At 35.2% G+C, this 144,179-nt stretch overlaps 3 protein-coding genes, 3 non-coding genes and 2 pseudogenes across 15 annotated transcripts; 3 read left to right on the top strand and 5 right to left on the bottom strand.

Annotated features, from left to right (window-relative positions):
- Positions 1–8,427: 8,427 nt before the first annotated feature.
- LOC148572099 (uncharacterized) lies at positions 8,428–10,332 on the top strand (annotated as a pseudogene).
- Positions 10,333–32,061: 21,729 nt separating this feature from the next.
- On the bottom strand, positions 32,062–32,169 carry LOC148572098 (small nucleolar RNA R71). The gene has a single exon (XR_015908876.1). It is a non-coding gene; the product is annotated as a small nucleolar RNA R71 (small nucleolar RNA).
- A 6,885-nt stretch (positions 32,170–39,054) lies between these two features.
- LOC107633460 (general transcription and DNA repair factor IIH subunit TFB2-like) lies at positions 39,055–80,624 on the top strand (annotated as a pseudogene).
- On the bottom strand, positions 52,191–52,298 carry LOC148572097 (small nucleolar RNA R71). The gene has a single exon (XR_015880482.1). It is a non-coding gene; the product is annotated as a small nucleolar RNA R71 (small nucleolar RNA).
- A 20,848-nt stretch (positions 80,625–101,472) lies between the features above and the next one.
- Positions 101,473–106,195, top strand: LOC107630776 (uncharacterized). Its single transcript, XM_016334003.3, has 3 exons — positions 101,473–102,043; positions 102,360–102,428; positions 103,006–106,195. Exon 3 carries the CDS (start codon positions 103,096–103,098, stop codon positions 106,039–106,041), a length of 2,946 nt encoding a protein of 981 aa, XP_016189489.1. The 5' UTR covers positions 101,473–102,043; positions 102,360–102,428; positions 103,006–103,095; the 3' UTR covers positions 106,042–106,195.
- Positions 106,196–119,135: 12,940 nt separating this feature from the next.
- LOC107630774 (uncharacterized) lies at positions 119,136–129,602 on the bottom strand. Of its 8 annotated transcripts, none has more exons than XR_015907398.1 (8): positions 129,295–129,602; positions 129,111–129,215; positions 121,213–121,272; positions 120,814–120,906; positions 120,146–120,479; positions 119,849–120,036; positions 119,674–119,745; positions 119,136–119,469 (listed from the first exon to the last, which is right to left on the bottom strand). It is a non-coding gene; the product is annotated as an uncharacterized LOC107630774 (transcript). The 8 variants fall into 8 exon arrangements; XR_015907400.1 differs by having other exon boundaries at positions 119,890–120,036; XR_015907402.1 differs by having other exon boundaries at positions 119,674–120,036; positions 121,213–121,307.
- A 704-nt stretch (positions 129,603–130,306) lies between these two features.
- Positions 130,307–133,041, bottom strand: LOC107630773 (ubiquitin-conjugating enzyme E2 5). Of its 3 annotated transcripts, none has more exons than XM_021119151.2 (6): positions 132,677–133,041; positions 132,498–132,577; positions 132,071–132,185; positions 131,877–131,929; positions 131,615–131,743; positions 130,307–130,693 (listed from the first exon to the last, which is right to left on the bottom strand). In XM_021119151.2, the coding sequence occupies exons 1-6, from the start codon at positions 133,024–133,026 to the stop codon at positions 130,560–130,562; spliced, it is 861 nt and encodes a 286-aa protein (XP_020974810.2). In that variant the 5' UTR covers positions 133,027–133,041; the 3' UTR covers positions 130,307–130,559. The 3 variants fall into 3 exon arrangements, with proteins under 3 accessions (XP_020974810.2, XP_016189487.1, XP_088365076.1); XM_016334001.3 differs by having other exon boundaries at positions 132,921–133,035; XM_088508950.1 differs by having other exon boundaries at positions 132,868–132,996.
- A 351-nt stretch (positions 133,042–133,392) lies between these two features.
- Positions 133,393–137,594, bottom strand: LOC107630772 (ARID/BRIGHT DNA-binding, ELM2 domain and myb-like DNA-binding domain-containing protein). Its single transcript, XM_021119150.2, has 3 exons — positions 137,161–137,594; positions 135,937–137,047; positions 133,393–134,693 (listed from the first exon to the last, which is right to left on the bottom strand). The coding sequence occupies exons 2-3, from the start codon at positions 136,897–136,899 to the stop codon at positions 133,806–133,808; spliced, it is 1,851 nt and encodes a 616-aa protein (XP_020974809.1). The 5' UTR covers positions 136,900–137,047; positions 137,161–137,594; the 3' UTR covers positions 133,393–133,805.
- Between the last annotated feature and the right edge of the window lie 6,585 nt (positions 137,595–144,179).

Here is a 144,179-nt window from a genome sequence, read left to right as displayed (position 1 = left end):
CTATTTGCTCCATGCCGGTCTTGCTGGTCTAACCTCTGAAGGATCTGAAGGAACATTTGAGTGGTGGATGGTGCAAGAGGTGTGGATGATGGTGGAGTGGAAGAAGAAGGAGTGTCTAAGGATGGGCCTACATACCGGCTCGCAGAAGGTACTGGGGATCTGATATACTTCCATTCGGGACATACTGATCATCCCTAGAGATCATGGCCTTCTTATCCCTAGCTCGATAGGAGACTCCCGCTACAGATACCAAATCTGTAACCAATGCGGGGAAAGGCAGGTTGCCCGCTATCTGCACGTGTCCCATGGCCTGCCGGATGAGTCGGGGTACATTGAGAGGTTGCTCTGTAAGAATGCACCAGATGAGAACAGCCATGTCAGCAGTGAAGGTGGACTCATGGGTGCTCGGAAAGATGTAGTGGGACATAATCTGTGCCCACACGCGAGCCTCCAAGGTAAGTGATTGTGCCGAGATGCTCTTGGGTTTTGCCTAGTGTTGTCCATAGATCCATTTGATGCCAGGTTGGGCTATAACTCCAAGGATGCTGTTCCAGTCAAACTGACATGGGGAGCTCATATGCTGACATGGCGCTCATACGTTGAGTTTGAGAATTTATTTGCTTAGGTGTCAGCACTAGAATTTTTTAGAATTATATGTATAAGTTATAAATTATTATTTGCTTAGATTGTTACTTTTTAATTTTAAATTATTTGCTTAGGTTGTTTTACTTAAGTTGTTATTTTTTAATATTTAGGTTGTTTTACTTGGAAAAAGATCCTCTAAAGTGACAATGCTAGTAAAGTAATAAAGTGATGCTTTAATCACCTTTAAATTTGCAACATTTATTATTTGTGAGCCCCACTATCTTAATCCAGGGGTGATTAATGGTGTACTTTTTCTCTGAAGTGACAATATAACTTTAGAGGAGTCGAATCCGTTTTACTTAGGTAGTTATTTTTCAAATTTTAAGTTATTTGTTTAGATTGTTATTTTTAAATTTTAATTTATTTCCAGATTACTCTTTTAAATCATAAATTATTATTTACTTAAGTTGTTACTTTTTAATTTTAAGTTATTTGCTCATAAATTAAAATTTTTGAAAAAATTAATTTACGTATACGAGTGATAAGGTTATGAACACTACAAAGCTACGGAAATTCTCTATTACCATACTCAATTAAGATGGTTTGGCTCGATGAAGACGTGAATTTCTTACCAATTTCTTAAATAATATTAAATTTGTTTGTTTATTCCCATTTAATTTTCTTTTGTTTATCAATTCTATGGAGAAAAAATACGCGCCTCAGTTAAAAAAAGCTCTTGTGTCTCAATCCGTGAATTTGCTAAGAGATTGAATATCTTATCAAATGAGATATTTCGGTTTTAGATTCAATTTGGGTAACTTTAAGACCACATATTATGAGTATGTGATTAATTTAAACCAACGTACCGATATGCATATAGTTCTAGAATCGTCAAGGGGAGATGAATGTGGTGGTATGGTGGTGGTGACGATGACGATAATGAAAAAAAAAAGATGAAAAAAAAGAGAAGAGAAGAAGAAAAAGACAGGACAACGAGAAAGAAGAAGATAAAGTCCCGCAGCGTAAACTAAATGACTTGAATAAACTTGAATTTAAAGTTGCTTAAATGTGTGGCGGGACTCTAAAATATTTGCCTTTTTTTTTTTTTTTTTTTTGTCTTACACATTCACTCACTCACACACACTAAATATTTGCTATTCAATATAGTTATTTTTCTTTTGAACATAAACGGATTTTGTTGGGTAGCAAAGTTTTCTTTTTTTTGTCTGTTATAACCTGGGATGAGCCCAATATTACAGATCCTATATTCAGAATTCTCGGGATAATGCAGAAAAGGTATAGGCTACTGGCCCATGAGACAATCTCTTTACAGAACATTACTCATATCATTTTGAGCTCTGGCCCAAACCTCTTGGGCTCTGTCAGTGAGCTTTCTCTATGCACCAAAAAAATAAAAAGACAAAAATACAGTCACACTGAAGTTGCCGTGTGAACGTTAAAATAGTTCTAACCATGGTTCTGGAAATTGGATTAGACCGGCCGATCGAACCGGTTTAATCGGAAATCGTGTCATTATTGGTCCGGTTCGATGGAGAAAACCGCCACTAGAAAATGGTTTGAAAACCACTGAATTTGGCCGGTCGAACCGAACCAAACCAGTCAGTTTCGGAAAAATCCCAAAACGACGCCTTTTCAACTAACCATAGGAAAGGCGAAAAATGGTGAAAGCCAGAAGCGAGGTGTAGATCCAGACAGGGGCCTATGGAGAAAGCGAGGCCAGAAAAAACAGATCAAGAATCAAAAGGAAGGATGACAAGCACAAAGGTGGATAGCAGCGCGAGTTGAGGGATAGGCGGAGTTGTGAGGACGATGGTGATGACGAACGTCAGTAGAACAAAAGGTGAGCCAACTAGCCAAGGAAAGAGAAGGAGTTGAATGTTTTGCCCACTACAAAGTTGAAGACTTGAAGATGCTAGTGAATGGAGGATGAAGCATTAGGTTTTTTTTTTTTTTTCTTTTCTTCCGAGAGAATGACAGTGATTTGGGAAGTAAGGAATTAACGTGGAGTATCAAGTATGTGGTTGGAATTCAAAAGTGTTCTAGAAGGTGAGAGGCAACCAAAGATAGACTGGTTGAGTTGGTGCTCTTTTGTTTTTCCGTTATAAGGAGTTAGTAGCTTTTTTTTTTTTTTTTTGGAAGGGTAGAGAGTTGGTTCTTTTTTATTTTTTGGTGAGGGAGAATTAGTATGTTAGTTTGTTCTATTGTGTATTTGGGCCAAGCTTTTAGGCCAACAACCAACTGTTTCCGTTTTTTTATTGAAAAAAGTTTCTTGTCATTTTTATTATAAATTATATCTATTTCTAAAATAACCAATTTGTTCACCAAAAAAAAAAAACCAATTTAGATTCGTTCGTTTAAACAAGCATCAAGGGTTCAAATTTTACTTTGTGTTTTAATGTGTTTATTTTAAGGTTTATATAAGCAACTGTCGGAGTGAGCATTGATTTGATTGGTCACTTAAATTTGGATGACATTTTAACATTTATATTAGACTATAATTATATTTTAAAGTATTTATTTATAATAAATTTATTATCTAGTTGACCCACAATTAAATCGATTGGATCAATGAACCAATAAATTAATGACTAGATCGATTCAATTGGTCCGATTTTCAGAATATTGGTTCCTACAAATTGTATATATAAAATAAATATCTAATCCGTCCCTATCAATATTACTATTTTTTTCTTCCATCTTTTGTGTAATACTATTTTTTTTCTGAAAAATTTTTGTATTATAATTATTTTTTCCTTATAATATTACTTTTAAGTTTTAACAATGATCCTTCTCTATTTAACCATCATTGGTGAATAAATTTTTTTAAAATAAATTTATTAATAATTTGTGGGAATTAATTTTCGTAAATTACAAATAAAATATACACAAAATTAATTTATATTATTATTTAATATAATTTTTCATAAAAAATTGTATTGTTCCAAAATAATTTTGTTAGAGACCAAAATATATATATATATATATATATATATATATATATTTTACAAAAATTATCTTATTTTTCAAAAAAATAAATAAGAATTGGGTGTTCATTCGTATATATACGAATATATGTATATACAAAAATAAAATCTCTGGGAAGATTTAACAAAAATCGAGGCATATTTCAATAGCGGATATTTGTTTACTATACTTACCAAAACTTGTGTGATTAAGAACCGGCAAAGAAGGCAATTAGGCATTCTGTGTCCAAAAACTATAAATACTTTTAAGAGTCTCAATACATATTCTCCCCGGATAGGGTGCAGCATATTCTATTCAATGGTATACTTTAGTAGTAGTGGCATGGCCCTATGGTTTTTGTCTTTTCCAATTACTATGACTATAGTATCTTGACAAGGAAAAAATAAATACCACTAATAACAGGATGGGACAAAGGTTTAAATATAGGAAACTGTTTACTATTATAGACAACACAATTACTGCCCTCACTTTGCTTTTGCTGTAAAAATTACTTTAACCTTTGACATAAATACACTTTTAATGCATTAGTTTAGCAGCAGATTACGCCTAGATTAGTGAATTACATAAATCCGGACTTGCTCTTTACCACTTAGCAGAAAACAGAGCATGAACCTTGACGGACCCAGAGTAACCCAATTTAGTCGACATGAGTCTCTCTCTGGGAACTGGCTTTGGCTTCTGGCACTAGAATAGTCAACTCCTTTCATAATTTTAAAATAATAAAAATGGGACCAAAATGAACATGGGATTGGAATAACTGCTTTTATTAATTATTTAATCAACAGTATCAATATTTTCAGGAAAAAATAAAAAGATATTGGCCGATATAAAATTTTGGCGGCCATGACCACTGGAAACATCATGATCGACTTTGAGCCCAAAAAATTGAAGGCGTTGCTTTTCAAGAGGTAATAATGAAATGCATTGACAAAATAAACACGTCTGCGTGCAACATTGTATGTAGTAGGATGGATAGGCCTAAGGCCTTCTAGTATTTTGATTTGATTTGATTTGATTTCCTTATCATTATTCAAACGAAACCCTAACACAGTAACACATCTACATAAGTTGCAGCAGAGTCTATTCTAGTATTTCTATAGCAATGATATCTAGGTGAGTGGTGATTAAGATATTAGTAGCTTTAGCCCATAAAATACACAAAAGGGCAATGCATGTCATAAGATAAAAGTATGGGAAAATTTTCAGATATACCAGGAATATTGGTGTTCTAATTATTTTAACCATTGATTTGAATTATAAAAAATATATATAATATATATTAATTAAAATCAACGGTTAAAACAATTAGAACACCAGTATTTTCAGTATACATGATAACTTTCCAAAAGTATGACATTATTCAACATTTTTGACAGCGCAGTTAATTTTTTCTACATTGTAGTATTGCACTAGTAAGGTGGAAGGAATAAGTGTGTGTTTGGATTACAGTTTGCAAACGGGAGTTTGCATAAAATTGATTTTGTAAATTTGATTTTGGTCAAAAGTAGGTTTGTATTAAAGTGATTTATGTTTGGTAATTTTTGTATCAAAATGGATTATAGTAAAATAAATGTTGTTTAGCTTATACCATTTAAAATCACTTTTAGATAAAAAATTACTAAAATGGACATCAACTTAGATTTTTTTTATATTATCCTATTGTTTTAATTTAGATATTTAAATAGATTTTATTAGTTAATTTTATAATAAAATTAATATTTACTTACTAAAATAAAAATAACATATAAAAATAGATAAAATATTTTTTTAAATAAAAATAAAAATTATATATATATATATATATATATAAAAGAATATTTAATCAAATATGTTACATTTTTTAAGTATTAAATATTACTTTAGTATTTTTTTACATCGTACTCTTATTCTTAATATTAATTTGAAATCCAACGTTTATGATTTTATTATTATATATGATTAATTTTTTATTTAATTTATCGTTTTTAATGGAATCATAATCTATATTATAAAAAATTACACTAAAATATAGTATAGGAGAATTACAATTATAAAAGATAGTACTGAAAATAATAAAAAAAATTAAATATTTACTTTATAGTGATTGAAACAAATCTAAAAGTTCTTAATGATCTTTTTATATAATATATTTTTAGTATTTTTAGTACTCTTTTTTTAGTATGTTATAATTTTTTACTATTATTATTATTTACAGTTAATTTTTTTATTTAATTTACTTTACTTAATAGAATTAATAAATCATATTATAAAAAGATAATAACAAACATAATACACAAAAATCACGATTATAAAAGTGTATAATGTCAAACAAATAGTTAAAAAAAATAAAAAAAATAAATAATAGAAAATTAGAGCTCATATAAATAGAAATAACAAGAATTTTATAAATAATACAATAACATATACAAAGGATAAAGTTGGTAAAAAGTAAATAAAAGGTTAGTATCTATGGCTAAAAGCCCGTTAAGAAAACGCAGAAGCTAAAAATAGTTGCTTCTTGTAAACGCTGGTTTTGGCAGCAGAATCACTTCTGCGTTCATGAGAAAAAAATTTGTCAAACCAAAAGTTGAAACTTTCAAGAAATTTAAACGTACTTCTTCCCTTCCAACAGGTTTCAAACACACCCTAATAAGTGAATGTAACTTACTCAAGTACATGTGCAACTTACTCAAGTACATGTGCATGTGTGGCTGAGGTAGCCGCCCAAGTTATTTATTTAACAACTATTCTCTATGTCTAATTGTCTATCGTCTCAAGATATAGTCCTATGTAGGAAACTTAGCCCTGTATTGTTTGATTGTTTAAATTTAAAGTACCTTAATTTAACAACGAGTAATAACATTTGATGGATCAAATATTTAAAAAATATTTTTTTATTAGATTATTATTGATGCATTCTCTAAAAATAACTTAAATTATGTGTTATACGTCATTGTAAGTTTTGTAATTTGGTAGTAACGATTTATATAAAATATCAGTGACGTTTTATTTTTACATTATTAAAAAAATAAAAATATTATTTATATACTAAAATTAATCGATAAAATTAATTACTATGTATTTGTATACATATATATTGATTAACTTATTTTTAATATATATTTTATATCAATATATCTTTTATATTAATAATTAATTTTAATAATTGATTTTAGTGTATACATAATATGGCCGTCAAAAAAATATTCACAATATGTCATTGATATTTTGCTTTTCAAAAAATTAAAATAAATTATAATACAATATGTTATTATCAGAATGTGTATAACATCGTAGCAATATAAACATTAAAATAGTCAAATATTCTCATCAATATATAAAAAAATTAATAAAAAAAGTGAGAATCTAACAATTTTTGAATTAAGAAAGTGAGATTCACATATAATAAAAATTATAAACTTAATAATAATTAATTTTTTATTTTATTATTTTACAATTGTTCTGAGGGTTACTTGAAACGTTGATTCGAGCCTGAACGTGAAGTTTGGATCCCTTTAATATGGCAGTGTCCAACCTCTTTGGTCCCGAGGTGCCGCCTGTCCGAGTTTCTTGTGAGGAAGTGGGGGTAGTACCTGCAAGAGACTCTGATACTTAAGTTAGCAAGGATTTTAGGCAGGTTTTTAGTAGATTAGAACGTGTGTTATACCTGAAGGGTGCCAGTATATTTATAGTAGAGTAGATAACCACCTTTGTTGGAGTAGTTTCATCTTTTCTGATGGATAAGTGTTTCCTTTATCTTAGGAGTTTGTTGGAATCTACCTTCTAGATGAGGTAGAGATAGTAGGAGAGATTTAAAGAGGCAGTTACTTGTTAAGTCAAGCATGGTTGGACCTCTATGTTGGTGCCCGACCTCCTTAAAGAGGTTGGGTTTACAGTGAAGTCCACCTTTACTGGTGGGTCTTTTTGTGTTATTGGGTCCGACCTTTATCCATTGGGCCAGGATATGAACAGTGTATCTGCTTGAGTCTGTTTCTTTTATAGGTCGGGCTCAAGCATTCCGTGGCTTCTGCTGTGGACGTCAGGCTTCAACCTCGTCGGTACTACCCGACGTATTTTGAATTTTGAACGTTGGTGGAGTTTTAATGACTGTCGAATAACGTGCGATAGTTGTTCCTGGGAATTTGTGCATGCTTAAAGAGGAGTAAAGAAGCCGTTTGGCTTTATTGTTTGTTATAAAAGGGGCTTTTCGGCCTCTTCTTCTTCTTTTTTCACTATTTTTTTTGAAGAATCCCTTTAGTTTTTGCTCACAAAAGCTTTCTTGTGTTCTTTCGGTTCCCTTGTTTTCTCCAAAATTTATTTTCTTAGTTCTTGAAGAATTTTGCTGCTTTCGGCGTGAGGATCATTCGCGTTAGTGCTGTTGTAGGCGTGTTCTTCTTTTTTCGCAGTCTTCATTGAGGTTGGTTTCATTTTTCCCTTTTTCTGAATTCTCACTTCTTGCTTGCTTGAGATTGCTTACTGTTTGTATTGAGTTTTTATCCCCGCTTTGTTTGTTGTCTCTCCTTTCTTTGAATAAGCTTTTGACTTTCCGGGTTTGATGCTTTTTGAGAATGTTGTACGGAAAAGATTCTGCGTTTTGCACGACTGTGATCATTTTTTTTGTTGACTGTTGGTTGTGTGTCTGTATTGCCCCTAATGGTGTCGCTTTTAACATAATGTTGAATTGGAAGTGGCACCATTAGATTTCTATGTAGAAAGAGAATTTGAATAGAGTAGCTTTCTTCTGTTTTCTGTTGATTTGCCAACCTCTTTGAGGAGGTATCCGACTTCTTTAGTAACGGGCTTTTTGATTTTGTATTTGTAGGTGTAACCTGTATTTCTCGTCATGTTATTACGAATATGTCGACCAAGGTTCCTCCTAGTCTTCTGGTTTGGGTAGATAGTGTAGTTCTTTGTTGTGTCCCCATGACTGATAGGGAGTACTATGATGAATTTCATAGGCACCATAATATCTATGAGAATAGGAAAGACGAGAGAATGTAAGTATTAGAGCCACCTGACTCAAAGGAGAGAGTGTGTTTCCCCCCTTTAGTGGATTCAGAGCTGCCTTTTCTTTTATGCCTATGATTGCTTCTTTACTAGGTTAGGCGTCTAACTTCCTTTTACTCTCTTTGAAATGGAAGTTATTAGATCGTGTAACCATGCCCCTACCTAACTTCATCCGAATTTCTGGGCCTTCATGAAGATGTACGAGCTTCTATGTAGGGATTTAAATGTCGAACCATCTCTAAACGTTTTCTTTTATCTTTTTGTTGCAACAAAACCTTACAGTTCCTCAAAGAAGTCGGGATGGATATCCTTTCGAGTTGTACAAGGTCGGAAGGTTTTTTCTATCTTTGACGATTCGTTTCATGATTTTAAAAATCATTTCTTTAAGGTCCGAGCTACTGATGATTCCCGACCTTTCTTTCTTCCCGATAATCAAGAGCCCCCTTTTCATTTATACTAGCAAGACAGTCTTACAATTCGTAAAGTCGACTTATCTGAGTTAGATGACCTAGAGAGGGGTGTGATAGATTTTTTGTTGAATACTTGGGGTCAGCCTCCCCATTTGGATACGAAAAGATTTTTGGGAGATCCCAACCTTCTAAAGTCTGAGCTTGATAGCTCCTTTTTTCCTTTTCTTGCTGAATTTTATTCATTTGCAGCCTTGTTATTTCTAAATATATTCTGTTTTTTCTTGCAAAAAGTATGGCTCCCAAATTTGCTATGAGGTTTCTTCAGAATACAAAAAAGATAATGGTGGCAAAGAACCTTCAATAGTAGAAAGAGCTTGGTGAAGGGTCTTCACAGAAAGAGGTCGGGATCTCGGTCCGATCTTCTCCTAGAAAGAAGTCGGGGTTGGGTACTTCTGACCCGAAGGTAATCATCCCGACTCTCCACTCTCGGCTTATTTCGTCTGAGTCCACTCCTCTGTCTCCTTCTTTCACTGAACCTCTCTCTAAGAAGCAAAAAATTGACGAGGAGGAGAGCATCTACACTAAGAACTTCGATGCCTTGGCTTGGGGGGAAGAGAACCTTCTCCCTTACCACCGTGTGAGCATGGATGATGTGGCAATTCAAAACCACCTCCAGACTCTAGCTTGGGAGGGGGGGACTTCGCATTGTGAGAGTTTACTCTCAACTATCTAAGGAGCTGAAGAGCTCTCCCATCTAAGCTACAACTGGGGCCTTGGTGGCTGCTCGAGCTGATGTGGAGAGGTTAAGTGAGATTAAGGTGGAGTTGGAGCAGGAGAGGAATACCTTAAAGGACAACTTGGAAAGAGCTTGGGAGAGGGCGAGCAAGGCTGAGGCTGGTACTGTCTTGGCCGAAGAGAAGGCCAAAAAATTTCAAGAAAGTTATACCCGGGTCTTCGGGGAGAGGTTGGCTCGAGAGGAGGAGTTAGAGAAATTGAAGAAAGAATTGGTTGGTTCCAGGAGTCAGCTGCTTTGGGCATGGATGAAATGTTCGAGAATCTAGAAGCCCAAATTAAGGTCTTAGCTCCCGACCTTGACCTTTTCCTCTTCAACACGGATAACATAGTGGTGGAAAAGAATATAATCCTTGCACCTGAGTCAGATGATGAAGAGGAGCCCCGCCAGAATCTGAAGACTTCGGAACCTCAGGTCGGTCCGATCTCCACCTCGAGATCCCAAGCCAAAGTTGCTGTTGTGGAGACTTCTTCTTCTGCCCCTGAGATTATCTCGGCCGTGCCAGTCTCCATGCATCCTCTAACTCCTTTGGCCGGGGAAAAGACGGTGTGACTAGAGAGGCTCTCAATCTTCTAATGGGCGAGAAATCTTGAGCTTTTTTAGATTTCTTTTGTTATTTTTCGTAATAGCCTGACTTGTGGGCTTTATGATAATCTGACTTTTGTAATAGTTTGTAGTTTTGAACACTTTTACCTATTCGGTCATTGTTTTGCAACTTTCATTAAGCAATGTTCAAAACTTTATTACATTTGTAAAGTATCCTTTTATTGAATACTTGTAGTAAGGTATACTTTATTTTAACTCTTAGGTCCTTATTAATTTCCTTATGTAGGTCCGACTTCGAATAATCAGTCTTTGATAAGTTATTTTTACAACTCTGTTTTTGTTCCGATGTGTTTTGATATTACTTTGTACGAGTTGTTTGTATAACTCCTTGCATTAACTTGTACCTCGTCGCTTTATCTTGCCAACAACTTTAGGTCAGGTAATAATTTTTGCAGTTTGTCGAGGTTAAGCTAATGCGTTTGAAATAGGAAACTTAAAAAAGAAATAGACCAGGAATTTTTTATTAATATTTAAGAAATTCCTTTACAGAGCTATTTACTAAAGGCTTGGGTGCCCCTAGCCCTTGCACTGGTGCCTCATTAAAAAAAAAATTCTTTTTATTGGGAAAAAGAATGCACCTAGGTACAAGGCTTTTAGCTATAGTATCTTTTTAGGTTACAAGCGTGCCATGACCTCGGGAGCTCCCGCTTTTGGAGGTCGGACACCTTATAGGAATACTTGCCTAGGACCTCTACTATCTTGTAAGGTCCTTTCCAATTTGCAGCTAGCTTTCCTTCACTTGACTTCTTTATTCCAATGTCGTTTCGAATCAAGACGAGGTCATTGGTGATGAAGTTTCTCTTAATCACCTTTCTATTGTATCTTGGAGCCATCCTTTGCTTCAGAGCTTCTTCCTTAATCTGAGCTCTTTCTCGGGCTTCATAGAGGAGGTCGAGCTCTTCTTTTTTAGCCTGGGCATTAGCTCTTTTGTTGTAAAATAAAACTCTAGGTGATTCTTCAGCTACTTCTATGGGGATCACTACTTCCATTCAGTATGCAAGTCGGAAAGGTGATTCTCCCATTATGGAGTGGGGAGTGGTCTGATATTCCCACAAAACTTGAGGAATCTCGTCTGCCTAAGCTCCTTTTGCATCTTGCAATCGGCATTTTAGCCCGGCCAATATGACTTTGTTGGTAGCTTCCGCTTGTCCATTGGCCTAGGGGTGCTCTACAGATGTGAACTGGTATTTTATTTTTAGGTCAGACACCAAGTTTCTGAAAGTCGAGTAGGTAAATTAAGTTCCATTGTCCGTGGTGATGGAGTGGGGGACCCCAAACCTTATGACAATATTTTTGTACAAAAATTTTCGACTTCTTTGGATAGTGATGGTTGCTAAAGGCTTTTCCTCAATCTATTTAGTAAAGTAATCAATCCCCACTATGAGGTATTTGACTTGGCCTGGCATTTGAGTGATCCAAATAGATCAAGACCCCATTTCGCGAATGGCCGTGGTGAGGTAACAATGATGAGCTCTTTAAGGGGCGCCACATGGAAATTAGCATGTTTTTGGCAAGGCAGGCATGTTTTGACGAACTCAGTCGCCTCTTTCTGTAAGGTTGGCCAAAAAAAGCCAGTTCCGATTACTTCTTTGGCTAGCAACTGAGCTCCTAGATGGTTTCCACATACGCTATGTACGTCCTCCAAAACTTCCTTTGTGTTGGAGGTTGGGACGCATTTTAAGAGGGGTGTTGAGATCCCTCTTTTGTATAGGATATTGTAGACTAGTTTATAGTTTTTTTCCTCTTGTATGAGCATTTTGGCCTTCTTTTCATCCTTGGGGAGCATGTCAAATTTGAGGTAGTTGACTACGGAGGTCATCCACCCCAAATGTTGATTGTGTATAATCAGTACTTCCTCTTTCTTTGATATGGATGGCGTTTGCAGAGTCTTTTGAATGAGACTTCTATTGTTGTCTCCTGACTTGGTACTGGCTAATTTTTATAGAGCATTAGCTCAGGCATTGGACTCCCAAGTTATATGTCAGACCTCACTTTCTGAAAAGTGTGTTAGTAATTCTTGTGTCTCATCCAAGTACTTCTTTATAGTGGGGTCTTTAGCTTGGTAGGTTCCATTAATTTGTGAAGTTATTACTTGCGAATCACTGAACACCACCACCTTTTCTGCCTCCACTTCTTTAGCCAGCTTCAAGCCAGCAAGTAAAGCTTCATATTCTGCTCGGTTATTGGAAGCAGGGAACTCGAACCTTAAGGATAGTTCTATTTGATTTCCTTGATCCCTTTTTAGAATAACATCAGCTCCACTTCCAGATTTATTTGATAACCCCATCTACGTACAGACTCCATGTAGTAGGGTTTCCAGAACTTTCAATGTATTCAACGATGAAGTTGGCGAGGTATTGTGATTTGATAGCTGTCCAAGTTTCATATCTTAAATCCAACTTGGATAGTTCTACTGCTCATTGTAGAATCCTCTCAGCCAGGTCCATTTTTTGTAGGATATTTTTCATTGGTTAATTAGTACGAACTTTAATGGTATGGGCTTGGAAGTAAGGTCGGAGCCTTCGGATGTAAGAACTAGGGCATAAGCAAACTTCTTAATCTTTTGATAATTTAGCTCTGCACCTTGTAAGGCTTTGCTGATGAAGTAGATAGGTTGCTGTCCCTTTTCATCTTCTCGGACCAGGGCCGAGGCTATAGCCCGACTTCCAAGTGATAGGTATAGCACGAGTTCTTCCCCCTTTTCAGGTCGGGTAAGTCTGGGTGGTTTCCCTAAGAATGTCTTGAAGTCTTGGAAGGCCTGTTCGCATGATGGGGTCCATTCAAATTGCTTCCCTTTCCTTAGGATTGAGTAGAGGGGAAGTGATTTCAGAGTTAACCCCGCTAAAAATCTGGATAGAGCGGCCAACCTTCCATTTAGTTGTTGAACCTCTTTAACACATGTCGGGCTCTTCATATTGAGTATAGCCTGGCATTTGTCGGGGTTTACTTCTATTCTTCTTTGAGTCAACATAATCCCTAAGAATTTCCCAACTTCTACTACAAAGGTGCATTTTAAGGGGTTTAGCCTCATTTTATGCTTTCTTATGGTGGAGAATACTTCCGAGAGGTCGGACAATAGTGTTCCATCCTCTTTGGTCTTAACAAGCATGTCATCCACATATACTTCCATGAGTTTTATTATGTGAGAAGAAAACACTTTATTCATTAATCGTTGGTAGGTAGCTTCTACATTCTTCAATCCAAAAGACATTACTATGTAGTAATAGTTTGCCTTTGGAGTTATGAATGAGGTCTTTTCTTGATCCGGTTTGTACATCAGAATTTGATTGTATCCCGAGTAGGCATCCATAAAGGATAGGTATCTGTAGTTTGATGCTGAGTCGACCAGAGTATCTATGCTGGGGAGTGGATAAGGGTCCTTATGGCAGGCTTTATTGAGGTCGGTATAATCAACACACATTCTCCACTTTCCGTTTTGCTTTTTCACCAATACCACATTAGCTAACCATAGTGGATATTTTACCTCCCTTATGAACCCTGCCTCTAGTAGGGCTCGTACTTGTTTTTCTACGGCCTGTGTTTGCTCTGGTCCGAGCTTTCTGTGCTTCTACTGAATAGGTTTGGAAAATGGGTACACAGCAATCTTATGGGATATTAGGTTAGGATCGATGCCAGGCATGTCGGAAGCTTTCCAAGCGAAGAGGTCGGATTTGTCCCTTAACAGTTGTACGAGTTGTTGCTTAAGGCTCCCTTCTAGGCTTGCCCCTATGCTCGTTGTCTTGTCCGGGTGGTCTCCAATTTGTATATCTTCCGTTGTCTTCAGGTTGAGGTCGTAGTTCTTTTCGAATTCGGACTCCACCTAACTTGATTGTATTGACTTCTTTGCCGTCCGAGCTGCCTTTCAAACTATGGTTCTCGTTATAGCATTTTCTTGGTAACTTTTGATCTCCTTTGATGGTGGCAATCCCTTCAGCTGTGGGAAATTTCATGCAGAGATGTGGGGGTAGAGACGGCAGTTGCAAGTCGATTCAAAGTCGTTCAACCTATTAAGACATTGTAGGTTGAACTTACATTGACTACAATGTAGTTAACACTTAGTGTCCTTGACCTGACACCTTTTCCAAAGGTGGTGTACAATGAGATGTAACCCAGAGGTCAGATTGGGTGTCTCCCAATCCAAAAAGGCAATATGGGTATGCCCTTAAATCCTTTTCCTCTAACCCAAGCTTGTCAAAGGCGGGTTTGAATAGAATATCCATTGAGCTGCCTTGATTTACCAAGGTTTAGTGGAGGTTAGAGTTTGCTAGGATCATAGTTATTACCAATGGTTCGTCGTGCCCTAGTACTATTCCTTGAGCATCCTCTTTAGTGAAGGAGATAATGGGTAAGTCGGACGATTGACTGTCCTCTCCAACTTGATATACCTTCTTGATGTGCCTTTTTCATGAGGATTTTGACATTTCTCCTCCTGAAAATCCACCATTAATCATGTGTATATGTCGCTCGGGGGTATGAGGAGGGCGTTCTGGTCGTCTTCTTTCTTCATCCCTTCTTCTCTTCCTTGGGTCGTCCGACCTGTCTGCCAGATTTTATCAAGTTGGCCTTCTCTGGCCAACTTTTCAATGACATTCTTTAGGTTGTAGCATTCATTAGTGGAATGCTCGTACAACTTGTGGTACTCACAATATTCTGTCCGACTTCCAGCTTTCTTATGCTCAATCAGACGATGAGGCGGGAGTTTCTCTGTGTGGCATATTTCGTGATAAACATCGACCAGGGAAACCCTTAGAGGGGGTGTAGTTGTGATATTTTTGAGAATTTTCTACATTTTTCTCCTCTTTCTTCTTGGGTTCGCTTTCTTTTTCCCGAGTTTCATAGTAGGGTAAGTTAAATCACGAAAAGGTTCCCTAAGTCGGGAGTTTTCCTCCATGTTGATGTATTTTTCTACCCTTTGCTGAATTTCATTCAGATAAGTCAGATATCTCTTGGATATTGACTGAGAAAATGGCCATTCTCTAAGGCCATTGACCAGATACATAGTTATAGCTTTGGTTGGTAGATTCTGAATTTCCAAACAAGCTTTGTTGAACCTTTCCATATAATCACGAAGGGTTTTCCCGACCTCTTGCTTTACTCCCAGCAGGCTCGGGGCGTGCTTCGTTTTGTCTTTCTGGATAGAAAATCTGGTAAAAAATTTTCTTGCCAGGTCGTCAAAGCTAGTGACAGACTTGGGGGTCAGGCTATCAAACCATTTTATTACAGCCTTGGTTAAAGTAGTCGAGAAGGCTTTGCAACGAGTGGCGTCAGAGGCGTCGGCCAAGTACATTTTGCTTCTGAATTTACTGAGATGGTGGCTCGGGTCGGACATTCCGTCATAGAGATCCATGTCAGGTGATTTAAATTTCTTAGGAACTTTAGCCTTCATGACCTCTTCTGTGAATGGATCTTGCCCTCCCAAGGGACTTTCATCACCCTCCGCCCGATTACTCCTCCTTTGAAAATCAGCTTCTAGTTTTCGTAGCTTGTCTTCTAACTTCTTCCGTTGCCTTAATTCTTTTCGCAACTCTCGTTCTGCCTCCCATTGTTGTTCAGCTCGTGTTTGAGCTGTTGTAGTCAATCCACTTGGCCATGAACAAGATCTAGGATCTCGGTCCCATGAGGTTGGTCCTCAGCTTCAGAATGGTGGACTTCGGACTGGATCCTCTTTATTTGAGAATTTTCTGAGGTCCCTTCCCCGTGGGGGCCATGGTGTGGCGGTGGAGGCGGAAGTAAGAGGGCTTGGTCTTCTGGTTGATCTTCTAGCTCAAACTCAGATGCTGTGTAGCCATCTCTACGCTCGTGGTCTGCCATTTGTCAGAGGATTGATCCCAGGTCCCCAGCAATGGCGCCAATATTCCGAGGGTTACTTGAAACGTTGATTCGAGCCTGAACGTGAGGTTTAGATCCCTTTAATATGGCAGCGTCCGACCTCTTTGGTTCCGAGGTACCACCTGTCCAAGTTTCTCGTGAGGAGGTACAGGGTGGTACCTGCAAGAAACTCCGATGCTTAAGTTAGCAAGAATTTTAGGCAGGTTTTTAGTAGATTAGAACGTGTGTTATACTTGGGGGTGTCAGTGTATTTATAGTAGAGTAGATAACCACCTTTGTTGGAGTAGTTCCATATTTTCTGATAGATAAACGTTTCCTTTGTCTTAGAAGTTTGTTGGGATCTACCTTCTAGATGAGGTAGAGATAGTAGGAGAGATTTATGGAGACAGTTACTTATTAAGTCAAGTATGGCTAGACCTCTATGTTGGTGTCCGACCTCCTTAAAGAGGTCGGGTTTACAGTGAAGTTCACCTTTACTGGTGGGCCTTTTGTGTAATTGGGTCTGGCCTTTATCTATTGGGTCAGAGTATGAACAACAATGATCTTCACTTTAAAAAATTATTTTCTTCAAATAACTCAAATAATTGAGGTATAATATCTATTATTAAGTTCTATTAAATATGAAAAACACATAATAATGTTGTTACATGTTATCTCTCCTCCTTAACTGAGTCTGAAATATCACTTGACACAATAACACATTTTGTAAGAACACGTCGACCTATACAAAGTATATATTGATCTATATTTGCATCAAATCAACTTTAAATTAAAAAAAAATTATTTAATTTTTTCTAAAATCTTTTATATAAAGACTATAAATAAATGACTTAATAGATGTCTAAAACATATTATACAACTTTAATTCTTATACTTCTTAAGTATTTGAGCGTCAGAATGTTATGCAATTTCACATTAATTTATTCGATCAAATTAAAAATTCGTCATTCTTCCTCGATAAAGTAAAACAACTTAAGATCATGCTAACTTTTTTTAGATTAGTCATAAAAGTCTCAACCCAAAAGAAAAAATTACAAAAGAGTTCTTGTGAATCTAATATTCTGTTCTTTTTTTTCCGATCTTTAATTTGAGGTACTCGACCACAAAAGGAAAGCAAAGTTCAAGCGCTCAACAAAAATAGATACGATGAGCCAACAAAGAACAACATCCAAACAAAACAAAACACAAACTAAAACACCCAAACATGTAAATATAACAACACCTCTCCTAACCAACAACACAAAAACAAAGGAAAAAACCCCACCCAAAAATACAAAACAAAGCACCATATCAAAAATAACTATAAAGTATGTTATTGAGTTTTTCTAATGTTGAACATCATGTGTTCCACCATATGAAAAGGTTTAAGATTCTAATTTTACGCCACTCTCCGCCTTCTTCTCGACCTTCATTACTACATTGTAAACCAAGTTGAGACTAAAGTTTTCAAGTTCTTCTTACTTCCTCCTTTGATTCCTCCATATCACTTTCATCGTATGTCCCTAAGTCATTCTTTTCCTCCTTTTTCTGGTTCTTGCACGCTTCTCTTATAATAATTCCATTCAGCAATGCCATAAAAAAATTTAGCTTACACGGACAATGAATCCAAATTCAAAACATTTAAAATATCTTTTATTCTATCAGTAACACCTTATCACCTAATATTACAAAGGATCATAATTTCATGAACCACCAACCACATCCATGTAAGCATATATTATATGAAGACATCTTATATTACTAAGTACCTTTACCTTTCACTGAAAATGCATATATCATTTGATTCATGAACTCCACAATTAGATCTAGGACTGTTAAAATGAGCTAAATCTATTGGATCAGCCCATTTACTCGTTTAAATGGGCATGTTTTTCTTTTAAAATCAAGCCTGTTTAAAATTTGGGTTAAACGAGATGAGCTCGATTAATTCGAGAAAAATGACGAGTTAAACAAACTAGCTCGCAGACTAAATAGGCATCCGTTTACCTTTTTACATTTTTTTAAAAAGTAGATTTTTTGCCATCATTTCTTTCGATCTGACCCATTAAAAAATGCTATTTGTTTAAGATTTTTGACCTAAAAGTAATTTTTTGTCAAAATATTTTTAAAAAAGTAAAATAAAAGGATAAATGAACCAGTCTGTTTAACCCATCAGGCTAGCTATAAACGGTTCGACTAAAAAATTATAGCTCGTGAATAAAGCGAGCTTAAACAGGCCAACCTATTTAACCCACGAACTTAAACGGATCGGGTCTAAACGGGCGGGGCTGGTCCATTTGATAGCCCTAGTTAGATCTACAATGTCCACCTACCATCTTTGTTCAAAGTAATTTTCTCCCATTAATCTTTGGCTTGGAACTATTTATCCTTCTTATTTATCACCTATATATGTTGAAAAAGGTGAATTTTACTTTTTGTTTTGTTTCTTAAGAACTGTAATTAACTATCTGTTCCGAGGGTTACCTGAAACTGGGAGGTCGATCTCGGATGAGATCTTCTGGCTTGACTCCTTGTTCGAGCTGTTTGAGGCGATATTGTTGTTCACGAATGGCATCTAGAATTTATAAGTTCTGAGTCTGTTTGTCTCCTTTGGATTGGTGTGTATCCTTTGGGGAGTTCGGTGTGGCGTTCGTGTTCTTAAGTGGCATTCCTTCTTCTAATCCCGAGTTGAGGTCATTGACAGGGTTGCTTGCCATGGTGATGAGATGACTTTTAGGTTCTCTGGCAACGGCGCCAATGTTCTGAGGGTTACCTGAAATTGGGAGGTCGATCTCGGACGAGATCTTCTGGCTTGACTATAACTACCGTGTCCGACTTGTTGGGATGGGAGGCACTGCTGGTCCTCGTCACCGGAGGGGGGTGGTACCTGCAAGAGACTCCGATGCTTAAGTCAGTACAGGCTTTAGGCAAGTTTTTTGTAGAATTAGAGTATGAGTTATACTTGGGTGCTCCAGTGTATTAAAAGTAATGATTGATGATCTTCCTTTGAGATAAGCTAGTAATCTTATCTTATCATTTAGGGAGGATATCTTTATCTTTTGGTCAACCGCCTTCTGGTGGGCGGTGTCCTTTTGTTCTTGAGCCTTCTTAGACCTCTATTGCGGTCTTCTGAACTCTTTGTAAAGAGGTCGGTATATTTACCTTTGGGCCAACTCGGACCTTGTAGCTCAGACCGGTATATGAATACTATCATAATAACTTCTTCAATTATAGCACCAACTTCTTCTAACAAAAATTGAGTAGCATCTTCCAATCCATCGAGTATAATCTCTTCAGTCATATTTGTCCTTGTAACATCACCCCTAAAACACCTTATCTCTCCATAATTACTAGTCAAGTATCCTTTAACTACAAAACAATTTAATTCTGGACTATAACAATTATATTGCCATCAATTTCATTTTTTTCTCATCCACCATTATCCTACCTGATGTTGGATTTAAATTTATTTCTCTTTTATTTTTTTTCTCTCTTATTACTTTATTTTGATATAAGAAATCTAACTTGCTCTACATCCACATTTTATGTTGTCTCCTTATTTTCAAACGCTTTTAAATTTATAGCCTTCCACACTACCTATATGTGACGTAAAATTTGGCAAAACCACAACTCAATAAGTGCACCGAATCATATCAAGTAATATCACGGTGAGTGAGTTATTATTTTCATAAAAATTAATGGACTAAGCAATAATGATTAATTGATTAATGGATGCACCTTGATTTTGGAAGTTGGCTTTTATCTTATCTATGAATATTTGAGTTTGTTGCATGAATGTGGAGGTGGTTTGGGCTATTGTGGTAGTGTGTTGAGTGAGTTTTTCCAAGACATTTTCAAGAGAAGAGAATTTGGTTTAAAGAGAAGAGATTTTTTGATGGATTTCTAATTGCATTAAGGGAGCTTGTTGTTGATGTAGTGCATTGAAGCTTCTTTGTTCTTGGTTCTCCCACCCAAAGTTTGGGTAATTTCTCCATTCCGGATTGTGTGGGTCATTCACTGACCTTAAGAAATGTCCCATGTAGTTTACTTGCTCTAGGGGTGGTCGAACTCCATCATTCCCTTATACAAGAACACCAAACAGAATTAAATGCACCTTGTGGAATGAAGAAAAAGAAATAGAGTGAAATAACACGGAATAATAAATAGAAAATAAAGGAGAGACAAAGCAAAATAAGATAAAATAAAGATCTACTTTAGTAATTCGTAAAGCAAAAGAAAAAGTCTAATTTAGAGAACCAATTAATGGGGTAGTTGTTAACCTCAATTAATCCTCGACAACGGCGCCAAAAACTTCATATGGAATTTTGCAAAACCACAACTCGGCAAGTGCACCGAATCGTATCAAATAATATCACGGTGAGAGAGTTATCGTTCCCATGAGAATTAATAGACTAAGAAACAATGATTAATTAATTATTCTAATTAGACAAATCAAATAAACAAAGGAGTGAGGGATTCAAAACGTGTAACAGAGAGTAATAAAATAGCAAATAGTGAGTGTGAAGACAATATTGGTGAGAATGTTAAGGTTTCAGAGATATTCACTCTTTAGAAAAATAATCCTTGTGTTCATTTATTTGAGACTTGCAAAGATCAATTACGACAAATCATAAATAATCAAATCCCAATTCCTTGGTAATTCAATTTCTCTTTAACCTAATTAATCACTAATTCCTTAGTCAATTACTTAAGAAAAGAGGTGAAGTACAATTCTGATTTAATTTCAAATAAGATTCAAGAATAGCCCTTAGGTTGAATTTTGTCACTTATCCAAGCTAGTCCTAAACAATTGAAACTTACAAGAAAGAATAATTTCCAAAAAAATTTTAATCCGAATTTTATGTCACTTATTCAAACTAGAGCAATTGAAAATCAATACGTGTCGCACACTCTTTGAAATACTATTCCTAGTCAAATAAAAAAGTAGTGAGAAAGAGTTTTCAAGCTAATTCAAATATTAATTTTTCCAAAATAATATTTAGAATTCAAAACGGAGTTATAATATTTTTTAACAATTCTAAATCTTTAAGGATGAAGAACCAAAACTCAATCATGAAATAGATCAAAGTATAAACCTCAATTCAAATAAAAAAATGAATAGAGCTCCTAACCTTAACAAAGGAGATTAGTTGCTCATGGTTGAATGAAAACAAAATTATAAAGTATGGTGTATGATGATATTCCGGAGTGTGATCCCCGGAGTGTTATCTCACTGGATAATGTTGTAATTTTCTGTGAAAATTGTGTAAAAATGCGTACTGATAAATTAGTCGGCAGTATCAGCTTAAATCTGTCCTTTACTACAAGAGAGAAATTAAAACTGTAGAGAAACTTAGAAAATTATTTATAATAAAAAATCGGGCACTAATTCTAAAGGTTTTGGCCCAAAATTGGGCAAAACAAACAAAAAATGCTACGCGGTTAGACGGGTCCAAGTTGGGCCCAGACCCAACATATAAATACCCTAAAATGAAGCCAATTCAGTTCATAACACCCTCAAACACAAACACATGCAGATGAGAATTGAGAGAGAGGAAGGAGAAGAAACACTATTCACATTCTCCTTCTTTGGCTCATAACTTGAGCTACGGTGCTCCGATTTGCGTATCATTTGTAGCCACACAAAGCTCTTATTGAGCTCGTCATTTCTAACTAGGCATTGCTGGTAAGAATTCAAAATTCACACTCCTTTCTTAGCCCTAATAGATTTCAAAAATTTAAGTTTAGATTTTGTGATTTTGGTTGTTTATGGGTGTTTTAGCATTGGAGTATTGTTGGGTTTTGCCCCCAACACCATTAAGTAAGGTAAGAATACCCTAAACCCTTATGGATTTGTGATTTTAGTGAACCTTATGTATTAATTATGGTGATTTGGTATGTATAGCTTGAATTTGGTAATTTTTGGAATTTGTTGTGGCAATTGGATTGGCTTTGGTGGTGGAACTCTTTTGTGCTTGCTTGGAAGTGAGTGTTTGGGTGATTTTAGGTTGTACTAAAATTGGCGAATGTATGGTTTCGGTTTTCTTTATTTAATATGTAATGTTTCGTGAAATTTAGGCTAGTGGACCATAGGATAGGATTGAATTGAATATATAGTTGTTTAAATTGTGTTTGTGGTGTATGCATGTTGATGAAGATTGAATAATTTTAGGTGTTGAGATATGATTGTAGTGGATTCTAATATGATGATGATTGATGATTAATGATGGTTGTAAGTATGGTATTTAGAGAGGGAGGATGTTGTTGAATTTGGATTGTTGGTTTGGTGAATTGAGTAATATTTGAGTGTGAAAATGATTGAGGAAGTGATGGATTATATATATATGAGAGACAATATTAAATAGCAGGTTTTGGTATGGATTAGAATGTGTTTTGGATTTGGTTTGATTTGATGTTTTAGAAAACTAGAGAACCTTGTAAGTTTTTATAAAACCTTATTTTTTATGAACTTTGATGAGGCATAACTTGGTCTCCGGACTTTCATTTTGGATGAAACTTAATTTAAATGAAAGTTTGGTGTAAGAACTTTAAGAATTCAGGAACGGATGAAAAATGTTTTGAAACAAAAAAGTTATGTGCATTTGAAGTTCGGTATAAAAATCTGAATTCTGCAGCTTTTCAAAAATTTTCTAAGTTTTTAATGCTATGCGTACGCGGAAAGGTTTATTTTTTAGGCATGTGTACGCGGCATGTTGCACGTGACGCGAGCCTCCTTTGCTGTTTTGAGGTCTTGCGTACGCGAGTGTAGCATGCGTACGCGAAATGGGCATTTTGACACCCATGCGTATGTGGATAGGGGCATGCGTATTCATGACTCCTGTTTTGTTGAAAACTTATTCTTCTTCATTTTTAAAGGTTCTCAGAGCTTTCTAAACTTCCTTAACTACTATTTCAAATTTATAACTAGTGATTAGGCTTTGAGATTATTGAGGATGAGTTAGATGAATTAAAATTAGATAATTTATGTTTGATTTAGAAGATGGAGACTTAGGCTTGGGAAGTTCTTTGGATGAAATGATTTGAGTGGTTTGGTGGAGTGTTGAGAGGACAAAATATTGAGAACTGATGATGAGTTTGAGACTTGAAAATGATTGATTATGATAAGATGAGTAATAATGAACTTGTGCTTTGAGCAGTGATCACTGAGATACACTATATACTATTTATATACTGATATTGATAAGTTGCTATGCACCTAGCAAGGACGATGGTAAATCCCGCTTGTCGAAGTTGCGGCGTCGGTGTAAGAACGGTGGTTAATCCCGCTTACGTTGAGATGTGAGGTCTGAGGATTCGTATCCCGCTCACATTCTTTCGAATCACAAGAGTGTGTTGGGAATTATATCCATGGATAGTGAGACAGACACTATATCCCTGGGGTACCAATTTTTATTCGTGATCGAAAGGCGACATCCCATGGGATGTGTCGAGTTGACAGTTGAACCGACAAGTAATATCAAGGCTAATAGGATAGACATTCATCATGTGCATTTTTTATGTGTTTGTTTACTTTTTCTAATTACATCTTTTGCCTAAGTGTATAACATGTTTACTTGCTTCCTGAATTACTTGCTATATATGCAAATTACATGTGTTTTACTTATTTGAAATTACTTGTGCTTTCTATTGAGATTGACGAGGCTCGGTAGGCGGTGGTGATGGGATTGCATGGAGGATAGGCTGGTGAAGGCTGTGGGATAGCTGTGAACTGTTAGTTAGAAATTCCTTAGGAGTAGACAACCCTTTAAAGATTTTATTAAAGTTGTTGCTAAGTTTTAAATCTCTATATCGATGTGAAATTCTAGGATTGCCTCTGGCATCCCAGAACCTTATATCTTATATATTAGGTACTGTCACCATACTGATAACCTCCGATTCTCATATCATATGTTGTTATTATTTTTTAGATATAGGACAAAACCTACCTCGGTGAGTTGTAGGATGGTGACAGAGCGGAGGATCTCTCTTATGTTTTGGCCTTTTGGTTATTTTGATGTAGTTACGTGCTCTCTTTTGTATATTGTATCTTGATGCCTTAAAGGCTTACTTTGAGAGTTAGGATGTTGTTGCTTTATTTCAAAAACTATGTTATGTCTGTATCAACTAGTCGGCCTAAACTCTGTGGGTTGTGGCTAGTATTCTTTTGGCTATTATACACACACACACACACACACACACACACACACACACACACACATACACACACACACATACCTTGTGATCTTGCATCTTTATCTTGTATTTATGTTCATGTCTTGTGCCTTTACACGTTTGGTTATCGTGTGAACGCTTCGCGCTTTGTATCTTTGTTTTGAGCTTTATTTCTTCTTCAAGCTGCTAGTATTAATATTTCCTTCTCTCTCTCTCTCTATATATATATATATATATATATATATATATTATGATATACCTTTAAAAATGTCGTAGTGCTTTGTTATCCTTTGCTTTACGGCATGAGGTAAGGCTTAGGGTAATAGGGTGTTACACTTAGTGGTATCAGAGTGGTTCGTCCTCGTGAGCCTGAAGGATGAATCGATTGTGATTCATTGCATACTCTGGGTCATTTTTCTTTCGTGTTATTTAGGTTATCTACTTGATATGTATAGCATGCTTGTTTGTGAGTGCCTTTTTGGGATAATTAAAGCACTAGGCTTGAGATATTGAGACTGATCACCTTGATATCGATTGTTTGGTGTAGATAGGACCCTGAATGGCAACTCGTAGACGAGGTCGACTGCATGTATGGAGAGATAATGATACCAAGTTCATGGCAGCGATGACCAATTTAACCAATTCTATGAAAGCGAGCGCGGCTGCGATAACGCAAGCTATCGAGAGGTTGGGTTAACTAGCCGAAAATGGTAATGGTAATGGTAATGGAAACGGGGAAGGGGCCGGAAACAACTCAGGAGGTGCTCTGATGATAGTTGTTACTTTTCTCAAAGTTAACCCACCGACTTTCAGAGGAACAACAAATTCTACTGAAGCAGACAACTGGTTCCAAGTCATGGAGCACGCATTGCAGACTCAGCATGTCTCGGATAACCAATTTATGGAGTTTGCGGCCTATCAACTAATGGGGGAAGCACAATACTGGTGGCAGGGAGAGTGCCGACTAATGCAATTGCAGAATGCAGATATTCTTTGGGATGTATTTCAGACGGCTTTTTATAAGAAGTATTTTTCCAGAGTCCATGAGGGAAGCTAGAGAGTTAGAGCTTATGCAGCTAAAGCAAGACTCATTGTTTGTAGCCGAGTATACTAGTAGATTTGAAGAACTCTGTAGGTTCTCAAGGGTATGTCAAAGAGCCCCTGAGTCCTATGAGGGTTGGAAATGCATAAAGTGCCAGGAGGTCTTCAAGAGAATATTATGACTGTTGTGGCTCCGTTGAAGATTTGGGTATTTTCCGAGTTAATGAATAATGCTAGAGTGGTCGAGGATTGTGCTAAGAAGGTGTTGTTGGCAAGAGACACTAGAGGAGGAAACAACAACAGAGGTCGTGGAAAGTACTTTTAACCTAAGGGTCAGAACTTCAAGAGGGGTGGACACACACCTCAACACCCTCAAGGTAAAGGAAACTTTAGAAGGCCCACTTATGATCAGTACGACTAGGCAAAAGGAAGAGGTAAACTAAGTAAGACTTCTCCCGATTTAATTTGTGAGCGTTGCGGACATTTTCATCCTTATGATTCGTACAAGCTGGGTATAGGTGGTTACTTTATTTGCGGATTGCTGGGTTACCTGGCAAGGAATTGCACTCGTGTGAGGAATTCGAATGCTGGTCATAACCAACAACAAGTTCAAGTGTTTGCTATGAATGACAATGATGCTGCTAAGTCAGATCCTTTGATGAGAGGTAAATGTTTAATTGGTGACAAAGAGTTGATTGCATTGTATGACACTAGAGCTTCACATTCATTCATTACTTTTGATAAGGCTGTTGAACTCAGGATAAAGATCTTAAACTTAGCTTTTGATTTGCACGTGCATACCTCATCTCAAATTGTTGTGACTAGATTAGGTTGTAGACAAATACTTTTCAAGATAGAAGATAGATCTTTTGTCCATGACTTGATTTGTTTGTCGATGGTTGGGTTGGAAATAATTTTGGGATTTGATTGGTGATCAAAGAACTGAGTACTGTTGGATTGCTTTGAGTGATCGATTCGATTTTTGTCAGAAGAAGAAAAAGGAGCAGTTATGGCTGAAGGTTATTACCTGAACTCTGTAATGGTGAACTGTAGTGGGGGAAAATGTCAGGGTTATATACTCTTGGCTGCGAATGCATCGGGTGATGAGCAGAGGTTGGATCAAATTTCTGTAGTTAGAGAATTTCCCAAAGTATTTGCTGAAGATATTCTCGAATTTCCACCTCAAAGGAAAACTGAATTTGCGATAGACTTGGTGTCGGGAGCCGGGCCAGTGTCAATTGTGCCATACAGAATGGCTCCGATAAAGCTGGATGAACTTAAGACTTAGTTGGAAGAGCTTCTGAACAAGAGGTTCATTCGACCGAGTATATCTCTGTGGGGGCGCCAGTTTTATTGGTGAAAAAGAAAGTTGGAGGAATGTGACTTTGTGTGAATTACCGACAGTTGAACAAGGTGACGGTAAAGAACAAGTACCCATTGCTGAGAATCAATGACTTAATGGATCAATTGCAAGGAGCTAAAGTATTTTCAAAGATTGATTTGAGATCCGGTTACCATCAGATTAGGGTGAAGGAGGATGATATTTCAAAAACTTCATTTAGAACACGTTATGGTCACTATGAATACGCGATGATGTCCTTTGGGTTGACGAATACGCCTGCTATGTTCACGGATTACATGACCAGAGTATTTCATCACTTTTTGGATAATTTTGTGGTGGTGTTCATAGATGACATCTTAGTTTATTCAAAGATGGCAAAAGAGTATGAGGAGCATTTGAGGATAGTGTTGCAAATTTTGAAGGAGCGAAAGTTGTATGCGAAGTTGTCGAAGTGCGAATTCTGGAAGGAGGAAGTAAAGTTCTTAGGTCACGTGGTGAGTAAAGGAAGAATAGTCATGGATCCTACAAAAGTTGAAGTAGTGATGGAATCGAGAAGATCGACGTTAGTGATTGAGATTAAGAGCTTCTTGGGATTAGCCGAGTATTACAGAAGGTTCATTCATGGATTCTCACAAATCGTATTGCCGATAACTAAGTTAACTCGAAAAGAGACACCATTTGTGTGGACGTTTGAATGTGAGGAAATTTTTCAAACTTTGAAAGAGAAGTTGACTTTAGCGCCAATTTTAATTCTACTTGAACTACATGAATTGTTTGAAGTTTACTGCGATGCCTCGTTGAAAAGCTTGGGTTGTGTGTGAATGCAATACTGGAATGTGGTAGCTTATGCTTCGCGTCAGCTTAGATCCAATGAGGTGAATTACCCCACTCATGACTTAGAATTGGCGGCGGTTGTGTTTGCGTTGAAAATTTGGAGGCACTATTTGTACGGAGTGAAGTTTTGAGTCTTTTTTTATCACAAAAGTCTCAAGTACATCTTTGATCAGAAAGAGCTCAACATGCACCAAAGAAGATTGATGGAGCTACTGAAAGATTATGATTTTGAGCTAAGTTATCACCCTGGGAAGGCTAATGTTGTAGCGGATGCCTTGAGTAGGAAATGTTTGACTGTCAGTTGGATGAGAATTAAGGAAAAGGAGTTGGTGAGTAGGTTTACTGATGAGCGGATAATTTATACGCTTTTTGGCATTTTTTTACATAGTTTTTAGTATGATTTAGTTAGTTTTTAGTATAATTTTATTAGTTTTTAAATAAAAATCATATTTCTGGACTTTACTATGAGTTTGTGTGTTTTTCTGTAATTTCAGGTATTTTCTGGCAAAAATTGAGGGACTTGAGCAAATATCAAATTCAGAGGTTGAAGAAGGACTGCAGATGCTGTTGGATTCTGACCTCCCTGCACTCAAAGTGGATTTTCTGGAGCTACAGAACTCCAAATGGTGCACTCTCAATTGCGTTAGAAAGTAAACATCCAGGGCTTTCCATAAATATATAATAATCTATACTTTGCTCGAGTGTAGATGACGCAAACTGGCATTCAACGCCAGCTTCCTGCCCTATTCTGGAGTTAAACGCCATAAACAGGTTGCAAAGTGGAGTTAAACGTCAGAAACAGGTTACAAACTGGCGTTCAACTCCAAGAGAAGTCTCTACACGTGTAAAGCTCAATGCTCAGCCCAAGCACACACCAAGTGGGCCCCGGAAGTGAATTTCTGCATTATTTACTCATTCTTGTAAACTCTAGTAACTAGTCTGATATAAATAGGACTCTTTACTGTTGTATTAGACATCTTTGATCAGTTTTATGCTATCTTAGACCTTTATGGAGGCTGGCCATTCGGCCATGCCTGGACCTTGTTCTTATGTATTTTCAACGGTAGAGTTTCTACACACTATAGATTAAGGTGTGGAGCTCTGTTGTTTCTCATGAATTAATGCAAAGTACTATTGTTTTTCTATTCAATTCAAGCCTATTTCTTATCTAAGATATACACTTGTTCTTCAACCTGAGGAAGGTGATGATCCGTGACACTCATCATCATTCTCACCTATGAACGCGTGCCTGACAACCACTTCCGTTCTACTTGCAATAGCTTAAGTGCATATCTCTTAGCCTCCTGGTTCATGACGCATGGTTGCCTCGCCTGACAACCGAGCCTTCCATTCCATGAGATCAGGGTCTTCGTGGTATAGGCTAGAATTATTGGTGGCCATTCTTGAGATCCGGAAAGTCTAAACCTTGTCTGTGGTATTCCGAGTAGGATCTGGGAAGGGATGGCTGTGACGAGCTTCAAACTCGTGAGTGCTGGGTGTAGTGACAGATGCAAAAGGATTACTGAATCCTATTCCAATATGATCGAGAACCGACAGATGAATAGCCGTGGGGAGACAGCGCATTTTGGACCATTTTTACTGTGAGGATGGGATGTAGCCATTGACGACGGTGATGCCCTACATAACACTTGCCATGGAAAGGAGTAGGAATGATTGGATGAAGACACCAGGAAAGTAGAGGTTCAGGAGGAACAAAAGCATCTCCATACGCTTATCTAAAATTCTCACCAATGAATTACATAAGTATTTCTATCCTATTTTACGTTTTATTTATCTTTTAATTATTAAAACTCTATAACCATATGAATCCGCCTGACTGAGATTTACAAGGTGACCATAGCTTGCTTCAAGCCGACAATCTCCATGGGATCGACCCTTACTCACGTAAAGTTTATTACTTGGACGACCCAGTGCACTTGCTGGTTAGTTGTGCGAAGTTGTGACAAAGTGTGATTCACGTTTGAGAGCACCAAGTCTTTGGCGCCATTGTTGATGATCACAATTTCGTGCACCAAGTTTTTGGCGCCGTTGCCGGTGATTGTTCGAGTTTGGACAATTGACAGTTCATCTGGTTGCTCAGATTAGGTAATTTTATTTTAATTTTAAGATTTTTATTATTCTTATTTTCGAAAAAAATAAAAATAAATATTTTCAAAAATATATTTTTCTTCAGAATTTTTAAGAATGAATTCTAGTGCTTCATGATGATTTGTTGAATCCTGGCTGGCTGTAAGCCATGTCTAATCATTTGGACCGGGGTTTCAACTTATCATCACAAGAGCTTGTTGATCTTCACCCATTTGGCAGTTACACACATAGTTGTTGTATACATGGGAGGTAGGCAATGTCTTCTAAAGCTTGGCTGGCCATTGGCCATGTCTAGTGTCTTGGACCGGAGCTTTCACTGAAAGCTTGGCTGCTAGTAAGCCATGTCTAATTCCTGGACCGGAGCTTTAGACTAACATTGCATGATTCCTGGAATTCTCATTAAAAATTTTGAAATCCTTATTTTTCTTTTCTAATTAATTTTTGAAAAACCCAAAAAAATTAATAAAATCATAAAAATAAAAAAATTGATGTTTCTTGTTTGATTCTAGTGTCAATTTATAAGTTTGGTGTCAATTGCATGTTTATCTCTTTCTTGCATTTTTTGAAAATTCATGCATTGCATTCTTCATGATCTTCAAGTTGTTCTTGATGAATCCTCTTGTTTGATCTTCATATTTTCTTGTTGTGTGTTGCATCTTGTTTTTCATATGCATTCTTGCATTCATAGTGTCTAAAAATTAAAAATTTCTAAGTTTGGTGTCTTGCATGTTTTTCTTTTCTTAAAAATTTTCAGAAATAAGTCTTGATGTTCATCTTGATCTTCAAAGTATCTTGGTGTTCATCTTGACATTCATAGTGTTCCTGCATGCATCATTTGTTTTGATCCAAAATTTTCATGCATTGAGTCTTTTTGATGTTTTTCTCTTTCTTCATTAAAAATTCAAAAATAAAAAAATATCTTTCCCTTATTTCACTCATAAATTTCGAAAATTTGAGTTGACTTTTTCAAAACTTTTTAAAATTTAGTTGTTTCTTATGAGTCAAGTCAAATTTTCAATTTAAAAATTCTATCTTTTTCAAATCTTTTTCAAAAATCAAATCTTTTTCAATTTTCTTTCATAATTTTCGAAAATTTCAAATTGATTTTCACAAATCTTTTTCTTATTTTGTTTCATAATTTCAAAATATTTACTAACAATTAATGTGATTGATTCAAAAATTTTAAGTTTGTTACTTGTCTAGTAAGAAAGGTTCAATCTTTAAATTTTAAAATCCTATCTTTTTGTTTCTTGTTAGTCAAGTAATCAACTTTAATTTTCAAAATTAAATCTTTTTAAATTTCTTTTTCAAAATAAATTTCAATCACATCTTTTTCAAAATTAATTTCAAAATCTTTTCTAACTTCTTATCTTTTCAAAATTTGATTTTCAAATCTTTTTCAATTAACCACTTAACTTTTTGTTTGATTCTTATCTTTTTCAAAACTACCTAACTAACTCTCTCTTTCTAATTTTTGAAAATTCCTTTCCTCTTTTTCAAAATTATTTTTTAATTAACTAATTGTTTTAAATTTTAATTTAATTTAATTTTAAAATTTTTGAATTTTAACTTTAATTTTTAAAAATTAAAAATAAATTATTTTTATTTTTATTTTTATTTTGTTTAATTTTCGAATTATTCTCTCTTCTATCATCTCCTTCTATTTATTTATTCATCTACTAACACTTCTTGACCACCCAAAATTCAAACACCATCTTCCACTCTGTGTTCGAGTTTTTCTCTTCCCCTTCTTTTATTCTTCTCTTCTACTCACATAAAGGAACCTCTCTACTGTGGCAAAGAGGATCCCTATTATTTTCTGTTCTCTTCTTTTTCATATGAGCAGGAACAAGGATAAGAACATTCTTGTTGAAGCTGATCCTGAACCTGAAAGGACTCTGAAGAGGAAGCTAAGGGAAGCTAAAGCACAACTCTCTGGAGAAAATCTGACAGAAATTTTCGAAAAAGAAGGAGACATAGCCAAAAATAATAACAATGCAAGAAAGATGCTTGGTGACTTTACTGCACCAAATTCCAATTTACATGGAAGAAGCATCTCAATCCCTGCCATTGGAGCAAATAATTTTGAGCTAAAGCCTCAATTAGTTTCTCTGATGCAACAAAACTGTAAGTTTCATGGACTTCCATTAGAAGATCCTTTTCAATTCTTAACTGAATTCTTGCAGATATGTGATACTGTTAAGACCAATGGGGTTGACTCCGAGGTCTACAGGCTTATGCTTTTCCCGTTTGTTGTAAGAGACAGAGCTAGAATATGGTTGGACTCTCAACCTAAAGATAGCCTGAACTCTTGGGATAAGCTGGTCATGGCTTTCTTAGCCAAGTTCTTTCCTCCTCAAAAGCTTAGTAAGCTTAGAGTGGATGTTCAAACCTTCAGACAGAAAGAAGGTAAATCCCTCTATGAAGCTTGGGAGAGATACAAGCAACTGACCAAAAAGTGTCCTTCTGACATGCTTTCAGAATGGATCATCCTGGATATATTCTATGATTGTCTGTCTGAATTATCTAAGATGTCATTGGACCATTCTGCAGGTGGATCCATTCACCTAAAGAAAATGCCTGCAGAAGCTCAGGAACTCATTGACATGGTTGCAAATAACTAGTTCATGTACACTTCTGAAAGGAATCCTGTGAGTAATGGGACACCTCAGAGGAATGGAGTTCTTGAAATTGATACTCTGAATGCCATATTGACTCAGAACAAAATATTGACTCAGCAAGTCAATATGATCTCTCAGAGTCTGAATGGATTGAAGGAATCATCCAACAGTACTATAGAGGCATCTTCTGAAGAAGAAGCTTATGATCCTGAGAACCCTGCAATAGCAGAGGTGAATTACATGGGTGAACCCTATGGAAACACCTATAATCCCTCATGGAGAAATCATCCAAATTTCTTATGGAAGGATCAACAAAAGCCTCAACAAGGCTTTAATAATGGTGGAAGAAACAGGTTTAGCAATAGCAAGCCTTTTCCATCATCCACTCAGCAACAGACAGAGAATTCTGAGCAGAATCCATCTAGCTTAGCAAATATAGTCTCTGATCTATCTAAGGCCACTCTAAGTTTCATGAATGAAACAAGGTCCTCCATTAGAAATTTGGAGGCACAAGTGGGCCAGCTGAGTAAAAGGGTCACTGAAACTCCTCCTAGTACTCTCCCAAGCAATACAGAAGAAAATCCAAAGAGAGAGTGCAAGGCCGTTGATTTGACCATCATGGCCGAACCTACAAGGGAGGAGGAGGACGTGAATCCTAGTGAGGAAGAGCTCCTGGGACGCTCAGTGACCAATAAGGAGTTTCCCTATGAGGAACCAAAGGAATCTGAGACTCATCTAGAGACCATAGAGATTCCATTGAACCTCCTTCTGCCCTTCATAAGCTCTGATGAGTATTCTTCTTCTGAAGAGAATGAAGACGTCACTGAAGAGCAAGTTGCTAAGTACCTTGGTGCAATCATGAAGTTGAATGCCAAATTATTTGGTAATGAGACTTGGGAAGATGAACCTCCCTTGCTCACCAATGAACTGAATGCATTGGATAGGCAGAAATTACCTCAAAAGAAACAGGATCCTGGTAAATTCTTAATACCCTGTAACATAGGCACCATGACCTTTGAGAAGGCTCTGTGTGACCTGGGGTCAGGAATAAACTTAATGCCACTCTCTGTAATGGAGAAACTTGGGATCCTTGAGGTGCAAGCTGCCAAAATCTCATTAGAAATGGCAGACAACTCAAGAAAACAGGCTTATGGACTGGTAGAGGACGTGTTAGTAAAGGTTGAAGGCCTTTACATCCCTGCTGATTTTATAATCCTAGATACTGGGAAGGATGAGGATGAATCCATCATCCTTGGAAGACCCTTCCTAGCCACAGCAAGAGCTGTGATTGATGTGGACAGAGGAGAGTTGGTCCTTCAACTGAATAAGGACAACCTTGTGTTTAAACTCAAGGATCTCCTTCTGTAACCGTGGAGAGGAAGCATGAAAAGCTTCTCTCACTGCAGAGTTAACCAAAGCTCCCACAGTCAAACTCTAAGTTTGGTGTTGGAAGGCCACAGCCAAACTCCAAGTTTGGTGTTGAACCCCCACATTCAAACTCTAAGTTTGGTGTTGGGAGGTCCCAACAATGCTCTGAACATCTGTGAGGCTCCATGAGAGCTCACTGTCAAGCTACTGACATTAAAGAAGTGCTTGTTGGGAGGCAACCCAATGTTATTTAATTATATCTATTTTATTTTTTTATTTCATGTTTTATTAGGATGATGATCATGTGGAGTCACAAAAACTACAAAAAAATTCAAAAATAAAATGAAAAATAGCATTAAAAATAGCACACCCTGGAGGAGGAGCATTCTGGCATTTAAACACCAGAAACAAGCATCTGTCTGGCATTTAACGCCAGAAAGAAGCATCTACCTGGCGTTAAACGCCAGAAACAGGCTACATTTGGGCGTTTAACGCCAAAAACAGGCAGCAATCTGGCGTTAAATGCCAGGATTGCACAGCAAGGGCGTTTTACACGCCTAATTGGAGCAGGGATGTTAAGTCCTTGACCCACTGGATCTGTGGACCCCACAGGATCCCCACCTTTTTCATATCTCTCTTCCCAAAATACCCTTCACCAATCACCTCCATTACTCCTCCAAAACCATCATACAGCCCACCTACACCCACCCACTCAAATTCAAACCCTCACTCCTTCCTTTTCACACATCATAACCACCTAAAACCCCCCTGGTCGAATACACATTCTCCCTCCATCTTTTCCATTTTCTTCTTCTTCTACTCCCTCTTCTCTTCTTTTGCTCGAGGACGAGCAACCCTTCTAAGTTTGGTGTGGTAAAAGCATAGCTTTTTGTTTTTCCATAACCATTTATGACACCTAAGGCCAGAGAAACATCTAGAAAGAGGAATGGGAAGGCAAAAGCTTCTACCTCCGAGTCATGAGAGATGGAGAGATTCATCTCAAGGGTCCATAGCTCAGTATTAGAGCATTTGACTGCACATCAAGAGAGCCCACTCATGGACCTCAACAAGAGCATGAGAAATTCCCTCACCAAGAAATCCCTGAGATACCTCAAGGGATACATTTTTCTCCCTATAACTATTGGAGAAACTAAGGATAGGAGCACCAAAAGCACTAGGGAGGAGCAACAAAGACAAGAAAGAGACATAGAGGAGCTCAAGAGCACCATTGGTTCTTCAAGAGGAGGAAGACGTCACCCTCACTAAGGTGGACCCGTTCCTTAATCTCCTTGTTCTTATTTTCCTGTTTTTCGTTTACTATGCTTTATGCTTATGTTTGTGTCTTATTACATGATCATTAGTATTTAAGTGTCTATGCCTTAAAGTAATGAATGTCCTATGAATCCATCACCTCTCTTAAATAAAAACTGTTCTAAAAACAAAAAAACAAGAAGTACAGGGTTTTGAATTCATCCTTGAAACTAGTTTAATTATTTTGATGTGGTGACAATACTTTTTATTTTCTGAATGAATACTTGAACATTGCATATGTCTTTTGATATTGTGGTTTATGAATGTTAAATATGTTGGCTCTTGAAAGAATGATGAAAAAGGAGAAATGTTATTTGATGATCTGAAAAATCATAAAAATGATTCTTGAAGCAAGAAAAAGCAGTGAATAGAGAAGAGCTTGCGAAAAAAAAAAGAAAAAAAAAAGAGAAAAGAAAAATGGCAAAAAAAAAAGAGGCGAAGAAAAAGAAAAAGCAAGCAGAAAAAACCAAAAGCTCTTTAAACCAAAAGGCAAGAGCAAAAAGCCAATAGCCCTTAAAACCAAAAGGCAAGGGTAATAAAAAGGATCCAAGGCTTTGAGCATTAATGGATAGGAGGGCCTAAAGGAATAAAATCATGGCCTAAGCGGCTAAATCAAGTTGTCCCTAACCATGTGCTTGTGGTGTGAAGGTGTCAAGTGAAAGCTTGAGACTGAGCGGTTAAAGTCAAGGTCCAAAGCTAAAAAAGAGTGTGCTTAAGAACCCTGGACACCTCTAATTGGGGACTTTAGCAAAGCTGAGTCACAATCTGAAAAGGTTCACCCAGTTATGTGTCTGTGGCATTTATGTATCCAGTGGTAATACTGGAAAACAAAGTGCTTAGGGCCACGGCCAAGACTCATAAAGTAGCTGTGTTCAAGAATCAACATACTGAACTAGGAGAATTAATAACACTATCTAAATTCTAAGTTCCTATAGATGCCAATCATTCTGAACTTCAATGGATAAATTGAGATGCTAAAATTATTCAAGAGGAAAAAAGCTACTAGTCCCGCTCATCTGATTGGAGCTAAGTTTCATTGATATTTTAGAATTTATAGTATATTCTCTTCTTTTTATCCTATTTGATTTTCAATTGCTTGGGGACAAGCAACAATTTAAGTTTGGTGTTGTGATGAGCGGATAATTTATACGCTTTTTGGCATTGTTTTTACATAGTTTTTAGTATGATTTAGTTAGTTTTTAGTATAATTTTATTAGTTTTTAAATAAAAATCACATTTCTGGAATTTACTATGAGTTTATGTGTTTTTTTGTGATTTCAGGTATTTTCTGGCTGAAATTGAGAGACTTGAGCAAAAATCAGATTCAGAGGTTGAAGAAGGACTGCAGATGTTGTTGGATTCTGACCTCCCTGCACTCAAAGTGGATTTTTTGGAGCTACAGAACTCCAAATGGCGCGCTCTCAATTGCTTTGGAAAGTAGACATCCAGGGCTTTCTAGAAATATATAATAGTTCATATTTTGCCCGAGTTTAGATGATGCAAACTGGCGTTCAACGCCAGCTTTCTGCCATATTCTGGAGTTAAACGCCAGAAACAGGTTGTAAAGTGGAGTTAAACGCCAGAAACAGTTTACAAACTGGCGTTCAACTCCAAGAGAAGTCTCTACATATGTAAAGCTCAATGCTCAGCCCAAGCACACACCAAGTGGGCCCTAGAAGTGGATTTCTGCATCATTTACTCATTTCTGTAAACCCTAGTAACTAGTCTGTTATAAATAGGACCCTTTACTATTGTATTAGACATCTTTGATCAGTTTTATGCTATCTTAGAACTTTATGGAGGCTGGCCATTTGTCCATGCTTGGACCTTGTTCTTATGTATTTTCAACGGTAGAGTTTCTACACACCATAGATTAAGGTGTGGAGCTTTGCTGTTCCTCATGAATTAATGCAAAGTACTATTATTTTTCTATTCAATTCAAGCCTATTTCTTATCTAAGATATACACTTGTTCTTCAACCTGAGGAAGGTGATGATCCGTGACACTCATCATCATTCTCACCTATGAACGCATGCCTGACAACCACTTCCGTTCTACTTGCAATAGCTTAAGTGCATATCTCTTAGCCTCCTGGTTCATGACGCATGGTTGCCTCGCCTGACAACCGAGCCTTCCATTCCATGAGATCAGGGTCTTCGTGGTATAGGCTAGAATTATTGGCGGCCATTCTTGAGATCCGAAAAGTCTAAACCTTGTCTGTGGTATTCCGAGTAGGATCCGGAAGGGATAGCTGTGACGAGCTTCAAACCCGTGAGTGCTGGGCGTAGTGACAGACGCAAAAGGATTACTGAATCCTATTCCAGTATGATCGAGAACCGACAGATGAATAGCCGTGCGGTGACAGCGCATTTTGGACCATTTTCACTGTGAGGATGGGATGTAGCCATTGACAACGGTGATGCCCTACATAACGCTTGCCATGGAAAAGAGTAGGAATGATTGGATGAAGACAGCAGGAAAGCAGAGGTTCAGGAGGAACAAAAGCATCTCCATACGCTTATCTGAAATTCTCACCAATGAATTACATAAGTATTTCTATCCTATTTTACGTTTTATTTATCTTTTAATTATTAAAACTCTATAACCATATGAATCCGCCTGACTGAGATTTACAAGGTGACCATAGCTTGCTTCAAGCCGACAATCTCCGTGGGATCGACCCTTACTCACGTAAGGTTTATTACTTGGACGACCCAGTGCACTTGCTGGTTAGTTGTGCGAAGTTGTGACAAAGTGTGATTCACGTTTGAGAGCACCAAGTCTTTGGCACCATTGTTGATGATCACAATTTCGTGCACCATTTACAGACCTTAAGTTTGATCTTGGTAAAGTTGACGAACAAGCCTGTTTGAACCGGTTGCAAACTTCAGGTACTTTCAAGACAGAAATTCAGAGGGCTCAGCAAAACGAGCAAGAACTTCAGAAAATGTTTCAACCGATTGGTAAAGAAAGGCGAGGAGAATTCACTAAGGATGGTGAAGGATTATGGAGGTATAACGGGAGGATCTGTGTGCCAGATGTTGGGAATTTGAGACAAGAATTGTTGTCGAAAGCTCATAACAACGAATTCTCTATTCATCTAGGAAGTACGAAAATGTATCACAATTTGAAGAAGATGTTTTGGTGGCCTGGGATGAAAGGTGATGTAGCTACACTTGTATCCAAGTGTTTGATGTGTCAGTGGGTGAAGATAGAGCACCAGAGACCGTCGGAAATGCTACATCCACTTGAGATTCTTCAGTGGAAGTGGGATGGAATTTCTATGGACTTTGTAACGGGATTTCCGAAGACTAGGTTAGGATTTGATGCGGTTTGGGTGATCGTGGATCGCTTAACCAAGTCCACTCACTTTCTTCCTATCCGAGTAAACTATTCACTGGAAGAATTGGTGAGATTATACATGAAGAAGATTGTAAGGTTTCACGGTGTCCAAAGTCAATAGTTTTGGATCGAGATTCCTGATTCACATCAAGGTTTTGGGAATCTTTTCAAAGAGCTTTTAGTACGAGACTATGCCTTAGCATGGTGTAGCATCCACAAATTTATGGACAGTCGGAAAGGACTATTCAGATATTGGAGGATATGCTAAGGGCGTGTGAGTTGGATCAACCGGAAAGTTGGGACTGTTACTTGCCACTGATGGAGTTTGCGTAAAACAACAGCTTTTATGTGAGCATTTGTGTGGCTCCGTATGAGGCTTTGTATGGACAGAAGTGGCAGTCTCCACTGTGTTGGTATGAAACGGGTGAAACAAGTGTGTTGAGACTGGATTTAGTAGTAGAGACCACTGAGAAGATCAAGCAGATTCGAGCTAGAATCCAAACTGCACAAAGCTGACAGAAGAGTTATGTTGATCAGAGGAGAACACCGTTAGTATTTGAAGTGGGTGAGCACTTATTTTTGAAAGTTACTCCGACAACTGGGATTGGTAGAGCAATTAAGACATAGAAGTTAAACCCGAGTTACGTTGGACCTTTTGAGATTTTCAGACGAGTCAGGCCGGTGGCTTACCAAGTAGTTTTGCCACCGCGTTTGTCTAACATGCATGATGTATTCCATGTGTCACAACTCCGTAAGTACACATCAGATGCGGCTCATGTGTTAGAGCCTGAGTCGGTTGAATTGAAGGAGAACCTGGCATTTCAAGTCACACTAGTGAGAATTGATGATACTAGTGTGAAGAAGTTGCATGGAAAAGAAGTTCTATTAGTAAAGGTAGCTTGGAGAAGAGCTGGAATGGAAGAACACACTTGGGAATTGGAGTCTGAGATACAAAAAGATTATATGGAGTTATTCTCAGGTAATTATTAAATTTTAGGGACAAAATTTCTAATTTGGTGGGGAGAATGTAAGAACCGGAGATTAACAACCGTTTAAAAAAATAAAATAAAATAACAATTTAATTGCCCAAAATAGGATCACAAATTTGGAATGTTAATTTGAATATTTAAAGGTGAGATTTGAATTCAGTGAATTTTTCCGAGTGGGAAAATGTAATTTTCTGTGAAAAATTGCATACCGGTAAATTAGCCGGCAGTACCGGCTTAAGCCTATCCCGTACTGCGAGAGAGAAAATAAAACTGTAGAGAAACTTAGAAAATTATTTAGAATTGAAAATTGGGCACTAATTCTAAAGGTTTCCTTTATGTAATATGTAATATTTTGTGAAACTTAGGCTAGTGGACCACATGATAGGATTGAATTGAATATATGGTTGTTTGAATTGTGTTTGTGGTATATGCATGTTGATGAAGATTGAATAATTATAGGTGTTGAGATATGATTGTAGTGGATTTTAATATGATGATGATTGATGATTAATGATGGTTGTATGTATGGTTTAGAGAGGGAGGATGTTGTTGAATTTGGATTATTGGATTAATGAATTGAGTAATATTTGAGCGTGAAAATGATTGAGGAAGTGATAGATCATATATATATGAGAGACAATATCAAATTGTAGGTTTTGGTATGGATTAGAATGTGTTTTGGATTTGGTTTAATTTGATGCTTTGGAAAACTAGAGAACCTTGTAAGTTTTCATAAAACTTTGTTTTTGATGAACTTTGATGAGACATAACTTGGCTCTGGATCCTCATTTTGGATGAACTTGATTTAAATGAAAGTTGGGTTTGAGAGCTTTAAGACGTTCAAAGAACAGATGAAAAATGTTTTAAAATAAAAAAGTTATGCGAGTTTGAAGTTCGGTATAAAACTCTGAATTCTGCAGCTTTTCAAAATTTTTCTAAGTTTTTAATGCCATGCATACTCGGACTGTTGCACACGATGCGAGGATTGGCTGCTGTCAAGTACCCATGCGTAGGCGGCAAAGGCGTGCATACGTAAAAACATTGATTTTTGAGGCATGCGTACATGGCATGTTGCACGCAACGCGAGCCTCCTTTGCTGTTTTGAGGTCTCGCGACCGCGAGTGTAGCATGCGTACGCGACAGAGGCATTCTGACACTCATGCATACGCAAACAAGGGCATGCATACGCATGACCCCTGTTTTGCTGAAAAACTTGTTTTTCTTCAGTTTTAAAGGTTCTCATAACTTTCTAAACTTCCTTAACTACTATTTGAGACTTATAACTAGTGATTAGGCTTTGAGATTATTGAGGATGAGTTAGATGACTTAAGATTAGATGATTTATGTTTGATTTAGAAGATGGAGACTTAGGCTTGGGAAGTTCTGTGGATGGAATGACTTGAGTGGTTTGGCAGAGTGTTGAGAGGACACAATATTGAGAACTGATTATGAGTTTGAGACTTGGAAATGATGGATTATGATAAGATGAGTAATAATGAACTTATGCTTTGAGCAGTGATCATTGAGATATACTATATACTATTTATATACTGATATTGATGAGTCGCTATGCGCCTGGCAAGGACGGTGGTTAATCCTGCTTACGTTGAGATGTGAGGTCTGAGGATGAGTATCCCACTCGCATCCTTTCGAATCACAAGAGTGTGTCGGGCACTATATTCATGGACAGTGAGCCAGGCACTATATCCCTGGGGTACTAATTTTTATTCATGACCGAAAGATAACATCCCATGGGGATGTGTTGGGTTGGCAGTTGAACCGATAAGTGATATCACGGCCAATAGGACAGACATTCATCATGTGCATCATTTATGTGTTTGTTTGCTTTGCCTAATTGCATCGTTTGCCTAAATGTATAAAATATTTACTTGCTTCCTAAATTACTTGCTATATATGCATATTACATGTGTTTTACTTGTTTGAAATTACTTGTGCTTTCTATTGGGAATGAGGAGGCTCGGTAGGCGGTGGCGATCGGATCTCATGGAGGATAGGTTGGCGAAGGCTGTGAGACAGCAGTAAACTATTAGTTAGAAATTCCTTAGGAGTAGACAACCCTTTGAGGATTTTATTAAAGTTGTTGCTAAGTTTTAAATCTCTATATCGGTGTGAAGTTCTAGGATTGCCTTTGGCATCCCAGAACCTTATATCTTATATATTGGGAACTGTTACTATATTGAGAACCTCTGGTTCTTATACCATATGTTGTTGTTGTTTTTCAGATGCAGAACGCAACCCACCTCAGTGAGTTGCAGGATAGTGACAGGGCGGAGGATCTCTCTTATGTTTTGGCCTTTTGATTATTTTGATGTAGTTACGCTCTCTCTTTTGTATATTGTATATTGTATCTTGATGCCTTAGAGGCTTATTTTGAGAGTTAGGATGTTGCTATTTTATTCCAAAAACTCTGTTATGTCTATATCAATTAGTCGGCTTAAACTCCGCGGGCTGTGGCTAGTATTCTTTTGGCTATTATACATATATAACTATAAACCTTGTGATCTTGTATCTTTATCTTGTATTTATGTTCATCTCTTGTGCCTTTTCACATTTGGTTATCGTGTGAATGCTTCACGCTTTTGTATCTCTGTTTTGAGCTTTATTTCTTCTTCGAGCTTCTACTATTATATATATATATATATATATATATATATATATATATATATATATATATATATATATATATATATATATATATATATATTACAATATGAGCTTTAGAACTATTGTGGCGCTTTGTTATCCTTTGCTTTACGGCATGAGGTAAGACTTAGGATAATAGGGTGTTACAAATGTTCTCCCCTTATTTTTTTAAAAGCTAAACAAACTCTAATAATTTAAATTCAAACTAAATCAAAACAGAATTAAATCTAATTACATCAAATCTTTTCTAATAAATCTAATGTTCTTCCTTGTAATTGAAATTCAAAACTTGATAAGATGCTTTGTTGAAATCATGGAATTGAAACTAAATCTCGGGCCAACAAAATAAACACTTGAAGTTGGAGAGATTAGTGAAGGATTGGAGTATCCCTGGGAGGTTGGCTGGCCCATACGTTGGATGCAAGAGTCCATGTGTTGAATGCAAGGACTTGGAGCAGCCTCTGAGGTGAAACGTGGTGGCACGTTCAACGTGAGGCTCCTTAAGTTGAACGTGAGAGAGAAAGCAAGCCGCTGGAGGTGTCATAATTGGCATGTTGAACATGGCTAAAGAGCAAGTTGTACATGGGGTGCCTTGTGTTGAACGTGGGATGGAATGGAAAGCTACTGGGGGTGCCATAAATGGCACGTTTAACGTGCTGAGGGGCATGTTGAATGTGAGGAGTAGCTGGTCACTAGAGAGGGCTTCAAGAGGCACATGGAACTTGGGTGCAGCCAAGTTGAACGTGAGGTGCTTTTTGGACTTGAGGGCTGGGCTTCACTTTTGAGGCTACTTTCAACGCAAGAAATGACGGTGTTAGACTCAAATCCGCCATAGACATATATTATTGTTAGAAAATTTTGGATGCTAGCTTTCTAACATCTCTAGTATAACTTCATTTGGACTTCTATAACTCAAGTGATACTTGATAGATTGTGGAGAGGTCAGTGCACATTGGACGCAGGATTCCTCACGTTGAACATGAGCTTTTTTCAGACGCTGAAAGGAGAGGGTTGTTCAAGGCCCAAACTGAATGTCCACTATAGACTATTATATATCGTTGGAAATTTCTGGAAGTTAGCTTTCTGATACTGCTGGAACTGTTTCGTTTGGACTTCTATATCTCAAGTTATCCTTGCTGGAGTATGAAGAGATTAGGGTTGAAATTTCTCTTTGAACTTTCCTGGCTTGTTTCCAACTCTTGCTTCCCTGGGAGGTTACTTCCTCTTGCTTGCCACCTTCCTTGCTTCTCCCAAAGGCTTCTTTGATTGTTCATCTCCTCCTTTATTCTTGCCTAAAATCTTTCAACAACTCTCTAAACTAATCAAAGCACAAGGCAACTCCACGAAACATTGATTAAAGTACATAAATCTCAATTAAAATAAAAAAAATCACTAACTTTGTTCAAAGAAAGAAACCCCAAGAAACATTAATTAAAAGCATGAGAATCTTAATAAAAACAAGGAGATCACTAACTTTATTCAAAGAAATAATAACTAAAAATAACTAAAGATGCTCATGCATCAATACGATAGCAAAAAAAATTAAATTAAATTATCCATCTCCTCTTTTTAAATATACTAATCTCTTGATCCATCCAACATTCAAACCATGATCTAACAAACTTCATAAAAAATATGCTTGGATGTTGGCAACCCAAATGTATTTCTCGTTGCCACAGTAATTGATGATTGGTTTGGCAAATGCACTAAATCACTTCAATTAATACCACAGTGAGTGGATACCATTCTCACGAGGATTAAATGAATTAGCAAACAATGTTTAATTGAACTGCTAATTAGATTCACAAAACTTTTGTAAGAGAAAGAATTGAACTTGAAAAATAGTAGTTTGTTATGCAAAGCTTATGAATGATGAGAGAAATAGATAATGAATGGAGATGTTAAGGTTTCAGATATGTTTGATTTTCAGGAAAAAAACGTTCATGTTTATTACCTTGATTCATGCAAAGATATTTTCACGACAAATCGTATGTAATCAAATCCCGATCCATTGGCGATTCAATTTCTCCTTATCCTAGCTAATTGCCAATTTCTTGGTCAATTAGTTGGCAAGAAAAGTTTAAGCGCAATTCTGATTTAATGTCACATAACAATCACAACTATTCCTAGTCAATTGAAAAGTTATGAGAATGAGTTTCTTTTCACCCACAGCTTTGACATTAAAATTCAAGAATTTGACCACCCAGTATGTCTATGCTCTAATTCAACAAGTAGATAGAAAGTTTTGCCATAAACTTGATATGGTGACATGCTAATTGGGGTTTTGAAGGCTATCCTATAAGCCCAGAAAACATCATTGATTTTTCTGGACCAATCTTTCCTTGAGGCATTAACTATTTTTTCCAGAATACTCTTGAGCTATATAATTAAGTGAAAGTTGTTTGGAGTTGGGCCAGAGTGGAGGAGCATACATGGGAGTTTGAGTCCGATATGAGGAAGGATTATCCTTACCTGTTTACAGGTAATTGTCATTAAATTGAGGATGAAATTTCTAATTAGGTGGGTAGGATGTAAAACCCAGTTAAATAATTAATAATTAACTAATATATTAATTATGAGCAAAAAGGATTAAAAATTTAAAATTTCATAGTTAGAAAAAAATAAAAATATTTAGAATGCGAATTAAAACACTAATCTTAAAGATTTTGGCTCAAAATTAGGCTAACGGGCTAAAATAATTAAACCGGATCCATGTTAGGCCTAAGCCCACCCATATAACCCTTCATAACTTAGAAAAATTCAGAATTCACCTTGAGAGAGAGAGAGAGAGCTCTACGGATAGAAGAAGAGAAGGGGAAGAAAGCCCTAACAAAACACTATTCATACACACACTAAAATCCTCATAATTTTCAAACCGTAGCTCCGATCGAAGACCCGTTTGCAGCCACACGTTGCACTCGTCATCTCTTCGATTCTATCTCCCCATTCTTCATTTCTCTTCAATTCCACGTTTTTGATTTGGGTATTGAGAAAATTTTGTTTTTCAATGTTTAGAGGAGGCTCAATCTTGACTTCTAAGGGGATTTTGACCCAAGGCTACGAGAAATAAGGTAAGGGAACTAACCTTTTCCCTTTGTTTTTTCCAAATTTGAGTTATGAACTTAATGTGTATATTGTGAAAATTGAATGTGGTTAGATTGAATAGGATTGGGTTGGCTTGTATTGATGCGGAATGGATTAGTTTGAAGCGAAATTTGGTGCGAAATTAAGTGAAGGATCACATTGGTGAGAAAACTGGCGAAGCTTGGACCGGTGGACGTTGAAATTGGCAGAAAAGAGTTTTTATGAGGTTGAAACCACTGTCAACGAAAGTACAGGTCTTAATTTCGGATAGACATTGTGTAGAAATATGTGAAACCCTATGTTAATTGTCTCTAGGTTAGCATTGAAAAAAAAGATTGATGATGTGCTTGAATGATAATTTAGTATAAATGTTGTGTTGGATGATAGTTAAAGTTGTATGCTTGATTAGTAAATGAGTATTGTGGTTTTGATTGTCTGTTGATGATTATGGAATGGTAAATTGGGACGAAGGCCGTGAATGGAGGCATTATGGTAAGTTTGGGAAAAACTGTTGGGTAAGATTATGGTCGGAGGCCTTAATCGGATAAACTATGAATCGATATGTTGATGTGTGTTAATTGGTTGATTGATGTTGTTAATGAGATGGGTAATCATAGTGAAAAATGTTTGTATAGATTTGTGATGGTTAGAAAGAATTGAGAAATCATGAATAAGTGTTAAGGAATGGTTTGGGGTGATTTTGATAGGGTATGAATAGAAAATTTGAGAAAGTTAACAATCTTGCATAATTTGGTAAAAACAGAATTTTGACCAACTTCAACTTACCATAACTTGGTGCTTGAAGCTTGAATTTGTATAACATTTATCTTATATTGAAGATAGTGAAAAGATCTTTAAAACTATCTAAGAATGGAAGAAAATATAATTTTATAGAAAAAGTTATGAACGATTTAAAATTGGTCTAAAAATCTGAAATGCTGAGATTATGCAAAAAACCAAAATTTTGGTCTGCGTGCACACATTACAGAACGGGTGTCAATACTCATGCGTATGCACGAGTATGTGTGTACACACAACCAGAATTTTTTGCAAGTTATGCGTACGCACGAAACGGAAATGGCTTTTTGACTTGTGCGTATGCACAAGTCCTGTTTTCTTGAAAAAACTCTATGTGACTGTTTGGTCTTTCCGATACGCTTGTAAACCCTCGTAACCCCTAAATAAAGTCCGATAATTCATTTTTATGCCCTGGATAGGATGTGGCTAAGTCTAATGAACTAAATCAAATTATTCCCATATTAAACACTTAGTTAACCGGGAAAAATATTGCGGGGATGGTGGTTTCATCTCACCCACGGTGAGGATGGAGGTTCCATCCCGCTCACATGTTAAAGAAATTGAGAAACCGATACATGATTGGGGGTTTATAAATTAAAATTGATGAAATGGATAACTAATTGGGGTTATGAGTTAAATTACATATGAAATCACTAAAAGACACTGATAATGATTAATTGTGGCCTGAATGGCTGGATTAGCAAGGTCTGGGTGATATCCCACTTGTGAATTGATTCAATATCTGTTTGTGGAAAAGTTTGGGTGTTATTCCACTTGTGTAATGATTTGATATTGCTATGGCTCCTGCGTCAGACAAGGACGAAGGTCTCATCCTGCTTGTTTTGTGGTTACGGTGTGATGTAGGGACAGCGATACGTAACACTCATGTTTTCTCGGATGAAAGGTGAGATGGCACACTTCGTTGATGTGAGATGGCACTCTTCGTTGTTTGACATGTTTATACCTCTAGGAGAAGGTGAGACTGCACTCTCCATTGAGATAATGGTACCATGACTTATAATTTCTCTCGAGGATACGCACCAAGAGATCGATCTGAGGTGTCAACCAGATTTTGTATCGGGTTTGGCAGTATAATCAACACATGAGCTCATGGCCAGTAGGACAGACATGGATCATCTATATCTATGAGACATTGTTTGAGTATGCTCATTGTATTTGTGTTGTCTATGTGATTATTTCCTGCTTAACTGCTATTTGTCCTACTTGTTATAATTGTCTTTGTTTGTGCTTGAAATTATCTACTTGTGCTTGTCACTACTATTAAATAAATTACTGAACACTAAATTACTGAGTTTGAAACATTGTGATATTGAGAGGACTACTGACTTGTATTGATAAGAGTTGAGAACTTATGATCACTACATAGCTGAGACTTAATATAATTTTTTCTGTTTAGTTTAGAAAGGACCATAGGCTTGAACCTTGTGTTGATTGGAGTATCAAATTACTTAGTGGGTTCATATATTTTTACACAGTCTCTATTTAAAATTATTATCCTACTAAAAACCTTCGGGTTCTTACCCTATTGTGGAACTATTTATTTTACAGATACAGGATGTGATGCACTTCGTTGAACGTGTTGGATTTCCCTTGGAAACGAAGATTGTCTTTTGTGTGTATTCGTGTTAGAGGTTGATTTGGTAAAACACTACTAGAAAACTATTTATTACAGACGGATATTTCTGATAGATTTTATTCCATGGAAATATAGACAGATTTTGCGAGGAAATTTCTGTCGGAAACAAAGGAAAATGAATTAACATAAATTACAGATGGAAAAGAGAATCTATCGATAATTCTGTCGGAAAAATTAATTATTTTCGTGGAAAATAGTTAGCGACAGAAAATTCGTCTGTATTTAAATGAACAAAAACACTATGTTTTGTTAAATTATTACAGACGAAAATACTGTCTGTAATTTAAAATATTCCATAAAAAAATTGAATTAAACCTAGCATTGCCCCCACCCTATGGAGCTCTATTCACACCACACAAATCAAACAAGCTTGTTCCTTTTTCCATCAACAAGCAACTTCTCCTCTCTGCCGCTGCCGCTGCTGCCGCCGCTCGCATCGCACGAGCCCCCTCTACCACTCGCATCGGACGAGCCCCCTCCACCGCTGCTATCATCGCATTGCTCCCTTCGTCGCCATCATCGCATAGTCCTCTCCGCCGCTCTCGTCGCGTCTACTCTCTTCATCGCCGTTGTTGTAGAGCTCTCTCTGCCGCTGCTTGATAAGCGGATAATTTATACGATTTTTGGCATTGTTTTTACATAGTTTTCAGTATAATTTAATTAGTTTTTAGTATATTTTTATTAGTTTTTAATTAAAATTCACATTTCTGGACTTTACTATGAGTTTGTGTGTTTTCTGTGATTTCAGGTATTTTCTGGCTGAAATTGAGGGACTTGAGCAAAAATCAGATTCAGAGGTTGAAGAAGCACTGCAGATGCTGTTGGATTCTGACCTCCCTGCACTCAAAGTGAATTTTCTAGATCTACAAAACTCCAAATGGCGCGCTCTCAATTGAGTTGGAAAGTAGACATCCAGGGCTTTCCAGAAATATATAATAGTCCATACTTTTCCCGAGTTTAGATGACGTAAACTGGCATTGAACGGCAGTTCCATGCTGCATTCTGGAGTCAAACGCCAGAAACAGGTTGCAAAGTGGAGTTAAACGCCAGAAACAGGTTACAAACTGGCGTTCAACTCCAAGAAAGACCTCTACACGTGTAAAGCTCAATGCTCAGCCCAAGCACACACCAAGTGGGCCCCGGAAGTAGATTTCTGCATCATTTACTTATCTCTGTAAACCCTAGTAACTAGTTTAGCATAAATAGGACTTTTTACTATTGTATTTACATCTTCGGATCACTTTTAGTCTTGGTTCTCCTGGTTCCCTCTCTGGGGCCGAGACCAATGAACTCCATTATCACTTATGTATTTTCAACGGTAGAGTTTCTACACACCATAGATTAAGGTGTGGAGCTCTGCTGTTCCTCATAAATTAATACAAAGTACTACTGTTTTTCTATTCAATTCAAGCTTATTCCTATTCTAAGATGTTCATTCGCACCCAAGAACATGATGAATGTGATGATTATGTGACGCTCATCATCATTCTCACTTATGAACGCGTGCTTGACAAACACTTCCGTTCTACATGCAAACAAGCTAGAATGAATATCTCTTAGATATCTAATACAGGGGACCGAGTCTGAGATATTAGAATCTTTGTGGTGTAAGTTAGAACCCATGGATGGCCATTTTTGAGATCCAGAAAGTCTAAACCTTGTCTGTGGTATTCCGAGTAGGATCTGGGAAGGGATGGCTATGACGAGCTTCAAACTCGCGAGTGCTGGGCGTAGTGACAGACGCAAAAGGATAGTAAATCCTATTCCAGTATGATCGAGAACCGACAGATGATTAGCCATGCAGTGACAGCGCATTGGACCATTTTCACAGAGAGGATGGGATGTAGCCATTGACAACGGTGATGCCCTACATAAAGCTTACCATGGAAAGGAGTAGGAATGGTTGGATGAAGACAGCAGGAAAGCAGAGGTTCAGAGGAACGAAAGCATCTCTATACTCTTATCTGAAATTCTCACTAATGAATTACATAAGTATCTCTATCCTATTTTAATTATCTTTTAGTACACTATAATCTCTTAATACATTTGAATCCGCATGACTGAGATTTACAAGGTGACCATAGCTTGCTTCAAGCCGACAATCTCCGTGGGATCGACCCTTACTCACGTAAGGTTTATTACTTGGACGACCCAGTACACTTGCTGGTTAGTTGTGCGAAGTTGTGACAAAGAATTAAGATTATGAACGTGCGTATAAAGTTTTCAGCGCCGTTACCAAGGAATGTAACCGTCACGATTTCTGTGCACCAAGTTTTTGGCGCCGTTGCCGGGGATTGTTCGAGTTTGGACAACTGACGGTTCATCTTGTTGCTCAGATTAGGTAACTTTATTTTAATTTTAACCTTTTTGTTTTTATTATTCTTATTTTCGAAAAATAAAAAAATATTTTTTTATTCAAAAATTTTTAAGAATGAATTCTAGTGTTTTATGGAACACGTTGAAGCCTGGCTGGCTGTAAAGCCATGTCTAATTTATTTGGACCGAGGCTTCTATTTATCAGCATATGAAGTTGGATGAAGTATCAGCTGTTGTATGTCTGATTTGTATCTGCTGAAGCTTGGCTGGCCATTGGCCATGTCTAGTGTTTTGGACCGGAGCTTTCACTGAAAGCTTGGCTGGCTAGTAAGCCATGTCTAATTCCTGGACTGGAGCTTTAGACTAACATTGCAAGATTCCTGGAATTCCTATTAAAAATTTTGAAATCCTTATTTTCTTTTTCAAAATAATTTTCAAAAAATTCAAAAAAAATAATAAAATCATAAAAACCAAAAATTTTATGTTTCTTGTTTGAGTCTAGTGTCAATTTTTAAGTTTGGTGTCAAATTGCATGTTGTTATTTTTCTTGCATTTTCGAAAATTCATGCATTGCATTCTTCATGATCTTCAAGTTGTTCTTGGTAAGTCTTCTTGTTTGATCTTTAAAATTTCCTGTTTTATGTCTTTTCTTGTTTTTCATATGCATTTTTAATTTGTTAGTGTCTAAAAATTAAAAATCTTTAAGTTTGGTGTCTTGCATGTTTTTCTCTTCTTCAAAATTTTCAAAAATAAGTTCTTGGTGTTCATCTTGACATTCAAAGTGTTCTTGGTGTTCATCTTGACATTCATAGTGTTCTTGCATGCATCATGTGTTTTGATCCATAATCTTCATGTTTTGAGTCTTTTTGTTGTTTTTCTCTTTCATCATTAAAAATTCAAAAATAAAAAAAATATCTTTCCCTTTTTCTTCTCATCAAATTCGAAAATTTGAGTTGACTTTTTCAAAAAATTTTAAAATCTTGTTATTTCTTATGAGTCAAATCAAATTTTCTATTTAAAAATTCTATCTTTTTCAAATCTTTTTCAAAAATAAAATCTTTTTCATTTTTCTTTTATGATTTTCGAAAATTTCAAATTGATTTTCAAAAATCTTTTTCCTATTCTTACTTCATATTTTCGAAAATCTTATTAGCATTTAATGTGATTGATTCAAAACTTTTAAGTTTGTTACTTGCCTAGTAAGAAAGGTTCAATCTTTAAACTCTAGAATCATATCTTTTTAGTTTCTTCTTAGTCAAGTAATCAACTTTGATTTCAAAAATCAAATCTTTTTAAATTTCTTTTTCAAATCTTTTTCAAATTAAGTTTCAATCATATCTTTTTCAAAATATTTTCTAACTTCTTATCTTTTCAAAATTTATTTTCAAATCTTTTTTTTTAGTAATCCTATCTTTTTGTTTCAATCATATATTTTTCAAAACTACCTAACTAACTCTCTCTAGTTTTCGAAAATCACCTCCCTCTTTTTCAAAATTTCTTTTTAATTAATTAATTATTTTAAATTTAATTTAATTTCATTTTTCTTTTTAATTTTTGGATTTTAATTTTAATTGTAAATTAAAACAAAAATATTTTTCTTTTCTTTTATTTAATTTTCGAATTCCCTCATCTCTCATCTCCTTCTAGTTATTTTTATTTATTTACTAACACTTCTCTTCATCTCAAAATTCGAACACTCTCTACATCCTTGTGTTCGGATTTTTTTTTCTTCTATTCTTTTCCTCTTCTACTCACATAAAGGAATCTCTATACTGTGACATAGAGGATTTCATATTTTTTTTCTCTTCTTTTTCATATGAGCAAAAACAATGATAAGAACATTCTTTTTGAGGCTGATCCTGAACCTGAAAGGACTCTGAAGAGGAAGCTAAGGGAAGCCAAAGCGCAACTCTCTGGAGAAAATCTGACAGAAATTTTCGAAAAAGAAGATAACATGGCCGAAAATAATAACAATGCAAGGAAGATGCTTGGTGACTTCACTGCACCAAATTCTAATTTACATGGAAGAAGCATCTCAATCCCTGCCATTGGAGCAAACAATTTTGAGCTTAAGCCTCAATTAGTTTCTCTGATGCAACGGGAATTGCAAGTTTTATGGACTTCCATCAGAAGATCATTTTCAGTTCTTAACTGAATTCTTGCAGATCTGTGATACTGTTAAGACCAATGGGGTTGATCCTGAGGTCTACAGGCTTATGCTTTTCCCGTTTGCTGTAAGAGACAGAGCTAGAGTATGGTTGGACTCTCAACCTAAAGATAGCCTGAACTCTTGGGATAAGCTGGTCAAGGCTTTCTTAGCCAAGTTCTTTCCTCCTCAAAAGCTTAGTAAGCTTAGAGTGGATGTCCAAACCTTCAGACAAAAGGAAGGTGAATCCCTCTATGAAGCTTGGGAGAGATATAAGGAACTGACCAAAAAGTGTCCTTCTGACATGCTTTTAGAATGGACCATCCTGGATATATTCTATGATGGTCTGTCTGAGCTATCAAAGATGTCACTGGACCATTTTGCAGGTGGATCTATTCACCTAAAGAAAACGCCTGCAGAAGCTCAAGAACTCATTGACATGGTTGCAAATAACTAGTTCATGTATACTTCTGAAAGGAATCCTGTGAGTAATGGGACGCCTCAGAGGAAGCGAGTTCTTGAAATTGATACTCTGAATGCCATATTGGCTCAGAATAAAATATTGACTCAGCAAGTCAATATGATCTCTCAGAGTCTGAATGGATTGAAGGAATCATCCAACAGTACTATAGAGGCATCTTCTGTAGAAGAAGCTTATGATCCTGAGAACCCTGCAATAGCAGAGGTGAATTACATGGGTGAACCCTATGGAAACACCTATAATCCCTCATGGAGAAATCATCCAAATTTCTCATGGAAGGATCAACAAAAGCCTCAACAAGGCTTTAATAATGGTGGAAGAAACATGTTTAACAATAGTAAACCTTTTCCATCATCCACTCAGCAACAGACAGAGAACTCTGAGCAGAATCCATCTAGCTTGGCAAATATAGTCTCTGATCTATCTAAGGCCACTTTGAGTTTCATGAATGAAACAAGGTCCTCCATTAGAAATTTGGAGGCACAAGTGGGCCAGCTGAGTAAAAGAGTCACTGAAATCCTTCCTAGTACTCTCCCAAGCAATATAGAAGAGAATCCAAAGAGAAAGTGCAAGGCCATAGATTTAACTATCATGGCCGAACCTACAAGGGAGGGAGAGGACGTGAATCCCAGTGAGGAAGACCTCCTGGGACGTCCAGTGATCAATAAGAAGTTTCCTTCTGAGGAACCAAAGGAATCTGAGGCTCAACTAAAGACCATAGAGATTCTATTGAACCTCCTTATGCCATTCATGAGCTCTGATGAGTATTCTTTTTCTGAAGAGAATGAAGATGTTACTGAAGAGCAAGTTGCCAAGTACCTTGGTGAAATCATGAAGTTGAATGCCAAATTATTTGGTAATGAGACTTGGGAAGATGAACCTCCCTTGCTCATCAATGAACTGAGTGATCTGGATCAACTGACATTGCCTCAGAAAAAACAGGATCCTGAAAAGTTCTTAATACCTTGTACCATAGGCACCATGACCTTTGAGAAGGCTCTATGTGACCTTGGGTCAGGGATAAACTTCATGCCACTCTCTATGATGGAGAAACTAGGAAACCTTGAGGTACAGGCTGCCAATTTCTCATTAGAGATGGCAGATAAATCCATGAAAATGGCTTATGGACAAGTAGAGGACGTGCTAGTAAAGGTTGAAGGCCTTTACATCCCTGCTGATTTCATAATCCTAGACACTGGGAAGGATGAGGATGAATCCATCATCCTTGGAAGACCCTTCCTAGCTACAGCAAGAGCTGTGATTGATGTGGACAGAGGAGAATTAGTCCTTCAACTGAATGAGGACAATCTTGTGTTTAAGACTCAAGGATCTCCTTCTGTAACCATGGAGAGGAAGCATGAAAAGCTTCTCTCACTGCAGAGTCAACCAAAGCCCCCACAGTCAAACTCTAAGTTTGGTGTTGGAAGGTCACAACCAAACTCTAAGTTTGGTGTTGAACCCCCACATTCAAACTCTAAGTTTGGTGTTGGGAGGTTCCAGCTTTGCTCTGATTATCTGTGAGGCTCCATGAGAGCTCACTGTCAAGCTATTGACATTAAAGAAGCGCTTGTTGGGAGGCAACCCAATGTTATTTAATCATATCTATTTTATTTTCTTTTTGTTATTTCATGTTTTATTAGGTTGATGATAATGTGGAGTCACAAAAACTACTGAAAAATAAAAAATAGAATGAAAAATAGCATTGAAAATAGCACACCCTGGAGGAAGAGCTTACTGGCATTTAAATGCCAGTAAGGAGCATCTGGCTGGCGTTTAACGCCAGAACAGAGCATGAAAATGGCGTTAAACGCCAAAAATAAGCAGCAGTCTGGCGTTTAAATGCCAGGATTGCATCCAAAGGAAAGCTGGCGTTAAATGCCAGAAACAAGCATGAAAGTGGCATTAAACGCCAGAATTGCACAATATGGGCGTTTTACACGCCTAATTGAGGCAGGGATGTTAAGTCCTTGGCCCCACTTGATCTGTGGGCCCCACAGAATCTCCTCTGGATCTGTAGACCCCACAGGATCCCCACCTACACTTCTTCTCTCCTCTTCACACCTTTTCATAACTCTCTTCCCCAAATACCCTTCACCAATCACCTCCATTACTCCTCCAAAACCATCATACAACCCACCTACACCCACCCACTCAAATTCAACCCATCACTCCTTCCTTCTCACACATCATAACCACCTAAAACCCCCTTGGCTGAATACACATTCTCCCTCCATCTCCTCCATTTCTCTTCTTCTTCTACTTCTTTCTTTCTTCTTTTGCTCGGGGACGAGCAAACATTTTAAATTTGGTGTGGTAAAAGTATTGCTTTTTGTTTTTCTATAACCATTTATGGCACCTAAGGCCAGAGAAACCTCTAGAAAGAGGAAAGGAAAGGCAATTGCTTCCACCTCTGAGTCATGGGAGATGGAGAGATTCATCTCAAAGGTCCATCAAGACCACTTCTATGAAGTTGTGGCCAAGAAGAAAGTGATCCCTGAGGTTCCTTTCAAGCTCAAAAAGAATGAGTATCCGGAGATCCGACTTGAGATCCAAAGAAGAGGTTGGGAAGTTCTCACCAACCCCATTCAACAAGTCGGGATCCTAATGGTTCAAGAGTTCTATGCAAACGCATGGATCACTAGGAACCATGATCAAAGTGTGAACCCGAACCCAAAGCATTGGCTTACCATGGTTCGGGGGAAATACTTAGATTTCAGTCCGGAAAATGTAAGGCTGGCTTTCAACTTGCCAATGATGGAAGAGAACGCACGCCCCTACACAAGAAGGGTCAACTTTGATCAAAGGTTGGACCAAGTCCTCATAGACATATGTGAGGAAGGAGCTCAGTGGAAAATTGACTCAAGAGGCAAGCCGGTTCAACTAAGAAGGCATGACCTCAAACCAGTGGCTAGGGGATGGCTAAAGTTCATTCAATGCTCAATCATTCCTAATAGTAACCGGTCTGAAGTTACTATAGACTGGGCCATCATGATCTATAGTATCATGATTGGAGAAGAGGTGGAAGTTCATGAGATTATACCTCAAGAACTCTACAAGGTGGCTGACAAGTCCTCCACTTGGGTAAGGTTAGCCTTTCCTCACCTCATTTGTCACCTCTGCAATTGGCTGGAATTGACATAGAAGGAGACATCCTCATTGAAGAGGACAAGCCCATCACTAAGAAAAGGATGGAGCAAATAAGAGATCATGGACCTCAACATGAGCATGAGGAAATTCCTCACCATGAAATCCTTGAGATGCCTCAGGGGATGCACTTTCCTCCACAGAATTATTGGGAGCAAATCAACACTTCCCTAGGAGAATTAAGTTCCAACATGGGATAACTAAGGGTGGAGCACCAAGAGCATTCCATCATCCTCCATGAAATTAGAGAAGATCAAAGAGCTATGAGGGAGGAGCAAGAAAGACAAGGAAGATACATAGAGGAGCTCAAGGGCACCATTGGTTCTTCAAGAAGAGGAAGACGCCACCCTCACTAAGGTGGACTCATTCCTTAATCTCCTTGTCTATTTATTTTCTGGTTTTCAAATTTTGAGCTTTATGTTTATTTATATTTGTGTCTTATTACATGATCATTAGTATTTAAGTGTCTATGCCTTAAAGTTATGAATATGAATCCATCACCTCTCTTGAATGAAAAATGTTTTAATTACAAAAGAACAAGAAGTACATGGTTTCGAATTCATCCTTGAAACTAGTTTAATTATTTTGATGTGGTGGCAACACTTTTTGTTTTCTGAATGAATGCTTGAATAGTGCATATGTCTTTTGAAGTTGTTGTTTATGAATGTTAAATATGTTGGCTCTTGAAGAATAAGAAAAAAGGAGACATCTTATTTGATAATCTGAAAAATCATAAAAATGATTCTTGAAGCAAGAAAAAGCAGTGAATGTACAAAAGCTTGCAAAAAAAAAAAAGGAAAAAAAAATAGCGAAAAAAAAAGAGAGAAAAAGAACAAGCAAGCAGAAAAAGCCAAAAGCTCTTAAAACCAAAAGGCAAGAGCAAAAAGCCAATAGCCCTTAAAACCAAAAGGCAAGGGTAATAAAAAGATCCAAGGCTTTGAGCATCAGTGGATAGGAGGGCCTAAAAGAATAAAATCCTGGCCTAAGCGGCTAAACCAAGCTGTCCCTAACCATGTGCTTGTGGCGTGAAGGTGTCAAGTGAAAACATGAGACTGAGCGGTTAAAGTCAAGGTCCAAAGCAAAAACAGAGTGTGCTTAAGAACCCTGGACACCTCTAATTGGGGACTTTAGCAAAGCTGAGTCACAATCTGAAAAGGTTCACCCAGTTATGTGTCTGTGGCATTTATATATCCGGTGGTAATACTGGAAAACAAAGTGCTTAGGGCCACGGCCAAGACTCATAAAGTAGTTGTGTTCAAGAATCAACATACTGAACTAGGAGAATCAATAACACTATCTGAATTCTAAGTTCCTATAGATGCCAATCATTCTGAACTTCAATGGATAAAGTGAGATGCCAAAACTATTCAAGAGGCAAAAAGCTACAAGTCCCGCTCATCTGATTGGAGCTAATTTTCATTGATATTTTGGAATTCATAGTATATTCTCTTCTTTTGATCCTATTTGATTTTCAGTTGCTTGGGGACAAGCAACAATTTAAGTTTGGTGTTCTGATGAGCGGATAATTTATACGCTTTTTGGCATTGTTTTTACATAGTTTTCAGTATAATTTAATTAGTTTTTAGTATATTTTTATTAGTTTTTAATTAAAATTCACATTTCTGGACTTTACTATGAGTTTGTGTATTTTCTATGATTTCAGGTATTTTCTGGCTGAAATTGAGGGACTTGAGCAAAAATCAGATTCAGAGGTTGAAGAAGGACTGCAGATGCTGTTGGATTCTGACCTCCCTGCACTCAAAGTGGATTTTCTGGAGCTACAGAACTCCAAATGGCGCTCTCTTAATTGCTTTGGAAAGTAGACATCCAGGGCTTTCCAGAAATATATAATAGTCCATACTTTGCCCGAGTTTAGACGATGTAAACTGGCGTTGAACGGCAGTTCCATGCTGCATTCTGGAGTCAAACGCCAGAAACAGGTTGCAAAGTGGAGTTAAACGCCAGAAACAGGTTACAAACTAGCGTTCAACTCCAAGAAAGACCTCTACACGTGTAAAGCTCAATGCTCAGCCCAAGCACACACCAAGTGGGCCCCGGAAGTGGATTTCTGCATCATTTACTTATCTCTGTAAACCCTAGTAACTAGTTTAGCATAAATAGGACTTTTTACTATTGTATTTACATCTTCGGATCATTTTTAGTCTTGGTTCTCCTGGTTCCCTCTCTGGGGCCGAGACTATTATCACTTATGTATTTTCAACGGTAGAGTTTCTACACGCCATAGATTAATATGTGGAGCTCTGCTGTTCCTCATAAATTAATACAAAGTACTACTATTTTTCTATTCAATTCAAGCTTATTCCTATTCTAAGATGTTCATTCGCACCCAAGAACATGATGAATGTGATGATTATGTGACGCTCATCATCATTCTCACTTATGAACGCGTGCCTGACAAACACTTCCGTTCTACATGCAAACAAGCTAGAATGAATATCTCTTAGATATCTAATACAGGGGACTGATTCCGAGATATTAGAATCTTCGTGGTATAAGTTAGAACCCATGGATGGCCATTCTTGAGATTCGAAAAGTCTAAACCTTGTCTGTGGTATTCCGAGTAGGATCTGGGAAGGGATGGCTGTGACGAGCTTCAAACTCGCGAGTGCTAGGCGTAGTGATAGACACAAAAGGATAGTAAATCCTATTCCAGTATGATCGAAAACCGACAGATGATTAGCCATGCAGTGACAGCGCATTGGACCATTTTCACAGAGAGGATGGGATGTAGCCATTGACAACGGTGATGCCCTACATAAAGCTTGCCATGGAAAAGAGTAGAAATGGTTGGATGAAGACAGCAAGAAAGCAGATGTTCAGAAGAACGAAAGCATCTCTATACTCTTATCTGAAATTCTCACCAATGAATTACATAAGTATCTCTATCCTATTTTAATTATCTTTTAGTACACTATAATCTCTTAATACATTTGAATCCGCCTGACTGAGATTTACAAGGTGACCATAGCTTGCTTCAAGCCGACAATCTCCGTGGGATCGACCCTTACTCACGTAAGGTTTATTACTTGGACGACCCAGTGCACTTGCTGGTCAGTTGTGCGAAGTTGTGACAAAGAATTAAGATTATGAACGTGCGTATAAAGTTTTCAGCGCCGTTACCAAGGAATGGAACCGTCACGATTTCTGCACACCACTGCTCTAATCCAAACACTAATTTTGTGATTCTGTTGCTTGGAGGTTAGATTTTGAATCCGCTAATTAACTGGAACTGAAGCCCCCCATTTTTCTTCGCTTGGATGATAGATTTTTAATTTCATGCAATTAATTCCTGTTTTCAATTTCATGGAATGGTGTGATATAATTCAAGATATATGCTGTTCGTAATCTCTGACCTATTCATAATTCCTCTTTTATATTTCATGGAATGGTGTGATATATGATATAGTTGTCTAGAACAGAAATTTATTCAGTTAATACTAGTTTGGATTCATCAATTTCAGCTTTCTGCTATCTCTTGTTCAGCGGTTAGTTCCTTTAGCGTTTCGCTCCTTTCCTTCTTCTTGTTCTGCGATTTGATAATGGTGATTGATGATTCTGTTATGTTAATTTTTGCAGGAGCTTAATTTGGGAAGGGATAGGGTAAGCATTCACAATGAGTTCATCACTGCACTCTTAATTTCAGAAATACAAATTGTTTTGTTAATTTTGATTCAATGCATCTTGTTTCAGATAAAAATATTGCAACATGAGATTTCATCCATAAACTAAAAGTTTTAAGCTGCTAATGCATTCATTACACAAAGAATTTAAAATTGTCTTATTGTTAACCTTAACTTTAAAATTCAACACTTGTTAGCCAAACCTTACTTTTATAAAGCTTGGTTTAAGTGCGTTATGTGAAATGTATTGTTGTGACCATATTTTAATAACTTGGTGGCTTTAAAATGTATATATATCTTGAAATATCAGGTCTTTGCCGCCTCTTGGGAAGAAATATATGTTACAGCTGCTTCATATCGATGTGAATATGGTGGCTAAATTATTGGAGGAGTGGGTGCTTCCGGATGGATATACGAAGCACAGAGTAGCCATTGATAGATTGGTTCAATTGAGAGTTTTCGTTGAAGCTGTTACCAGGTACTACACATTTGTTCACTTCTAAAAACTTTTGTTATAGGTATGTTATTTGAAGATGACTCACAGAAATCTATCCTTTTGAATGATTCAAACTGGTTCATTTCATTTCAAAACACAATTGGGCAAATATTAGCCCTTAGCCCTTAATTTGGGATACAGACATCATTTTTCATGTCTTGTAATGTGGTTGAAGATCTTTGTTTGTGTATTATTTTTTATCTTTTTACATGTCCATTGATCAAGCTTTAAAAGTTACCACAGTTCTGATATCTAGACATTGCTATTATAAATTTGAAGCCTAACCATTTCTCATTTTCTTTCGTAATTGTTTTCCCTATTGTCAGGAAGAATGACAAGACTTACAAACTTAATCCAACATTCTAAAAAAGTCTCCAGAAACTTTTAGTACATGGGTAAATTGTAGATTTTTTTTTTCTTTCATGTTCATGTTAATAGTTAGCTAATCCTATTCTCATGTTACTATGACTATGAGGATGTATAAAATTGTTTATTTCAGTCATCCACTCTTTGCAATATGATAAAACTATTCTACTTCATGTATTATTTGTTAATTAACCTATATAACCGATGGTTAGTCTCTGAATAAAATTAAATGACTTCTACCATTTTTTCCCTCATTCTGGTAGTTTTTAGGAAAGCACTCAATCTTATAAATTATAATATAAAATGTAGACTATAGTTGTGCTACAAATTTGAGATTTAATCTTGCATGTAATCTATTTAAGAATTCTTTATATTTATTGATGCATAAGTCACTTTAGTAATTTGGTATCATTAATCTGCAGCACCCATTTGTTTAAATTTTGGTCAAAATGAAGGCTGAACTTTCCATGACGTTATGCTGAACTAGTGTTTCTTGTTACAACTTATCAGCTTAAGTCTTGTGGAAAAGCCCTCAAATATTAGCTCTTCTTTGATGAATGTTTTTTAGAGGCAACTCATAAGTCAAAGGTTTAGTTTACTTGATAACTTCTCAATTTTAACATAATATTCATTTGTGGATTTTTTTTCTTATTTTTCATTTCAATATAGAGACAAAGAAGCTCCAAAACTAATTGAGAGTGGTTTCCAGTTCTTGATATACATTAAATGATTTACAAGCTACATGCACTTATTATGATGATTGGCCTATTGAATGTATCTCTTGTCAACTATAGCTGATAGAAATAAATGCACAACTTTGATACATCATCAGGGAATATATCTCTAATTCTGAGGTAACTAATTTCCTCCCCCTTTTCCCCCAATGTTTTTGTTATTTGTTTTATGCACACTCTTCATAATCTTTTTTAGTGCAGGAGAGAGGTGTTGATGCAGCTGACTTGATCTCATTCATGCTGGAACTTAGTTTTCATGTCATTGGGGAGGTAAGATATTACTGGTCCTTGGAACTTGGTGAATGGTGAGAATTTTCTTGCATAACAAGGATAATATTATGATAATCTATATTAGTTGAAAAAGTAGTGGTCTAATTAGAAATATTTTTTTGTCTTGTTGCTTTCTTTCTATAACAATATTTCTATTATATGTAATTTTAGTGTAACAGGAAATTGATGCACTTCTTTCCAATGTATAGGCATATAATATAAACTCAATGACCGATTTTCAGAGGAGCATAATTAGGGATCTAACAAACCTTGGATTGGTCAAACTTCAACAGGTTACAATATTTCTTTGCTTAATTTTGGAGATAATATCAATAAATTCATGATGATTTTAACTCAGCAGTAATTGTCTTATTTTTTCTTCTTTTTTGTTGAAACTTTACAGGGTATGAAAGAAAGTTGGTTTATACCTACAAAATTGGCAACAAATTTTTCAATGACCTTGGTTGATTCGTCACCTAAAAAGGAAGTTTCTTCTTTTTTCTTGGATTGATCTATTTTGCTAGAAATTTTGGTAAATTGGCCTTGTTTCACCGTGTGGTTTCTTTTTGGGAGTCCCCTTAGGGATCAAACTGACTTGCTCTACCATGAGCTTATTTGTTTCTGGTGCATCTTTTCTTTGTGCCTTGTTCATGTTGGCCTCTTTATTCTTTCCTTTGCATTCCTTCTATTATCCCAATACATTTTTTGCTTGTAAAAAGACATAAAAATTTGAAAACAAATTTAGATGTTGCTTTAAGATGTATGAATGTTTGTGGGGTTAATATTCAAAATGTTCCTAAAATATTACGTGTACGTCAATTTAGTACTCGAAAAATCAAAAGCCTCAAATTTATCCCTGAAAGATATATAATAGTGAATCAAATTAGCCCTTCTACTAATTAGATCATGACATGACGCAAAATGATTATGCCCTGTGCCATCGTTTAAGTGATGGAAGGACCAATTTAACTCAGTTGTATCTTTTAGAGACCGATTCAAGGCATTTGATATTTCAAGGACTAAATTTACGTCCGCCTGATCTTTTAAGCACTATTTTGACTATTAATCCAATATATGTGTTTAGGGGTGTGTACAGGGAATCTAAGTTCTTTTGTTTGGTCATATTTATAGAGATTTCTGTTGGGCTAGTTAGGACATTTTGGTTGCTTCCCGTGCAAAAATTCAAGCTCTCAAAAATTGTGTATTTATTGTTTAAACTTTGACTAAGATTTTTAGGAGATTTGTTGATTTTTTTTAATATACAGCCTCTTATAGCCTTGATAAACCATTATTTTGCAGTTTATTTTGTATTGAATTGAGTGGATTTTATCCATTATTCTCACACTTATTCATATAATTCACATGTTTTACATTTGCCTTCCTAATTTTGTGCTATGATTGAAAACATGCTTCTTTGGCTTTAAATTCGCTGATATTAATCTTCTCTTATTACCATTCGATGCCGTGATATGTGTGTAAAGTGATTTTAGGTTTTCCAGGGAAGGAATGGCTTAGAGGATGGAAAGGAAGCATGCAAAAGTGGAAGGAACACAAGAAATGAAGTATTTCAGAATCTGGTAGCGACGCACATGCATGGGCGACGCGTATGCATGGGCGACGCATACGCGTGACCGGTACAGCAGACATACGACGCGCACACGTGGCTAACGCCTACGCATGGCCAGTGCCAAAATCCAGCGACGCGTACGCGTGACAGAGCGTCACGTGCTGCATTAAACAGAAAACGCTGGGGGCAATTTCTGGGCTACTTTTGACTAAGTTTCAGGCCCGAAATTACAAATTAGAGGCTGCAGAGTGGAGCAGGGAAAACACACACTTCTCATTTATTCACACTTTAGGTTTTAGATGTAGTTTTCTAGAGAGAGAGGCTCTCTCCTCTCTCTAGGTTTAGGATTTTTAGTTTTATCTCTTCTAGAATTCGGATTTCCATCTTGCTTTAATTTAATTTCTATTCTACATTCTATTATTCTAGCATCTTAGTTTATCTTCTCTTGTTGATTTTTTCTATTTTCCCAATTTAGTTTATGAACTCTTCATGTTAGATTCAATTTCCTTTTTAATGCAATTTGAGGTATTTCATGTTTATTGCTTCTTTCTTCATTTGTTATTATTGATTCCTTGCAATTGTTAGTCTTAGATTTTACATTCTCTTATTAATTTTCTATGCTTTTATTTTGTGCCTTCCAAGTGTTTGATAAAATGCTTGGGTGGATTTTAATTTAGATTTTTGTATTTTTAGCTTGGATTGAGTAATTTGGAGACTCTTGAATTGTCAAAGTCTCTTGTTGGTTGGTGATTGAAAGTTGCTAGTTGGCTTGAGCTTCACTAACTCGAGTCTTTGATTAGGACTTGTGAACTCAATTTGATTTGCTCACTTGAGTTTCCTTCAATTGTTAGAGGTTAACTAAGTGAGAGCAATTTGCAATTACCATCACAATTGACAATGATAATGAGGATAGGAATTCCGATTCTCAACCCTTGCTAGGACTTTTCTTAGATCTTAGTTATTTTTTTGTTATTTACATTCCTTGCTTATTAAACTCAAATCCCAAAAAGATACAATCTCATAACCAATAATAAACATACTTCCCTGCAATTCCTTAAGAGACGACCCGATGTTTGAATACTTTGGTTAATTTTATTGGGTTGTATTTGTGACAAACAATTTAAACATTATTGAGGTTTAATTGTTAGTTTAGAACTATACTTGCAACGCAATATTTTTGTAAAAATCTTTACCGACAATTTTCCTCCGTCAAATTTTTGGCGCTGTTGCCAGAAAATTCCAAATGTGTGCCTTATTAATGGTTACTGTGAATATTGTGAATATGTTTGCCTTTTCGTTTCTTTGTTAGTTGTTTCTAATTTTAGGAGTTTATTTTCATTATTTTTTATTAGTTTTTGTTTTTATTTTCTCTTGCTACTATGAATTCTCACTCCTTTTGCTATGAGTTTGGTTCAAATTATGTTGTAGGGAATGGAAGCTACAATTAGAACATGCATCAAAGATGGGACAATCAAAGGTGGGAGGAACCTCAAGCTTATGGATAACCTCCATGGCAACAACCCTCTCCAATGTACTACGAGCAAGAGCCATTCCATGAAGCATACCAAGACAATGGATATGGTGGACCTCCTTGTGACTACTAACAACCACCACCATATACCTATGAACCCCCTCCTCAATATAGCCCTCAACCATACTCACAAGCCTCATCCTACCAAACACTTCCATCTGACCCTAATCCTTATCCCTGATGAAGGGATTTTTCGTGGTTTAGAATTCCTCAATGAATTCTTGTTGCAAGTATAATTTCTAAACCAACAAATAATCCTCTCATGCAAAAAATTATTTGTCACAAGTACAAACCCCAATAAAAATAACCGAAGTATTCAAATCTCGAGTCGTCTCTCAAAGGAATTGCAGGGAAATGTTCTTGTTATTGGTTATGTATAGTATATTTTGGGGTTTTGGATAAGGTAAATTGCAAGAAAGTAAATGAAATTCAAATGACAAAAAGGTCTTGGAAAGGGTTGATGGTTAAGGATCTTTATCCTTGTTACTAACCACAACATGATAATTGTAAGGATCAATCTCATTGAGTCATCCTCTAATAAGTGAAGGAAATTCAAATGAGCTACACCAATCCTAATCCATAAGTCCTAACCACTCACTAATTAACTTAGTGGAAGCTAGAGTCAATGGACACCAATTATCAAGACTTGGACATTAGCAACTCAATTTTACCTAAGTTACCATCCCAAGCCAAGAACACAAAAATCTACTCTAACATCCTTCCAAGCATTTAATCAAATACTTGGAAGGCACAAAAGGAAAGAAAGATAAAATTGCAAGAAATATAGATCTATACTACTAATTGCAAGGAAAGAAATGACAAGAATTCAAATCAACAATAAAGGAAATCAAACATAAATTGCATTAAAAGGAAAATAGAAGGAACAAGAGTGCATCAACAACAAAGTAAACAAATACAAGGAATGAAATACAAAACTAGGAAAGCAAGAGTAGAAGAACAAGAATTTGTAAAGGAAAAGTAAATCAAAGCATGAATTAAACCTAGATCTAAGAAATCCTAATCTACACCTAACCTAATTCTAGAGAGAAGAGAGAGCTTCTCTCTCTCTAGAAACTAACTAAAGCATGATCAAAATTCAAACTATGTGCTCCCCCCCCCCTCTTTGACTCCTCTTGATTTCTGCATGTAATAGGCTCAGAAACGAGTTGGATTTGGGCTTGGGAATCCCAGAAATCGGCCCAACGTTTTTACTTTAATGAAGTCACGTGCGAGTTGGCATTTTACGTTCCACGCGTACGCGTCATGTCACTCGTACGCGTCGCCATGGCGACTTCAAATTCACACGTGCGCATCTGCCACGCGTGCGTGTCGATGGATGCACTCCAAATCCTTGATTTTTCCTGAGTCTACTTTACATGCTTTTTTCTTCACTCCTTTGATCCATTCCTATCCTTTTCAACCTGAATTCGCTAACAAACACATCAAGGCATCTAGTGGAATCAAAGGTGAATCAAAATTAACCAATTAAGGGCCTAAAAAGTATGTTTTCATATTTAAGCACAAATTAGAAGAAATACATGAAACCATGCCATTTCATGGAATAAATGTGGGAAAAAGGTGATAAAATCCCCTAAATTCAGCATAGAATGCACCACAAAATAGTGGTGCATCAAATCTCCCCACACTTAAACCAAGCATGTCCTCATGCTTAAACCAAGAAAGAGACAAAGGATATCATCATTTATTAAAATGTAAACTAACTATATGCAATCTACCTGCATGCAATCTATTTAAATGGATGCAATTACTTGGTCAAAATAAATCAACTTCCAAGAAAGCATATATAAGCATAAGGGCTAAAAGTATTAACAACCAAGCCAAAACACAATTGAATTGAGTTATTAAAGATTTTGCAAACTTGCAAGAAAAGTGATGATTCTAGGTGAAAACATGTAATTGAGCAATCGAACCCTCACCGAATGTGTATGCACTCTAGTCGCTCAAGTGTTTAGGGTTGATTCACTCAATTCTCCTCTAATCATGCTTTTCAAGATTTGTTTTTCATCTAACAATCAACAATTATTTCATGCATGCATACAATTATCATGAGGTCTTATTCATAGGTTGTAATGGGGCTAGGATAAAGGTAGGATGCATATGGTCAAGTGGACTTGATGAATCTTTGATTAACTTAAACTTCCCACCTAACCTATATAACAACCTATACAATTTCAAAGCTAACCTAACTACCCATTCTTCACTTTTTCACATACTCATGCATTCTTTTCTTGATCATAACTCATATGCATTGATTATTATTGAGCTTCACTTTGGGGCATTTTGTCCCCTTTTTATTTCTTTTCTTTTTCTTTCTTTTTCTATTTTTTTCTTTTTTTTTTTTTTGATATATATTTTTTCTTTTTTATTTTCTCATTTTTTTATTTTTACAATAAAGTATATACAAAAGTATCAATGCATATGGTTTTACATTTAATTAACGCATGAGTATGTACCCAATTCCCAATATTTTCAATAGAAATACAAAACACACCTTTTTCTCAACTAATGTCCCAAGTTTCTCCACGCTTGAATGATACACATACTCACTAGCCTAAGCTAATCAAAGATCCAAATAAAGGACATTTATTATTTTTCACTTTAAGGCTTGTAATGTGCTAAAATTAAGAATAAGTGGGTTAATCGTAGGCTCAAAGTTGGCTAATAATAGAAGATAAAAGGTAGGCTATTTGAGTAAGTGAGCTAAATAAAATGATGGCCTCAATCATATAAGTGCATGTATACACAAAATAATGGACATAAAGAATCAAACAAATCAAAGATTATAATCATAGAAAGAGAATAATGCACACAAGAAGGAAGATAAGTAGTTATAAAATGTAACCACACAATTAAGGTTCAAAACTCACTTGCTTGTGTTCTTAGTTCAAAAAATCATGTTCCACAAGATATAATTCAAGCAAGTTTGTTGAAAAAAATTTGAAAAATTTTTTTACTCAAATCAATTGGGGTCCCCTATAGATAAATTTCTTGAAAATTTTCATTATTTTGACTAAGCTTATTATTATATGCATGCAACAAAATGCAACACAAAATCCTAAAGGACCTAAAAATGAAATGCAAAAGTGTTGGGATTAAAAAATTGTCACCCAAAAATGCCGACTAGTTAGGCGACCTCCCCACACTTAAAAGTTTGCACCGTCCTCGGTGCATTCAAAGATGAGTAAGGGGTACGGCGACATGCCGAGTTGCCACCTTCAGCTGGTGGATCAACCGGTTGCTGCGTGTTCTTTGTCCCGCTTCCATTTTAGCTTATAATGACTCATCCTAAAAATAGAAGGCAGGATAGTAAGAAAAGTAAATGCAAAAGCAAGGAAGCATACATTGTTGGAATGAGGTAAAAACCACTAGAATGAAGTGAGTGAGTTTTGTGTGACATTAAGGAAGACTAGGTGTGTGAATTCTAAATTAGGTGCCCTTTAGAACACACACACTATCATAGAGAGCTATGTCACAATTACACAAAGAAAGTATGTGCTTCACTCATTCTAGTGTGCTTGAGATGCTCTAAACTCGTAGGTTAAGACAACCAAACAAGCAATAAAGAAGCATGAAAGCATTCAAGCCAAAAACATATGGATGCATATGATCAAGAAACACAATGCATTAAGATAAATGCATAACACCCATCAAGAAATTGCCTAATCAAAGAAAGAATTCAAATCACATAGTGGCCAAATCATGCAATTCAAAAGGTTTAAGAAGCTTGAAAGGCAATGTCATTCTCTTGGTGTTCACAAAGGTTAAGCATGAAAAATTCAAAACCAAGTAATAAATTATAACCTCAACAAAGAATCCAACAACGAATAACAACAACAATTATGCTAAAATAGCATCAAGTTAATAAGCAGCAATAAACAGCAAACAAAATTAATAATCCAACACTTAGTATGAAAACAAAAATTTAACAAAAAATAAAACTAACTAAATAACTAACTAACTAAAAGGAATTGTTATAAATGGTGTTTGGTAGTGTTAGATGATGGGTGAAGAAGGAAATGAAAAGGGAAGAAGAGAGGAGAAGGAAAGAAATGTGAAGAAGATGAGAAAAGAAGTGTGTGAGACAAGGCAAGCCTCGCGTGCGCGTGATGTGATGCGTACGCATGGGGGTGGTGAAATGGAAGCGACGCGTACGCGTGTGTCACGCGTACGCGTGTGTCACGCGTACGCGTGTGTCACGCGTACGCGTGTGTCACGCGTACGCGTGATGTCTTATTCAGAGAGGCGGCGCGTACGCGTGGAGTGACACATACGCGTGAGTGGAGGCACAAATCTGGCACACTTCACGCACAACTCTCGGGTTTTTGGCTGGGAAGTGAAAATTTGGGATCCACATGTACGCGTGGGTGACACGTGCGCGTGGATGGTCAAGAAAACGTGGGTCACGCGTACGCGTGGGTTGGTGCTCTATTTTTCAAAATTTTTCCGTGTTTTTTCACCAAACCAAGCATTCCAAACCTCCAAACAGCTACCAAAACACCATAAAACATTATTCAACATATTAAACTACCAACTAAACTCAACAAAACAATTAAAACATGAAATTAAACTAATTCTACCAATATTTACAAAAGAGAAAAAATGAAAAGATATTACCATAGTGGGGTGTCTCCCACCTAGCACTTTTATTTATTATCCTTAAGTTGGACTTATGGGGAGCTTCTCATCAAGGTGGCTTGTGCTTGAATCCATCCTTGAACATCCACCAATACTTGAGTCTCCAATAAGCTCTATTCTTCGAAATTAATGCTACCAAGCTTTGATGGAGTTCTTCACAAACCATGAGCTCCCAAAATTGATTCTCCTTGTGCGATTCGGGATCCCACACTTTGTTTTGACACCCATATTTAAATTGATCATCATTAGTCCATCCGGGTGGTAAGCAAGATGAACTCTCAATGAAGTGTCAAATTCTCCTTCTAGACCCACCTAATTGAGCATTAGTCCAACCCTTGTATCTCATCTTTGGTGTGTCAACCAAAATGAGCCTTGATTTACAACGCCAACTACGAAACATCCTTCTTTGTGCTTCATCTCACAAAGTTCCCTAATTTGACCATTCGTTTCAAGCAAGCCATATTCAAGTGGAACAATAAAGATAATAGAGATGACTCTTATCCACTCAAATGAAGGAGTAGATGACAACCTAGGCAAAGAAGCTTCCATGGGTCTTGATAAAGCGCATTTGACTCCCGTTCTTCTTTCTCTAAGGACCTCCACCTCTTCACAAGATTTCTCAAATTCAAGCCTTTGTTCATCAATTTTACCACCACCAAGAAGGTTTGATGTATGATCTTCATCACCAAGGGAACTCAATTCTTGCTCTATCTCGTCCAATTCTTCATATGAAATATGCCTTGGAGGTTGTGCACTTTCCTCCTCAACATCAAATTCAATCTTCTTGGAGGGGTTTTCTTTGACTTTATATTCCCATGGGGGTTTTGCATCTCCTAAGTCTTCAACCACTTCTTCCTCTTCTTCAGCAATCAAAGCTTCCTCCAATTGTTCTAACACAAAGCAACATTCCACATTTTCCACCGGAGTTTCCAATCTCTCCTTCATGCTATGCTCTTCGAATGTTTCTCCACATGTGGCCATGGAAGTTTCTTGAGTGCTCAAGCATTGGGAGGCTAATCGATTTACCACCGCATCTAAGGCGGTCATGAATTCTAGCACCTCCCTTTGCATCTTTTCTTGCCCTTGAAGTAGCAAAGTGAGAAAATCATCCATTGGGGCTTGGGGTGGATAGGAGGGTTCATTATTTTGGAGGAAGGGTTCATAATAGGAAGATGGTTCTTCTTGGTAGGGGTGTGGCGGTTCAACACTTTCCATTATCTTCACTTGTTGCGCAACACACTCCACGGTTGCTCCTCCACAATCATCCTTGGACATGTTTTGCTTGTGGCATGAATCCCATGAGTCTATCTTTTGACGGATGGTTGCTTGAAGCTGGTCCATTGATTCCTTGAGGTGATCTCTTGATTCTTGTTCCAAATTGCTAGCATAAGTGAGATCATATTACTCTTGGATCGATGGACATGAATATTCTTCCATGGAGGGTTGTGGTGGAAAGTAGAATTTATCTTGTGGGTGAAAATTTGCAAACATTGGAGGTGGCTTATCTTGGTAATAGTATGGAGGAGGTGGTTCTTGTAGGTGTTGAGGTGGGAATGGTAGTGGTTCCATGTGTGGTTCATATAGCTCATAGAGTTGTTGGTATGGTGGGTAAGGATTAGGGTCATATGAAGGTGTTTGGTAAAAAGAGACTTGTAAGTATGGTTGAGGGTTATGTTGAGGATGAGGTTCACAAGCATATGGTGGGGCTTGTTGGTAACTACAAGGGGGTACACCATAGCTATTGGATTGATATGCATTAGGGGTTGGATTATACCTATAAGAGACCGGAGGAGGTTGTTGCCAAGAAGATTGATCAATCCCTTGAGGCTCCTCCCAAACTTGATTGTTCCATCCTTGATGCATATCCTCATTGAAGCTTTCATTTCCTACAACATAATTGTAACCAAACTCATAGCCAAAAGGGTGAGAATTCATGATAGCAAGGGCAAATGAAAATAAAATCAAATAAAAAACAAAGAAAACTAAATCCTAAAACTAGCAAAAACTAACAAATAGACAAAAGGTAAACATATTCACAATATTCACATATATACAATAACCAATAACAAGACACATTTGCAATTCCCCGGCAACAGCACCTTTCTTATGAAGGAATTTTTCGTGGTTTAGAATTCCTTAATGAATTCTCATTGCAAGTATAGTTTCTAAACCAACAAATAATCCTCTCATGCAAAAAATTGTTTGTCATAAGTACAAACCCCAATAAAAATAACCGAAGTATTCAAACCTCGGTTCGTCTCTCAAAGGAATTGCAGGAAAGTGTTCTTGTTATTGGTTATGGATAGTATATTTTGGGATTTTGGATATGGTAAATTGCAAGAAAGTACATGAAATTCAAATGACAAAAAGGTCTTGGCAAGGGTTGATGGTTAAGGATCTTTATCCTTGTTACTAACCACAACATGATAATTGTAAGGATCAATCTCATTGAGTCATCCTTTAATAAGTGAAGGAAAGTCAAATGAGCTACACCAATCCTAATCCATAAGTCCTAACCACTCACTAATTAACTTAGTGGAAGCTAGAGTCAATGGACACCAATTATCAAGACTTGGACATTAGCAACTCAATTTTACCTAAGTTACCATCCCAAGCCAAGAATACAAAAATCTACTCTAACATCCTTCCAAGCATTTAATCAAACACTTGGAAGGCACAAAAGGAAAGCAAGATAAAATTGCAAGAAATATAGATCTATACTACTAATTGCAAGGAAAGAAATGACAAGAATTCAAATCAACAATAAAGGAAATCAAACATAAATTGCATTAAAAGAAAAATAGAAGGAACAAGAGTGCATCAACAACAAAGTAAACAAATACAAGGAATGAAATACAAAACTAGGAAAGCAAGATTAGAAGAACAAGAATTTGTAAAGGAAAAGTAAATCAAAGCATGAATTAAACCTAGATCTAAGAAATCCTAATCTACACCTAACCTAATTCTAGAGAGAAGAGAGAGCTTTTCTCTCTAGAAACTAACTAAAGCATGATCAAAATTCAAACTATGTGCTCCCCCCTGACTCCTCTTGATTTCTGCATGTAATAGGCTCAAAAACGAGTTGGATTTGGGCCTGGGAAGCCCAGAAATCGCCCCCAACGTTTTCACTTTAATGAAGTCACGTGCGAGCTACAACGCGTACGCGTGGGTCACGTGTACGCATCGCTTGGCATTTTACGTTCCACGCATATGCGTCATGTCACGCGTACGCGTCGCCATGGGGACTTCAAATTCACGCACGCGCGTCTGCCACGCGTGCGCGTCGATGAATGCACTCCAAATGCTTGATTTTCCATGATTTCTCCACTTTGCATGCTTTTCTCTTCACTCTTTTGATCCATTCCTAGCCTTTTCAACCTGAATTCACTAACAAACACATCAAGGCATCTAGTGGAATCAAAGGTGAATCAAAATTAACCAATTAAGGGCCTAAAAAGTATGTTTTCACATTTAAGCACAAATTAGGAGAAATGAATGAAACCATGCCATTTCATGGAATAAATGTGGGAAAAGGGTGATAAAATCTCTTAAATTCAGCATAGAATGCACCACGAAATAGTGGTGCATCAATCCCCCATACCAACTACCTTATGAGCCAAATGAACCATACATAGAACCACCCACATCCCAACACAATTACCCCCAAGAACCACCACCTCAATATACACCATCTCTATACCCATATCAAGAAGAACCACCTTCGTATTATGAGCCTTTTCTCCCAACCAATGAACCCTCCTATCCACCCTAAGCTCCCATAAATGATACCTTTAGTGTTATTTGCCAAGGACAACGAGAGCTTCAAACCACACTTACCTCTACTCTCACTGGTCTCACCTCTACTCTCCAAGCTCTTATATCCCATGTGGATCCACCCTCTACCCCCTATACTCAACCCTCGAGCTCTAGTGCACTTTCTTTTCACCCATATCCATCAATCCAAGAGCAATACGATCCCAATTATGCTGGTAACATGGAACAAGAGAGAAGGGATCGTCTTAGAGACTTAATGGATCGGATTCATGCATCCATACTTCAAAAGAAGCAAGAGGAGGCCCAAAAGGTGGGGGTATGAGAGACCCTTGAAAATGAAGGAATAGTTGAAGAATTACGGGAGGTTGAACAAGAGAGAAGTTTCATCATTGAAGACAACTCTACACCAAGTGACAATAGGAATCTTGTTGAATCTTCTTCCATCAGATGTGAAACCAATGTTGAGAAGGAATGTATACACCCTCCAATACATGACTTGATCAATGAGGAAGAGTTAGAAGAAGTTAACAAGAAAGTGGGAATTGAAGAAAGTTGTCAAGAGGTGAAAGTCATCAAGGAGGAGTTGGATTTTATACTAGAGCAAGTGGAGAAAGCCGAAGTTAGTGAAGAAGAGGAAGTAGTTGAAGATTTAGGAGATGTCGAACCTCCATGGGAATCTCAAGTCATAGAAATTCCTTCCAAGAAGCTTAAAACTGATATTGAGGAGGGTGTACAATCTCCAAAGCATATCATAGTGGAAGACTTTGAAGAAGTTGAAGAAGCTTGCCAAGAGGTGGAAGTAGTCAAGGAAGAGCACAAGGGAGTGGATCTTGAAAGATCATTAAAAACACCTCTCTCCAAGCCATTACCATCTAACACAACATTCAAGTGGGTAAAAGTCTTATCCTTAAACTTTACTTTCTCATTTGAATATGGTTTGCTTGAGATAAATGGTCAACTTAGAGCTCTTTATGGCTTTAAGAGCAAAAGGGAGACGGTTAGTAGTTGGAGTTTTCATACAAGGTTCAATATGATTGCATGCTCAAAGTCTAAGTGCAAGGATTGGTGTAGAGCTCAATTGAATAGGTCTAGGAAGTTGTTTGGATGCCTCAGTGAGAATTTGGATTGCTTGCCACCCGGTTGGAATAATGATGATCAACTTAAAGACGGGTGTAGGAACAAGATTTGGGATGTCAGCATACAAGAGGATCAACTTTGGGAGCTCAAAACTTGTGAAGAACTTCACCAAGGCTTGGTAAATTCACTTGAAAATGTTGGAGCTTATTGAAAGTCCAAGCGTTGGTGGAAGTTTCAAGATGAGTTCAAGCACAAGCCACCATGATAAGGAGCTCACCAAATGTCCAACTTAAGGACTTTAACTACAAGTGCTAGGTGGGAAACACCCCCACCATGGTAAATTCTTTCTATTTTCTCTTTTATTTATATTGGTAATAAGTTAAATTTTCATTTTTAGTTAGGTTTATTTAGTTTACATTGTGATTTCACTTGTTTATTAATGTTTGATATTACTTTGGTAGCCTGTTAAATTAAAATTAAAAAAAAAAAGAGGCTTGCACGCGTACGCGTGACCGACGCGTACGCGTCAATGCGCAAATTTGGTTCGTGCCCAAACCGTGCTGAAACGGCGCGACGGTGCAGCTTGGACAGTAAGTTGTGCCAAGACCACACTGGTGGAGTGCCAGGTGCACAGCACAACCCACGTGTGCGCATCGCTTACGCGTACGCGTCATTTACAATTTTGGCCATCCACGCATACGCGTGGATGACGCGTGCGCATTGACGCCAAAATTTTGATGGTCCAGTAATAAAACATGAGAGTTGTGTAGGTACTGTGCGAGTGATGTGTGAAGAGCACAATTCACCGCCACGCGTAGGCGTGACTGACGCGTACGCGTCACCTTCTAATTTTTGCTTCTCACGCGTACTCGTGACCGACGCGTATGCGTCGTATCCCCATTCCGCAACCCACGCGTAGGCGTGGACGACGCTTACGCGTCGCTTCTCTACCCGATTTCTTTCTCCTTTCTCTTTCTTTCTTCCTCCTTTCTTATTTTATTCTTCTTCATTTCTTTAACTTCTCATCCTTATCCTCTTTCATTCTCTTTTACTTATTGCATTGGCATATTTTCATTCATTGCATTTTAACTTTGTGCATATTTTTATTTTCTTTTCTAAGTTTGCTATTTTTCTATTGGTATTATACTTTCTTACCCACCTGTTGAATATTTTTTTCCATTGCTTTGGCGCTTAGTGACCTGTTTTATATTGTTGGGTGATATTATTTATAGTTCAATGCTACTCTTTTATGACACTTGTATTCCTTTTGCATTGATATGAACTTATGTTGTCTTTCATGACCCACTCTCTCACTCTCATTGTTGCATTTCTTGCACTATTGATATGCCATTTGCCTATATTACTTTCCCACTTGCATGTTGTAGCTACCATGTAGTTGAGAACCTCATTATTATTTGGCATTAGCCCACCCATATTTTATTTGTTTGCATATCTTTGTTTGTGGGTTATTCTTCTTCCTTTTTCTCTTCTTTTAGGATAGCCACCAAGAAGGGACACGGAACACTTCTAAATGGGGCGACAAACAAGTACCGCTGCACCATCTTTTGAGAAAAAGTATCAGTTGTAGCCACCCATCCACTTGCCCATCTTTTCATGCACCGAGGACGGTGCAATCTTTAAGTGTGAGGAGGTCGATACCGACTTCCAATGGGTAACTACTTCTTGTCTCAATACCAATGTTTAGTTTTCTTTGTTAATGAGTTGATTGCATGATAGATTGCATGGTTAGTTAATTGCTTGCATTTTGCTACCACTTGGTTGAAGTGATGAATTCTTTTCCAAGAAACTATTTTATAGCATTTCACTAATTTGAATTAAAGTTTCTGTTGAACTTGCTTGAAGAAATTTATTTTGGAACATGGTTTAGAGCTCGATCACATAAAACCAGTGAGAATTTTGAACCTATTTGATTGGTTGCATTTTATCAACCAATACTTTGTTTTGGTGTGTGTTGTTCTTTCTAAAATTGTGATCTTTGTCTTGCTTGATTCTATATTTCCATTGTTTGATGTATGCATGCACCTACGTGATTGAGGCCTTTGCTTCACTGAGCTTACATACCCATATGGCCTTACCCTTTCATTATCCTTTGCAAACCAATGTTGAGCCTATTTTACCCCACTTATTCTTTATTTTAGCACATCATTAACTCTAAGTAAAATACAATAATATCCTTAATTTGAATCCTTGGTTAGCTTAGACTAGTGAAAGTGTTCATGATTTAAGTGTGGGGAAGTTGGGTTTGGCAATATTTGGTTTGGGAATTGAGTATGTTAGACTTTTTTTGTGAAAATGTGAAAAGAATGTTGAGGACATGTTCATGCATTCAATACCTTAATCATATGCATTGAGAAAAACAAAAGAAAAGAAAAATAAGAAAAAAAGAAAAAAAAAAGCAAATAAAAAAGGGGACAAAATGCCCCAAAGTAAATGGTGATAGCAATGCATATGTACTGGACTCAAAATTCGAATGCATGAATATGTGGTAAACATAGTTAATGGGTAGTTAGATTTTATATTCTGATTACATGGATTGTCTTAAGTTAGGTGGGAAGTTTAGGTTAATCAAGGATTCAGATTTTTGTCCACTTAACCAAATACAATCCTACCTTGACCCTAACCCCATTACAACCCTTAAAAGACCTCTTGATATGTGTATTCGTGCATTAAATTTTTGTTGATTGGTAGAAGAAGAGCAAGTCTTAGAAAGCAAGATTAGTAGAGAATTGAGAGATTCGAACCTCAAACACTTGAGTGATTAGAGTATATACACTTCCGGTGAGGGTTCGATGCTCGATTCTTTGTTCTCAGCTTTCACGAGCTTTCTTCTTGCACGTCTACTTGTACTTTATTTTGGAATTCAAATTAGTGGAATTCAGTTCATATTTGTTTTTGGAAGGTTGATTTACTCTTAACCAAGTGGGAAAAAGCATTTTTCATTTAGTTGCATTCATATAGATAGGTTGCATTTCATAAATTCTACCATTCCTCTTCACCTCCTTTATAGCTTCTCTTGAGCTTAACATGAGGACATGCTAATGTTTAAGTGTGGGAAGATTGAAAAACCACTATTTTGCGGTTTATTTTGTATTAAATTGAGTGGATTTTATCCATTATTCTCACACTTATTCATATAATTTGTATGTTTTACATTTTCCTTCGTAATTTTGTGCTATAATTGAAAATATGCTTCTTTGGCCTTAAATTCGCTAATTTTAATCTTCTCATATTACCATTCGATGCCGTGAAATGTGTGTTAAGTGATTTCAGGTTTTCCAGGGAAGGAATGGCTTAGAGGATGGAAAGGAAGCATGCAAAAGTGGAAGGAACACAAGAAATAAAGTATTTCAGAATCTGGTAGCGACGCACATGCGTGGGTGATGCGTACGGATGACCGGTGCAACAGACATAGGAGCACATTCGTGGCTAACGCCTACGCGTGGCTAGTGCCGAAGTCCAGTGACACGTACGCGTGGCTAACACATACGCGTGACAGAGCGTCACATGTTGCATTAAACAGAGAACGCTGGGGGCGATTTTTGGGCAGCTTTTGACCCAGTTTCAGGCCCAAAATTATAGATTAGAGGTTGTAGAGTAAAGCAGGGAAAACACACACTTCTCATTCATTCACACGTTAGGTTTTAGATGCAATTTTCTAGAGAGAGAGGCTCTCTCCTCTCTCTAGGTTTAGGATTTTTAGTTTTATCTCTTCTAGAATTCAGATTTCCATCTTGCTTTAATTTAGTTTCTATTTTACATTCTATTATTCTAGCATCTTAGTTTATCTTTTCTTGTTGATTTTTTCTATTTTCCCAATTTAGTTTATGAACTCTTCATGTTAGATTCAATTTCCTTTTTAATGCAATTTGAGGTATTTCATGTTTATTGTTTCTTTCTTCATTTTTTATTATTGATTCCTTGCAATTGTTAGTCTTAGATTTTACATTCTCTTATTACTTTTCTATTCTTTTATTTTGTGCCTTCCAAGTGTTTGATAAAATGCTTGGGAGAATTTTAATTTAGATTTTTGTATTCTTAGCTTGGATTGAGTAATTTGGAGACTCTTGAATTGTCAAAGTCTCTTGTTGGTTGGGGATTGAAAGTTGCTAGTTGGCTTGAGCTTCACTAACTCTAGTCTTTGATTAGGACTTGTGAACTCAAGTTAATTTGCTCACTTGACTTTCCTTCAATTGTTAAAGGTTAACTAAGTAAGAGCAATTTGCAATTACCATCACAATTGATAATGATAATGAGGATAGGAATTCCGATTCTCAACCCTTGCTAGGACTTTTCTTAGTTGTTAGTTATTTTCTTGTTATTTACATTCCTTGCTTATTAAACTCAAACCCCAAAAAGATACAATCTTATAACCAATAATAAACATACTTTCCTGCAATACTTTGAGAGACGACCTAAGGTTTGAATACCTCGGTTAATTTTATTGGGTTGTATTTGTGACAAACAATTTAAACATTGATTGAGGTTTAATTGTTGGTTTAGAACTATACTTGCAACGCAATATTTTTGTAAAAATCTTTACCGACATTTTTCCTCCGTCAAGCCTCAGACTAATGGCTTCCTTCATTTTATTTCCCCAGCGATTTGTGGTTTTGGAAACACATTTTAGAGTCTATGCATACTCTACTTCAAGATTACATTGTGAGATTTTGCGGATTTTCTCAAAGTATGCCAAAGAATAATATCCAAAATGCTATATTCTTACGAATATAAGTTCTTCTTCCTAGATGTTATTTTATTACCAATTTTGTTTTTTTTTAATATCCAGTAGATAATTAATTATGATGTATACAGGGTATTGTACCAACTCCCAAAACTTATTGTCAGAGCTATTACAAAAGAAAGTTTGTATAATACTTTTGAAAGTGGCATTACATCAGAGCAGGTAAGCATTAGAAAACCAAAAATTTTTTTCAAGTTTTTCAAGATATGGAATTCAGAAGTCAGAAGGATGAGTGATGAATCCATATTTTACGATATATTTTGGTTTGATTTGAGTAGATTCCATCACATAAACCCACATTTATTCACCTAAATTGCATACTTTTGAGATTTCTTCCTAAATTGTGCTTGAAAGTGAAAACATGCTCTTTTGTGCTTAATTTAGTCAATTTTATTCACTTTAATCCCATTTGATGCCTTTATGTATTTGTTAAGTTATTTTCAGGTTTCCAAGGCAAGTATGGGTTGAAGAAGTGAGAAAAAGAGCATGCAAAAGGGAAGAATTCAAGAAATGAAGGATTTGGAAAGCTACTAGCCCTGACCTCTATGTACTAAATTGGTCATAACTTGAGCTACAGAGGTCCAAATGAGGCGGTTCCAGCAACATTGGAAAGCTAATGTCCGGGACTTCAAAATGATATGCAATTTGTTATGGTGGACATAATTCGAAGTGTGCGTACGCATAGGTACTTGTGCGTACGCACAAGTCAGGATTCAGCATGTGTGCGGACGCACACATCTGTGCGTCCGCACAGGTCCCTACACGTGACCTCATTAACTGCAACTTGCTGGCAGCGATTTTTGGGCCCCAAAACCCAATCCAACTCATTTTTTGAAGCTATTTAAGCCAAATTGAAGAAGGATTAAGGGGGCAATTAGGTTTAGTTTTTATTATGTTTTCTCTTAGTTTCTAGAGAGAGAAGCTCCCCCCTCTCTCTAGAATTAAGGTTTTTAACTTAGTTTCTTTTTAATTTCAGCACTTTAATTCTTGCTTTAATGTAGTTTCATTTATGTTTTATGCTTTCTTTTCTTTATCTTCTTCATCTCTTTTGTTATTTTCTCTTTTATGGCATTTTTCATGTTATGAACACTTTTGTTATTCTAATTCCAATTAATGCAATTTTATGTTTCCATGTAATTTATTGCTTTCTTTAGTTGTCATTGTCACTTTCTTGTTTTGGTAGTTTTAGAATTTGTTTTATTGTAATTTAATATTATTTTATTCTCATGCACACCAAGTGTTTGATAAAATGTTTGGCTTAGTCTCTACTTAGTTTTTCTACTCTCTTGGCTTGAAATTGTTGACTTTGGTGATCCTTTAGTCATTGATGTCCATTCTTGTTTGATATATTAGAGTAGTTAGTTGCAAGGTTGTCAAACTCGTGAGTCTAAGTAAACTTATGGAGCTGACTTAGACTCGACTCACGAGTTAACTCGTAGACTCGTACGAATTCACCTGTTATGAAGTTTATACACACACACACACACACACACATATATATTATAGATAATGTATATTTATTCAATTCTAACCCTTCAAAATTAATAATATCAATCTTAAAGTACATAATAAATTAAAATAATAGCATACATTATAACAAATACTTTAAAATACACATTCAAATTCTCTATAATTATTCTTATACAAATACAACATAGAACACATAAAATTAAAAATTCTAAATCTATAATACTAAATCTTTAATTGAACATTGAACAATATCAAATAATCAAATTAACTCTAATCAAAATAATTAATTACTAATCAGCCATAAATGGATAAACTATCTGACCATCTAACATAAACGATAAGCAATAGGCTAAAATTAGAAGCAATAAAATTTTAAAAGCAAAAAAAAAACTAAATCAAGAAGCAAAGGCTCAAAGAAAGGGCAAAAGGCATACAAAAAATAGAGGATACAGAAGAAAAGAAGGGGCAAAGTCCCAGTAACAGCAAATCAAAGACAAGGGTGCAGCAGGCAGCGGTGGTGAGGGTGCAGCAGCAGCACGAAACGATGGCGACAAATAGTCATGGATTTCACAACGGTGCAAACCAGAGTAGAGATAGGACTGTAGGAGAAGTAGTTGAACTCGTGAATGGTGATAGCACGATGGAGTTGCGGATAGTGGAGATGTGAAGAAATACAAAGCAGAGGGCAACATAGGTAAAATTCACAAAGATAATATGGCACAAATCAGAGCAGAGGTAGCAGACGCAGGTGAACAACGGCAGCTCGACGGGGAACGGCGACTGCGACAGAACATGGAGAAAGTGAGACTTGAGTGAGTTGTGAGTGAGTTTTCTTTCATTCTTTGGGAGTGTTATTGTAACCCTAATAAAAAAAAGTGTTTTTTTGGTTTCAAAATGACGCTTTTCTGAGCAAAAATGAAGAAAAATACAAACTCGCTAATTCGGTCCTAGACTCATGAGTTTGTCCGAGTTTGACCAAGTCTAATCGAGTCAACTCGATTTCATATCTAAACTCATAAACTCGTACGAGTTTACTAGTTAACTCGAGAGTTTGACAACAATGGTTAGTTGATTTGGTCTCCCTTGACTCTATGTGACCCCTTAGTGTTGACATAGGACTTAGGGATTGGAATTAACTATGCCTATTTGACTTATCTTCGATGTAAGGTTGACTAAGTAGGATTAACTCTTCATAATCATCATGTGTTTGTGGTCAATGTCTAGGATAGGTAACCTTAGCTCTCAATTACTTGCTAAGATGTTTTCTTGCATTTGAAGTTTCCTTTCCTTGCATCTAATTACTTTGACTTTTATTGCTTTGATGTTTAATTTCTTGTATGTTTAGTTTTCACACTCTTGGTTGAGAAATTGGATGTTTGGTTGGAATTGAGTTGTGGATGTCCATTCCGCATTGTGTGAGAATAGTTAATTGATTTGGTTTCCATTGACGCTAGTCTTTCGCTAAGTAATTAGTGAGTTGACTAGGACTTATGGATTGAGATCAATTATGCTCTTTTGACTAATTCTCAAGGAGGATTGACTAATTTGGATTGATTCCACACAATTGCCATGTTTGTGGTCCACAACTAGGATAGGAATCCCTAATTACCCAATTCTTGCCAAAATTCCTTTTTAGCAATTAATTTCCATTTTCATTGCTTTAACTTTTACTTTCTTGCATGCTAAGTTACTTCATTGCTATTTACATTTCTTGCTCTCTTGCTTGCATTCACAATCCCCATGCTCTCTCCCATAGCCAATAATTGTACATTTCATTGCAACTCCTAGGAAAGATGACCCGGGAGTTAAATACTCTCGGTTATTTTGTATTGGATTTAATATTTGATCTTGGGAACTCATTGTTGGTCTAGACTATACTTTCAATGATGGAATTCTATTTTGTGAAAATCTAGACTAACAATAGTTCTCATTATCAAATTTGGCACTGTTGTCGGGGAGTTATAATGGTGTATGTTATTGGCTATTGTATATATGTTAATATGTAAATAGCTTGCTTGTTGGTTGTCTTTGTTTATGGTTAGGATTGGGATTCCGGAGGACATTTGACATTCTAAGCATTGGTGGGGAAGTCAAGCACAAGCCACCATAGCAAGGGGTCTCCCAATTGTCTAACTTAAAGACATTAAATAAAAGTGTTTGGTAACACCTTTCTAACCTTCTCTTTGTACATAGTTTCCATTTATTGCATTTTGTTTCTTGTAGATAGCTTAGGTTTAGTTTAAATTCAAGCTTAATTTGATTAGATTTTAGTTTAGATTATATGTTTTTTATGAATAATATGTTTTGGGGTTGAAAAGCTATTTTGGATGTCAAGTTTGGTGCCTTAGAGCACTAAAAATTTTTGAGAAAAACAGAGCATGTGCGTACGCACAGGTGTGTGCGTACACACACAATCCCAATTTTCGCATTCCGTGCGCGCGCACACCAGCTTGTGCCTCCTCTGTTGGGAGCGTTCGCACTCCTTATGCGTCCGCACACCTCTCTTTTTGCCTCTATGCGTGCGCACGGAACTGTGTGCGTACGCACAGAAGGCGTGATAGCTGGCAATGTTGACGCTTCATTTTATGTTAAGAAAAAAGTGTTCTGTGCGTGCGCACATGCTTGTGCGTACGCACACCTTCTAATCCCCTCTCTGTTCAGAGCGCTCACACACACTTGTGTGTCCGCTCACCCTCCATTTCTTTACCTTCTGTGTGTGCGCACACCTAGGTGCGTACGCACGCATCTTGATTCTCTCTCTGCTGATAGCGTTCGCACACTTGGTGCGGACGCACACCTCCCCCGATTCGCTAAGTATGCGTACGCACACATGCCCGTGCGTACACACGCCCCTGTTTTCTCACTATACTTCTTTTCTCCTCTTCTCTCTACTTCTTCTCTTCCTCTCTTTTCCACCCCTCTCTTCTCTTACTTTTTCCCTCCTCTCTACTTGCTTTACTTTGTTTTGTTTGCATTTTTTTTCTATTTTGGTAATTATATTAGTTTTGTTTACTTGCTTGTTAATTGAATAAATTGCAAGTGTTTGTTTGATATTGATTGGGTTGTTTGCTGCTTGAAGTTTTCACCAATGTACTTATACTTTGCCTTAATTTACTAGTACCTAGTGGGTTTGAATACTCATGTTTTGATTGTACCACTAGGACAATTATGTAAGTGCACATGGAATTTAGTTAATTGAATTGAATTGGTTGTTCATCATGATTTTTAAGTCAATATAATCACATCACAAGGTCCTTGTTTCTTGTTAATGCTTTGCATTTGTTTGAGTTGACTTGGCTTGATTCTATCAAGACTTGTCACTTTTTGTAACAAACACCTTAACCATATGATTATTTAATTTTTTCAAAGGATGAATAAGTAATTCTCTTTTCATTGTTGAATTGGTTATTGCTTGTTGTGCTATTTTATTAATTTTTCTCTTTCACATGCACAACTTCAATATCCAATAATTCCTACATTCAATTCACTCTTATTGCAATTGTCTAAGCTAGCTTGTGTTTAATTGATGCTCATTTATTGCTTGCATCTTAGGCCATTTAGTTGAGGAACTCATGCTTACTTTTTCATTGTGTGGATGCCACGTTATCCGGCTGTTGTGTGTATTCCATACCACTATGCAAAATTTCTCAATTAGATGCTTATTTACTCTCTCCTTTACCCTTTTGTGCTACTTGCCCTATAATTCCTAATTATACCTCATTGACTCTTTTTGGAGGAAGAGACAAAAAGCAAGGAGCCGGGAGAGGAGGAGGACACCGAGGAGGAAGATGCCGAGCATACATGGATTTGGCTATCTCCACACAACCCAAACCCCCACATCCGCCAATCGAAGGTAGAGCTCTTGAGAGACATTCTCCCCGGATTTTGTTTGTGTACGGAGGACCGTGCAACTCTTAAGTGTGGGGGAGGATTCGCCATTTTAGGGTGTAAACTTTCTTTTTTCAAACACCTTGCACTTTATTTTTACTTCTTTTAGTAGGTTTCTTGTATATATTTAGAATGTTTTTGGCTGTTGCATTGCATTTTTCTTTGGTATATATATCATAGTTTATATCTAGCTATTGCATGTTGCATTTTTGCATCTTTTCCTTAGTATATATTTTATAGATAGAAGTTGTGATTGGATGATGTGAATAGTATAATGCCTAGTCAATTTTGTCCTAATTGTTCATGTTAATTTTTGCTTGTTGAAAATTAGGAATAGAACTAGGAAAAATTTTGAAATTGCATCCATCACAACATACATACATACATACATATAGTGAATAAGTTTTGGTAAAACAACAAAGAATTTTCAAGAAACCCCTTTTTAGGGCATTCCATTGATTAGATTTGAAACTTGTTTTTGAACTTGCTTGAAGTATCCTTTTATGGAACATAGAAAAGAGCTTGAACAAATACCAAGTGAGATTTGAGCTTTAATTGTGTGGTTGTACATTTTCAACCACAATTTTTTGTTCTTGTGTGATAAACTCCTTTTATGATTGTGACCTTAGATTTGCTTTAGTCTATATGTCCTATATTTGTGTTTTGAATTGCATTTAGTATGATTGAGGCCATCTTTGTATAGCTCACTAACCCATATGGCCAACCCTTGCATCTATCTTTGTAAACCACTTTTTTGAGCCTTTAATTCCCCTTTGTTCTCATTATAAGCACATCATTCACCCTAAGTGAAAAATCATTATGTCCATTGATTGTATCTTTGATTAGCTTGTGTTTGAGTGTGTGTGTGTGTGTGTTAATCAAGTGTGGGGGAAATTTGTGGGAAACATTGGTAGTTAGTTAGCTTTGGGTGTTCATTGAAAATATGGCAAAATGGGTAACTACTCATGCATATATTGGTTAAAACATATGCATCTCTTTTTGTTGATAATAAGAAAAGAAAAGAAAAGAAAAAAGAAAAAAAAGAAAGAGAGAAAAAGAAAAGAAAGAAAAATGATAATAAGAATGTAAATAAGAGATGCATATGTAGTTGAATTGGAAAGAGTATGCATGAGTGAATGTAAGAAAGAGAATAAATGGGTAGTTAGGTTGTTTTGTTATGTATATGGGATGATATAGGATTAGGTGGGATACTTGAGCTAATCAAAGATCCAATATATTAGCCCACAAAACCATATTAATCCTACCCTTACCTAAGCCCCATTACAACCCACAAAAGTCCTCATGATATTTGCATTCATTCATCAAGTATTAGTTGATTGTTAAATGACTTGCAAATCTTTGAGAAACATGATTAAAAGAGGATTGAGTGATTAAACCCTACACACTGAGCGATTAGAACATATCCGGTGAGGGTTTCAATTGCTCAATTCTATGTTTCCATTGCTTATTTTGTATCTTTTTGCAAGTTGTTGAACTTAATTTTGAAAATTTCAAATCAATCTTTGGACATTGATCATATTGCTATATTTTCCTTGTCTTGGCCCTAAGTTCCTACTTTAGATTGATTGAGATTCTTTTGTTTGTTTTTGCCAAACTCAATAGGAAACATAGTGTAGATATATATAGATAGCATTTAGTATAGTTACATGCATGTAGCTAGTTGCATTAATAATTACCCCTTCATTCATCTCCTTTGGTTGGTTTAGCATGAGAACATGCTTGGTTTAAGTGTGGGAGAATTGATGAATCCATATTTTACGATATATTTTGGTTTGATTTGAGTAGATTTCATCACATAAACCCACATTTATTCACCTAAATAGCATGCTTTTGAGATTTCTTCCTAAATTGTGCTTGAAAGTGAAAACATACTCTTTTGTGCTTAATTTAGTCAATTTTATTCACTTTAATCCCATTTGGTACTTTGATGTATTTGTTAAGTGATTTTCAGGTTTTCAAGGCAAGTATGGGTTGAAGAAGTGAGGAAAAGAGCATGCAAAAGGGAAGAATTCAAGAAATGAAGGATTTGGAAAGCTGCCAACTCTGACTTCTCTGTACTAAATTGGTCATAACTTGAGCTACAGAGGTCCAAATGAGGCGGTTCCAGCGGCATTGGAAAGCTGACGTCTGGTTCCATAGGTACTTTTGCGTACGCACAAGTCAGGATTCAACATGTGTGTGGATGCACAGATGTAATTGCAACTCGCTGGCAGTAATTTTTGGGCCCCCAAAACCAAATCCAACTCATTTTTTGAAGCTATTTAAGGCCAAATTGAAGAAGGATGAAGTGGGGGCAGTTAGGTTTAGTTTTTATTATGTTTTCTCTTAGTTTCTATAGAGAGAAGCTCCCCCCCCCTCTCTCTAGAATTAGGGTTTTTAACTTAGTTCAGCACTTTAATTCTTGCTTTAATGTAGTTTCATTTATGTTTTTATGCTTTCTTGTCTTTATCTTCTTCATCTCTTTTGTTATTTTCTCTTTTATGGCATTTTTTATGTTATGAATACTTTTGTTATTCTAATTCTAATTAATGCAATTTTATGCTTCCATGTCATTTATTGCTTTCTTTAGTTGTCATTGTCACTTTCTTACTTTGGTAGTTTTAGAATTTATTTTATTACAAATTAATATTATTTTATTCTCATACACACCAAGTGTTTGATAAAATGCTTGGCTTAGTCTCTACTTAGTTTTTCTACACTCTTGGCTTGAAATTGTTGACTTTGGTGATTCTTGAGTCATTGATGTCCATTCTTGTTTGATATATTAGAGTAGTTAGTTGATTTGGTCTCCCTTGACTCTATGTGACCCATTAGTGTTGACATAGGACTTAGGGATTTGAATTAACTATGCCTATTTGACTTATCTTCAATGTAAGGTTGACTAAGTAGGATTAACTCTTCGTAATCATCATGTGTTTGTGGTCAATGTCTAGGATAGGTAACCTTAGCTCTCAATTACTTGCCAAGATATTTTCTTGCATTTGAAGTTTCCTTTCCTTGCATCTAATTGCTTTGGCTTTTATTGCTTTGATGTTTAATTTCTTGCATGTTTAGTTTTCACACTCTTGGTTGAAAAATTATATATTTGGGTGGAATTGAGTTGTGGATGTTCATTCTGCATTGTGTGAGAATAGTTAATTGATTTTGTTTCCATTGACGCTAGTCTTTCGCTAAGTAATTAGTGAGTTGACTAGGACTTATGGATTGAGATCAATTATGCTCTTTTGACTAATTCTCAAGGAGGTTTGACTAATTTGGATTGATTCCGCACAATTGCCATGTTTGTGGTCCACAATTAGGATAGGAATCCCTAATTACCCAATTCTTGCCAAGAGTCTTTTTTAGCAATTAATTTCCATTTTCATTGCTTTGACTTTTACTTTCTTGCATGCTAAGTTACTTCAATGCTATTTACATTTCTTTCTCTCTTGCTTGCATTCACAATCCCCATGCTCTCTCTCATAGCCAATAATTGTACATTTCATTGCAACTCCTAGGAAAGACGACCCGGGAGTTAAATACTCTCGGTTATTTTGTATTGGATTTAATATTTGATCTTGGGAACTCATTATTGGTTTAGACTATACTTTCAATGATGGAATTCTATTTTGTGAAAATCTAGACTAACAATAGTTCTCATTATCAATGAGCATAAATGCATAACTACCATTGTTTTTGTTATATTGAACATAGTTTACTATATAAGTTTCGTGAGAAACTTCACCATTCTAGTTAAAAGACTTGATGAAGAATATATCTATTTACTTGCTATTCAAGTTTTCACCATATTATTTCTAAAACTTTTCGGTCACTACATTGTAGACACAAGTGTTCTATTTTTGGGCCATTTTTTTATCCCCCTATTGATCGACTAAAGATTTAATATTGAATTCTTGGCACATATATGCTGCTTCTATAATTTTATCATTTTTTATACCCCTATGATATTCACTATTTTCTAATAGCATAAAAAAAATTATGAATTCAGTCATGTATTGATTTTATTGATGATAATTCCAATTCCAAAAACTTTTAAAAAATCCATGCCTCTGCCTATTAGAAGTTCATAATCCCTTCCTTTTTCATTGGGATCTCAGATATTTGAGTATTAAAAGTTCTAGCATGGAAAGGATATTTCTATGTAGCAACTAAGCTAATCAAGATTACTAGAATTAATTTGACCATTTTTTTCTTTTTGGGGGTATTTTAGCCTTATGAACTGCATTCATTGGACATCTGCTGCACAACTATCATTACTTGAAGATGAAATGCGTCGAATAGAAAGAGTCAACATAAGGCCTTTACTATCACTACAAGAAAATAGGCCTATGGCCACGCTTTAAAAGCGTGGCCAAAAGTGGTCAATGGCCACGCTTTTGTGAGGGTGGCGATTGAATAGAGATTTTGCCACGTCTTTTCTTGCCACGCTTCAAAAACGTGGCGAAAAGGGTCAACGGCCATGCTTTTTGAAGGGTGGCAATTGATTAGAGAAATGGCCACGCTTTTTCTGCCACGCTTCAAAAGCGTGGCCATAGAGAGAAACAGGGACGTTTTAAAAGCGTGGCGACAGAGTTTTATTACGGCCACGTTTACAAAATGTAGCCATATCCTGGTCCTCTTTTGGCACGCTTTAAAAGCGTGGCCACAAGGTTTTTTTAAAAAAAAAAACCAGACCCGGCCCCCAACCCGATCCCCAACCCAATTGAAGAGATTTCAACCCGGTCCCCAACCCTAATCGAGCTACCCTTTTCGCGATCGAGCTCACTCTTTTACCCTAGTTACTCTTTCACCCTAGCTACCCCTGGAGGAGCTCACATCCCTGCCGTCACCAGAACTACCCTCACTGCGTCGTTAGCCTCCGCTCCCCTTTCTCCTCGTCGCCGTTACCAGCATCCTTACCGTCAACGTCAGCGTCAGCACCACCTTTTTCAATCGATTCCTTCCAAAAGCGAATACGACAAGGGACAATGTGGGAAGATGTCGGAGCTCGGAGGCGGCAACTGTTTTTCGCGTCCCTTGCTCGGTGTCAATGTCGGTCTTGCCCTTGTTGAAGGAATCGTTGCTTTCGTTGCGTTGTTTCAGGTTCTTCTCCTCTTTCTTTCATGTTTCAATTTGCGCCAGCATTGCTTTTCGGATATGAAATTGGTTCGTGCATTTGATCATTTTAGGGGTTTTTTTAGTGTTGTGCACAATTTGGGGAGGTTTTGGTAGGGAACGGGTGATTGGCGTAATTTGAAAATTTGGAGAATTTGTGAGAAGATATTCAGATTTCAAAACTTGCATTTTGAATTTTGATATTTTAGCTGTTATATTGTTTTACAATCCCTAAACTGTAGCCTACTTTTTTTTTCTTGCCCTAAGAAATTTTTTTGTATATATGAATTCGGTAGCTTCATTAGCTAATAAACAAATTAGCTAAAGTTCTCGAAACCTAATAAATATTGTATTGAAAGATATCAAAATCGGATTAGTGTGATCTTAGCTTGTTGTTTGAAGATATATATAAATCTGTAAAGGTATGTCTTCTGATTTGCATTTTAATCTTTACAATGATGGTTGCCCGATGTCCAGTGTTATCAATTCACTTTATTTTAGATTTTTTTATTTCCTCTGAATGTTGCCGTGGATGAACTTGTTTATTGTGCTGTTTTGGTGTTGAATTTTGGACTTGTGATTGCTGTTTATTGTATTTTTTTCATTGTCCAAAATAGATGCTGTGAAAGTGTTACTGTTTCATTAATTTTTCTTGGTTTGTTGTTGCTGAGTGCTGCTCTGCTTGTTGCTTGGACCATATTATATGAACTGCAATGATTTCAATTTGTGGAACTGGTTAAGTCATATGAATTCTATTTGCTGCTTGCTTGAACCTGGGAAACATGCTATTTACTGCTGCTGTTTAATAAACAATTGCTTCTGTTGATGATTCTATTCTTTGCATATCAAAAAAAATTGAGTGGTATAAATTATTTTATACTACTACAAGATTTATTAAGGATTAAGATTTTATGTTATCTGTAGGGGAGGAAAAGGAAAAAAAAAAGAAAAAGAAAAAGATAAAAGGACAGTTTCTGACAGGTGATGTGTTTAAGTGGATTTGGTTTATCCACATCAAATGACATATAATATTACAACCTTCGACCTTGGATATGATATGCCAACAATGGCTGCTTCTCTCTCCTCTCTACTTCTTCCACTAGGTATCTATTCTATGTGCTGCTTCCTTAAATTTCCAATTGTTTTCTTCATTTCACAACTCAAACAATGTTACATTATCATTGCTTCTTATTTCTGTTTTGTTCATAACCTCAGATTGTTATTGCTTCCACTCTTATATAGGTTTTAGTTTGAGGAGCACTACTAATTATTGTTTAACTCAATAATCTGTTGTGTCATGTTCTTAGATGAATGATAATGGTGCCAAAAAGTTGTTTTTTTCTAAGAGGAAAGTAATAAGTAATAACGAATTATTGTTGAGTTAATGAGTTCATGCATTGTATTTACAGGATAGTAAAGGTGAATTCATTGTGACTTTGTAATCCACTTCTGTTTCTGCGAAATTGAAATTTCTGAACTATTATTACTGCCCCCAGCTTCCATTCTTCAATTTCACTATTCATTTAGGATTTGATTTCTAGACATTGATGGTGAGGTAAAACAATTTCTCCCTGTCATCTAATAGAAATTCAAGAAAGTACCAAATCATCACAACTATCCACCATGACTTCATACTTTTTTGAATTTCTATTGGCTGAAAGTTTCAAATTGCTTTTAAAGTGTTGGTGCATAGAAATTATTCTCATGGGTTTAACTGTCACAACTGTTTTCTAAAGTATGTAATTTTTTTTGGGTAGGTTCTACTTGTAAAAGTTTAGGCTGCAATCCTCAAGGCATTGCTGCTGACAGGCTTTGATGCTTGCTTCCGCAATACCAAAGATCGGTGGTAAAAGCAAAGGCCTCAGATACAACTGAATGTGCTGCTATGGTTAATAGCAGTTCACGCAGAGACTTTCTTGGATTGGCTTTGGGAGTCTCAAGCCTCTTTGTTGGTTCATTGGAAGGCAAAGGAGCTGGTTTGCCCCCAGAAGATAAGCCGAAACTATGTGATGAAGCTTGTGAGAAGGAGCTTGAAAATGTATGGTGAGAATACATTATTCCCTTCTCTGCCTCCTTTCTTTGTTTTTCTCTGCTAAGACATTACAAATGGTTGTTGTAAATTGCTAATAATGCTTTGATATTTGATGTAATTGCATTGCATCTCCTGTTTCTACTAATGTTAGTCAGCACCTTTCTCAAATGTCAGTTATTTTTAAAGAGAAATTTTTCAAATAAATTTTGGGAAATAAAAGCATTATTAGTATCTAAGCTATTCTTTCCTGATAATAAAATCTATCATTCTTAAAGGAATAGCAGACATTCTTATATTTTCAAAGAATTTGTGCATCATGCAAAGAATATGTTAATAACCAATCTATGTGATTGCACTTAAGTTTTAATATTCACATTTTGAAGACCCTTGATCAATGACCACCATGGAAACATGCTATTTATTGCTTGCGTTAACGTGTAACTATTGATTAACATATCTACAAGTGTTTTAAAGTGGTGTTCTAGTTTTTTCTGGTTGATGGAGTCATTGTTTTATTTGTTGCCACTCACCGATTGTGTACTATTTTATTATGCCTTTTGTTTTTTACGAAGAATATTTGGATCTGGTTCTACAGGCTGCAGAGGCTTGGATTGATGTTGAAAGAGTTCATACAATTGCATTAGGAGCCAAGAAGAACTAGTGTCATGATGATCTATCTTTTTTTTCTGGGAAATTGCAATCAATGGAGTCAGGTTCAGTATAATAGTACTTAGCAATAACTTCTTATACTGCTCTCTGCACCTTCTAAATTTTAATTCTATGGACCTTTTTTTATTTTTTCTTATGGATGTATCTATAAATATGGAGTACAAAGTAGTGAAGAAAATAGTTCTACTGCAGGTTGCAATGAAGCTTCTTTCAGATAGGGAAAAATTCATTCAAGTGCTTTGTTGTGGAGGGGAATTTGGACCTTAAATGAAAAAATTTTGTACCGATTTCTCGTCGGTGCTTGAGGAGAATCATAAATTCCTGGTACAAATTTTAATTACTTAATTACTATTCTAATTGTATATTGTAATAATCCAGAAGTTTGTGTTAAGCTGACCAAGTTTATTTTTATTCCTATTAGCATAATGCTAATGAATTTTTATAGTAGAATGTGAATGAAAACGGTGAATCAATCTATTCTGATCTTTGTGCAGGATGCTTATCTCCCTCAACGGCTTTTAGATAAATTGATGTTCATTTATAATTATGTGGAGATGGCTCGAGTAACAGGTGTCCCAATTTCTTTTCTGCTTGCTAGAGACCAAAGCATTAAGGTAAAGAAATAATATCTAATTTTTATAATCAATTATTATGATATGTGAAAAAATATTTGGCACATGAATTTGACAAAGGAATTAAACTTTTTTCCCCTCCTTTCCTTACAGGTACTTTCTCAACTTTTAAGGTGACTTCTGAAGATGTTCGGAAACTTAATCTCCCTCCAGAATCAGTGAACAAAACTCCATCTGGGGAAACATTTGTTAAATCAAATTTGCAGAAGGTCTGTTGCTTTTAGTTTGTTATTTTGAGCATAGTTTAGTTTCGTATTATTGTACTTTTAGATTTGCATTTACTAATCAGTGAGCATAGTTTAGTTTCTGTTGCTTTATTGTTCTTGATATTTTGCTGCAGGCTAGTATTGGAATGGATAACTTGAACGCTTAATGCACAAAGTGGAGCAGTTTTAGGTTGATTCTGATCTTTTACTAAGTATTTAGGCTGATGAGCATCTCTATTAGTGTAATTTGATATATTATGAGCAGTTCTAACTTGTATTGTTTATGTATTTTTCTTCGGTTTTTAGTTTTGGAATTTGAACTCGAAATTTATTTTGTATTTGAATATTAGTTTTTTAATGTATAAAACAATTATAGTAAATTATATATGTCACTAATTATTGTTTGATATGTCTTGTAATAAAAATTACATACTATATTTGTAGGTTTGGTAATAAAAAAGGATTGAAAATTTATATTGTGTAGCAATGAAGATCAAGTAAGGAAAAGAATTTTTTTTTAATTTAACAAGGCTTTCGCCACACTTTTAAAGCGTGGCTGTATATCTTACTATGACCACGCTTTAAAAGCGTGGCCGTATCTCTTCCTACCGTTACGTTTTAAAAGCGTGGCCATACCTCCCCTTTTGCCACGCTTTAAAAGCATGGCCAGATCTACCCTATCGCCACGCTTTAACAGCGTGGCCATATCTGTACCCATCGCCACGCTTTAAAAGCGTGGCCATATCTCCAACCTACAGCCACGCTTTTAAAAGTGCCAATTTGTAAAAAAGCGTGGCAAAAAAAAGCGTGGCGATAGACTGAAAAAAGCGTAGCGTTAGAGCAACCGCCACCCTTTTATAGGTCACCCTTTCAAAAGCGTGGCGGTAGCTCAAAAAGTGTGGCGAAAATCTATCGCCACGCTTTTTTCAGCTTTTCGCCACGCTTTAAAAGCGTGGCAATAGACGTATTTTCTTGTAGTGTATAAAGTTTTTGTGTTAAGTGTTTGGTACACAATTTATGCACTGTGTCCCTTTGATCATGAGCAGATAGCCCTAATGCTTTCAGGAATGGGAGGAGCATCATTTGATGTTTTTAGAATGGTAAAAATAGTATATTGACAGTTAGATTATTTAAATATTCATAGATTTTTCTGCCAACTTTTTATATTCATGCAATGGATAGTGCTAGGTTGATGTGATTTCTTCGGTTGAAACATAGTAGTGGTTGTCATATTCTGCTTAAATAATGAAAAATCATCATAACATGGATTGAGGAAGCATTTTTAGAATGTTATAATCTATAAGAATATTTTATTTTCCATCCTGCAATCTACACTAGATGCCTCTTTAAGTTTCAAACTTGGTTTTAAAGAAAATGTTTTATCTGAATGTTTAAGAATTCGAGTTAATGCATGTTTATTTTAAGACCTTTCCTCGTCTAACATAACAAGCATGCACTTTTTACAGACTAATTCTCGATGGAAAAAGAGACAATCGAAAATCTTGGTAAGTCCCAGTTTTGAAAATGATTATTTGAATAGACATCTTAGCTTTGATATGAATGAATTTAAGCATTCCAATTCCAATTCGGGTTTTAATTCTATTTTAGTCAAGAGATGCCAAGATCAACTTTCAATGTGGAGCTTGATGCTGTCAATACAACTTAGTTATCCATTAATATTTTAGATTATCCTATCTTTAAGTGCTAAGTGTAATTTGTGACATCAGTTAATAAAGGAGATCCATGTAACATTGGGATGGCCATCTTATTTTTTTTTTGGGTATCTTTTTATTAAGACAGTAAGATATTGGCCAATGAGGTTAAAAAAGAACATCCAATTTTATAGGTATCATGTAATGAATATTATGTTTATCTATGTGATTTTTGGCCTTTTTTTATCAATTTACAGTGTGTTTGATGGAGTAAATTTAGAAAACAAACCTAAAGTATTCATTTTGCAATGGAAAAATCTAAAAAAAATTCTATTTTTACCTTAATGACGGATTTACAGATGGATTTTCTGTCTGTATTCAGAGTTTGGAATGGCTTTCCAACGCTTCATTTACCGACGGAAAATCTGTCAGAAAATCTGACACTAGTTATCGATGAAAAATTCGTCGAAAAATCTGTCTCTAATTACTGACGAAAAATCCGTCGAAAAATCTGTCTCTAATTACCGACGGAAAATCCGTCGAAAAGTTTGAGGTTCCCGAAAAACGGAGGGAAGAATTTAACGAGGAAAACTCTGTCGGTAACTAGTAAAAATCTGTCGGTAAATAATTTTCGACGAGACTTTTACAGAGGGATGAAATCCGTCGGTAATTTTATCGGTAACCAAAAATTCGTCTATAATAAATACTAAATCTATCTATATTAAGCAATTTTCTAATTGTGGAAATAGGCTATATTTTGTATCTTTTTGGAATGTATTATATTTTTTAGCCGACCTTGTCTTCGTAGGTCGAGACTAGTATTTGTTACGTATCTCCTTTTGAATCATATATATATAGTCTATGTCTTGTTCGTTTTTGTTTACTTACACTTGTCATCTTCAACGTTTCAAGTGTGAAGCGATTTTTGTTCTGTCATCTTTTTTCACAACAAGTTCCTAACTATATTTCTCTCTTTCAATTATATATGTATATATATTCTTTTAGGAAAAATTTCAAGTGTACCGAAAACACTAGTGTTCCAGTTATTTTAACTTTTGATTTTAATATATATATATATATTTTATAATTCAAATCAACGGTTAAAATAAGTAGAATACCGGTGTTCCCAATACACTTAAAATTTTTCTATTCTTTTAAGCGTCGTAATGTGTCATTACCTTTAATTTACGACTATAACGTAAGGTCTTGTGTGATAAGGTGTTCCAGAACGCCTTCCAAAATCACTGAAGCGTGGAGTCTATTGGTAGATTGTCAGCAAATACCATTACTGATTTCCTTTTCAACTATTGAAAGTTTCTTGGCTTCTCCATGTTTGGTCTGTCCCAGTAGATCTCAGCTTCCACCATGTCATGTGGTGTGCAGGTTGTCGGCTTGGCAGGTTGTCGGCTTGGCCTCCAATGGCTTCTAGATTTTCTTTTGTCAACTCCAATCCAATGATCATCTCTCTAATTCTCTCTCTCTCTCTCATTCATATCAGGAAGGAACCGAATAAGATAATTTGACGGAAATATTGGAGATCATGCTAACTCATCCTTAATAAATGTCTATAATCATTAGTTTTGCTATGTTGTGTTGTTTATGACAATGTATTCGATCAAAGTAATGAAGAGCGTGAAGTAGAACCGTATAAATTAAAGAAAAGTTACTAAATAATAAGTTATTGAAATAATTAAATAATTTCACGGGATAGACAGTAATAATGCCTCATAAAATTAAAACTAACACTTTCCGGGTAGGTTCCTTATCCAACAACTGTAACCAAGAAGCCAGTTACTCTACTGTAGTATATTGAGATCATTTATTACGGTTTTAAATTTTCTTAATTACCAAATATTTAACAAAATCTATGAATTGAAGTACGGCATTAATTCCCTATTCTTTTTAACTGTTTCACAACAGTGCACTTAATAATTGATAGTTAATGTTTTAACTTATTCAAGATTTGGATTTAATTGTCATAAATCACAGCTTCATCAATAACCCTTATAGTACAATCTTAGAGTGGCTGGCTCAATCAAAATACTACTCAATTATTTATAAACAAAAAGTCTGAATCCACAATATAAGACACCAAAAATTCCTCCAGTCATACACGTAGCAGATATAAACAAAAGCAATGAAAATCCTACATTAATTATAAACAATCGTGCTATATATATAATATTAGTTATTAAAATAACGATACATTTTTTTTTTCTTTTGGTAGAACTTATAAAAAATATATAAAAAAAAAAGGCAAATATGTATGACAATTTGTACCCTACAGAAACATACACGAGACATTTTGTATGGAACACATAACATAACATAACATAAAACTTTGGCATGCATTCGAGATTATGCTCCAAAAAAGAAACATAAAAGAGTAAGAAAAAGACAGAAAAAGAGGGAGGGGGCCTGTTTTTGTTTTGTGATGTTGTGGAAGACAAACACTCTTGGAACGACGACTATTATGCTGGTATGGTGGGGCCAACATGTACATGTATATAGAGAAGATCCTTCATTTTTTATTGAGTTGATTGATTTTGATCCTACTTAGGATGGTGACCATCTTCTTCCTTATGACCCACTTATTCTCTCTATCTAATTTCAAACAAATTAATTAAAAAACCTTTATAAGGGAACCTACCCCAAATAATTGTCGTTGTCTAGTATGTATTATTTATAAAGATGTGTTAAATAATCAATATTTTTTATTGCATTTGTCTTATGTTTAAATTTTTTTATGTTAAATTGTAAAACATTTAATGACACGTACGTATTATTATTTTTTTCTCGTTCTCCAATATCTTATTTCTTTTTAATTGTTGTATAAGTAATATAGTAATTAAATAATAGCATCAGCTGGATTCATGAACCCTATTCATTCAAATGTGTGGCCAACGGCTCTACATACATCATCACCTCCGAAAGAGAGAGGATTTAATTTATTGGGGCCAGCTGAATTCACCATGAGAACTATATGTTTTCAAATTAGATATACTTAGATCTTTATTTTTATTATTATTTTTTAAAAACAAAACAAAAGGCGAATTAAATGAATTAATTAACGAAGAGTATCTGTAAGAAATATTTTTAAAAAAAATCTAGCTCGATCCATTATCCGTCGATTGAATTTAGAAATGTTCATTTTGTCTAAAAATATAGTCAAACTCAAAATAATTAAAATTCATCTAAGAGAGTTTGTTTCATCTATATTTATTCAATTTTATAGAGGTCGGACGCGACGACAACCACTACAAGAAAATAGAGTTATTTTAACATTTTATTTTTTAACATCATAATTAAATGTCAAAATTAATATATATTTTTGACAAATATCATAAATGTCAAATTTTCTATGTTTTCTTGATAAATAATTTGACCGTAGAAAATTACTCATCAATTTTGACACTCATTTGTTTTCAATTTACTCCACTATTTTTCTTCTTCTTTGACTCTGTTAATTTTGACATCACACTGCTATCAGTTTAGGATTATACTACTCATTCTTTATCTTCAAAATCTCAAGTTATTCTTTAGTTTCAAGATCTCATCTCATTCTTTGTTAAAATTTTTTGTTGAGAATATTTTATAGTTAATAAGTGTCAAAATAAATAGTATTTTTGACAATTAATAAGTATCACAGAAAATATGTTCTCAAAATTTTCTAACAAATTATTTTTGACAGTCAATATTTATCAAAATAAGATTTAAATTTTTTTCACAATCACTTATATGTTAAAAATACTATTTTTGACAAAACTTTTATTAACATATTTTCATAGTTAAAATAGTGTCAAAATTTATTTTTTTGACAAATTTTAATTTTCTTTTACACATTATAACCCTAAAAAATAATCTATATTGTTGTAGTGAACAGTTCACTTCTATTATTTAGATAAGTAGCTAATTTTTAAGATATTTCTCATTTATTTAAAAAGAAGATCTCAACAACTTTTTTAAAAAAATAAACGATTATCCCCCATCTAAAGTAGAACTACTCTAAAAAGTGATTATCTATTTTATTATAAATACATTGATATCTTCAGGTGTATTTAGAATCCAATCTACTAAAACCCTTGCTAACTTAAGTATCAAAATCTCTTGCAGGTACCACCCTCACCTCCTCACGAGGAGCTCGGACGGCGGTACTTCGGTACAAGCAGAAGTTAGACGCTGCCCCATAAAGAATCTGAACCTAACGTTCAGGCTTAAAAGCAATCCATTTTCAAGCAACCGTCAGAATATAAATAATACCTAAAATCAAGTAAATTATTAAAATAAGACCTAAAAATTTACAACGCCAATAAAAAGAATCCCAGAAGATACTAATAACAATAAATAGATCCCTCAAAAATTTAAAAACACGACAAAAAGAATTAGATATTAAATATATATTCTAGAAAAAATATTTTAGAAAATACAAATTTTTGTAATTATTATTAAAAAAATAAGATCTTTTAATCCTTAAAACTTGATAATTTTATGTCAAATGAATTTTTTATAAATTTTTTTATTGTGAATTACCATATTCTTTTTGAAAAATAGAAACAAAAATCTAGAGATCAAATTTTGTTTTGATTTTTTTTTTGTGTTAAATTTTATTTTTTAAAAGTAACTTATAAAAATTAGTTTTTAAAAGTTAATTTTTTAAAAATTGTAACATCTGTATTTAATACATTAAATTAAAAATAATTTTTAATAAATATAAATAATAACAAATACATTTGATAAAATAGTTTTTAAAATTTAAAATATTATAATAAATATTAATGTAAAAATTAAATTTAAATATTAATTAATATATAAAATTATATCAGATTTTTTTATTTTAATAAGTATAAAATAACTTTAAAATTTTTTTTCTTAAATACTTTTAAAAATACTCATAATTTTTAAAAATTGCAAGAATAAGTATATAAATTTTTTATTTACCAAATATAAAATAAAATGCACTTCTCTAAAAACTTTTATCAAACTAAATTTAACTTAGTTAAACTTAACTAATAAAAATATCTGACATTTAGTAGTATTCTTGAATTTATATTAATTGAATAAATTCAATTGTATTGATTAGGCAAACCTTCCGTGTTCATTCATGTTTGATCTTTAATTTGTAAAAGGTTTGTTTTATCAACATGGGTTCATTAACAAAGCAACTATCAATTCAACCTTTTGTGTCTCATTAATTATTATGCGAAGGATAAAATATTATTTTAGTTTTTAATATAGGTTAAATTTTAATTTAATTTTTAATATTTTATTTTTATTTTAAAAAATTTTAAAGAAATTTAATGTTATCCTAATTATTAAATTTAATACGAATGCTTAATAAATTAACTGATGTGGATGTTATTATTAAGTCATATTCTTTTTCATATAATAGAAAAATATAATTAAAACTTTTTTATAATATTTTTTTGACATCTTTTTTGTAAAAGAAAATTTCAAATTTTATCAATTAATTATCAATATTCTAAAATTAAAGGAATAATTTTTATGTTAATGATAATTCATGTGTTGATTTTATTTACAGAAATAAAATATTATTAGCTATTTAATATATTAATTATTTGTGTCAAATTTAAAAATAAAATAACATTAAATTTATGTAAAATTTTTAAAAATTAAAATTAATGTTTAATTTTTTAAAAATTAAAATAAAATATTTAAAATTTTATGGATCAAATTAAAATTTAATCATGTACGAGAGACTTAAATAATAATTTACCGCAATATAATTATCTTCCCATACCCCCGCGGGGGTACAGACATACAGTAGTGTCTTATTTATTTATTCGTTACCGCTTTGTATTCAAACTTTTATTTGTCTCTTTATCCTCTATCGCACATACAGTGGTATGTGTCTTGATCTGAACCGTTGATTGGACAATGTATTGTCACTGCTAGCAGATCGTGGCCGTAAATTCACATCTGGTCTCACATGGGGGCAAACGTCGCCCTATTATTATAAAGACTAAAGAACCTTTTGGACTGATGTTGAAATATCCAATTGTAATTTAATTTGTTGCAAGTCAATCCAACTGCGATGGGTGAATTATACACATGAATGAAATACTAATTTACTGTTAGAAGTTTAAGAAATATTCTAAAGTATACTATAAATATAATGGGATTAAACTTGTATTTAATTAGAAAAGTGGGTATCTATTTAGTGCCAACAATGTGTAATCATATCAAATGTTGCTTTTAGGGGTAAGCATTATGCTGTCTTCACTCTCTTTTTCCCTTTTGTTTGCTTGGACCATGATTGGATTAACTAATGTATATAGTTTTTCCCTTTTCAACTCATTGTATATTGAATCCATATTTCTATCAAAATTTCCTATGTCTTTTTATCCCTTCATCATTATCATGTCCGAATAACTTTGCACAAAATCAACCCCGTTACGTTTACAGAATGAGTTCACTTTCTTTTTCTTAACCTATGATGTCCCCGCATCTGTATGATATGATTTTTGATTATTACTCCTTCTGATACCAAGAAGCAAGTATCCAAGTTTTCTTCATTTGTTTTTCTTACTAATAAAAGAAAAAATAATATTTGCCTCCATAACCCACTATACGTTATATATTAATTGAAGTATCATAAGAAAGGATCAAATAGATACTAGTAATCCAAACATGAAATAGTAATTATAATAAAATAACTGATGAAATATGCACATCAACTACGCAAATTTCCAAATATAATACTATACCACTATAAATATGATGACCAATCTGAAGTGCTCTGATCAGCCATTAATAGAAGCAGAACGTGCACGAGCTAGAGGGTGCAAAAAAAAAAAAAAAAAAAAAAGTAGCAACATAGGTGGCAGTTAAAAACTAAATGACAAATGAATTATTTTTTTATTTGTGTAATTATAATTCTTTTAATGAGTAATATTAAGTAATTAAACTTTTATAGATAATAGCACTCAATTTAATTATTTTATTTATTTTAAATTCTAAATTCTAAATCATAAATATTAAATTTTAAATCCTAAAAACTTAAATATTAAAATTAACTAATGCTGATTAACTAAAATTTAGTTCCTATAATTTTTTTCTCTTATTATAGGATATAATATATAAATTGAGAAATATTAAATAAACAAGCTATTTTTGTAATCATGTCTAACAAAAAATCATTAAAGGTATTTTTTCAATTAAGTTAAAAGGAGGTAGAGAAGATGTTGGAATTGAAGTTGAACATGTGAATTACTTAGTTGTCAAAAATATTTGTACACAATCACATAACATTACTGGTAAAAATTAGTGTAAATAAGAAGTATAGTTAATCCAATAATAAGATGGACAAATACATAAATGAATGGTCACACACATGGAGGCAAGTACAAAAACAAAAACAAAAACAAAAACAAAAACAGCACGTTTTGGTATCAACACTCGCATCTTAAATCAAACCTTCCCTTCCATTTAAGTACCCACAACACCACCAACACACTCACACACACATTAATTTAAACTCAAAAACAAAAAGGTAAAAAGGAAACAAAGAAAGAAGTTTAATAAACAAGAAAGAATGTGAATCCAAATGCCCAAACGATACTGGCGATTGTATTCTGCAGATTTAACAGTTGTATAAAAATGTGGAGCCTACTGCCATTCCAGTATTCCACCATACCCAACTCAGATCCATTCCTCTTTCTTCTCTTCTCACTCTCAGACTCCATTTTCTCACTCTTTCAGCACTCACCAATAAAGATAAGAATTACACAACTGCAACCGTAGCCAAATACATCACATTCACACCATAAAGATAAACGCTTGTATTTCTTTTTAATTTATATGAGCGTGGTTATCAAAAAACAGCTACAGTTCTGCACCCCCAGAAGGAGTTGTTCTCTCCACAGCTGAAAAAGGTTGGCACTTTATGCCATTCATTGATTCCCACCCCTTTTTTTTTTTTGTTTGAAGTTTCTGTTTTTCTGAAATGGGTGTCTCCCATGATTTCTCACTTCATTGGTCAATGCTTTTGTGTCATTGAAATGTCTCCATTTGGTAATAATGTGTCTCTGTCTCTCTGTGTTTGTGTGTGTGCATTTTCAAGTAATCTTTGTTTTTCTTACTTTGCTTTTGGTAATTCATTTGCTTTGGTTTTAGTTCGTGATTGTCACTGTTAAAAGTGCTTCTGAATTTGAGTGGTTGGTCATTTTTTGAACTCTGTCATTTGTTCAGAGAAACGAGATTGGGTTGGTTGGAGGCAAATACAGTGAATCTACACCAGTGTATCAGCTTCACGGATTCGTAAGTGTTCAGATCTGAACCACAATGCATTATTCCTAATATAATTTTTTTTTATCTTATTCTTCTCCCTAAGTTCCTTGCTTCTAAATTTGGTTGGTGAATTTTGCTTATAATAACCGAGTTGAAAGACTTTTTTCTCTGATTTTTTGGAACAACAGTAGATACTTTATTTCTTTACCTTGTGTATTCAGTATCAAAATGTTTCTGTAAAGTTAATATTCCGTATAAGTTGACTCTGTTGCTACCTACCAGTGGTAATTGCTGTTTATGAATTGACAAAATTGAAATTCCCCTTCTTCAATTCTTCTTTTTTTTTTTTTTTAAAGCACTCTTGTGTGTGTGGAAATTTTGAGATCTACAGAAGTATAAGTTTAGATGATGGTGGCACTGTTTACTTTTTCTTAAAAGACTTAGTTGAGTTGGCTTTTCCTTCTTTCACTTTGTTGGTTCACAGTACTTACTTTAAGTGCCATAAACATCCAATGTAGAACTTTCAGTTTGATCCCTTCTGCCATATTTTTATAGTTTAGAGTACATTTTGTGAATTTTTACAATGAAATTATCTGAATTTTCACAGGTATTGTTTCTTTGAATTCCTTTCAAAATTGTGGATGCATGGGATTTGATACTTCCACAGCTGCTGCTGGAAAAAGTACCATCTCCAACTATGGATATTCAAGAAGAGAGTTCTACATTTGGACCTTTGGTGGCGATGAGTTCAAGGAACATGTCATCATCATCTTCAGCATTTTTCTCAGCAAACCAATCACCCTTCTTCTCTCCAAGAACATCATCATGCCATTTATCAGAGTCTATAAGGCCTGAAGCTTCAAGTGACAGAATTCATGCAGATGCAGCTCTCCCTAGCACCAGTGCAGCAATCCCAGAACTGAAGTCTCTTGCTAATATTAGAAGTAACTTCTCTGATGTGTCTGTGTCTGTATCTGCATCTCCGGCTGGTTGTAATTCAGGTGATTTACAGAAACTTGATCGTATATCTTCCTCAGTCGGAATCTCTAGTAGCTATGATGATAGTTATTCTGGATCAAAAGAGAAAGGAAGAAAGAAAGGAAAAAACCAAAGAACATCATCAACTCCAGGATCCAGATCAATTTCTTCTTACAGACTAAAGAGTTGTGATGTCTTTATAGGATTACATGGTCGAAAACCTCCTCTAATAAGATTTGCCAATTGGCTTCGTGCGGAGTTAGAGACTCAAGGCATCAGTTGCCTTGTATCGGATAGGGCTCGATGCAAGGACTCTTGCAAGCTTGGAATTGCTGAGAGAGCTATGAGCATTGCTTCTTTCGGGGTAGTAATTATAACAAGGAAGTCTTTCAAAAATCCATACAGCATTGAGGAGTTGCAATTTTTTTCCAGCAAGAAGAATTTGGTGCCAATATACTTTGATTTGGGTCCAGCTGATTGCCTTGTTAGGGATATAATCGAAAAGAGGGGTGAGCTGTGGGAAAAACATGGAGGGGAGCTTTGGCTTTCATATGGAGGGTTGGAGCAAGAGTGGAGAGATGCTGTTCATGGCCTTTCTCGGGTTGAAGAATGGAAATTAGAAGCTCAGGATGGAAACTGGAGAGATTGCATACTAAGCACAGTCACATCCTTTGCAATGAGGTTAGGCCGGAGAAGTGTTGCGGAGCATTTGACAAAATGGAGACAGAAAGTGAAAGAAGAGGAGTTCCCTTTGACCCGAAACGAGAGCTTTATTGGTAGGAAGAAAGAGCTTTCTCAATTGGAGTTCATGCTCTTTGGTGATGTTACAGGAGATTCACAGCAAGACTACATTGAACTGAAAGCAAGAGCCAAGAGGAAGCATTTGACAATTGGTAGGGGCAGGAGTTATGTTTTAGACGAAAAGCAAAACATGGAGGCAAAAGAACCAGTTCTATGGAAGGAGTCAGAAAAGGAGATTGAAATGCATAGTACTGAATTTTCTCATAGGCACTACCGTCCGAGGGTCAAACGCGGTGGAAAGTTTGCTAGGAGGAAAAGAGAAATGAAGGTTGTGTATGGGAAAGGTATCGCTTGTGTTTCAGGAGAATCAGGAATTGGAAAAACAGAGCTGATTCTTGAGTTTGCTTACAGATTTCACCAGAGATACAAGATGGTTCTATGGCTTGGAGGGGAGAGCAGGTATATAAGGCAGAACTATCTAAACCTCAGGTCGTTTTTAGAAGCAGACGTGGGAGCTAACAATAGTTTGGAGAAAACCAAGATAACTGGATTTGAAGAGCAGGAAGAGAGTGCTATTTGTAGAGTACGGAAGGAGCTGATGCGAAACATTCCATATCTTGTTATCATTGATAACTTGGAGAGTGAAAAAGATTGGTGGGATCACAAACTTGTGATGGATCTTCTCCCTCGTTTCGGTGGAGAGACTCATGTGATAATATCAACATGCCTTCCCGGAATCATGAACTTGGAACCTCTGAAACTTTCATACTTATCAGGAGTGGAAGCAATGTCTCTAATGCAAGGGAATGGCAAGGACTATCCGGTTGCAGAGGTGGATGCGCTGAGAGTTATCGAGGAGAAAGTTGGAAGGCTAACTTTAGGCCTCGCTATTGTCAGCGGAGTTCTGTCCGAGTTACCTATAACCCCAAGCAGGCTCTTAGACACCATAAACAGAATTCCCTTGAAGGACACGTCACAGTCATTAAGGCACAACAGTTTCCTTCTGCAGCTCCTCGATGTTTGTTTCTCAATATTCGATCATGCAGATGGCCCCAGGAGCTTGGCAACCAGAATGGTGCTGGTAAGTGGATGGTTTGCGCCGGCTGCAATTCCGGTTTCCTTATTGGCACATACTGCTCAGAATCTACCAGAAAAGCAAAAGGGAACATGTTCTTGGAGAAAATTACTGCAATCCTTAACATGTGGATTTGCCTCCTCACACACCAAAAAATCCGAAATAGAAGCATCTACTCTGTTGCTAAGATTCAACCTTGCAAGGAGTAGTACGAAAGAAGGATATGTCCAATTCAATGAGCTCATAAGGCAATGTGCGCGAAAAAGGGAACTTACTGGAGCTCCAGAAGCAATGGTTCAAGCTGTTATTAGTCAAGGATCAATATCTCAAGATCTAGAGCATTTATGGGCTGCATGTTTTCTAATATTTGGATTTGGCCATACTCCTCCGGTCGTTGAGCTCGAGGTTTCTGAGCTCTTATATCTTGTGAAGAAAGTGGTTCTGCCACTTGCAATTCAGACTTTCATTACATACTCTAGGTGCACGGCTGCAATCGAGCTTCTGCAGCTTTGCACCATGGCTTTGGAAGGTGCAGACCAGGCATTTGTCACGCCGGTTGACAAATGGCTGGACAAATCGCTGTGCTGGAGATCCATCCAGACGAAAGCTCAGTTGAATCCATGCCTTTGGCAAGAGCTGGCTCTGTGTAGAGCAACTGTGCTTGAAACGAGGGCGAAGCTAATGCTAAGAGGTGCGCAGTTTGACATAGGGGATGATCTAATCAGGAAGGCTGTTTTTATTAGGACTTCAATTTGTGGTGAACATCATCCGGATACCATTTCGGCACGCGAAACGTTAAGCAAACTCACCAGACTAATTTCAAATGTTCAAATTCATGCTTCGGCTTAGATATTATTGCATGCTGTAAGGATACTCTACAACTATAGAAAAGATTTATAAATAAAATAGAAGATTCTGTATACTAGTTAATCAAACTTTCTACAGCATTTTGTACAAGTCTAATGACATGTGCATTCCATTTTAGTATGGATCTCCTTCGTCACTTGCCTTCTCTACTTTTCTTCACATTTGGCCATGACGGGATTAAAAAACTAATACAATACTTTACCCTCAGCGAGGATCGAACTACGGACCTTCAATTTACAAAACCAACTTTTTACCACTGAGCTATAAGGGCTAAAACATTAAATTTATTTTATTCTTTTATTTAATACAAGTTTTTTCAATATTGTAGTACCATCAGTTTTGCTTTGCCACAGAAAGTTTACCGAGTATCAGCATATGGGAGGATGAAAATGGAAAGGGATACTGGGATAGGATCGTTTCGATATAAAGAAATGTTATATGTATTATTTTATGTATATTGTTTATTTATTTTTTATCCATATGATTGATTAGAAATAATAAAAAATAGCTATATATTTAATCATATATAAAAAAAATATTTTATTGTTATATGTGAATATATTTTTTTTGGAGTCTACTTTATGGATGGTCTCTCCTAACTAAAGTGACAGGAAAGATGATAGGTGGATTAAATTAAACAATGGTATACCGCGTCATTCATATATAACAACAACAATAACAAGAAACTTGGAGAGAGAGGGGCACAGAGGGAAAAAAAAAAAAGAGACGGAGAGAAAGAGAAGAAGAAAAGTGAAAGAGGTGGGAAGAATTTTAAATGTATAAGGTACAATTAATTTTTCAAATTTTAAAATCAGGAGTTTTTTAAAAAGATGGCTGCAGACGAGAATCTAATACTTCATCACTTGCTACAGTGTACAGTGATATATGCATATATGTCTTCAATTACTGAGATCATTTTAAAAATATATTTTATTTTTTAGCATCTTATATTGTTCTAAAGAATAAAACAAAATAAATAATGCTGATTTTAATGATTCCTCTTGATCCGTTAGCTATAACCTGGTCCAGTTATACGTATAAATCGGAATCTGAGTAAAACAAAATAAACGCGTGCCAAGTCAAAAGAGACTAACTTCCTTTTCTAACGAATTCATCCACACAGAGTCAAATACCACTCAGAAGCAGTTACCACAAAATCAAGTCGATATACTCAACGGTTAGGCAAATACGAATAACCACCTATAATATAACAAGTTTAAATAAGAAAACCTAAAGAGGAAAAAAGTACGCTATTCACTCTGAATATCTTCTCTATCATCTTATACTTATTCTAACTTGAGCGTTGGAATGCTTTTGCAAGTACCCACCGCCGCCGTTCTAGAGAAGCCGACGTATACTTCATCCAGTCCAAGAAAAGGCGAGACCAGACATCAAGCAGGGCGAGCTATACCTTGGAACCGACTGTCTACATAGGAACATTTGGCACCTACTGTGGGGTCCGAGTTTATTTATTTTTTTGTTTGATTACTTATCCTCTTTTGCAAGACGTAACTTATGGTGGGCAAACTAAGCAACCCCCTCCTCCCCCTACTCAAGCTAAATTATTAGCCATCAAATAATCCCTGTGAGCAGAGAACCAAAAAATGGCCGATCTATTACGTCAGAAGTAAAACAACCAAAATAAGGGAGGAGAGCACAAGAACACTGAGAACAAAGATGATCAAGACGAGCACTCGTCAGAAGCCAACCCTATAATAACAACCTCCACGAAGCCAACGGTGAAAAGGACCAATCCTTTTTCAAAAGACATCATGAAATTCTAGATGCCCAAAAACTTCACCTTACCAACGACACTAAAACCTTATGAAGGAATTGGCGATCCCAACGTATATGTTACCAAATTTTACACAATGATATTCATGAACGGTGCATCCGATCAAATACCCGGTCGCACATTCCCTACATTTTTAGATAGTGATGCCTTGATCTGGTTTTCTAATTTGCCTGTAGGTTTTATATCAAGTTTTGATGAGCTGGCCAATCTCTTCATCAATAATTTTTTTGCATCAAAGATCTATGTGCATTACTCCGACTACCTTAGCACTATAAAACAAGGACAGAATGAAAGCCTTAAAGAATACATGACGAGGTTTGCCAAGCCAACCACGAAGATACCTAACCTTAACCCCGAAGTCTACTTACATGTCCTGAAAAGTGGGCTCCACCCTGAAAAATGGAAAATTCCAGGAAACAATAGTTGTGACGAAACCAAAGATATTGGCCAAATTCCGAGAAAAGGCAACAAGCCAAATCGAAATAGAAGAGTTTCGACAAATTCGAAAAGTAAAGAGGCCCAACCCTAGCAAAGAGGAGGAAAAGCGAAAAAAGTACTCGAGTAATAAAACAGGTAAAAAACTTTCAAACTAACGCCAAAATTCGATATGTACATCCTTTTTAACACCAAAAGAGAGGACACTATCAAAGATATCTTACATTCAAAGTTGATCAAACCTCAAAAAATAAATAGAGACATACCAAGACCAATGATACGTGAACAAGTTTAAATATTGTGCTTTTCATCAAAAGTATGGACACACCATAGATGACTTCATTATAGCGAAAGACCTACTCGTAAAGCTAGCTCACCAAGGCTTGTTAGAAAAATACATTGACAACCGAGGACACCGGCAAAATGCAGAAGACCTCGGGCCAAATCAAATGATAATCATAGAGACAAAGGAAGAAAGGTAGACAGAAATCCTAATCTACCTCGCAGAATTATTAATTGTATTTCTGGCAGTTTTGCAGGTGAAGGATGTAACAACTCGGCCAGAAAGAGGTCCTATAGGGCCATGATGGCAGTTACCAACTCTGAACCGACCTATACCACCAACATGGATATCCCAGACGTCATATTAAATCCTTCAAACTGCAAACAATAAACAAAAACTTGGACGATCCTGTAGTTATACCACTTCAAGTCAGCGAGCCATTGGTGAAGAAAGCCCATATAAACCCAGGCAGTAGCGCCGACATATTGTTTTATTCTACATACCAAAAAATGAAGCTGAGTGACAAAGCTCTGCAACCATCTACAGGGGAATTGGTATGTTTTTCAGGTGAGTGCGTTTTAATCCGAGGTTATATATGGTAACAAACAACATTAGGCAATTACCTTAATTGTAAAACTCTAAATATTCAATACTTGGTCGTGGACTGAAAAGCCCATATAATATCATTTTAGACAGACCTTCTTAAAATGCTTTTCATGCTATTGTCTCCACTATATTCTTGTGTGTCAAGTTTTCTTCACAGGATAACAAAGTTGTAACTATCCACACTGACTAGAAGGAGGCCAGACAATGCTATACCGCAAGCTTAAAAACAAACCCTTCAGGGCAAGACGACCAACTGTGTGTACAAGCAGTTTATAACTAGGAGAGTTTGCCTGCTTTGGCAGACCTGGATCCTCGGACAAACTAGCAAGTCTGACCTATGCCTACGGACATGTTAAAGAAAATACAATTGACAACCGATGAAGACAAACACACCTATATTGGGTATGCTTTACAAGCGCAAGAAAAGGAACACCTTGTTACATTAGTACAGCAAAACATTGACCTATTTGTTTGGACCCCGGCAGACATGCCAGGCATTGACCCAAATGTCATCTACCACAAACTTGCCATCAACCCAGCAATCTGAGTGATAAACCCCAATTTTATAGTTTATCTTGTGTTGAATTTAGGAGATTTTATCAACTTATCTCACATTTATTCAATGAAATAGCATGCTTTTGTAATTCTCTCTAATTTGTGCTTAAGAGTGAAAACATGATTTTAAGGCCTTTAATTAGCTAAATTTAATTCACTTTGATTCCATTCGATGCCTTGATATGTTTGTTGAGTGATTTCAAGCTTATAAGGCAAGGATTGGATGGAAGAAGTGAAGAGAAAAGCATGCAAAATGGAGAATTCATGAAGAAATGAGCATTTGAAGAATTCAAGGTCACGCGCACGCGTCATCCACGCGTACGCGTGAGGGAGAAACCTGCCAACAATGCGCACGCGTCATCCACGCGTACGCATGAGAAGCGAATTTGACAAGCGACGCGCATGCGTGACAAGTGTCACGTGACCTCATTAAAGTGAATACGCTGGGGGCGATTTCTGAGCTTTCCAGGCCTAAATCCAACTCATTTATGAGGCTATTTGATGCAGAATTCAAGAGGAAACAAGGGGGAGCAATTAGATTAACTTAGGACCATGCTTTAGGAAGTTTCTAGAGAGAAGCTCCCTTTTCTCTCTAGAATTAGGGTAGAATTAGGTTAATTCCTCTTAGATCTAGAGTTTAATTCTTGTTTTCATCTAGTTTTCTTTATAATTTCTTGTTCTTACATCTTTGTTCTTCTTAGTTCTCTTGTTAATTTCCCTTTTTATGCCTCTTTTTATGTTGATGCACTCTTGTTGGATTAGGATTTTCTTTAATGCAATTTTATGTTTTCATATTATTGATGTTTAATTGAGCTTCTATTATTATTTTCTTTCTTTGGGTAGTTGTAGATTTATTATTCTTGCAATTTTATGATGCTTTCCTTTTATGTCTTCCAAGTGTTTGACAAAATATTTGGTTGGATGTTAGAGTAGCTTTTTGAGCATTCTTGGTTTGGAAAGAGAAATTAGGCAATTTTGAGTCATTAATACCCAACTTATGTTAGTGATCTAGAGTTGTTAGTTAATATTGTTTTCATTGACTCTAATCTCTTGCTAATTCAATTAGCGAGTTGATTAGGACTTTTGGATTGAAATTAGCTAGGCCTATTTGACTTTCTTCCTATGTTGAAGATGACTTAATAGGATTAGCTCTTGTAAATTGTTGCATGATAATTAATGACTAGGATAGAAACCCTTAATTTTAAATCCTTGCCATGAATGCCTCTTTTTATTGGTTGTTATCTTTAGTTGTTTTCTTTAATTTCTTGCCATTTAAATTCTTGTCTTCTTATTTGCAAACCCCCACCCCCTTGTAATTCCTTTGAGAGACAACCCGAGATCTAATACTCTCGGTTATTATTATTGGTTTGCACTCGTGACAAACAAATTAAACTTTGATAGAGTATTATTTGTCGGTTTGAAACTATACTTGCAACAAAGTTATTTCCTCTTACTGAGAAGAAATTCTTAATCGACGGTAATACTCTTTCACTGACCTATAGCTCAAAAGAAATGCCACCATGGTACAGACAAGAGGGAAGCTTTCTTAGAAGAAACCCAGAAACTACTCAATGTTGAGTTCATAAAGGAACTCAGATTCACTAGCTAGCTAGCAAATGTGGTCATGGTTAAAAAACACAATGGTAAGTAGAGGATGTGTATGGACTACACCAATTTAAACAAGACATGCCCAAAAGACGCATATCACCACATACTGGATTTTAATTACAAGCATGGCTCTCCTCTTCACATCCCATTGCTTTCTAGGCCCAACTTATGCAATCCAGTAGCCCATCCACAAACAAATTTCCTATTCATCTGACCGGCCCAGCTGACATCATCACCTCATTTAACCTACTACAATTATCTCCAAATACAATTTGCTTAACCCACTGCTTAGGTCCAGTTTGGGTAAATAACTTAAATAAGTTCTTTTGGAAAAAGAGCTTAAAGTATAAGGACTTTTAGAGCCCGTTTGGGAACGCACAAAAGCTACTTTTTTTGACTTTTGAATTATGAAAAGTTACGATAAGCGTGTTTGGCACTATTTTTAAGAAGAGCTTTTAACTTCCCGAATAGTTAATTTATAGCTTTTGGGAGAAGTAAAAATAGATGACTTTCTCATTTTTGATAAGTCATTTCATCACTTCCGTAAAAAAAAAATTGATTTCAAAACAAAAAAATTTACTTTCGTTCTTGATTCTGTGGAAAAATGTTTCCTGTTTCTGCTAGAAATACTGGCCCTCCACCACCATTTTCACGCAAGGTTCCATCTTCTAAAAGCACTGGCCTTCCACCATCATCCTCACGCAATGTTCCATCTACTGGAAGTGTTGGCCCTCCACCACCATTTTCACGTAATGATTCATCTGCTGGAAGTATTGACCCTTCACCACCATCTTCTGTTCCATCTGAACCAGCATATATTCCTTCCAGGTAATTTTTTTTTATCATTTTATTATTCTATTTTTATTATTAAATTTGTATTGAATATTTTGTATGCTATGAAATCTCAGTTTTAATTTTATTTTTTATATGTGATTTTAATTTTATTTTTTTTATATGTGATTTTATTTTTATACAACTTGCTATTATTTTTATAATTAGTTTTATAATTTTTTTTTTATGTTCTTCCCCAACAAATTCATAAAAGTGGCAAGTCTGAAAGAAAATTTAAAGCTGATTGGAATGAACGAAATATTGTTATATTCATGAAAATATGTAAAGAAGAGATGGTGGCTGGAAATAGACCTGGAACACATTTTAACAAAGTTGGTTGGACAAATTTAAAAACAAAATTCTTGAAAGAGACTGGTTTAAATTATGAGTCTAAACAATTTAAAAACAAGTGGGAGGCTATGAAAAGAGAATGGGGACTATGGGCTAAACTAAAAGAAAAAGAGACCGGTCTTGGTTGGGATCCTATTAAGAAGACCATACAAGCAAGTGATGATTGGTAGGATGCTAAGATTCAGGTATGTTGCATTTTTTAAAACTATTTCAGAAATATCAATTTTATCGAGAGATTTTTAATTGTCATTTTATCGTTTCATAGGAAAATCCTGATGTGGCAAAATTTAGAGAGGAAGGTCCAAAACATCTTGATGAAATGGAGTTCCTTTTTGAAGATGTTGTAGCTACTGGTGTAGGTGCATGGGCACCTTCTGAAGATATAAATGATAGTTATAACGATAGATATAATGGCGAAGATAATGGTAATGAGGAAGAAGGTTTAGAAGATGAGTTAAATGATGAATCAACGCCTCCTAGTGCAATGAGACAAAAGAGAAGAAAGGTTGGAAAAGGGTATAGAGCCTCTCAACTTTCAACTCAACTAGAACGTATAATTAATGTGTTTGAAGAAGAAAAGGCCAACGAAATAGCTCATAAAAATAACGTACCAAGTATATCTACTTGTTTAGCTGTTCTCAAACAATTACCTGGGCTAGAAGTGGGGAGTGATATATTCTTTATAGCTACAAGACTAATGGCAAAAAGGTCAAATAGAGAGATTTTTATGGGATTAGAAGATTCTGCCTTACAACTTGGTTGGTTGAAGACTCATAGTTTAGCAGATGTGTCTGGTTCTTAAAGTTTTTTTTGTTAGAATGTCTCTTTTTAATATATTTATGTGTTGTTCAAAAAATATTTTATCTGATTATATTTTTTTATTCTTTTCTATGGTTGTTTGCTATTTTATATTTAATATGTGAACTAGTATTTATTTTGATATTAGTTTAAAATATTTGTATAACAGGATATCTAACAGCTCAACTGAAAGTTTGATGTCAAATACAAATGTATCAGACGAAGAATTTGAAAACAAACAAAAGGTCGCAGCCAAACGTAAAAAGAAGACAATGACTTTAATAACAATCACAACTTGTGTTGATTATTTTCTAAAGTACGTTGTGAAAAATTCACGAAGAACTTCAAGGTTGACAGGAAGTAGTTGGGTAAATGAACTTTTAAATGGGCATCCTATTCGTTGCTACCAGCAATTTAGGATGAAAAAGCTTGTGTTCCTTCATCTCTGTGATGTTTTACAAAGTACTTACAATCTGAAGACAACAAAAGGGATTGGAATTCATGAACAAGTAGGTATATTTTTATATATCATTGGACAGCCAGGTTCAATACGTAATGCAGAAGAGAGATTCCAACATTCAGGGGAAATTATTTCTAGACAATTTCATTGTGTATTGGATGATGTTTGCAAGCTTGCTCAACATATTATTCAACCAACTGATCCACAATTCACAGATACTCCAGTGAAAATTAAAAATGATGAAAGATATTATCCATATTTTAAAAATTGTATTGGTGCAATAGATGGAACTCATATACCTGTTGTTGTTCCTGCCGACAAGAAAATTTCATACATTGGTAGAAAGGGGATTACAACTACAAATGTGATGGCAGTATGTGATTTTAACATGTGTTTCACATTTGTATGGGCAGGTTGGGAGGGATCTGCACACGATACCAAAATTTTCAATCAAGCTGTGCGTAGACAAAGTCTTCATTTCCCTCTTCCTCCTAAAGGTTAGCATATTTGAGACTGATATTATTTATATTAGATTAAACTCTTTATTTTTATTAACTGATTTTGTGGTGCACTAAATTTTTGCTAGATAAGTACTACTTGGTAGATTCTGGCTATCCGTGTTTTATGGGGTTCTTAGGTCCTTATAAAGGTCACAGATACCATCTTCCACATTTTAGATTGGGTCTCAGAGCAAGAGGAAGAAATGAAGTATTCAACTATTATCATTGTAGCCTTAGATGTACAATTGAACGCCCATTTGGATGTTGTAAAGCAAGATGAAAAATCTTAGGTGCCATCGTTTTCTTTAGACACACAGGTTCGAATTATTGGTGCTTGTATGGCTTTACACAATTTTATTCGACGGAATGACACAAGCGATGAACAATTTGAAGAATTCTATGAAAATTTTGATCTTATGGGTGAAGGTGAAGGTGAAGTAGAAGAACCAGTTTCTAATGATATTACGTGGGAAGAACCGAATGCTGAAAGTGCTAGAAAAATGGAACTAATTAGAGAACAAATAAAGAATCAATTGCCTGATCGATTGTAATCTTAGTGATTTGGTTATGTAAAATCAACCTTCAATAATGGAAAGTATTTGTTATTATCGTTATTTTAATATCCATTCTCTTATGTTAAAAAAAATTGTATTTTGTGAGTTATTTATCCAAACGCTACAACTTTAAAATAAGTACTTCTATAGTTAAAAATCCAAACACAAAATAACTTATTTATAAGCTACTATTAATTTTAATCTCCTAACTATAACTTTTTGACCAACTGCAACTTCTGTCACACTGCACATTTTGTCTGTCTCTTGTCCGGCTCGAAGGATGCATAATAACCCCACTGCAAAGGGATATCATTACTGCGCTTAGCAACGATTGCATATCTACTTGACACGTCTATATCTACACATGAAAATTTTTTCTTCTACTTGGTACAATTAGCCTATCTTCAAACCAAAGTACAATACAACTTACCTCTGAAAAATTGGCATCAACACGTAACCGTTCGAGAAATTCGGAATTGAACAAATTTTATTTTTTAGAAACTCCAAAAATATCGAAAAATTTCAGGTCGACAATGGTTATACGAGAATTCTAATATAGATAGATAGATAGATAGATAGATAGATAAATAGATAGATAGATAGATAGATAGATTTCTAAACTTTCTCATATATTTTTTATTTGTATAAGATGATTACGTATTACAAATATTCTTCCAAATTCATTAGAGGGCCAAATATGTAGCCGCTAATTGGCTCCATTTTAACAATCAAGGAAAGAATTGGTATGTTTTTTTTTTTTTAATTTGCTTATATTTTCATGTGATTATATGTAATATTTATTTATTTATAAAAAAAAAAGTACCTGAAAAAAAATATTTCAACCACATCTTGGGCTACTGTATTTTAAAGGTAGATTTTATATTAACATTTAATTTGAATATATTAAAGACGAATTCCAGTAAAAAAAAAAACGATGAGAAAGAATCTTATACTATACTCACACATATGCATCATGACATTATAATAAGTGCTTAATTTTGATTTTGATTTTAATTTTGATTTTTATTTATTTATTTAACTTCAACCTCAACCTTCGCAATTTAAGTTTTATACTTGTAATATATACTATCCCAATATAATATAATTTAGCCAATAGAGACCATTTTAGTTTTTAAATGGTATTCCTAAGAATAATTTATCTTTTATTTATATTTAAAAAAGTTGATACTAAAGTTATTTTATATTTAAAAAATAACACATAAATTACTTATATTTTTGTCATATAAATATATTATGGTAGATGTCATTTTATTATAAAATTAAGCATATATATCTTTCATTCAATCTTAATGTTACTTCTTATAATAGTTATTTTATGTTCAAGTAATAACATATAAATTGCTTTATAATTTTGCCATGTAAGCATATTAGGATAGATGTCATTTTATTATGAAACAAAGTGTATATATATTTCTTTCAATTTTAACATTACTTCTTGTAATGGTTTTTATAATAATTAACAAGATAATCCATACCACTAAAATTTTTTCTTAACAATATTAATGTTTTATTAACTATTTTCAATTCATATTTTGTAATAGTTCTCACAATAATTAAAAAAATTAATCATACAACTAAAATTTTTTTGTAGTAATCTAAATTGTCTTTTAAAGTATTCAATTCATATTTTTCAAAATATATAATTTACATGCATAATGACAAATGTTAAAAAATATTGGAGTCTCTCAAGAGAATTAACAATGTAAAACATTACATATTATAAGATATTTAAAATAAAAAATAAAAAATATATTATATAAAATTACTAGCAAAGATCCTTAAAACATCAATTCACATCTAAAAAATTATTAGAAGTAATAATTGCTAATTTAAAAAGCTAACTTTGAACTGAGTCAAATAGGCAACTAATATTATTTTATTTTATTTTAATATTTATATTTTAGTTCTATCCAATAAAAATGTAATCTATTTGTATTTATTAAAATAATTGATAATATAAATATATGAAATTTTAATTTTGTAACAGAAATTAATAAAGATACAATGATACTACATGCACAAACAAAACAATTATTTACATAAAATATATATTAAAATATAAAATACACATTAAACATAAAATAATATAAATATTTATATTCAAATATATAATGACTAATTTTTTATGTATATAAAATTTTTAATAAAGATAATCTTTGACATTAGGTAAATAACTATAAATCTTAAAATTTGTATGAATTTACAATGTATATTTTCCTATGATTAAACTTTCATTATTTCACAAAATATTTTTCGATTATTTTATAATATTTATTAATCACTATTATTTATTTAGGTCTGCGCAATACACGGTCTCATTCTAATGGCCATAATTTTTATGCTATGGGAATGTGCTTTAAATGTTTGTTATGAACTGGGTCGGTCTAAAATCAGCCCAAGCATTTTGGGCACATTTGATGCACCATGTAATTAAGATCGTTGAATTATGTTAAAAAAAATCCAACGGTTGAGATGATATTAATTTAAAATTTTTTAAAAATTAAATCAAAGGATATAATATGTTTCAAAATTCTAAAAAGACCCCTCCTCTTCCTTAGAGTAAAACGAAACCCTCTTTGCCTGTGTCTGCTAATCTGGGTAAGGCAGACTAAAACGAAACCCTACTCTATCTCTGTGTGCTAATCTGGGAAACGCTTCCTTGAACGAATGCCGACGACATCATCCCGAATGCCGGCGTTACCAATTTTAGTGCCAAGAAGGCCATGACACCGATGTTGTCGAGGACAACGGTGAAGGGGAAGAGCAAGATTACATGGTTTAGATGACAACTGACAAGAAGACACGGATGGGGATATAACCATGTGTTACCGTGGTCATTGACGGCCCGTTGGTGGTTTCGAGCTCCTTCTCGAATCTTGTAAGAATTTTTTCAATGCCAATTTCTGAGAAACCACTTGTTAGATCTCAGTAGAACTACACTCAAAATTGTAATTACTATAATATGAAAAGCAAATTCAACAAAATCACAATTGCAGATTGTACGATAACAATTTTTTGTGTGCAAAGATTTAATTCTGGAAATTTTATGCTATATTACTGGAAGAAGGTTTAAAATAAGAATTTACATAGTACTTGCATTCAATTTCTGATTATGTGGATATCAAAGGGGGCTTCATGGGTTGCAATTTTGTTGATTTTTTCATTATGATTCTATTGTTTGTAGAAGACGTTAATTACTTTATTGTGATTTTCCTCCTGTGTTATAATAAATTGTAAATTTCTATGGATATCTACCTGCCTTGTTTCAATAGTTAAATCTGAACAGTCAAATATGACAACAAAACTATTCTGGTCAACTCCTTTGAGCCTTGTCTTGTTTCATTCTACTAATAAACTTTTGGCACAGCTGGTCAACTCCTTTGAGCCTTGTCTTGTTTCATTCTACTAATAAACTTTTGGCACAGCTGGAGCCTGAATTCCAACCACCAATATCAGAAGTGGTTAAAGCCTTAATACTTTTGGATCTGATCAAGGAGGATCCAATCGAGGGAGTGATGTACCCGCCATACATGATGATATGTGAATGGGAATATAATCCTTGTGTCATTCTTAAAAAGAAATGTAGTTATCATTATCTTCTGATGTACTAAGAAAATGGATGAAAGAATGTCTCAATTGTTATTTTATTGAATAATTTCATTTTATTTGAGCTAAAGAGTTCAGTTTTGTTGTTAGTGAACTTAGATGATTCTTTTTGTTCCATTTTTTATTTTTTATTATATTGAATTGGTTGTTTATGATGTTATGTGTATAGCTGAATTCAATAAATTTGGATAACTTTTTTCTGTTGGCCAAGAAACTTGCTCTTTTTCCTTGTCAAAATCATATTGGATTTCTTGCAACTTTGAGGTTGATATCTGAAGAATTATTACTTTCATGCATATATATTAATGACATCTTCCAAATTTTTGAGCTATATTCTTCAGGTTTTCATGTAGTTAGTAGCTTTGGTTTAAACGAATCTTTGACAGACATAAAACTTTCTTGTCATGAAATTGTACGTAAAAAGCTTTTGATTATTGCATAACTGATTTGAATGGCAATTTAGCATAGCATAAAGCTTCGGTGGCTGAATTGGAGGTAAAATATTAACCAAAGTTTTCTTGATATGGTGTAAGATGTAAAATCAAAACACAAAAAAATCATACAAAACTGTATATTGTAAGTATAAAAAGAATGGTCAAGTTTCTTCATCAATTTTTCATCATTTAGGCTCCACGAAGGATTCAATATAAAGCAATGTTGAAGACTTGCAATATGATTAACTAAAAGTCTAAAATAGATTATTCATTCAACGTAACAACTTAATGTATAAAAAACTACTTAAAAGCAATTCGGAAAAGAAAATATCAATGATACATCATACTTCATCCAAACTATACCAGCATCAAATCTTATAAAAGAAGACAGCATGGTCAAACAATGACTATATGCCAAACTGTTTCATATGCAATGCCTTACTCTAAACTAAATAACACCACTAAAGCATGAATTCAATTGCAGGCCTATTAACAGGATCGTGAGCCAAATGCAGCAATCTCTTGTGCATAAGAACATCCACGGCTCTCTCAACATTCACATCCAGTGCTTACCTGCATTCAAATAGAAACCATCATAAGATTAAAAAAAATTCAAACATGATAGCCATGCATCCACATTATTCTATAGCCTTCTGAATGATTCCAGCTAATGATGGGCTTATGCTATACCAACCAATAAAGGATCTTTTCTTGCCTCACAAAGTATGTTCAACATGCCAAAATAAAAACTCTAGCAACAAAAAGTTATGTTCTTGCCTTTAGTGTGTGATGTAGCTACTGAGAAGAATTTCAAAAGCTTCTATATTTTTTACCGATCCTACTTTCACCCTGCTATTATACACAAATGCAAAATTAGATCTCACTATAGAAAGATAGCTAGAAAAATGCAAAACTACAAAATAGGAGAGAAAATAAACATATTTAGCATAACCAGTAAAAAGCATTTTTCAATTTTGATCATCAAGTATCGACCCCTTTTTAAATGTCATCTTCACATGAAGTCCTTCTTGCTTTGTTGTCCCTATCCCAATATGCAGGCATGTATTTGTCAAGAGATAGCTTCCCACTGAATGATTCAAGTGGCTCTTCTAACAGAGGACCGCTGTAATGGTGCTGCATCTGCAAACTCGTGTCCATGACCATGTCACCGTTCAGTATACGAAGAACCTTGAATAAACAAGCAAAAATAATTTTTGAAACAGTTAGGCACTTAGGCAGAGAACACAACCTCAAATGTCAGAGTTTCTATCCTGTCCTATAAATATTCTGCCGTCAGAGATCCGACTACTATGGAAAGAAATCCATAGGAATAATCTAGTTCCAAACTACACATTTTGGTACACTGCTAACTTTGCTAACAAATTTTGAACTACAAAAAATTATTAAGAATATGTTTATTATATAAATCAAACACAAGATTGAGTCAGGCCAGTTCAAAATTATTCTGTTACATCACAAACGGACCAGGCATAACTTTAAAGAAACATAAACAAAGGAATTTAAACTCTTCTTTGATTGATGCAATGGATGGTTCTGCTCTGCCTCATCATTATCATTTGCCCCTGAGATTTAAGAGACATAAACACAGAAATTGAACTAGAACATCATGAACAGAAACATAAACACAGAAATTAAAATCAAAATCATAAAAACAAATACCAAAATTTTTTAACCCTCATAAACAGAACCCAAAAAAATTCAAACAACCAAATAATCAGAACAAAACAAATAATTGAATGAAATGAATGAAATAAACTCATACAAAAAACCTTAACAAAAAAATAAGTATAACAGAAAAACAATTGAATGAATTCAACGAAACAGATTCATACAGCAAGAACATAAAAGGAACAAAAAAAAAAATGAAATCAATCAATGAAGCAAATTCATATATACCTAAGTCTGAGGCTCCATTGAAACTCTGGAAGTAGAGCACCACAACGCTGACGAGGATGCTGACTCGCTGAGACCCACGCCACCACTCTGAGGCTGAAGACGAATGACGCGAAGAGAGAAGAGAGATACGGAGAATGAATGAGACAATGAAGTACTGGGCTGAGGAGATACAGAAAAATATCACAGCTTCTTTCCACCATTTTTTTTAATTGCTTTAAGTTCTTAATTGAAAAATTCTATGCAATTGACAAATCCAGGAACTCATTGATCAAAGCCTAAATCAACTTCCAAACACAAATCACACTATTAACTCTACATTGACAAGTAAAAATATGATTTTTCTTTTCATAACATCGAAAAATCAAGTTAGAAATGAAGCACAATGTTGAGAGAGGAAACCTGAATTATAGCTCCAGTTGAACAGAACAGAGCTTCAGGCGGCGGCGGCGAAGAAAGACGCTGTCACGGTGGCAGAAGATGGAGAAAAATGTGGACTTAGGGTTGAATGGAGTGCATACAAAGAGAAGAAAAAACGAAAGGAACTTGTGGTAAATGTAAAAAAATAATAATTACTATTAAAACCCCATATGAGGCATATTTATAAATTATTATTTGTGCCCATCAGAAAAGCTCATAAGACTTGAGCTTATTATAGACAAACCCTTATGAACTATATTGTGGTTTATCTGTTTATGTGATTCTTTTTCATACTGAAATAATCGACCATAATTTTTATTATGTTTTATTTATAAGATTATATTTATTGATTATTTTATGTCATAAATGCAATAAAGTAATGATTACAGATAGAGAACGGCTAAATTCAAGATTAAATATAACCATTTCGACTCAATTTAAAAGAAAGGAGAATGAGAAAACACAGTTTAATTGAAACTCTAATAAATGTATTGATATGCAAATCCAGGATGAACTTTCAGAAATTGTAACCTTATGTCAGAAAAAGTAATTTTCTGAATTATAAATCAATTTACACAACCACCATGGTCAATGGAATAGAAAGAAAGGTTAAATTTTTTTCCCTTCAACCTTGCAATTTTGTGTCTTTCAAATCCAGTACTCAATAACAAATTATGTACAAGCAACACAGTGAATAATGCAGGTAATGTGAGTGAACATCTAAGGATCAGGTTTTCCCGCAATGGCGTCATCACTAGAGGCATCATATTCTTCTTCACTTAGCTCATCGTCACTAGAATTTTCTTCCTGAGTAGCTCCAATACCTTCTGACTTGGCATATTTTTCACAATACCAAGACCAATGATATGTGGACAAGTCTAAATATTACATTTTTCATCAAAAGTATGGACATACCACATATATATTCGTTATAGCAAAAAACCTACTCGAAAAGCTAGCTCACTAAGGCTTGTTGGACAAATACATTGACAACCGAGGACACCGGCAAAATGCAGAAGACCTCGGGCCCAAATCACATGACAATTATAGAGACAAAGGAAAAAAGGTAGACAAAAATCCTAACCCACCTCCCAGAATTATTAATTGTATTTCTGGCAGTTTCGCAGATGAAGGATGTAGCAACTTGGCCAAAAATTGGTCCTATAGAGCCATGATGTCAGTCACCAACTTTGAACCGACCTATACCACCAACATGGATGTCCTAGACGTCATATTCAATCCTTCGAACTGCAAAACAATAGACAAAAACCTGGACAACCCTGTAGTTATATCACTTCAAGTCAGCGAGCCATTGGTGAAGAAAGCCGTTATAGACCCAGGCAGCAACGCCGACGTATTGTTTTATTCTATATACCAAAAGATGAAGCTGGGTGACAAAGCTCTGCAACCATCTACAGGAAAACTGGTAGGTTTTTTAGGTGAGCGCGTTTCAATCTGAGGTTATATATGGTTACAAACAACATTAGGGAATTGCCTTAATTGTAAACTCTAGATATTCAATACCTGGTCGTGGACTGAAAAGCCCATATAATATCATTTTAGGCAGACCTTCTTAAACTGCTTTTCATGCTATTGTCTCCACTATATACCTGTGTGTTAAGTTTTCTTCACATGATAACAAAGTTGTAACCATCCATGCTGACTAGAAGGAGGCCAGACAATGCTATAATGCAAGCCTAAAAACAAACCCTTCAGGGCAGGCCGACCAGTAGTATGTACAAGCAGTTTATTACTCAGAGAGTCTGCTTGCTATGTCAGACCTGGATCCTCAGACAAACTAGCAAGACTGACTTATGCCTACCGACTCGTTAACGAAAATAAAATTGTCAACCGATGAAGACAAACACACCTATATTGGGGAAGCTTTACAAGGGCAAGAAAAGGAACACTTTATTACATTACTACAACAAAACATCGACCTATTTGTCTGGACTCCGGAAGACATGTCAGGCATTGACCCAAATGTCATCTACCCCAAAGTTGCCATCAACCCAGCAATCCGACCTATAGCTCAAAAGAAACTCCAACTTGGTACAGACAAGAGGGAAACTTTCTTAGCAGAAACTCAAAAACTACTCAATGCTGGGTTCATAAAGGAACTCAAATTCACCAGTTGGCTAGCAAATGTGATCATGGTTAAAAAACACAAAAGTAAGTAGAGGATGTGTATGGAATACACCGATTTTAACAAGGCATCCCCAAAAGATGCATATCACCACATACTGGATTTTAATTACAAGCATGGCTCTCCTCTTCGCATCCCATTGCTTCTTAGGCCCAACTTATGCAATCTAGTAGCCCATCCACAAACAAATTTTCTATTCATCCGACCGGTCCAACTGACATCATCACCTCATTTAACCTACTACAATTATCTTCAAATTCAATTTGCTTAACCCACTGCTTAATCTCCTAACTACAACTTCCTGACCAACTGCAACTTCTGTGACACTACACATTTTGTCCGTCTCTTGTCTGGCTCAAAGGATACATAATAACCCCACTGCAAAAGGATATCATTGCTGCGCTTAGCAACGATTGCATATCTACTTGACATGTCTACTTCTACACATGAAAATATTTTTCTTCTACATGGTAGAATTAGTCTATCTTCAAACCAAGTAAAATACAACCCACCTCTGGAAAATTGGCATCAACACATGATCGTTGAGAAATTTGAAATTGAACAAATTTTCTTTTTTAGAAACCCCAAAAATATCAAAAAATTTCACGTCAGCAATGGTTATACGAGAATTCTAATACAGATAGATAGATAGATCGATCGATCGATTCCTAAACTTTCTCATATATTTTTTATTTGCATAAGATGATTACGTACTACAAACATTTTTCCAAGTTCATCAGAGGACCAAATATGTAGCGGCTAATTGGCTCCATATAATATAATTTTAGGCAGACCTTCTTAAACAACTTTTTATGCTATTGTCTCCACTATATACTTATGTGTCAAGTTTTCTTCACATGATAACAAAGTTGCAACCATCCACGCTGACTAGAAGGAGGCCAGACAGTGCTATAACGTAAGCCTAAAAACAAACCTTTCAGGGCAGGCCGACCAACAGAATGTACAAGTAGTTTATAACTCAGAGAGTCTGCCTGCTTTGGCAGACATGGATCCTCGGCCAAACTAGCAAGACTGACCTATGCCTACCGACACGTTAATGAAAATAAAATTGACAACCCATGAAGACAAACACACCTATATTGGGGATGCTTTACAAGGGCAAGAAAAGGAACACCTTATTACATTACTATAGCAAAACATCGACCTTTTTGTCTGGACCCCGGCAGACATGTCAGGCATTGACCCAAATGTCATCTACTACAAACATGCCATCAACCCAGCAATCCGACCTATAGCTCAAAAGAAACGCCACCTTGGTACAGACAAGAGGAAAACTTTCTTAGAAGAAACCTAGAAACTACTCAATGCTGGGTTCACAAAGGAACTCAGATTCACCAGCTGGCTAGCAAATGTGGTCATGGTTAAAAAACACAATGATAAGTAAAGGATGTGTATGGACTATACCGATTTTAACAAAATATGCCCAAAAGACGCATATCATCACATACTGGATCTTAATCACAAGCATGGCTCTCTTCTTCACATCGCACTACTTCCTAGGCCCAACTTTTGCAATTTTTGTAGCCCATCCACAAACAAATTTCCTATTTATCCGACAGGCCCAGCTGACATCATCACCTCATTTAACCTACTACAATTATCTCTAAATAAAATTTGCTTAACCCACTGCTTAATCTCCTAACTACAACTTTCTAACCAACTGCAACTTCTATCACACTGCACATTTTGTCCGTCTCTTGTCTGGCTTAAAGGACGCATAATAACCCCACTGTAAAAGGATATCATTGCTGCACTTAGCAATGATTGCATATCTAGACACGTCTATTTTTACACATGAAAATTTTTCTCTTCTACATGGTAGAATTAGCCTATCTTCAAATCAAAGTACAATACAACCCACCTCTAAAAAATTAGCATCAACACATGATCGTTCAAGAAATTTGGAATTGAATAAATTTTATTTTTTAAGAACGGTCGACAATGGTTATACGAGAATTCTAATATAGATATATAGATAGATAGATAGATCAGTCGATCGATTCCTAAACTTTCTCATATATTATTTAGGGTAAAGTATACTTTTTGTTCCTGAAGTTTGGCAAAAGTTTCAAAAATACCCCTAAGTTTTATTTTATTTCAATTTTGTCCTAAAAGTTTTCGATTTGCATCAAATATACACTCGACGGCTAAATTTTCAAAAAATTTAAGACCAATTTAACAATAATGCATAAAAATTATGCTTGCTTTGTTTGTATTGAGGGTTGTTCTTATGAAATTGTTATTAAATGTCTTAAATTTTTTGAAAAATTAGCTGTCAGGGATATATTTGATGCAAATCGAAAATTTCTGAAACAAAATTGAAACAAAATAAAACTTAGAGGTATTTTTAAAACTTTTATCAAACTTTAGGAATAAAAAATATACTTTACCTTATTATTTATTTGCATAAGATGATTACGTACAACAAACATTTTTCCAAATTCATCAGAGGACCAAATATGTATCGGCTAATTGGCTCTATTTTAATAATCAAAGGAAAAAATTGATATTTAATTTTTTTTTAGTTTGCTTATATTTTCATGTGATTATATGAAATATTTATTTATTTATATAATAAAAAATACTGAAAAAAAATATTTCAACCATATCTTGGGCTACTGTATTTTAAAGGTAGATTTTATATTAACATTTAATTTGAATATATTAAAGACGAAAAAAATCCCAGTCCAAAAAAAAAAACACGATGAGAAAGAATCTTATACCATACTCACACGTATGCATCATGACATTATAATAAATGCTTAATTTTTATTTTTATTTATTTATTTAACTTCAACCTCAACCTTCGTAATTTAAATTTTATACTTGTAATATATACTATCCCAATATAATATAATTTAGTCAATAGAGACCATTTTAGTTTTTAAATGGTATTCCTAAGAACAATTTATCTATTTATTTATATTTTATAAAGTTGATACTAAAATAAATTTATATTTAAAAAATAACACATAAATTACTTATAATTTTGTCATATAAATATATTATGATATATGTCATTTTATTATAAAATTAAACATATATATCTTCCATTTAATCTTAATGTTACTTCTTGTAATAGTTATTTTATGTTCAAGTAATAACATATAAATTGCTTTATAATTTTGCCATGTAAGCATATTAGGATAGATGTCATTTTATCATGAAGCAAAGCATATATATATATTTGTTTCAATCTTAACACTACTTCTTGTAATGGTTTTTATAATAATTAACAAGATAATTCATACCACTAAAATTTTTTCTTAACAATATTAATATTTTCTTAACTATTCAATTCATATTTTGTAATAGTTCTCACAATAATTAAAAAACTTAATCATACAACTAAAATTTTTTTGTAGTCATCTAAATTGTCTTTTAAATTATTCAATTTATATTTTTTAAAATATATAATTTACATGCATATAGACACTAGAGACAATATTTAAAGTCATAATAATAATGACGAATGTCAAAAAATATTGGAGTCTCTCAAGGGAGTAGCAGTAAACAAAATGAGTTATAAAATCAACAATGTAAAGCATTGCATGTTATAAGATACTTAAAATAAGAAAATAAAAAAGTATTATATAAAATTACTAGCAAAAATACTTAAAAAATCAATTCACATCTAAAAAATTATTGGAAGTAATAATTGCTAATTTAAAAAGCTAACTTTGAACTGATTCAAATAGTCAACTAATGTTATTTTATTTTATTTTAATATTTATATTTTAGTTCTATCCAATAAAAATGCAATCTATTTGTACTTATTAAAATAATTGATAATATAAATATATGAAGTTTTAATTTTGTAATAGAAATTAATAAAGATACAATGATACTACGTGCACAAACAAAACAATTACTTCCATAAAATACATATTAAAATATAAAATACACATTAAAAATAAAATAATATAAATATTTATATGCAAATATATAATAGGTTTAATTACTTTGCAGGTCCCTATGGTTTCACCAAATTTTCAATTAGATCCCTATACTTTTTTTCTTTTTAATTGGGTTCCTACACATTATTTTTTTTTCAATTTAATCCCTGTTAACGTTAAACGTCAAAAAAATGTTAGTGAATTGTGAAATTACTTGTATACCCTTAGGGACCTAATTGAAAAGAAAAAAAAGTATATGGACCTAATTGAAAATTTAGTAAAGTTATAAATATTCAATGAAAGATATTACTATAATCCCTATTTAATGATTCTACGACATGAAAAATATTCCTATAATCCCTTTTATTTTGTCACTATCATTCTTTTGCTTATTGATATACAAATTGTACTAAAAATACCTTCTTTTTTTTCTTGACTTTTAAAATACCTTATTTTAAGAACATATAAAAAAAAAAATAATGGATAAAATAAAACAGAAATAGTAGTAATAAGTATATATAAAATTCAGCTTTTATCATTCAAGTATTCATTATGATTATGTAACATTTTACATTTGTGTGGATTCATGGAATATAATTTGTAAACCATAGAAAATCTCAAGGCTATTATGTATTTGTGTTATTGAAATGTAAAATCTAAAAACGAAAACCATAGAAAATGTAATTTTAATATAATACAGATAATCTGAAAATCAATTCTTGTGTTGCAGCCTCCCACTCTTTAAACTAGCATAGGGATCAACAATAACATTGATATCGGCCGGTATCCGACCTAGAAGGATTCTGAAAGAGCAACAAGATAGCTCTTTCCACCAAAAGCTTCAATCAAAGCATAATAGCTAGCCTGCTTTCGGAACAAAGGCAGGATCGTCTTTGTGAAAAAGTAATAACTAAAATTGTTTACAAAAAGAATTTCTATATTGTTTTTCAAACAAAAAAAACCAATTTTCTCTGCACATAATTTTCTCAAACAAGACATATGACAACAGTCCAAAATTTTTTCCGCACATTCATGGATTAAACCATGTCAAACAATATCAACAAGTGAATATCATTGGACCAAATATAATCATACATGTTTATTTAAGAATCAACCATCAAATTAATAATAATACAAGATGAGAAAGCAAAATTGTGAAATTTCAAAAATTCGTTCCACAAAATGAACAATTGATGTCCTAATAAATTCAAACACTTCAAAAGTTCTTTTTGACTAAGAGATTTGAGGTTTCCAGCATTCAAAAAATCAACACTAAATCCCTGTACAAATTTGGTACCAATTTGGATGAATTAACCATAGTTATTTTAAAACGGAAATAGTAATTCATATATAAGTTGAAAATGACAAAATAAAAATAAAACCTCTTAGCCATTTTGTGATTTTCTTTGTGGTAAAACTTGATTTGCTGGAAGTATGGAATTTAATGAGTTCATCTTGTTCATATTTAACAGAAATTCTGAAATATCAAGAGCTTGATCAATTGCTTTACTAAGTCTTTACCAAGTCTTTTATTTCCTCATTGTTAGTAGCATCAACTGTAAGTTTATTTCATCCATGTGATTAATAGAACTACTTCTGGAGATTATTATAAATTAGGAATAGTTTCTGAATTGAAACTAGAAACTAGAACTTACATCAGCACTAAGCTATTATAATATGCAATGATGCATAAGCATAACAACCCTATTCTGTTGTCTGCACACAATTCTAGCCTAACTCCCTGCATTTCAATAATCATTGTTTATTACTTAAGTACCTAATTAATTATGAGTAATTGGTGGAGTTTAATTAATTACCTCACAAACCCGGCGTTCTATGGCTGCTTCTAAACAGTTAATTACTCTTTCTTTCTAGCTTGCTGTGTTCAAAGCATATCCGTCTATATGCCTGATGAAATACTCCTATATATAAACAAATTCCAAAATAATTAAACTAGTTAATTCATCATTAAGATCACTGAGGAGAATCATATATAAATACCTGAAATGCATAGGCTTCATGGGAGCTAATGGAAGCATGGAAAATGACGTACTGCATATCCGTTAAGGTGCAAACGGTATCAAACATGAGTCTTGGACGGTCCTTACAATCTATGCTCACAATTGAATAACCCTTTTCATCACAGCTTTCAATCCTCACCATTCTCTTCACCATTATCAAACATGACGACCGACTCTCACGCCGCCAAGGAAAACGACGACGACGCAGATGAACGGTGGAGAAACGCCACTGGATTCAGAGAGAAAGCACTGCCTAGGGTTATTAAGTTTGGGGCAAAATGCTAAGGGTAGTTTTGGCATTTTGAAAAAATGGAAGTGGGCTTAATTAGTTATTTTAATTCAAAGACGAGAATATTCGATTTTTAAACAGAATATTCTGTTATCTCATACGATTTTGACTAAATTGAAAAAATAAATAATGTATAGGACCTAATTGAAAAGAAAAAAAAAATATAGAAATCTAATTAAAAATTAGGTAAAACTATAGGAATCAACAGACTAATTAAATCTATATAATAACTATTTTTTTATGTATATATAGAATTTTTAATAGAGATAATCTTTGACATTATGTAAATAACTACAAATCTTAGAATTTATATGAATTTACAATGTATATTTTCCTATGATTAAAGTTTCATTATTTCACAAAATATTTTTCGATTATTTTATAATATTTATTAATTACTATTATTTATTTGAATATGTGCATTACACAATCTCATTCTAGTGGCCATAATTTTTATGCTATGGGAATGTGCTTTAAATGTTTGTTTTGAACTATATAGTAATTTATCGGTTTATGTGATTCTTTTCATTCTGAAATAATCAACCATAATTTTTATTATGTTTTATTTATAAGATTGCATTTATTGATTATTTTATGTCATAAATTCAATAAAGTAATGATTACAGTCAGAGAACGGCTAAATTCCAAGATTAAATATAACCATTTCGACTCAATTTAAAAGAAAGGAGAATGAGAGAACAAGTTTAATTAAAACTCTAATAAATGCATTGATATGCAAATCCAGGATGAACGTTCAGAAATTGTAACCTTATATCAGAAAAAGTAATTATCTGAATCATAAATCAATTTACACAACCAACATGGTCCATGGAATAGAAAGAAAGGTTAAAATTTTTCCCTTCAACCTTGAGATTTTGTGTCTTTCAATTCCACTACTCAATAACAAATCATGTACAAGCAACACAGTGAATAATGCAGGTAATGTGAGTGAACATCTAAGGATCAGGTTCCCCCGCAATGGCGTCATCACTAGAGGCATCATATTCTTCTTCACTTAGCTCATCGTCACTCGAATTTTCTTCCTGAGTAGCTCCAATATCTTCTGGCTTGGCATATTTTTCACAATATTCTGTTCATGGATTCTCTCAAGATTAATATACATATAAAAGAAGATGTACATAGAATAGAGTAACAAATTGGGATTGGGTAGACATTAGACTGATATATTCGTCTTTTCAGTCTTTCTCTCAATTGATGCAGGGTCCTAGAATTTAGAATTATACTGGTGCGAAATACTAAATGAGAAGCTGTGAAATTGAACGAATGACAAACATGGCCAATGATATTGTGCAGTTGGCATCTTTCATCATTGCCCTTGTAGCTCAGGATGTATTCTTGGTAGATAGTAGTTAAATGGTAAATGTTGTATTAAACCATATCCGCTTCCACAAACAAAGCGAAAACAAAGATGTTGGCTCTCATTGTAATTAGAAGTTTAGAACTCGTTTTTTATGTCGGTGAAAGGGAGCACTAAGAGAGTAGCAGTAATATGAAACAGCAACTTAAAGATGAATTAATTTGATGAGGAACTCATAACCTAGAACTTGTCAACACATATCATCCCTAACGACGTGTCCCATGATCGACAACAGATTCAACATAATAGCATGATAAGTAGCAAAGCTATATGTTACCACAAGATATTTGGAGCAAGAGATCTCCATTTGAGACCCATTATGCATTGATCCCTAAGGATTGTAACAAAACAGGTCATGCAATTTACCATTACTAAACAACAAAGCAAAAAATCTGCATGACACTGAAATACTAAAAACCAAAATCCTCTTGTAGCAACCCCAAAAGAAAGAAAAATGATAAAGCTCCAGCACAAATCCCAACCTGAAATCTTCTAGCATTTTAAACTAGGACAAGTGTAATAATAATCAATGATAATGAAGAAACGCTCTTACTTATGGTAGAGTGACAGATTACCTCAGTGTTGAGGAAGCATTCTAGAGTTATACCATAGAAACATGACAAGGATTATTACCTTTGACTTTTTGTTCATATGCTGCATGATCTCGCATCATTAAGGCAGCAGCATCACCATTCAACGGATCTGATGCGTTCGGGTACAGAAGAAGTTGAGGAAGAAACACTTCAAACACATTAACAAGGTCTGAGTGGAAATAAGAAAAATGATTACAGAATATTGAGGTGGTGGCTCTATCAAGCAAGGTAAGTACACTAAAAAAATTTCATTTTAACACCAACATATGCAAGGTAAAGCATGATATGACACTATTACTTACCAAACATGGGACTCCAGGTCTGGTTAATAACATCTAAGCAAACTGATCCAGACCTAAAAAAAAAACAGCATCAGTTAGCCACTGAGCTTTGCAAAGTGTTTGTGCAACAGCCAACACAAGTTCCACAGAGGACAATGATTCTGCTTAAACAGGACACAAACAATGAAACTTTTGGACTTTTGTGAAAAACTCACATTTCATCAACATTGGGGTGGTAAATTTTGTTTACAAAACCAATAGAGGGGGACTTATAAGGATAAGCATCAGGTAGCTCCACCCTAATCTTCCACACACCATCTTGATAGGGACCTGCACATGATTCCATAAGAGCAGAAGAAAGGAGAAGGGAAAAAAAATCAGTGTGGAGCACCTTTAAAGTTAACTAGTAGATAACATAATAGATCCTAATAAAATTCATCTTCATTGAGGAGAAAGAATGCTGCAACATCTCTCTACAATTACAAACCCCAGTGCACTAGCCTAATTCAAAACTCAGTAGCTGCTGTTTGAACTGCTGATCTTAAAACACACATAGAGACACAAACTACAAAGCCATGTGAATCTCCAGATTAATGTGAGGAAATTTACAAAAAGTGAAGAAATAAAAGAAAAGAAAATTACTGTCTTTTGGTCCGCGAAATTCTACAAAGAACTCTTGCATGCCATCGTTCATCATTTCCACCTTGTAATCACTCATCATCCTGATGCATATCAATCCAACACCCCAGATGAGAAAAGATAACAACTTTACACAAAAAACTCTTTTCTGAAATCGAAAACAAAAAGAACAAATTACAGACAGTTTCATCAAGTCCATGTCTCGACGTTTGCTTGGAGAAGACATCGTTTTTCTCTTTCTTTCTTCCTTTTTTTTTTTTTTTTTCTGATGGGTACAGAGTGAGTGTGTGTGAATCACTGAATTGTGCAGGGGTGAGAAAGGAAAGAAGCAATAATAATAAGAATAAAGATTTATAGGAAGAAAGAGGCTTACTCCACAGTCACACCCAAAAAGGAAGCAGGGTAAAAGAAATTGTGACCACTCACCACATATGAAATGGCGCAGTAATTTTTTCTTGGGAGTTGCGACATTGTTACTTGGAACAGAATATATATCCATAAAGCTCGCACTTTCGGTGATGCTCTTCAACATATAATCTAATATAATCTACACGTTTCTTTGGGTTCAGCTGGAACTAGAGCCATTCTTTTGTCACTTGACCTAGTTTCATGAATGACAAAAATTTATTAAATCTTTTCAATTTTTACTTTTACACATTTTCTTTTTTTTTTTTCCATAGAATCTCTCAGCCCAATAAGCCAGAGACTAATTCATCGCAAAAACTCTGTTTAAAGATTTATTGCTGACCAATAGATTAGGAAGGTTGAGTCTGGCTGGTCAATGGGGATCACTTTTTATTATTATTTAAATGTGACATTTAGAAAAGCTGAATAAATAAGAGAAGAAGAAAATCTATAGTTGAAACAAAACTCAAATGCCCAATCCAACCAAAAAGTAAAAATAGGAATCAATACATTGATCCAGACTAAAGATATGGTTGATCCCTTACAATCACAATGTTCTTTTCTCTTCTAATCGCATTATGTCTCTCTTAGAAATACATTGATCATCAACCATCTAACACAATGCTCCTACTTTATCCAAACTTGTAACCATCTACAGCAAGAACAAGCTAAGGGTTTGCCCAACGGTCAGACTACAAGACTAGTTTTACAGGAATAAGAATGCAGCCGCCAATAAGCACTGCATAGTTGGTAATCAAAAACACCAGAACAAGCCCAAGTTTTTTCTATCCCTCTGTATGACATCAAAATTCCAGTGTTTGAAAGCATTGAACCACAGAAATGTTTCCTAGACCTCAAAATGGTTCAGACCCGTTTGCATCAAAATCTTTTACTCCAATGTTGTCTTTAATCTAAATCAGTGCATTGCTTATTCAGTGAACACTCCAGGAAATTGGAACCTGGGATTTTGAGAGCTCCCATCCCAAAACCTTCGCTAAAAGATCCGAACTCCACTTCATCTTCATCACTATCAACACTATTTGGAGTCACACGGTTCTGATAGCTTCTTAGTTGAATAAGATACATATTAAAGTAATAACTCACCAAGTCCCTTCTTGTCTTGTCTGGAAAGTATCTTGATTTGTTGCTCCAGAAACACTTGTTTTGAGATGGAAAACTCTGACTCATCAAATCCTTGAATCTCTTTTCATCTTCGATTGTCCATTGAAGTGAAATTTCCTCACCCATGCGATCGAACCCCCAATGATAAAATGCAGAACCCAGGTCACGCCTCAATTTCATCCTTCTTTCAGCAATATGAAATCTAACACACTCAACAGAACCTTTAAAATGGCACTCACAATTGCCTTGTCTTCCTCTCCCTACAAGATCCGTTTCACTTGGAAGATCTAAGTCATGTTTCTGAGGCCATACTCGAGTGCCTAACCACTTTGAGTCACTCTCACAAACTTCACCTGTCCATTCTGGGACATCTGCTTGATAAAGAGGACCCACAGAAACATGCTTTTCCTGGAAATCATTTGCAGACTGTTCAATCACTGTCCTTGCAGTCGATGAATCTACTGTTGCAGTTGTTTTATGCAAGAAACAATTTTCGGCCTCTGTATTGACTGAACTTGTTAATTTTTTCCCATTGGCAGAACCTGAATTGCAACAAGAGCATGTGCGAGATTTAACATGTGCTGGCAGCCTTTCACTACATCTCAGTCTTGGAGAAGAATGGTAACGAGGTGCAACGTGATCCTCGTACATATCAGGGCACATCTTCTGCTTCTGTAAAATATACAGTTAAATGCAACAGCATCATAAATTTAAACATTCCAATTTAAAATCTTGTATCCTATAATAAATGCATAACCATTTATCAGTAATTAAATTTAAAAGTAAGATTCCCTAAAGAATTCATGATCAAGGACATACCATAGTATTAAAAAGATACACATCAAGACCTAACTGCTTCCAAAAGCAACTCTCTAACTCATATCCTTCATGTCATTTACACTTAGTAGGACTTTATTACCAATCTTCTCATTTGGATAAATCGTCTTAGGTGCAATTAGGAGCTTTAATATTCTAATTAATGAGAACTTAGTTTTAACTAAATTTTGAAATTTGTTTCAAAACTAGTTATTTTAATGTAAAAGTATATTAAAGTACATTAAAAATGTTAACAACATAAATAGATCTAGCAGTTTATATCTGAAGCCAACCCATTTAAAGATATATTACTTGTAATTGGAAAGACAGCTGGCTTTTTTCGCTTGAACCTGTACATGGAAAACTGAGATCCTCGAATTCAAATTTGATTAAAAGCTATGGTAATAGTATTGGTGTAATTTCTATGCACATCCCTAACGGAAGTTAAGATCCTAGTGCACAGAGCTTCGTGGAAGGTCGTATGTGTATAACCTACCCCCATGAGCAAAAAAGGCTGTTTCAATGACAAGGACACGTGACCAGCAAGTCACAAGTTACAAAAATTTTGTTAACGCCTCACTTTTTTTTAGCAAACTCTATACTGCAGTTAAAGTTCTTGATGGAAAATTAACACAAATGTTCCCTTTTGTACTAGTTACTGAACGAAAAAAAGGTGACAAACAACAATGACAAATATAACAACAAAGCCTGATTCCATTAGGTGGGGTTGGTTACATGATTTAAACAATGCCATTGCATCCAGTCATGGAGGGTTAAAAAGTTTAGAGATTAGTGCTGTAAATTTGAATTGAATCAAGCCAAGTAAAATTCGCGGGCTCGGCCAATTCCATCCAATTTTGGTATAACTTTATATTGAATTGTTGACTTTTAGCCATACTGAGATTGTCTGAACAGGAAAGAAACTAACAGATTGAGATCATATATACCTACATGTAAGCAGAATAAGGACACCACAATACTTGACATATATAAGTACAATGATAATTGATCATTCACGTGAAATGTACCAATTCACTTCAAGATATGAAGAAATGAAAACATACTATGGATAAAATCATTGTGTGCATTGCAATTATACCTGTGAAGAAGGTGTTTCATTGTTAGGTTGTGCGCATGGTTTCACCAACCGAGCCTCTCTTGCCCTCAGTAACTGGATGAAAAAGTCATTGCCTTTATACTCCTTCCACTTTGATGGTTTTGGTAATGGTTGCTGTAAAGGAACAAAGGGATGCTTTGCAACTTGCCTAACCCAGTTCAGCATTCCAGATAATGGTTCCCGTTTGCGCTTGCGAGAGCCAACTCCATTCTCAGCAATTGACGCGTTCAAGGTGACAGAGTATTCCTTAACACCATTACAAGCTTTTTCGTCATCATCAACATGGGAGTGTTGGACATCCTCATATGTATTTATTTTCTGAGTTTTGGTGTCCAATACATTTGGATCTTCCTTGTGGTTAACCAAATCAATATATTCTTTTATTCCATTTGATTCCATCTTTGCAAGCCCGTCATCTTTATCCTTTACGTTTAGAGATAATAGGCCTCTCAATTCTTTCTCTAGCTCTAACAGCAATGACTTAAAACCCCAATCACGCCCATGATTTTCGTTTCTGAAACTCTTCTCTTTGAAAGTCTTCCTGAGCCATTCTTCAAACTCATTCAGATACTTATCAAAAATTAATTTCATCGATGCCAAAACTTGGTGGTTCAAACCCATTTCCTTTGACACATAACCCCACAATCCTTTTCTTGACACAAAATCATATCCACCTATTTCCTTCACAAGAGAGAAGAGTTTGTACAAATCCACTGCTTGTCCATCACCCAGCAAAACCGGCATAGGCCGAACAATGCCACGAGAACAACTCTCCTTTAGATAAACCGGAAAAACTTCATCAAACAAGGTTTTAACTTTGTCATGGTCATCATTATCACTGTGATCGTTTAGATTCCTACAGTCATTACCATTACATACATCAAATATCTCAACTTCATTGAAATCTAAGGACGACCCATTTGACCAAGTTGACCATCCTGCCATGAACGTTGATTCCTTTCTTAAAGGCCTTATATCTCTTGGCCAAAAGAAACCCTAACAACCATAAAAACAGCAGCAGCAACAACAACGACAAATCCTAGCTTGCCATTTTCTAAACGTTGATCTCACAATTCAAAATTAACAGAGACAGCTGCCCAATATAGAACAAATATTGACACAGATTATACAGTGATTTGGATTCATAGAATTGGCAAAAGGGCATAACGGGTGTGAACATTTGGCGGGTTCAGTTGGAAGATTTACCTCGTGATCAAGGTTTCTATGGTCTCTAAAGGCATCACAGAACTGTGGTTGGAGCAGAGAGTCGAGATAGATGAATGTGGTTGCCTCAAGAGAGCCGAGATTGAGATTGAGATTAGAATCTGGGAATGTTGAACATTGACGGTGTTGCAAGATAGAGCTAAGATTTCAATGCTAGAAACGAACGAACAAAAAACGAAGAGAATTAGAAACATATATAGCTGCAGAGGCAACAAAAGGACGAGGAGGAGGGATAAAACAGCCGAATTAAAAGATTTATGGTGGCAATTATCGAAACAAAGTCCCCTTCTCTCTTTTCTCTTCTCTCTGGATTTTCTCTCTTCCTTCCCCTTGGTTCCAGTTTCCACTCAATAGAGGGCACAATAATGAACAAGCATTGTTCTTTGGAAATGATAATAAATTACCTAGGGTTATGCATATGTTACTTGGGCTTATGAAATAAATACCTTCAAGTGCATTCAGATCCGATTAGGGGTGTTTATGGGTCGGTCAGATCGGATTGAAGTAGACCTAGACTTAGGTTTAAAATGACAACGGGTCTATTTTGATTCAATTCGAAGTAATTCGAAAAAAAAAATCAGGTTAAACCAAATCGACTCGATTAAATATTAATATATATAAATTTGTAAATTTTATATATTAAAATAATAAAATTTTATTTTTAAAAAATAAATTTAACAAATATTATATCATATTTATATCAAAATAAATTATTTTAAAATAAAAATAATGCTGTATCATATAAAAATATTATTTGAATTATAAAAATATAATATAACTTTACTAATTAACTCAAATATATATATTATTATAAAAAACAACTTCGGACCGAGTCGGGTAATCCAAAACAAAATCCGAATTCAACCCAAAAATAACATTGGGTAAAAAAAAACTCGAACCAGACAAAATATGTCTCGGGTCTGGGCCGGGCCGGGTCTTGAACATCCCTAAATCCGACCCGTTTAAACTCGATCTTAAATAGGTTAAGCTGTAGCTGCCTGTGTATTAGTGGTAAAGATATTTGTCTCTTAGGTAATCATACTAGGCTTAGTCTTTGATAAAAGGTGTTCTTGAGCCGGTCCGACTCGAAAATTCGGTCCAAACTTGACTATTTTTGGATTAATTTAACCCAATTTTATTGTAACCCGGTTAAATCAAAAGTTTCAATAAATAGTTCAATTAATTTATTAAATCGGATTCCAATTAAAACTCGGGTCACCCGAACCCAGTTTGTTAAACCCGCATAAAAAAATATGTCATAAGACTTTAAATACGTATTTTGGTATAATTGACTTAATTATTATTATAAGACTTTAAATTATTATTATTATTAGACTTCAATTATTACGTGAATATTGCAATGTTATAGAATAATTGTTTTCAAAAATTTAGAGATTTAAAGACGTAGAATCCAAACTTTGGTGATGTCATAATGTACTATAAAAAATTATATGTCTTTTTAATTAATTTCAATCTTACTGTTTTATTTTTAATCAAACTTGTTGAATAAGAAATAGATCAAAGAACTATAAAATTAAAATTTATGAACAAATTCAAGTTCAAATATAGATATCAACTTTTCAATAACAAATACGTTTTTTTCTTCTTTATAAATCAATGTCATCATAATTTTTTGGTATAAAATTTGTCAAGATCCAAAAATGGCTTATATAACAATAACAATAGAGAAATAAATAAAATAACAAAATATTACTTTTTCATCCCTTCAAGGGTCATTATGCTCTGCTAGGGTTTTTTAGGGGTGAGCATGGGTAGCGGGTACCCGATTACCCACCCGAACCCGAACCAAACCAATCAAATTGGTTCTGGAACCGACGGGTAATCGGGTCCAACCCGAACCAAACCAATGACATTTGCTGATGATTGGTTCGGTATCGGTTTGGTGGCGCGGAACCTGAACCAACCCGTATACCCGATCATAATTAATTAAATAATATATATATATATATATATATATATATATATATATATATATATATATATGACTTTTTATGTATTTTCTAACTCATAACCCTAATCCTATCTCATTAATGTTTAAATTTTAATGTGTTTTGGTTTTAGCTTCTTTCAAAGATTATTCACTAGACTTTTGTATTTAACTTCTAATATTTTTATTGCACTTTTATATTTTCATTAGATAAGATTATTTACTATTAATATGTTTGGATTTTGATGAGTTTAGTTTTTAATGTATTTGGTATTTAATATGTTTGCATTATTTCTGTTGATGTTACATGTTTATTGTATTTCTTAAATTTTTAAGATAAAAATTTGCCAATTTGGTTTTTTTTTATGAATTTCAAAGTCATCGGGTACCCGCTACCCAAACCGAACCAATCCGCTCTTAATCGGTTTGGTTTGGTTCGGGTACAAGCACAAAAAATACAAATCCGAACCAAACCAAACCAATTACTTTTTTATCAGTTCGGTTCTAATTTTACCTTGAACCCGAACCAAACCAACCCGTACTCACCCCTAGGGTTTCTAACTTAACAGAGCTTCTGTGCCGTCAAGGTCAACGTTTTATACACATACCACAATTTCATTCCTAACTCAGACTCATCATACAACGCAGGTTCTTCTCTATCCTTTTCTCTTGACATTACTTCTCTGAATCATAACAGAAAGTGGAGGAAAATTAATCGGTTCCGTTCCTTTGAGTAATGAAGAGAGTGATGATGTGATATAATTGTCAAAAAAAATATAAAAGGGGCTATTCACAACTGAATTAATAGTCTGGTTGAAAGACCTTTTGCTGATAAATTCTTCTCAACTGGAACCATGGATGGGGCGCTTAAAGCAATTTGGGGGAGACTAGTAGGGTTTCGAGTAAAGGAGATTGATCACAATCAATTCCAATTCTTTTTCAATAACGAGTGGGATGTTATCAGAATTGAGAGAGGCTCTCCATAGCTTTTCAAGGACTATGCTCTCCATGCCTAGCGTTGAAAAGAAGGGGTATACATTGGAGAACAACTAATCAATAAGATACCAATATGGGCCAAATTTGGGCATTCTTGAAACCTTTAAGATGCTGGAGGTTGCTCGAAAGCTTGGTGAAGGGCTCGGTAAGGTGATAAATATGGGACTATTTGATATTAAAGGGATAGGGACACGTATCATCAAAGCAAGGGTGGTTATTGATGAAAATCGAGCTGTAAAAGACTCTCTTAAAGTCGTTAGTCCTAACAAGTCTCCAATTGGAGTGGTGATTCGGTATGAAAGGCTAGAGATGGTGTGTATGTACTGTACAATTATAGGCCATGACCACAAAACATGCATTGTATTTTTGGAGGATATAAAGAAAATAAGGTTAAGGGAGGATAAGATAGGCAAATGAATCAGAGTTGTTGATCAAATTGGTATAAGGGTAGAGACTAAGGAGGATGAAAGGAGAAAGGGAAAAGAGAGCTTTCAAGCGGGTCAGCCCATTCACAGAAAAAAACCGTTCTCAAAATGCCTGGTAGATGAATTTTTAAACTTGAGTGTCAAAGACAAAAAAAAAGGTACGATCAAGGAGTCAAGAGTCCTACCAAAAACGAAAAACATTATGAGAAAAAGGAGAATGATAGGAGTATAGAGAATGCTATGGTTATAAGCTCAAATCAGATTCAGTTGGGAGGAACTAGTAGTTTCCAAATGAAGCATGGTAACATAGGGGTCCTAACTAAAAATCGCATGCCAAGTACTCCTACTACAGAATACTCCGTTAAATATAAAAGGCTAAAATAGATGGCTAGATCAAACCATAGAAGGATAGAGATATTGTCCGGAACTAAAATAAGGGTTGAAGATGAACTGGAGATAGTTTTAGAATCATTAATGGGAGGAGTTGTTGGAGATATGGATCAAGAGATGGTGGAGGGTGCCAGTCGTTTAGTGGCACCCAATGCACCATGAGAGTCCTAATGTGGAACTATCACGATTTAGGGAGGCCCCTGACAGTCCACAATCTTAAAGAGATGTGCCAATCCCACTCTCTCAAGGTGGTTTTTCTTTGTGAAACTAAAAATCAATCTCAAATGGTGGAACGTAAAGTCAGATCATGCGGATATCAAAGCTTCACATTAGTGGACCCGAATAGAACATAAGGAGGAATGACTCTAGCATGGAAAGATTATGTGGAGGTACAAATTCTATTTAAAAACTCTTTTTTCATTATTGCTTTGGTTAAAGATGAGAATAAGAATGTAAGTTAGGGGTTGGTTGGAGTTTACTTGAGCACTAATGAGCTTACTCGAATCAATCAATTGGAAGAAATCTATTCTCGACTTCAGCAATTTGAAAGTAGCTTTATCATCTTGGGCGACTTCAATACAATTACAAATTATGGAGAAAAGGAGGGAGGGAATATGAGGTCTGATGCCTCCATTGAAATTTTAATGGTTTCATTGACGATAATCAATTGATTGATCTTGAGATGATAGTATAGCGGTTCACATGGTCAAATAGGAAGGATGGAGAGGTGTTAATTAGGGAGAGGCTTGATCGTTTTATGGCTGGAATGGCTTGGAGGGAGACTTATGTAGATGCGGTGGTAAGAAGATTATCGAAGAATAGTTCGGATCACGCTCCTCTCTTACTTGATTTGGATCTTCCAAGATGGTCTACTAAAAGAAGATTTAAATTTCAGGAGCGGTGGTGTGAGATGGAGGATATAAGGACACTAATAGCAGTAGTTTGGAGTATGAAAGTTAATAGCTCACCTATATACGTTTTAGCATAGAAATTAAAGTGTTGTAGGCACCGTCTAGTGCAATGGCAGTAGAATAACAAATCTAACTCTAAAAAGGTAGTTGAAAAACTAAATCTTAGGTTAGAACAGTTGAGGATAGCGGGTTATTTTGGTGAGCCAGAGGTGTTAAAAGTAGAGAAAAAAAATTAGAAGAGGGGCTATCAAAAGAAGAAAGCTTTTGGAAGAAAAAATCAAGATGCAAGTAGCTGAAAGAAGGGGATAGTAATACAAAGTTCTTTCATCAGAAGTTCCAAGCTAGAAACCGAAAAAAAAATAAAAATTTGGAGACTATCTTGGAACGATGGTGAGATGGCTTCAAATCCACAGAATATTGCTCTAGTGGCTGAAAATTATTTCAAGGAAATATTTTCATCCGCTAACCCATTAGGACCTGGTGACATATTCAATGATTTCAGTCCTCCGGTTACAGTTTTCATAAACTGGAGGCTAATAAGACCAATCTCTATGGAGGAAACCAAGAGATCCACTTTCAGCGTTTGTCCTCAAAGTGCTCCAGGTGAGGATGACTTCACAGCACGGTTTTTCCAGTTTTATCGGGACATTGTTAGTGGTGATATTTTTAAGGCGGTTCTAGTTTTTTTGGTGGAGGTAAAATGCTCAAGGCATATACAGATTTGCTTGATCCCTAACATTGCGGATGCTAGAGACATGTCACAGGTTAGGCCTATTAGCTTATCCTCAGTCTTTTATAAGATTATTTCTAAAATTCTAGTACATAGACTTCAGAAGTTTATGAATAATTTAATAAGTCCAAACTAGAGTGCATTTTTAAAGGGTAGATTAATTTCTGCCAATATCCTAATAACTCATGAATGTATGCACTACCTCAAAACTAAGAGGTGGGGATTGAAATGTGAAATGACTATTAAATTGGATATGAGTAAAACATATGATAGAGTTGAGTGGAATTTTTTATGGTTCATTATGGAGAGAATGGATTTTAGAACCAAATGGATTTCTTGGATTAGAGAACTGGTCACTACTATTTCTTACTCTTTTCTTGTAGAAGGTCAACCTTATGACTTTTTTAAGCCAACCAGGGGTATTCGACAAGGAGATCTCTTATCACCTTGTATATTTTTATTCTGTGTGGAAGAATTATCCTACCTATTACACAAGGCAGAACAAAATAGGTCTATTCAGGGGATTCAGATTCACATAAGGTCTCCAACATTCAATCATCTTCTCTTTGCTGATGACTTTATCTTATTTGGGAAGGCTAATGAGGAACCATGCAACAATATCCTATGTCTACTCAATGAATATGAGATGTTTATCGGACAGAAAGTTAACCTCCACAAATAAGCAATTTTTTTCAGTCAAAACATCTTACTCTCCAGACTCTCCAGAAGACAACAGCTAGCATATTTACTTAACATAGAGCATGTGGGAGCCCAAGATAAAATCTAGGCCTTCTATCTATTATTTAGAGATCTAAAAAGTCTACATTTGGTGCAATAAGGGATAAAGTTTAGAAAAGAGTTCAGACTTGGAAGAGGAATATGTTATCAGCAGGTGGCAGACATGTTTTAATCAGAGCTGTCGGAAAAACTATTACAATATATACGCTTTAACGTTTCAAGCTTCCGACTTCTCTAGTGAAAGAAATACACAGGATTCTAAGACAGTTTTTGTAGGGTCAGAAGGGAATGGAGAGAAAAATGGCTTAGGTTAGTTGGGATTATATAACCAGACCTAAAAAGAAAGGTGGATTGGATTCAAAGATCTCAGAGCCTAGACCTAGCCTTGCTAGGTAAATAGTTTTGGCGAATTACTACTAAGCCTAATTCACTACTTGCGCATATGCTCAAAGAAAAATACTATAGATATACTAACCCCCTTTTGGCAGATAAAGGAACACAACCTTCTTGGGGTTGGCAAAGTCTACCGGAGGGAAAAAAAGTGGTAATAAAGGGGGTTGAGATGGAGTATAGGATCTAGCACAAATGTTCGTATCTAAGAGGACCCATGGTTACCCCCACCCTACCCTTTTAGACTCAGTAACAACCACAATCCAGTAATAGACATCAATTGGATACATGATTTACTTACAGTGGATGGAATATGGAATAAAGAGCAAGTTGAAGTAGTTTTCTCTCCTGAGCTCAGTTCGCAAATTCTCTCCCTGCTACTATATGACGATGGTGAGGACAAGCTTGAATGGGCCTGGAATAAGAGGAAGCAATACGATGTGGCCCCAGAATACTGTGTGGCTTATGATTTT

The sequence above is a fragment of the Arachis ipaensis genome, chromosome B3, assembly GCF_059453495.1.
Source record: "Arachis ipaensis isolate K30076 ecotype BB chromosome B3, ASM5945349v1, whole genome shotgun sequence".
NCBI lineage: Eukaryota > Viridiplantae > Streptophyta > Magnoliopsida > Fabales > Fabaceae > Arachis > Arachis ipaensis.
The sequence above is the reverse complement of the archived record's forward strand: the minus strand, read 5'-3'. Positions and strand labels throughout refer to the sequence as shown.

Bases quoted from the DNA above. Each gene is read 5' to 3' on its own strand.
- LOC107630772 (XM_021119150.2), bottom strand. From the start codon at position 136,899: ATGGCAGGATGGTCAACTTGGTCAAATGGGTCGTCCTTAGATTTCAAT. The intron at 134,694-135,936 runs GTATAATTGCAA...TATATTTTACAG, and splicing joins ATGAAACACCTTCTTCACAG to AAGCAGAAGATGTGCCCTGA.
- LOC107630776 (XM_016334003.3), top strand. From the start codon at position 103,096: ATGGATATTCAAGAAGAGAGTTCTACATTTGGACCTTTGGTGGCGATG.
- LOC107630773 (XM_021119151.2), bottom strand. From the start codon at position 133,026: ATGTTGAAGAGCATCACCGAAAGTGCGAGCTTTATGGATATATATTCT. The intron at 131,744-131,876 runs GTAAGTAATAGT...ATTTCCACTCAG, and splicing joins GACCTGGAGTCCCATGTTTG to ACCTTGTTAATGTGTTTGAA. The intron at 130,694-131,614 runs GTAATAATCCTT...ATCCATGAACAG, and splicing joins ATATGAACAAAAAGTCAAAG to AATATTGTGAAAAATATGCC.